This window comes from Oncorhynchus nerka, linkage group LG12 (genome assembly GCF_034236695.1).
Source record: "Oncorhynchus nerka isolate Pitt River linkage group LG12, Oner_Uvic_2.0, whole genome shotgun sequence".
NCBI classification, from domain to species: Eukaryota; Metazoa; Chordata; class Actinopteri; order Salmoniformes; family Salmonidae; genus Oncorhynchus; species Oncorhynchus nerka.
The window spans coordinates 48,315,480-48,437,375 of NC_088407.1; the positions used below are offsets into that span (position 1 = coordinate 48,315,480).

The window sequence follows — 121,896 nt, forward strand, 5'->3', positions numbered from 1 at the left end:
GTATGTGACGAATAAAAACTGATTTGATTTGATTTTGAGAGGTTAGCATGTTTTGGGGGCATGGTCTTTGTGCTTCTGTAACTTTCTCATTCACCATTATTCACGATTCATTCAGGGTTATCTGTAATCATGATAGCATCCACGTTTTCCGTATAAGTGTCCAGAAACATATTCTATTTACAATCAAAGTGACTCCAAAATGACACAATACATTATGTACAATTAATTTCTATTGGGTACAACATAATCTGAAACACAACCAAAAGAAACTGCACATGCGTCCAACAAGTTTGTAGTCATAAACTTGATGTAGACGAAATGTAATACGTTATAAGTGAATTTGTCCAAATACTTATTTGCACCTTCTAATGGGGAGGGGACTATAGATATATAAAGTGCAATTATTCTAAATGGTAAAACAGATATGTAAAAAAAAAAAAAACTCAAATGAAAGGTGACATACTGTACTGTCGTCTCATATAAAGCATTTGATCTCAAATCCAAAATGCTGAGTATAGATCTAAATTAAACGTTTTAGCTTCACTGTCCAAATACATACAAAGGGAAGTGTACGTATACTGAACAAAAATATAAACACAACATGCAACAATTTCAACGGTTTTATTGAGTTACGGTTCATAAAAGGAAATCAGTCAATTGAAATCAATTCATCAGGGCCTTATCTATGGAATTCACATGACTGGGCAGGGGCCCAACCATTGGGGAGCCAGGCCCAGCCAATCAGAATGAGTTTCTCCCCACAAAAGGGCTTTATTACAGACAGAAATACTCCTCAGTTTCATTAGCTGGCCATGTGGCTGGTCTCAGATGATCCCGCAGGTCCTGGGCTGGCATGGTTGGTTACACATTGTCTGTGATTGTGAGGCCGGTTGGACATTCCTGCAGCCAGCGTGCCAATTGCACGCTCCCTCAAAACTTAAAATTTGTGCACAAAATTTGAGAGAAATAAGCTTTTTGTGTGCATGGAAGATTTCTAAGATCTTTTATTTCAGCTCATGAAACATGGGACCAACACTTGACATGTTGTGTTTATATTTTTGTTCTAGATATATGTGGGTGAGATAGTGGGCTGTAAACTAATTCACAAACTAAGTCACATAATTTTACATACACTATCCTCAAATGCACTTCACTGGAAATATGCATCCCACTCCGTCCAATGGAAGCTGTCCACTTAGCATCATCCGAGTCCACTGAGACTGTACTGGGATGTTTGGAGAGGACCGATAATGAATGGTGGACATAATAAAATCAGGAAAGCCTCTCTCTCCCAAAGCTGACAGAGGTATTTGGAGGATTAAGAATCCATCCTCTTGGTTCCCTTGCTCAATGCCAAGGTATCCGTGGAAACCGTTGCCATGCTCAGGCCATCCATATCCTGGTCATGATCTGTCTATCCTGGGTGACAGACAGAGAGAGAGAGTCAGCATTTCCTCTCCGCCCGTCCGTCTCTCCTCCCTCCTCCTCTTCCCTGGTTTTTAGTACTTTGTGTGGTATGCCTGTATGCTGCGAAGCTGGTGGCGGGCAAAGAGAGGAATATGAGAGGCAGTGATGATCGATAGGACGACCAGGTCTCAGTGTATTGATCAGGGGGAGATTATTCTTCCACTGACTGACTCCTGAAGACCTTATTACTGAGAGGCATCGACGCCAGCCTCAAATAATGAGCTTGTCAGACGTGTCACACACGGTAAACGACTCGGCAATGACCACTGGAGCTGAGTGCATTTTGACACTTGTACCACGGCTCCAGTGTCAAGGACAATTGAAGCCTTGAATTCCCCTTTCATGTAATGACAGACCTTCAGATGTTTAGAGACAGGCAGGATCATTGAAGGCTTGACCAAGTGGATGATACCAGACTGTGACTGGTATTTTTCTGCCTGACCTACAGTGGGGTGCAAAATGATTGACACCCATCATAAAGATGACCAATAATGTATAAAAATTATAAATTGAGCTAAATTGTATGCTCAAACAAATTGGGAAATTATATTATAATGAACAAAACTATAAACACAACATTTAAAGTGTTGGTCCCATGTTTCATGAGCTGAAACAAAAGATCCCAGAAATGTTCCATATGCACAAAAAAGCTTATTTGTGACCCGATTCAGGAAACTAGACGAATGTCGCAAATCATGACTTCACAGGAGAGCTGTTTGAACGTAAAATGTATATAATTTCTTCTGTCTATTTGAGCTCGTCAGTCTGTGTTGGTAATCCTGTCAAACTCAGCTTTTTTGTAAATGTATTGTGTAGTGGAGCTGCATAAGTGTTGCTTTCTGGAGGATCAAGTTTTGAAATCAGTGGAATTAGAATATGATAGCTAAAGAGATGGATAAAACACCTGTCTCCGGATTACATCTTCAAACTAAGGGCAACCTTGTTATGGCATTCCTCACAGGGAGGCACGTCCGTCATGCATGATGATGTATACAGGTAAGATAGTCTGGCGTTAGCTAGCTACATTTTCAGATATTACACATTCTAATTTTGACAGAAAGTGGTTTCATTTCAAGCTAAAGTGTACTGTTAGCTAGCTAGCTAAGGTTAGCTGGCTGGCTCCCTAGCTGACATTATTAGTTTCCTAGAGCCGTCTGCTTTTCTAGTTAGAGCCTAATGTTAGCTGACTAACATTGACCCTGGTTGGTTGGCTCCCAGCACTGTGGCATTGTTGGCAATTTGTTCATTGTTGTTTAACTAGCTAACGTTCGCTGGCTGGCTCGTTAGCTAACGTTATGTGACATGTGTGATGTTAAATATTGTTTACCTAGCTAGGTTAGTTGTTTACTTAGCTAGCTAGCTAGCTATATGTCTTCAGCTAAAGTGTACTGTTAGCTAGCTAGCTAATGTTAGCTGGCTGGCTCCCCAGCTGAAGTTATTATTAGTTTCCCAGAAACGTTTGCTTTTCTAGATAGAGCCCAATGTTAGCTAGCTAACATTGAACCTGGTTGGTTAGCTCCCAGCACTGTGGCATTGTTGGCACTTTGTTCATTGTTGTTTAACTAGCTAACGTTAGCTGGCTGGCTCGTTAGCTAACATAACATGATGTGTGTACAACACCAGTTGAATATGGCTGGTGTCAGTAAACGTCTGCAAAAAAGCATTATGAAATTTTGGTCTGTTTTCATGTTATCCAGATATAAACAAACCATCGGCCAGAGCGTCAAGTGTTCGCTCCGAGAGCGTCAAGTGTGCACTCCGAGCCCGAAACGAGATGGGTGGGGCTAAAGCTTAAGAGGCTGTGAACGATGCATAATGGGTGTAGACAAAGAAGAGCTCTTCACTAGATACAAAATCAAGGCCATTTTCTCAAAAGTGGGTTTACAAGTTGATCAACTTTCAAAGCATAATTACTTTCCCATTGTTCCTCAAATGCAGTGTATGATATATCATTTTGCAGCTCTGAGTCTCAACTTTTACCCAATGTAAAAAACATAATATCAAATTGTGTTACATAAGACCAAATCCAGGTGGTGAGTCACATTTATCTCCAAAAAATAGCACCAATATACAGTTGAAGCTGAAAGTTTACATACACATGAGCCAAATACATTTAAACTCAGTGTTTCACAATTCCTGACATTTAATCCTAGTAAAAGGATAGTTAGGATCACCACTTTATTTTAAGAATGTGAAATGTCAGAATAATAGTAGATAGAATGATTTATTTCAGCTTTTATTTCTTTCATCACATTCCCAGTGGGTCAGAAGTTTACATACACTCAATTGGTAGCATTGCCTTTAAATGGTTTAACTTGGGTCCAACGTTTTGGGTAGCCTTCCACAAGCTTCCCACAATAAGTTGGGTGAATTGTGGCCCATTCCTCCTGACAGAGCAGGTGTAACTGAGTCAGGTTTGTAGGCCTCCTTGCTCGCACACGCTCTTTCAGTTCTGCCCACACATTTTCTATAGGGTTGAGGTCAGGGCTTTGTGATGGCCACTCCAATATCTTGACTTTGGAGATGATTGTGGACTTCAGGAAACATCAGAGAGAGCACCCCCCTATCCACATCAACGGGACAATAGCAGAGAAGGTGGCAAGTTAAGTTCCTCGGCGTACCCATCATGGACAAACTGAAATGGTCTACCCACACAGACAGCATGGTGAAGAAGTGCCTCTTCAACCTCAGGAGGCTAAAGAAATTTGACTTGGTCCCTAAAACCCTCACAAACTTTTACAGATGCACAATCGAGAGCATCCTGTTGGGTTGTATCACCGCCTGGTACGACAACTGCGCCGAACGCAACCGCAGGGCTTACCAGAGGGTATTGCGGTCTGCCCAACTCATCACAGGTGGAAAACTACCTGCCCTCCAGGACACCTACAGCACCTGATGTCATAAGAAGGCCAAAACAATCATCAACAACATAAACTACCCAAGCCACGGCCTGTTCAACCCGCAATTATCCAGAAGGCGAGGCCAGTACAGGTGCATCAAAGCTGGGACCAAGAGACTGAAAAACAGCTTCTATCTCAAGTCCATCAGACTGTGAACTAGCCATCACTAGCCGGCTTCTACCAGGTTACGCAACCCTGCACCTTAGAGGCTGCTGCCCTATATACATAGACTTAGATTCACGGTCCATTTTATAATGGAAAACTAGTCACTTTAGTAATGTTTAAATAATGTTTACATACTACTTCACTCATCTCATACAGTACTAGTCAAAAGTTTGGGCACACCTACTCATTCCAGGGTTTTTATTAATTTACACTTTTTTCTACATTGTAGAATAATAGTGAAGACATCAAAACTATGAAATAACACACATGGAATCATGTAGTAAGCAAAAAATGTTAAACAAATCAAAATATATTTTATATTTGAGATTCTTCAAAGTAGCCACCCTATGCCGTGATGAGAGCTGTGCACGCTCTAGGCATTCTCTCAACCAGCTTCATGAGGTAGTGACCTGGAGTGCATTTCAATGAACAGGTGTGCCTTGTTAAAGTTATTTTGTGGATTTTCTTTCCTTCTTAACGTCAATCAGTTGTGTTGTGACAAGGTAGGGGTTGTATACAGAAGATAGCTCTATTTGGTAAAAGACCAAGTCCATATTATGGCAAGAACAGCTAATATAAGCAAAGAGAAACAACAGTCCATCATTACTTTAAGACATGAAGGTCAGACAATCTGGAAAATTTCAAGAACTTTGAAAGTTTCTTGAAGTGCAGTCGCAAAAACCATCAAGCGCTATGATGAAACTGGATCTCATGAGGACCGCCACAGGAATGAAGACCTAGAGTTACCTTTGCTGTAGTGGATAAGTTCATTAGCATTACCAGCCCAAATAAATGCTTCACATAGTTCAAGTAACAGACACATCTCAACATCAACTGTTCAGAGGAGACTGCGTGAATCAGGCATTCATGATAAAATTGCTGAAAAGAAACCACTACCAAAGGAGACCAATAAGAACAGACTTGCTTGGGCCAAGAAACACGAACAATGGACATTAGACCATTCGAAATCTGTCCTTTGGTCTGTTGAGTCCAAATTTAAGAGGGTTGTTTCCAACAGCCATGTCTTTGTGAGACGCAAAGTAGGTGAACGGATGATCTCTATATGTATGGTTCCCACCGTAAAGCATGGAGGAGGAGGTGTGATTGTGTGGGGTGCTTTGGTGGTGACACGGTCAGTGATTTATTTAGAATTCAAGGCACACTTAACCAGCATGGCTACAACAGCATTCTGCAGCGATACACCATTCCATCTGGTTCGCGTTTAATGGGACCATCATTTGTTTTTCAACCGAACAATGACCCAACACACCTCCAGACTGCGTAAGGGCTATTTGACCAAGAAGGAGAGTGATGGAGTGCTGCATCAGATGACCTGGCCTCCACAGTCACCTGACCTCAACCCAATTGAGATGGTTTGGGATGAGTCGGACCGCAGAGTGAAGGAAAAGCAGCCAACAAGTGCTGAGCATATGTGGGAACTCCTTCAAGGCTGTTGGAAAAGCATTACAGGTGAAGCTGGTTGAGAGAATGTAAAAAGTGTGCAAAGTTGTCATCAAGGCAAAGGGTGGCTACTTTGAAGAATCTAAATTATAAAATATATTGTGATTGGTTTCACACTTTTTTGGTTACTATATGATTGATTCCATATGAGTTATTTCATAGTTTTGATGTCGTCACTATTATTCTACAATGTAGAAAATAGTCAAAAGAAAGAAAAACACTTGAATGAGTAGGTGTGTCCAAACTTTTGACTGGCATGAATCTGCAGGAAGCTAACCAACCAGGTTTAATGTTAGCTAGCTAACATTAGGCTATAGCTAGCCAAGCAAATTACTCTTTCTATGAAAATTAGAAACGTGTAATATCTGAAAATGTAGCTAGCTACACTATCTTACCCGTACATATAATTCATGGCTGGACATGTCTCCTGTCGCATGCCATTGTTACCCTTAGTTTGAAGATGTAATCCATCTCCTTAGCTATCATACTTGAATTCCACTGATTTCAAAACTTAGTCCTCCAGACAGTGTAGAGCAACACTTATGTTTTTATATTTTTTATTTAACCTTTATTTAGCTAGGCATGTTAGTTAAGAACAAATTACTGCCCAATTGTGCGCCGCCCTATGGGACTCCCAATCACGGCCGGTGTGACACAGCCTGGATTCCAAACCAGAGTGTCTGTAGTGATGCCTCAAGCACTGAGATGCAGTGCCTTAGACCGCTGCACCACTCGGGAGCCCTTATGCAGTTTTAATACACATTATTTTTTAAATGAAAGCCGCGTTCGACAGGATTACCTAGATATACTGACCATCTTAAATAGACAGAAGTGTGCTATATGGCAGACCAATCCAAAGTCATCTCTCGGCATGTCCAGCCCACTCATTTTCTCAGCAATCATGGCTAGCAGGAAGGTTGCTCGCTTTTTCTTTGGCCAAACCAACTAGGTTCGTAATTTAACAATTGAATTCGTATTTGCAGATGGCATACACATTTGTTATTAAGGCACGTGAAAGTTCACATGTTCCAGAAGGAATTTCTACCAAAAAAAACGCATGTTGATGTAAAAAAAATAGTTTACGTTCAAATGTCTCTCCTGTGAAGTAGTGACCCGCGACATACGCCTAGTTTCCTGAAACTGGTTACAAATTAACTTTGAACAAGGCCCACCTGTTAATTGAAATGCATTCCAGGTGACTACCTCATGAGCTGGTTAAGAGAATCCAAAGGGCATGCAAAGCTGTCATCAAGGCAAAGGATGGCTACTTTGAAGAATCTCAAATATAAAATATATTTGGATTTGTTTATGTCACGACTTCCGCCGAAGTCGGTCCCTCTCCTTGTTCGGGCGGCGGTCGACGTCACCGGTCTTCTAGCCATCACTGCTCCACCTTTCATTATCCATTTGTTTTGTTTTGTTTTCCCACACACCTGGTTCACATTCCCTCATCAGACTAAATGTATATTACCCTCTGTTTCCCCCATGTCTGTGTGTGGAATTGTTCTTTGTGTAGGGTGTTATGCTACAGGCTGGCTTGCGCTAGGTTTGTTTCAAACCTAGGTTTGTTTGTTTTGTTTAATCCGGTTCATCTTACCGTGGTTGTGCTTTGTGCTGCCTCGCCTGTGCCTTTGGGCCAGGGTGTATATTAAAGTTCTCCTGTTATCACCCATCTCTGCTCTCCTGTGCCTGACTTCCCGGCAAAGAGTCACTCACCCTGTTACAGTTTAACACTTTTTAGTTACTACATGATTCCATAATATGTGTTATTTCCTTGTTTTGTTGTCTTCACTATTATTCTACAAGGTAGAAAATAGTACAAATAAAGATACACCCTTGAATGAGTAGGTGTGCCCAAACTTTTGATTGGTACTGTATATACAGTCTCTTGCTGACATTTCCTTGGATATAAACCAAAGTCATTCCTGTTATTAAAATATTTCTGTTTGAATCCCAACCGCATTAAGGGAATTTCTGTTGAGATAGTGACAATCTCTGTGTTTCCTCTTTGTGCACTTTGAAATTATAATGCTTTGAATTGTGAACTGGCTCTTCAGTGCCGTGTGAGCTGGCAGCTCTAAGCTTCATACTGGATGTAAAATATATCGATTGATCCACAAATGATTACCTCACTCGTTCAACTAGTCTTTGAATGATTTCCTTTGCTCTGTGTTGTAGTTACCGAACATTCATGCCATAACTTTTAAACTGAATTCTTTAAATGAGCCCAAGAGATCTTGTCAAATGGGCTCCATTTAATTAATTAATGAGCATGGCTTCCATTCATGGCAAAGACCAGGTTGGTAAGAGCCTCTTGCCCTTTTACAACACATGGTCAACTAGAATGAATCACCTATTAAGACAAATCTTGTTTATGATTTCTTAAGGTCAGAAAAACATTAGGTGGCACACGGTTAAACTCCCTCTGTGATATGGGCATTTCAAGATTGTGCCACAACTTTTGGCTGACCTTAGTTTGATGAGAAAAGCATGAAATAAACAAGCAGGCCATCGGGGTCTGTCTGGGAGTCCGGGGAATGTTGGGTACCCAGAATGCATTCCTTCAAAGAGAGACACAGCAGCCAGTTGTGTCGGACCATCGCATTCTGTTCATCTCTGTAAATCAAATCGCCTCTCCACCCGCCATTTCTTGAAGGCAAAGCAATAACACTTTTGTTAAATAAGCCAAGACAGATGGCAAAGGAGACACAGTAACTCCTATCTGCCTGAAGCGTAATTCAGAGTCCACAGACTCAGAGACGCGATAGTCCGGTGGCCCATTGTGACATACCTACGTGGCTCTGAGACCACCGTTAGTGGAGGATACACAGCCCGAACACGCACCTCCGCCATATTCCCAACCAGTGCGGCTCCAGGTACGTGTCTTATATTATTTTGAATGGGGTAGCGGTTGGTCCAATATTCTTGAACACTGCTGTGCCTACGCGTACACATTTTTGGACTCTGATAGATGCTTGAGAAGAAAAAAAGCTGCCTGAGAGGCATCGCCGGGCATCTCTATTAAATGATAGCACTATGTGTCTCACTTCATGCTTCCTGCCAATACAATCTCTGCTTACCCTGTGGCAGATGGAGGGAAGTCCTGATATGTATTGGTAATGATTACATCACCACCAATGCAATGCAATGTGGCATAGAATTTGAAAAACAGCACAATGAAATGCCCCCAGAGAGTAAAATCTGGTATAGGAAAATATAATTACAAAACAGTCCCTCTGCCTGTGTTTGCCTGTCACTCACAGCCAGAAGAGCCAGGAGGGCTTCTGGATATGGTGACTGGTTCCTGCTTTCCAATTGGCTTGAATATGATTATAATTCCTTAAGTCTGGAAGGCAGTAGGTGAATTCCAAGATTCTCTTTCAATGTTTTGTGATCAAGGGTCTCAAGGGCCCCAGTGTGTGATAGAGGGGTCAAATACTGATGGAGCTACAGGGTGAACTGGGATCTTCCCTCCAATTCCTGATTGAGTGAAAGAAAACTGTCTAACTGTCACGCTGGGGGTGCTCAATAATCATTACTTTTCCAACGAACACGTCTAAACTGGGTTTATCTGTCTTGACAGTGACATCACTTCAAACTACAACTTTGCTAAATGTTGTGACAGTTTGCACTGGGAAAATTCCTTGGATAACTGTCAGATGTTTTCAACCCATGCCATCGGTTGCATAGATCCAGCTATATGCCCCAACCCCAATAAATGGAAAAGATAAGCACCACAAATCTGGAAATGACATGTCTCTGATCTTTTCCATACATTTTGCCACATTGTGCCACATTATTCTTCCTCCCCTAACTTCTTCTATTGTAGATGCTAGTTCATGTTCCAGTCTCCTACTGGGTATTACAACATGAGATTTTCCAACCAATTTCTTACATTACAGCCCAGAGCAATTCTCCCCAAATTATATTTTGATTTAGCTAGATGTTTTCCAATTTTGGAGGACAACCTACAACTGAGAGGGGGAAAATAACACAGTTATGGATGTACTTTCAAATAGCATCTTGTTAGCCGTCGATATGGCATTGCATTGTATGCTGGACATTTACCCTGCATTTGCTATCTAGCACAAAATCAGCTCATTCCAGATGGCATATCTCTTCAAGGGTTCCCTAAGCTTCAGTTACCTTTGAGCCCCCATCACACCGCCTGGGGTTTGATAAACGCCTTTGGCACTTAGATTGGAACCAGTGCTATGGGCAGATGACATGAAAATAGAGCTCTTTGGCACACCACTGGTGGGTTTGTCATTGAAAAGCAGAAGCATATGCAGAAAAGTACTTCATACCTATGATAAAATATGGTGGTGGATGTTTAATGTTATGGGGCTTTGTCGCTTCCGCTGGTCCTGGGGCCCTAGTTAAGATCAACGGCATCACCAGCTTTACTAATTACCAGGACATTTTAGCCAAAAAAACCTGGTTGCCTCTGCCAGGATGCTGACACTTGGCCACAGGTGGATCTTCCAGCAAGACAATAACCCCAAGCACTAATCAAAATCCACAAAGAAAATGTTAATTGACCACAAAATCAACATTTTGCAATGGCCATCTCAGTCTCCGGACTTGAACCCCATTGAAAACCTTTGGTTTGACTTGGGCAGTCCATAAGAACATACGAAGGATATCAGGAATCTGGAAATATTTTGTATGGATGAATGGTCTAAGATCTCCCGGACATGTTGTCCAATCTCATAAAACCTTTTTTTTTAAAGGCTCAGTGTTATCCTCACAAGGGGAGGGTGCTAGAGTATTGAAAACATGGTTGTCAATTTTTAAACCTATCTTTTGGGACTTTTTTTATTATTACTTGTCAAACAAAATCTCTTTCTCTGAGCAACTGTATTAGCATAAAATAATATTCTTTTTTAATTGGCCATACAATATGGCTCAGTATTTATGTAATTTATAATTACAACCATTGTATTGTATTACTTTTTTGCTCATCTTTATCAAGGGTGACAATAATTATGACCTTGACTGTATTTGGACAGTGAGGTTGAAATGTTACATTTGGCTCTATACATCAGCATTTTGGATTTTAGATCAAATGTTTCATATGAGGTGACAGTACAGAACGTCACCTTTTATTTGAGTGTATTTTCATACATATCTGTTTTACCGTTTATCTGTTTTAATGAGTGTATTTTCAATATACTTACTATTCTCCTCTCACTTATTTTTCTAATACATAAGAAAGGTACATGATATGATAGATATATTATATGATACAGTGCCTTCAGAAAATATTCACACCCTTTACTTTTTCCACATGTTGCCTGTGAATGTAAATATCGTCCAGGTGGCTATTTGATTAATTGTTCAGCAGTCTTATGGCCTGGGGGTAGAAGCTGTTAAAAGTTTTCAAAAATATTTCTAAATAGGATTGGGTCAGAAGCATGATATAATATATATTTTTTAGCTCATTCCATGGCAGGCCTAAATGTCTTGACACATAACATCACTACGTGGTCAAACACGACTCCAACACCATCAATACATTTTCTGATGAAAACAACTGTAGGAGGTCTGATTATTCAAATACGATGAAGAGACAGCATATACTGTAGGGAGGAGGTCAGAGACCTGGCAGTGTGGTGCCAGGACAACAACCTCTCCCTCAATGTGAGCAAGACCAAGGCCGAACAGGCCCCCATTAACATCGACGGGGCTGTAGTGGAGTGAGTCAAGAGTTTCAAGTACCTTGGTGTCCACATCACCAACGAACTAGCATGGTCCAAACACACCAAGACAGTCATGAAGAGGACACGACAACACCTTTTTCCCCTCAGGAGACTGAAAAGATTTGGCATGGGTCCCCAGATCCTCAAAAAGTTCTACAGCTGCACCATCGAGAGCATCCTGACCGGTTGCATCAATGCCTGGTATGGCAACTGCTCGGCATGTGACCATAAGGTGCTACAGAGTGTGGTGCGTACATCACTTGGGCCAAACTTCCAGCCATCCAGGACCTATATACTAGGTGGTGTCAGAGAAAATACCAAAAATTGTCAAAGGCTCCAGTCACCCAAGTCATAAACTGTTCTCTCTGCTACCGCACGGCAAGCGGTTCCGAAGCGCCAAGTCTAGGACCAAAAGGCTCGTCCCACTAGCGTCCCACCTGTCGACAACATCCAGTGAAATTGGAGGGTGCACAATTAAAATAAATAATAATAAAAAATTATGGATATTAAACATTTATGAACATACAAGTATCTTATTTAGGTTAGAAGCTTAAATTCTTGTTAATCTAACTACACTGTCCAATTTACAGTAGGTATTACAGCGAAAACATGCGATGCGATTGTTTGAGAACAGTGCCCCACATCAAAATATTTTTCAACCAGCACAGGCTTCATAAAATCACAAATAGCGATTAAATGATCACTTACTTTTTGAAAATCTTCCTCTGTTTGCAATCCAAAGGGTCCCAGCTACATGCATGGTCGTTTTGTTAGATAAAATCCTTCTTTATATCCCAAAAAGTCTGTTTAGTTGGTGCCATCGATTTGAGTAATCCACTCGTTCAACTTGTAGAGAAAGGAATCCGAAAATCTACCCCTAAACTTTGTTTCAACAAGTCAAAATACGTGTATTTTTACTCCTCAGATACCCTAAAATGTAATCAAACTATAATATTTCTTACGGAAAGAAGTATGTTCCATAGGAAACCGATTTTAGCAGGTGTGTAATGTCTTCATGGCACGCGCAAACATGAATTTCCAAGACTGTCCTTCTGCTAAAACTGATATTTCTTATTCGTTTTTGAAGTTACAAGCCTGAAACCTTGAACGTAGACTGCTGACACCCTGTGGTTTTTCTTTGGATTTTCTCCTACCATATCTATTGTGTTATATTCTCCTACATTATTTTAACATTTCTACAAACTTCAAAGTGTTTTCTTTCCAATGGTACCAATTATATGCATATCCTGGCTTCAGGGCCTGAGCAACTTTGGGCACGTCATTCAGACAGGAAGTGGAGAAAAAAGGGGCCTAGCCCTAAGAAGATTTATTAACGAGTGGAAAGGGGAGAAGGTAAGGAACTTGTCTGTCGGCCCTGCATTAAAGACCAACATTGGCTGAAGAAAATTGTGATGAATAAAAAAGTATACCAGTTTCATTTAAGGACCAAACAATTGACAGCTGTGCCATAAAGGTTGCAAGAGAGTTGGGAGGAAATATTCAATGAACTGATTCCATGGCTTATAAAATTATATACAAACGACGCCGGATTAAAAACTTAAGTTATTACATTTAAAAGACTCTACAAAATTCTTGCAACCAATATAATGCTATAATATAGTGCATTCTTAAATGATTCATACATCTTGACTTTTTCCACATGTTGTGTTACATTACAGCCTTATTCTAAAATGTATTGAATGTTTTTTTCCCACATCAATCTACACACAATACCCCATCATTTTTGCAAATGTATATAAACAACTGAAATATCACATTAACGTAAGTACTCAGACCCTTTACTCAGTACTTTGTTGAAGCATCTTCAGCAGAGATTACAGCCTCAAGTCTTCTTAGGTATGACACTACAAGCCTGGCACACATGTATTTGGGGAGGTTCGCGCATTGTTCTCTACAGATCCTCCCAGGCTCTTTCAGGTTGGATGGGGAGCGTCGCTGCACAGGTATTTTCAGGTCTCTCAAGAGATGTTCAAACGGGTTTAAGTCTGGGCTCTGGCTGGGCCACTCAAGGACATTCAGAGACTTGTCCCGAAGCCACTCCTGCGTTGTCTTTGCTGTGAGCTTAGGGTCGTTGTCCAGTTCAAAGGTGATCCTTCTCCCCCAGTCTGAGGTTCTGAGCGCTGTGGAGCAGATTTTCATCAAGGATCTCTCTATTCTTTGCTCTGTTTATCTTTGCCTCAAACCTGACAAATCTCCCAGTACCTGCCCCTGAAAAACATCCCCACAGCATGATGCTGCCACCACCATGTTTCACCGTAGGGATGGTGCCAGGTTTCCTCCAGACGTGACGCTTGGCACTCAGGCCAAACAGTTCAATCTTGGTTTCATCAGACCAGAGAATCTTGTTTCTCATGGTCTGAGAGTCTTTATGTGCCTTTTGGCAAACTCCAGGCGGCTGTAATGTGCTGAGGATAATTTACTGAGGAGTGGCTTCCGTCTGGCCATTCTACCATAAAGGCCTGATTGGTGGAGTGCTGCAGAGATGGTTGTTCTTCTGGAAGGTTCTCCCATCTCCCCAGAGGAAGTTTGGAGCTTTGTCAGAGTGATGATTGGGTTCTTGGTCACCTCCCTGACGAAGGTCCTTCTCCCCCGATTGCTCAGTTTGTCTGGACGGCCAGTTTTAGGAAGAGTCTTCTTGGTTCCAAACTTCTTCCACTTAAGAATGATAGAGGCCACTGTATTCTTGGGGACATTCAATGCTGCAGAAATGTTTTGGTACACTTCCTCAGATCTTTGCCTCAACAAATTCCTGTCTCAGAGTTCCAAGGACAATTCCTTCAACCATAATGGCTTGGTTTTTGCACTAACATGCCCTATCAACTGTGGGACCTTATATACACAGGTGTGTGCCTTGGAACAGGACGCACCTGAGCTCAATTTCGATTCTAATAGCAAAGGGTCTGAATACTTAAGTAAATCATGTGTTTCTGTTTTTTATTTTTTATAAATCTGCAGAAGTTTCTAAAAACCCGCTTTTGCTTTGTCATTATGGGGTATTGTGTGTAGATTGATGAGGGAAACAAATAATTTAATCAATTTTAGAATCAGGATGTAACGTAACAAAATGTGGAAAAAGGGAAGGGGTCTTAATACTTTCCAAATGCACTGTATATCCTATATTACATTTTAATCTCCCAATATATTAAAAACAACATACCACATTTTAAGTGAAAAGTAGGCATTAGTCTGAAGTCGAAAAAGCTAGGAAATTCATGAGCACCACAATACCTACTTCACCCATGCTCTACCAAGGTTTTACAGCATACAGCTTTGACTTACTACGATAACTATGTTGGTCTATTGTACTTCAAACAATGTGTCGGCAGCCGGGTTGCCATGTCTGCGGTTTTCCCTGAAAATGAGCTACTTTGAAAACAATGTCTTGGGTGAAAATGTATTGACATGGGTTGCAGGTATTTGGGCTTCTAACTTGCACCACGGCCTCCATGGCATCGCTTTAAAAACTGTTTTATTAATTTCACTGTGACCTGCTACTGCTAACTGTCAGCAGTCAAGCAGGTAGTTGCTGAGTCAGTGAGTGGGGGATGGAAGGAGAGGGCCGGAGGGTTGTGTGTGCTGAGCACAGTCATTGATTTTGAGAGACCACTGCAATAGGCAGTCATGACAAGTCATGTGAGGACAACAAACAAATTAACTAGCAAAAGCTAGCTACATACTTCTTTCTCCCTCATAATTCTTGTTTGCCTCGTTCGTTGTATCTTGACCGCCCCCCAGACCTACCAATCATTACTAGAGCCAACACAGCAAAGAAGAGAAACTGAGAAAAAAATCATTCAACCGTTTCAGAGAGAGGGGGAGAGGATTGAATAATGTGCTTTTTCTCTGATATGTAGCCAGGGCTCTAAATTAAGGGTGTCCCATTGTCCAGGGGGATAGATTTTTTTAAATTCTGTAATGGTTCAAACAGACTCTTGGACAGTTCTGGGATGATGGATCCAAAATGTATACAACTAAGCCTATAAAGAAAAAAGCAATGTGACTAATGCAACAGATCAGAACGTTTAGCTTAAAAGGTTGATAAACTATTATTTCTTCACCTTATAAATCCACTAAGCACATCAATGTGCACACAGCAATAGGCTACGCACGAATGTTCCAAAATGCAATTAGCAGGAACACCACACATGTGAGTGGTTTCATGTGACAGAGAGGAAAATATCAGTTAGAAATTTTGAAAGAGAGGAGATCTAAAGATGCAACAACTAGCATGGGTTGCTAATATGACTAGGATTTTGTCTTTGCCTGCCGGGCAATGAAAAATAGCTTATTTGAAAACCAATAGAACAATCAGGAATGCTGGTTTCAAGTGTTTCTAAAATAATTCCATTTGATTTTGGCTAGGCTATTTTGAAACAAGGTAAGACATGCCTCATATAATGAAATAAAAACTACAGATTTAAAAAATATATATATACGTTTATGGTTAAAGCTGCAATATGTAATTTTTGGGGGACCTGCCCAAATTCACATAGAAATGTACGTTGTAGATCTGTCATTGAAAGCAAGCATAAGTAGCAGTAGATCTGTTTTATATTTCTATGCATCCTGTTCTTAAGTGTCTTTTTTGCATCTTTTACTTTGGTAATTTACAACAGTTTAATTTTTTTATTTAACTAGGCAAGTCAGTTAAAAACTCATTCTTATTTTCAATGACAGCGTCGGAACAGTGGGTTAATTGCCTTGTTCAGGGGCAGAACAACAGATTTTTACCTTGTCAGCTTGGGGATTTGATCTCGCAACCTTTCAGTTACAAGTCCAACGCTCTAACCAGTAGGCTACCTGCTGCCCCCACATTGCATGTCTAAGTGGGGTACTGGATGTATACGCCATATCAGTTAATAATAAGGCTGATGGAACAGATCAGAATGTTTAGCTTAAAGTGTTGATAAACTATTATTTCTTCAAATGTTAGCCACAGCAATGTGCACTTGATGTTTTTCACATATTGTTGTGTTACAGGCTGAATTTTAAATTCATTAAATAGAGATAATTTGTCACTGGCCTACACACAATACCCCATATTGTCAAAGTGGAAATTTGTTTTAGAAACTTTTACAAATTAAGAAAAACAAAAAAACTGAAATGTCTTGAGTTAGTAAGTATTTAACCCCTTTGTTATGGCAAGCCTAAAGAAGTTCAGGAGTAAATTTGCTTAACAAGTCACACAATAAGTTGCATGGACTCACTTGATATTCAACAATAGTGATTAACATGACTTTTGAATGACTGTACTCCACACATACAATTATCTGTACGGTCCCTCAGTCGAGCAGTGCATTTCAAACACAGATTCGACCACAAAGACCAGGGAGGTTTTCATGTCCTGAATACATAGTGTTGTTTGGGGCAAATCCAACACATCACTGAGAACACTCTTCATATTTTCAAGTATGGTGGTGGCTTTATCATGTTATGGGTTTGCTTTTCATCAGAATGGACTAAGGAGTTTTTTATGTTAAAAAGAAATGGAATAGAGCTAAGCACAGGCAAAATCCTAGAGGAAAACCTGGTTCAGTCTGCTTTCCAGCAACCACTGGGAGACAAATGCATCTTCAAGTAGAGCAATAACCTTATACGAAAGGTCAAATTGAAGATGACATTAAATGTTTCTGAATGTCCTAGTTACAGTTTTGACTTAAATCGTCTTGAAAATATATGGCAAAACTTGAAAATGGCTGTCTAGCAATGATCAACAACCAACTTTACAGAAAAAATAATAATGTGCAAATATTGTACAATCCAGGTGTGCAAAGCCATTACAGAATGCAGATACCACAATTGGAAGCTTCAGCATGTCACTTTGTTGATTTGCCCACTCTATATCTGTTTGTTCCCCGTGTCAGCATTGATGTTGTAATGTCGTTTTGTTCCCCCTGTCCAGATGCTGTTCTTGTTGTCATATGTCAGTTTATCCATTAAATCTTCACCTGTACTTGCTTTTCGTCTCCCAGCATCTGTTGAATAATTATCTAATGAAGAAATGTTAGTGTTTTATGTTTCATGAATTTTTTTTACAAAATGTTAGAATTTTTCTTCTGCTTTGACATTAGAGTATATATATATATATATTTTTTTTTGTACCCCTTTTTCTCCCCAATTTCATGGTGTCCAATTGTTGTAGTAGCTACTATCTTGTCTCATCGCTACAACTCCCGTACGGGCTCGGGAGAGACTAAGGTTGAAAGTCATGCGTCCTCCGATACACAACCCAACCTAGCCACACCGCATCCAACCCGGAAGCCAGCCGCACCAATGTGTCGGAGGAAACACCGTGCACCTGGCAACCTTGGTTAGCGCGCACTGCGCCCGGCCCGCCACAGGAGTCGCTGGTGCGCAATGAGACAAGGCCCTCCCTAACCCGGACGACGCTAGGCCAATTGTGCGTCGCCCCATGGACCTGCCGGTAGCGGCCGGTTACGACAGAGCCTGGGCGCGAACCTAGAGTCTCTGATGGCACAGCTGGCGCTGCAGTACAGCGCCCTTAACCACTGCGCCACCCGGGAGGCTTGTGTAGATTGTTTACAAAAAAAAATTTCATTTGAATCCCACTTTGTAACACAACAAAATTTGGAATAAGTCAAGGGTTGTGAATACATCCAACCTAATCATATACAGTATAATAGGGTTTCCTCCAAGCTCTTTCCCCTGTGTGTGATAATTAAAGTTTTCATCTGACTCCTTTGCCCTACTCCTATGAAGTGCCTTTTCTGCAGTCCAATCCGTACGGCACTTACTGTGTTTCGGTATATGTTTTGATATATTCCACCTCAACTATTGATGACTGTAGGGCCTTTTGTCACAAAACCGGAATAAAGAGAGCAGACATGTTTCATAGGATAATGGAAGCTCCCTCAATCCAAGTCTGAGGATATAATACATGCAGGAGAAGTAGTCGTTGTTCCTCAATTATGTGCTCTGAATGGTGTTGAAAAGATTTGGGGTGAGATACAGTACTGATGATTCACAGACATTTTGGGGAGGTTGTTGTTCATTTCCATAACTTTTCATATGGGAACATTTCGATAGGTTTCTGTTGTGTTAGTCATCAGACAGAGGTGGAATGAACAAGATACACAAAATTGGATGTACATTTCAAAATGTTGCTGCAGTACATACCTTCAACACAACCCCTTCCTCAGATAAGTTTGGGTCCTAGATTCGGTCATCCCTCGCTCCCTACGGCGTTCTCTGTTGTGCATCCCAACCAAGATAAAACATATTTACTGACGTTTGTTTGCCATCTTCAGCACCAGCTCAGATATATTATTCAGTAAAAAATACGTCCCCAAGGGTGGCACCATAGCTATTATTTTAAAGGGAAAAGGGGATTCCTAGTCAATTGTTCAACTGAATGCATTCAACTGAAATGTGTCTTCCACATTTAACCCAACCCCTCTGAATCAGGCTGCACCATCCCTACTGTTCCTTTGTTTCTGACCCTCAGGCACACTGGGTCTATGGGGTGTTCTGTACTGCCACACAGCAGCTTCTATCTTTGTGCTCAATATAAAGGAGATGGGAGCCTCTGTGTGAAATAGATAGCAAGGCAAAAATAAGAAAATCCATTGAGTTATAATTGATCCATTTTTATTTTTATCGCTTGTGGTAAAATTGTTCAACTCTTAGTGCAAAACTCAAAACAGATCATCATAAAGGCTGTTTGTTTTCAAAACTTTAAGCACATTTTCAGTTGACTAAGTACAACACATAAAATCACACAGTAACTTTTTCACCAAAACCTAATCAGTGTTAAATCTAGAAATCCTGTACCATTCATATAAAGTAATTGCCTTTCATAATGCAATGCTCACAATTATTTTCATATGATTCTCTTCTCATTTGACCATTACTTAATCCAACTGTGCTGAATGGTTAATCACTTAACCTATATTAAACTTATAGATTTTTAAATGGTTTGCCTACTATATATGACATGTATGATACAGGATAACCATACAAAATGACTGATCGTTATTGCTTATTGATTTCACATAGTGGTAACCATAGAAACAGGGTATGTGTGAATACTTCTTTCAACATGGAGCAAGATAGACCGCAAGGGAGAGGAAGAAATCAAAGAGCAAGTGGACAAGGGGACTGTCAGAAAGGTGGGCATGGGTGCCATCAAAGAGGAGGACATCAGAGAGAGGGAGGCCGACGGCATGGAACTGTTGTGTCTAATAAAGTCTGGTTCATCGTCGTTGACCATGTGGTAAATGTGACACACAAAATATGTATGGTCATATTTTTGATGTTTAATTTTATTTGTTCATTTATGGGGCCACCCCTTGTGTCATTTTTTAGGCCTCCTAGGTATTCGTGTTTCAATTAATGTATATGCATACTGCCACTAGGGGGAGCTGTGACGTCAAATGGGAGTGTTAGTGAGATCTTCAATCTTGGAGAATGCCTACTACTGAACACCATTAACGTTTCTCTGTCTCATAATTGTGTCCCGTTAATTCAGGTATGTATTGTGCAAAAGTGTAATATGATCCTCAAAATCTTGAGGTAACATGGCTAATTACATAGTCCATGAGTTTGGTGACGTTTGAAGGCAATTGGAGGGAGTTTTAATCGAGAGCAACTTGTTGGTATTCTCCCCATTGAAAGTAATGGAGGTTGGCTAGGTTGCTAATGGTTTACGTTTAAGAGAAGGGATTAAGATAGCGTCGAAACTTAATGTTTTTTCAACAACATTTGAGCTCTTATTTGTTTTATTTTATATGAACGAAGTTTCAGTTTAGTTCAGGGAATATATGTAAATATGTGATGTGACAATAAATGTGTTAAAGTGGTCATATTTGTACAAAAATTATGTTTAACAGTTCCCTAGCTTTGATGCTAACCAAATATAGCTTGACTGGGCACTAGCTAGCTCTAGGCTAGTTAGTTTCGGTCAATGTTAGCTTACATGTTGGTGATTAATAGTGTAATGGTTGTAGCATTGTTAGCACATGCCTCTAGTAATTTACAACTTTTTCTAAATTGACATGATAGTACAGTAAGTTATTTATATATATATATATGTTAATGTATAGAAGTATGGTAGGTTTTTTGAACCTGAGACCTATCTTTTGGGATAATGGAATGGGAAGATTTAAAACTACAATAGAGTTGTAATGCATAAATGATTTTGAGACTAAAAAAGATTAAGAAAATATCATATTTGAATACATCTTGGAGAATGCCTACTATTGAACACCACTAATGTTTCTCCGTCTCGTCATTTTTTTACTGTTAATTACGGTTTATTATCTGCTGACCACATCTCAGTCCGAGGCGTGTAACATAAACAGAGGCTTTACCATGGCAGAGGCTGCCAGATTAGTTCACCCCAATCTGAAAAGATCAACTGTCAATATGATCATGAGAGCATTTCGCCAAGAAAACCATTAGGTCTGCAAGATATGCACTAAGCTTTACCATTACAGTAAATGACATATTGTAATGCATGTAAATTCAAAAACATGTTACAGTATTCTTACAATATGATCTATTGTCCTTATACTCTGTTCTACCCTCAGAATTGACAGAAGACCACATGGTGGTGGCCATGGCCGGGTGCTGACCGACCAGTAGGAGTGGGCAGTGGTGGAAAATAAATAACATGCGGCTGTCCGAAATAAAGCAGACTATTGAGGAGAACGGTGACACCTTTGCCGAGCCTTTTGAAGAGGCACCAGGTATCTATTAAAACATTTACCTTGTGCCTTTTGAGAGAAACAACGACCGCGTGAAACAACTACGGGCCGAGTATGTTCAAGTGCAGCATTATACAGTATCTCTGAAGGTGGTGTGGTAGGACGTAGGCCATTACATGGATCCTACAACGCTGCACACCTCATTGTTTCCCAATGAAATTGATCAGGCCTGTCAAGGTGAATGGGTCACCAATGTCAGGTTCCACTGTGCAGAGGTGGTTCAGGCATGGTTTCGGGCCTATCCCCTATTCATAACACTATATCCTCCCCCATACTCTCCTTTCCTCAACCCTACTGAAGATTTTTTTTCAGCATGGGGATGGAAGATGTACCATCCCCATCCCCATGAGCGTGCCACCCTCCTTCTGGCCATGAATGAGGCATTCAACGACATCAACACAAACCAATGTCAAGCTTGGATTCGCCATGCCAAAAGGTTTTTCCAGTGGTGCATGAACAATGAGGGCATTCACTGTGATGTGGATGAGAATTCATGGCCAAGTGCTCAAGACAGGCTTGATGCAAATTAAATGCGTGCTAAACATTGCTTTATTTTCATTCATTGAATTTCTTACATTTGATTACAGATAGTACACCTACACTGAGTATACAAAACATTAAGGACACCTGCTCCTTCCATGACAGACTGAGCAGGTGAAACTACGTGAAAGCTATGATCCCTCATTGATGTCACTTGTTAAATCCCTTCAATCACTGTAGATGAAGGAGAGGAGTTCAATGAGGATTTTTAAGCCTTGAGACAATAGCACCAAAGCGATAAAAAAAAAAGATAAATAAAAAATAAATAAAAAAGATCATAAAGGATAAAGGTTGTGTTGTATGTTTCTAACTAGCCTACTGTTGGTTAATTACTATATGTCTGCATCTCTTTGTGTTTATTGTCTGTGGTCTTGAGGGGCTCAAGCAGCCCACCCCACAACATCCATAAGAGGAAGGGAAGAGATGGGAACATTACGTTCCTATCTGAGCTTGCGTTCGTGCTTGTCTGTTTGTTTGTCTATCCACCTCCATGAAATGCAGGACGCGTGAGACCATAGAGAATGTAGTTAAAAAAATAATCCTGAGTCTCTTCTTCTGCTCTGCCTCTTTTCTCCCGGAGAACACTTGTAATTGTCTGTCACCATTCTAATAATGTAACCAATCTCTCCCAGAGATTCCCTCTGGACGTGACTGGCATTTAAGCTCTGGAAAAACTGAAGGGGTCAGAGGAATTGAACTGACTGCCACGATGCTGCAGTGAGGGAGCCAGCGGCTCCGTGTCTGGGGAGAAACTCAAATCAAATCAAATTTTATTCGTCACGTACACAGTTTACAGCGGGTATTAAAAGGTGCAGCGAAGTGCTTGTGTGCTAGCTCGCTCAACAATGCAGTACATTAATCAGTATTAACAATAATAAGCATCAAATCAAAAATAAGCAATGGAAGATGTAGTATGCATAGTAATAACGGACTGTATTTACAAATTTAAAGTGGGTAGTGTCTTGGTCACGAAGTAGAATAAAGAGTATATGATAGAACAGCAGCCGTATGTGTGTGTCGTGTCGCTACTGGACAGTCATCTGATTATCTCATCCTCTGCGCCTCGCTCCAACCTCTCCCAAAACACTATCTTCCAGGCAGTGCGATCAAGCATTCACTGATTTCCTCTGTTCTGCTCAGATGACTGAACATGTACCCAGGTTAAACAGACAGGGTTGAGCCCAGGACACAGTTTGACGCTGTTTCACTGGGGGTCAAATTAATAATTTGGGGGGGGGGTGGGGGGGTTTAATGGTCTATTTCTGTTCCACTAATAGTTTTTTCCTGCAGTCACAGTTGTAAACACGGGAATAACACAGTCAGATGAACCCTCCACATCAGCCACAATGTTTCTGGGCGGTGTGGAGTCATGATTCAATTAAAGGATCAAATGTATTTTACATTATAATCTCGACTTCTGCTTTTAACCCAAAACCTCTGAAGCAGAGAGGTGTGGGGGGCTGCCACATTGGACGCCCGGAAAGCTGTTCTGGGGGATTAACTGCCATGTTCAAGAGCAGAAAGAAAGATTGTACACCTTGTCAGCTTGAGGATTCGAACGAACAACTGTTTGGTTACTGGCCCAACGCTCTAACTGCTAGGCTACTCTTCATCGATGCCACCAAACACCCAGCATACCACAGGGCATTTACAACCACCCACTTGAAGGTCTGCTTCCTGTAAAGGCTGAACTGCATCTCGATTTGACCCAGGAAGTGTGCCTTGTTGCTGGGTTGGCACTTTGGAGAAGTACAGCCCTCCTGGCCGAATTTATCCGGAGACATAGCCTTGGTGCATTCTATTTTAGAACTGTGTCTCCTGAAATGGCAAGCATCCTTACTGTAAGAAATCTAATTAAATTAAATAACATTTTATTTGTCATATACACAGGATACAGCAGTGGAAACAGTGCAATGAAATGCTTACTTGCAAACTACCTCTCAACATAGCACTTGATCATGCCCTTGTTCCATTACATTACACAAGTCATTGGATGAAGGCGACTTCTGTAGAGGGGAGTTTTATTCAGAGCCTGGACGCTCGGTCTAAACATTAACACGCATTGCTTGCGGTACAGTTTTGGAAGCATAAGGACTTTATCTTTCATATCAGCAAGAAATAATTTTCAAAAAACAGACGTTTGAATTGATATATACAGTGGCAATCTTGGTGGGGCAAACTCAAAATATATTTTTTTAGATGCATGGCAGCAAAGCCACTACACAACACAATACTAAATACTACATGAATTGCGCTATAACGGTGCCAACAAACTGTTAGGGTCTACATAAAGCTGTCCCAACAGCAGTCCCAACACCTTTCCGCTGCTACACCTGGCCTATAAGTAAATGGGGCGTAAAAGCAGACAATGAAAGCTCTTACAATATTTGATGATGACATTTGTCTAAAACAGGCTAAAGTAAAAGGACTAAAAGACTGGTTTTGCCGGAGTTCCTTCACCTCGAATGGACTGGGAGTCTACAAACTTAGCCGATGCATGGCGCAAGTTCAAACAGCATGTGGAGCTAATGTTCACGGGTCCTCTGGAGGAAGGAGGAAAGGTGCAGCTACCTGCTCCTGTGGATCGGTGAAAAGGGGAGAAATATTTCCAACACATAGACTCTTACCGAGGCTGAATCAAAGGTACCGAAAACATACTACGATCGTTTTGAAGCATATGTTGTGCCGATGACCAATGCAATTTTCGCTAGGTACAAATTCCATGAGAAGGTACAGGAAGCTGGCGAATCGTTTGAACAGTTCGTGACTGCGTCTGCTTGTGAAAGACTGTGATCATGCAAACAAGGATGAGATGGTCAGGGACCGTATTATATTTGGACTACACTCACCGCGAGTGAGAAACTTTTGAATGTTGGGTCTGAGCTAACGCTGGACAAAGCTATCGACATAGCCAGATCTCACGATCCCATTTCGGGTGGTAGCAGGAGTGCATCACATGAACAAGCAGTGCACTCAGTCTGGCAGACATCAAAGCACAGACAGAATTCCAAAACAGAGCGAAACAGACTCAAAACGCCCCAAAACATGTGGATATTGTGTATACAAAGTGCATGGCAAACAGGGAAATCGCCCAGCTGAAGGCAAACAGTGTACTAAATGTGGAAAATGGAATCCTTTGCAAAAGTGTGCAGAGCTTACCGTGAAAAAACAGTATTTGCAGTGAGTGAAGATGAAATGTCAATCAGAGTCAAATGCTGATGAACTGTTTATTCATTCAGTGACAGAAAAATCTCATATCAGAGACAGAGAAAGCCTTTGCATTGAGATAGGAACACTAGGCACGGAGCTACAGTTCAAACTAGACACTTGTGCACAAGTAAACATTATTCCTCTGAATAAGTACCTCGAGCTACAGCCCACCACGCGCAGACTGACTGGTTATGGTGGTGAACAGCTCCCAGTAAAAGGCACATGCATTTTCAAATGCAAATACAAGGAAAGTGACATGATGTTGGACCTTTACATTGTTGACATTCGAGCACCTGCAGTGCTAGGTCTTATAGCATGTTTAGACATGGACCTCATCAAGCTAGTTTTATCAGTAGAGACAAAATGTAATGGAGGAGTTTGCTGATGTTTTTACAGGAATAGGATTATTCCCAGGAGAATGTACCATTCACCTTGGACCCAGACGCAACCCCTGTGGACTACCCACCGAGAAAGATTCCCCTTGCTCTCCGTGCCCGTCTGAAGAAAGAGTTGGATAGCATGGAGCAATCTAACATAGTCACCAAGATTACAGAACCAACAGATCGGGTAAACGTGTTAGTGGTGGTGGAGAAACCACACACAGGCGAGCTCAGCGTATGTCTTGACCCAAGAAACTTGAACGAGGCTATCAAACGCCCCCTTTACCGACGCTAGATGGCATCACACACAAGCTAGCGGGAGCACGGTACTTCAGTGTCATGGACGCCAAGATCAGACTACAGGGCTATCAAACCCACAGAAGAGTCATCTAAACTCACAACGTTCAGCACACCGTTTGGATTCTACAGGTTTCGTTGCCTGCCTTTTGGGATTATCTCAGCCCAAGACAAGTTTCAAAGATCGACAAATTGTACAAAGGCCTCAACGGAGTTGTGGCAATTGTGAATGACATACTTGTCTATGGTCGAACCAAAGAGGAACACGACAGAAACCTCCTACGCTATGCTGCAAAGGTCCTGCGAGAGAGGAGTCTGGCTCAACCCAGAGAAGAGCACAGTTGGCGCTACAAAGGTCCGCTACTTCGGACATCTTCTCACAGCGAAAGGAATCAAGCCAGATCCACAGAAGATCTCAGCCATAAAAGAAATGGAGCCACCAAAGAACCGCACAGAGCTGGAAACAGTGCTTGGTATGGTCAACTACTTAGCCAAGTTAGCACCCAGCCTCTCCAATGCTAATGCACTCCTGTGTCAGCTGCTAAAGCAGTCCAGTGAGTTCCTCTGGGACAAGGGACAAGCAACAAGACATTGCTTTCCAGAGAGTGAAAGACTTTTGATCACAAGAGAACCAGGACCAATCCTTGCCTACTACGACCCCAGCAAAGAGCTCAGACTCCCAAGTGGATGCACTTAAGTAAATGAAGATACAAAGTATATTAAAAGCAGATGTGGTTCCTGAGTTAATTAAGGAATTAACATCCAATCATGCTTAGGGTAATTATTTTGGCTACCATGGCTATGCCCCCATAGGATGACAACGCCCCCATCCACAGGGCATGAGTGGTCACTGAATGGTTTGATGAGCATGAAAACGATGTAAACCATATTCCATGGCCGTCTCAGTCACCAGATCTCAACCCATTGAACACTTATGGGAGATTCTGGAGCAGCGCCTGAGACAGTGTTTTACACCACTATCAACAAAACACCAAATTATGGAATTTCCCCTGGAAGAATGGTTTCAAGTTTTAGTAGTCGTATGTACAGGATACACATGGTATACAGCGTCCAACAGAAAAAGGGGGGATTGGGGGGCAATAATAATTGTGCATTATTAGCAATAGTAAACAAGTGTCTGGTAGCAGCAATTGTGATGGGTGTGTATCATGAATGTATGTACGTATGTGTGTGCATGTGTGAGTGAGTATATGTGTGCTAAGGTGTGGAGAGTCAGTACAGATTTTCAGTTCAAGTGTTTAGCAGTCTGTTGGCTTTTAAATTACAACATGCTCAGAAACAGTTTCTATCAGACCTCATGCCCGACAGTAAGAGAGTGAACAGCTCCAGGCTGAGGTGTGTGGTATCCTTGATGATGCTGCTGGACTTCCTAAGGCACCGTTTCAAGTACATGTCCTGGATGGTTGGGAACACGGCCCCAGTGATGTTCTGGGCCATCTTCGATGTGGTGGCTGTTGTCGTTGTGTTGCTGGTTCGAGCAATAATAACTACAACCTAAAACTTCTTACCTGGGAATATTGAAGACTCATGTTAAAAGGAACCACCAGCTTTCACATGTTCTCATGTTCTGAGCAAGGAACTGAAACGTTAGCTTTCTTACATATACATTTTTTTTTTAACCGGACAATTAATCGTTATCGGCGTTGAATAATCATAATCGGTCGACCTCTAATTATAAGGCTGCATTGAGACAAGGACTTATCAATGACCCAAGCCCAGCTCAGTTAATCCCTACCATTGTGTTGCTGAGTCATCATTATGCTTTAGCAAATGTACATTATACCAGGGGCGTTGGTAGACACAATGTAAGTAACTTAATTTTTGTCCCTCTAACTGCCCTGAATGCCTCTGTTGATCCTACAGCTATTGTATGCAGCAATCATGTGCCTATGAACCAGATGTATGCTGTTAGCCCTGAGGTGTTGTGCCCTAGTAGGAAGTCCACTGTGTGCAGCTCACCCTGCATTAACATAAATAACATGAGAATATCTACTTATGCTAAGCTTCCCAGTAAAGCAATGGAAACAAGCAAGCATCCCATAAAAGTGCTGAAAATAGCCCACATGAACATATGTAGCTTAAGAAACCAGGTTCATGAAATAAATAACTTTCCAGTAGCAGATGACATTTGTATTCTGATTATCTCTGAAACTCACTTAAACAATACCTTTGATGATACATTGGTAGTAATCCAAGGTTATAACATTTACAGAAAAGACAGAAATGCCAGTGGTGGAGGTGTTGCTGTTTATATTCAGAACCACATTCCTGTAAAGATTAGAGAGGATCTCATCTTAAATACTGTTGAAGTAATATGGTTACAGGTTCATCTGCCTCACCTAAAGCCCATTCTTGTGGGGAGCTGCTATAGACCACCAAGTGTTAACAGTCAGTTTCTGGATAACGTGTGAAATGCTTGATAATGTATGTGGTATCAACAGAGATGTATATTTTCATCAAGCTTCCCACTCAAGAACAAGCTTCAAACTGTAACCAGTGCCAGCAACCTGGTTCAGGTTATTAGTCAACCACCAGGGTAGTTACAAACAGCACAGGAATGAAATCATCAACATGTATTGATCACATCTTTACTAATGCTGCAGAAATGTGTTTAAAAGCAGTATCCAGATCCATTGGATGTAGGGATCACAATAAAGTATCCATATCTAGGAAAACCAATGTTCCAAAGGCTGGGCCTAATATAGTGTATAAGAGGTCATACAATACGTTTTGTAGTGATTCCTATATTGTTGATCTAAAGAATATTTGTTGATCCGTGATGTGTAATGCGGAGCAAACAGACGTTGCACTTGACACATGTATTAAATTGCTTATCCCAGTTTTTAATAAGCATGCACCCATTAAGAAAATGACTGTAAAAACTGTTCAATTCCCGTGGATTGATGAGGAATGGAAAAAATGGTTGAGAGGGCTTAGGTGTCACCCCCTGATCTCTTTCACCTGTCCTTGTGATTGTCTCCACCCCCTCCAGGTGTCGCTTATTTTCCCCAGTGTATTTATCCCTGTGTTTCCTATCTCTCTGTGCCCATTCGTCTTTCAAGTCAACCAGCGTGTTTTCCTGTACTCCTGCTTCCATTCTCTTTTTGCTAGTCCTCCCGGTTTTGACCCTTGCCTGTTTTCTGGACCCCGTACCTGCCTGCCTGACCATTCTGTCTGCCCTGACCTCGAGCCTGCCTGCCACTCTGTACCTCCTGGACTCTGAACTGGTCTTGACCTTTTGCCTGTCCACGACCATTCTCTTGCCTACCCCTTTTGGATTGATTAATAAATATCAAAGACTCAAACCATCTGCCTCCCGTGTCTTCATCTGGGTCTCACCTTGTGCCGTTATATTAGGCAAAGGGAATGGCACAAAGTCTGGCTGCACAACCGATTGACAAACATACTGCAAACTGAGAGATTTTGTGACTAAACTGAATAAAAAGAAGAAACTACACTATGAAACAAAGATAAATGACAAAGAATGATAGTAAAAAGCTTTGGAGCACCTTCAAAGACATTTGGGGAAAAAAGGCAAACTCAGTACCATCACTGAATGAAATTGAATTTATTTTGGGTAACAGACATATACAACAAAATGTACAATGTGCACCCAGAGGATATCACTTGAAAGTATTAATCAAAACGCTTGTTTCCAAAGTGGTCCTCGATGGTAAAAACAATAAGACATATAATGATTTAAAAGACAAGACAAAATTACAAACAACCATAAATACATTCATATTGACGTCCTAAAAAGTGGCACTATTCACTGCACTTCTCCCTAACCTTAAAAATCAACCATATTCATTTCACATTAAAACAATCTATTAATTGCACATCATACTGATCCTTCAAATAAATACACCTGACCAACAGTATGGGGCACAAGGGGCAGTGGAGTGGTTTATCTTATTTAGACAACCTTGTTCAAATGAAAACCTATGCCTGCTTTTTAAAGCTATTTTTACTTGATCTCCAAGGGAAGGCTATCCCATAGACACATTCCTGTATAGAAGAATGTGCCCCTCGCAATGCTGTGTACTCTTGGGATTTTACAAGACAATACTAGCTCTAGTATTGTAATTGTGTTGGTTATAGACCATATCAATGTGGTTTTTCATGTAACCTGGGGCACGATCATTTCAGATGTCAAACATATGATTAAGTTTAAATTGGTCCACTCTGGACTCCAAAGGCAACAAGCCCACCTCCCGGAACTCCTGTACCCCTATGTGGGTCCTAGGGGAGACATTCAGAATATACCCGATAACATTATTTTGCATGACCTGCATTCTTTTTTAATTTTTTTGATAGTCCACTATACTAAGCAGAGCAGGCATAATCAAAATGACACTGAATCAAGATTGAGACAAGCAGTTTCTTAACTTTGATGTTAAATGTTGTTCGCCATTTTATAAATAATTTTAGCAGCAATCAGGTCTCCAGAAAGCGATTGATCTAGGGACACACCAAGATAAGATACACTTGTTTTAGATTCAATCTCCTTGCCTACACAGTTTACCTTTATCTTGTCAGCCCTAAGCAATCTACGTTTTGTTCCAAACAAAATCGATAATTTTTTTCTCCAAATGTAGTGACAATTTGTTGTCAGTCAACCAATCGCTAACAAAATACAATTCCTTACTTAGGGTCTCCTCTATGTAAACTGTATCCTTCCCTGATATCAGTATGGCTGAATCATCAGCATAAAGCAGGAGTTTGCACTTCACTGTATCTGGCATTTCATTGCCCCACTATATGCATATTATTATTAGTATTGGATATAAAACACTCCAAATTTTCCAAAACTGTCAAAATATTGTCTGTGAATAACAGAACTGATATTAGAGGTGAAAACCTGAGGAAAATCAAAACAGGAAGTGGCTTCTATTTTGAAAACTCCATGTTCCATAGCCTCCCTTTGCTGGATTTAAAGGGATATGAACCAGATTCCTTTTCCTATCGCTTCCTCAAGGTGTCAACAGTCTTCAGACACAGTTTCAGGCTTTTATTTTGAAAAATGAGCCCGGAACGATAACATCGCGTCAAGTGGTCACATGAGTTTTGCTCGCGCAACAGAGTTTGGATAGGTATTGCTTTTCCCTCTCCTACTGTGAAAGACATTTGCGGTTGATATATTATCGATTATATATTTTTAAAACAACCTGAGGAATGATTATAAAAACGTTTGACATGTTTCTGTGGACATTATGGAAACCATTTGGAATTTTCGTCTGTGTTGTCGTGACCGCTCTTTCCTGTGGATTTCTGGACATAACGTGCCAAACAAAAGGAGGTATTTTGGATATAAAAATAATCTTTATGGAACAAAAGGAACATTTGTTGTGTAACTGGGAGTCTCGTGAGTGAAAACATCCGAAGATCATCAAAGGTAAACGATTAATTTGATTGCTTTTCTGATTTTCGTGACCAAGCTACCTGATGCTAAGTGTAGTTAATGTTTTGTCGTGCGATCGATAAACTTACACGATAAACTTACACAACTTATTTTTGCAAATAACAGCTGGTGCACGATATCTAAGGAAGTCTCAGGGTTTTGCATGCCTGAGGTAGAGTGTCTCATGATAAGCTGTAGACCACATCTCCCTAGAGAGTTTTCATCTGTACTTTTCGTAGCAGTTTGCATACCACCACAGACTGAGGCTGGCACTAAGACCGCACTCAATGAGCTGTATTCCGCCATAAGTAAACAGGAAAATGCACTCCTAGTGGCCGGGGACTTAAATGCAGCGAAACTTAAATCGGTAATACCAAATTTCTATCAGCATGTTAAATGTGCAAACTGAGGGAAAAAAACTCTGGACCACCTTTACTCCACACACAGAGACGCATACAAAGCTCACCCTCGCTCTCCATTTGGGAAATCCGACCATAATTCTATCCTCCTGATTCCTGCTTACAAGGAAAAAATGTAAGCAGGAAGCACCAGAGACTCAATCAATAAAAAAGTGGTTAGATGAAGCAGATGCTAAGCTACAGGACTGTTTTGCTAGCACAGACTGGAATATGTTCCGGGATTCCTCCAATTGCATTGAGTACACCACATCAGTCACATGCTTCATCAATAAGTGCATTGATGACATCGTCCCCACAGTGACCGTACGTACATACCCCAACCAGAAGCCATGGATTATAGGCAACATCCGCACTGAGCTAAAGGCTAGAGCTAACACTTTCGAGGAGCGGGACTCTAACCCAAAAGTTTATAAGAATTCTCGCTATGCCCTATGACGAACCATCAAACAGGCAAAGCACCAATACAGGATTAAGATCGAATAGTACTACACCGGCTCTGACGTTCGTCGGATGTGGCAGTGCTTGCAAACCATTACAGACTACAAAGGGAAGCACAGCCGAGAGTTGTCCAGTGACTCCAGCATACCAGACAAGCAAAATAACTGCTATGCTTACTTAGAGGCAAAAAACACAAACATGCAAGAGATCACCAGCTATTCCGGAAGACTGGGCGATCACGCTCTGCACAGCCAATGTGAGTAAGACCATTAAACAGGTCAACATTCACAAGGCCGCAGGGCCAGACGGATTACCAGGACGTGTACTCCGAGCATGCGCTGACCAATGTCTTCACTGACATTTTCAACCTCTCCTTGTCCGAGTCTGTAATACCAACATGTTTTAAGCAGACCACCATAGTCCCTGTGCCCAAGAACACTAGGTGACCTACCTAAATGACTACCGACCCGTAGCACCCACATCTGTAGCCATGAAGTGCTTTGAAATGCTGGTCATGGCTCACATCAACACCATTATCCCATAAACCCTAGACCCACTCCAATTTGCATACCGCCCTAACAGATCCACAGATGATGCAATCTCTATTGCACTCCACACTACCCTTAACCACCTGAACAAAAGGAAGACCTATGTGAGAATGCTATTCATTGACCACAGCTCAGAGTTAAGCTAAGGACCCTGGGACTAAACACCTCCCTCTGCAACTGGATCCTGGACTTCCTGACGGGCCGCCACGCTGATCCTCAACACAGGGGCCCCTCAGGGGTGCGTGCTCAGTCCCCTCCTGTACTCCCTGTTCTCTCATGACTGCACGGCCAGGCACGACTCCAACACCATCATTAAGTTTGCCAATGACACAACAGTGGTAGGCCTGATCACCGACAACAACGAGACAGCCTATAGGGAGGAGGTCAGAGACCTGGCCGTGGACAACAACCTCTCCCTTAACGTGATCAAGACAAAAGAGATGATTGTGGACTACAGGAAAAAGAAGACAGAGGACGCCCCCATTCTCAACGTCGGGGCAGTAGTGGAGCAGGTTGAGAGCTTCAAGTTCCTTGGTGTCCACATCACCAACAAACTAACATGGTCCAAGCACACCAAGACAGTCGTGAAGAGGGCACGACAAAACCTATTCCCCCTCAGGAGACTGAAAAGATTTGGCATGGGTACTCAGATCCTCAAAAGGTTCTACGGCTGCACCATCGAGAGCATCCTGACTGGTTTCATCACTGCCTGGTATGGCAACTGCTCGGCCTCCGACCGCAGGTCATGACAGAGTGCAGTGTGTATGGCCCAGTACATCACGTGGGCAAAGCTTCCTGCCATCCAGGACCTCTATACCAGGCGGTGTCAGAGGAAGGCCCTAAAAATTGTCAAAGACTCCAACCACCCCAGTCATAGACTGTTCTCTCTGCTACTGCATGGCAAGCGGTACCGGAGCGCCAAGTCTAGGTCCAAGAGGCTTCTAAACAGCTTCTACCCCCAAGCCATAAGACTCTTGAACATATAACCAAATGGCTACCCAGACTCTTTTCACCCCCCCCCCTGCTGTCCTGACGTTAGGAGGAAGCTCGTTCTGACTTGAACATTTATTTTTATTTTTTACCTTTATTTTACAAGGCAAGTCAGTTAAGAACAAATTCTTATTTTCAATGACGGCCTAGGAACATCAACCAGTACTGCTTTCATCTCATTCATCTCTAGTCCAACGCTCTAACCACTAGGCAACCCTGCCAAGCAGAGCAGCCAAACCCTCTGCTGACAGGAAAGGCTATACATTCTGATTGCCTAATGAACCCAATTTAACTGATGTGTTATGGCGTTTCAACCTCTACCATATTGTGGATTCAGAGCTATAGATCTAATACAACTCAAAGGGTTTTATTTTATGGAAGCTTCTCTAATGTCAAACACGTAAAGTGCGGTGTACCGCAGAGCAGCTCTCTAGGCCCTCTACTATTTCCACCAATGACCAGCCACTGGCATTAAGCAAAGCATGTGTCTCCATGTATCCTAATTATTCAACCATTGACACATAAGCAACCACAACTAATGAAGTCACTGAAACCAGTAATATACTGGTCATGAACATACAACTAAGTTGTAGGCTTCAGCTGAATCTGTTAATGAATGGTGTGGCTGTTGAAAAAGTTGAGGAAACTAAATTACTTGGTGTTAACTTAGATTGTAAACTGTCATGGTCAAAAAACATACATTCAATGGTTATAAAAGATGTGGAGAGGTGCTCTGCTTTTTTGACACAAAGAGATGCTCTGCTTTCTTGACACCACACTCTGAAATGCAAGTCATATCTTGATTATTGTCCAGTCGTGTGATCAAATGCTGCAAGGAAAGACCTACACTGCATTCGGGAAAGTATTCAGACCCTTTGATTTTTCCACATTATGTTACGTTACGGCCTTATTCTATAATGGATTATATAAAAATGTATTATCATCCGACAACATATAGAAAATGTGTTAAAAATAAAAAACAAAAATACCTTATTTACGTAAGTATTCAGACATTTTGCTATGGGAATCGAAATTGAGCTCAGGTTCGTCCTGTTTCCATTGATCATCCTTGTTTCTACAACTTGATTGGAGTCCACCTGAGGTCAAAGGAATTGTCTGTAAAGCTCCGAGACAGGATTGTGTCGAGGTACAGATCTGGGGAAGGGTACCAAAACATTTCTGCAGCATTGAAGGTCCCCAAGAACACAGTGGCCTCTATCATTCTTAAGTGGAAGAAGTTTGGAACCACAAAGACCCTTCCTAGAACTGGCTGCCTGGCCAAACTGAGCAATCAGGAGAGAAGGGCCTTGGTCAGGGAGGTGACCAAGAACCTGATGGTAACACTGACAGAGCTCCAGAGTTCCTCTGTCGAGATGGAAGAACTTTCCAGAAGGACAACCATCTCGGCATCACTCAGCGAATCAGGACTTTATGGTAGAGTGGCCAGACGGAAACCACTCCTCAGTAAAAAGGCACATGTCAGCCTGCTTGGAGTTTGCCAAAAGGCCCCTAAAGACACTCAAACCATGAGAAACAAGATTCTCTGGTCTGATGAAACCAAGGTTGAACTCTTTGGCCTGAAAGCCAAACATCACGTCTGGAGGAAACCTGGCACCATCCCTATGGTGAAGCATGATGGTGGCAGCATCATGCTGTAGGGATGTTTTTCAGTGGCAGGGACTGAGAGACTATTCAGGATTAATGCAAAGATGATCGGAGCAAAGTACAAAGAGATCCTTGATGAAAACCTGCTCCAGAGTGAAGGTTCACCTTCCAACAGGACAACAACCCTAAGCACACAGCCAAGACAATGCAGGAGTGGCTTCGGAACAAGTCTCTGAATGTCCTTGAGTGGCCCAGCGAAAGCCCGGTCTTGAACCCGATCGAACATCTCTGGAGAGACCTGAAAATAGCTGTGCAGCAATGCTCCCCATCCAACCTGACAGAGCTTGAGAATGGGAGAAACTCCCCAAATATAGGTGTGCCAAGCATGTAGCATTATACCCAAGAAGACCCGAGGCTGTAATCGCTGCCAAATGTGCTTCAACAAAGTACTGAGTAAGGGGTATGAATACTTATGTCAATGTTATATTTCAATTGTTTATTTTTAATACATTTGCAAAAATGTCTAAACTATTTTTGTTTTGTCATTGTGGGGTGTTTTGTGTAGATTGATGAGGCAAAAAACGATTTAATCAATTTTAGAATAAGGCTGTAACATAACAAAATGTGGAAAAAGTCAAGAGGTCTGAATACTTTCCGAATGCACTGTAGTTAAGCTGCAGCTGTCCCAAAACAGAGCGGCACGTCTTGCTCTTTATTGTAATCATAGGGCTGATATAAATATTATGCATGCCAGTCTCTCTTGGCTTACAGGCTGACTACACCTATCGCGTCGCTAGCGTTGCAAAATAAATTTAGAAATCTATATTATTCAATTGCACCCTCACTGCTCACGTGTGCCAACAAGCATCTGCGTTGCCAAGGGCTAAAATAGAAGTCAGTTCTATTTCTGACGCAGATCGCAATGCAAGTCCTACCTCTCCCATCTCCTCATTGGTTTATAGAAGCAGGTACCCACGTGCCATCTCCTCATTGGTTATACCCACGTGGGTGAGTGAAAGATGAAATAGGTCGGTGTCGGTAATGCACATAATTTAGGAAAGTTGCCAATCGCAATATAAAGTCAAGAGAAGAAAAGGCCTGGAAGGAGGAGAGATGACTAGAAACGATTCGGTTGACCGTTTTATGTGTGGATTAATTGGTGGAGTAGAGGACCTTGTGCATTTCAGGTAAAATAACAACTCAATGTTTATATCCCTGGACAAATTAGGTAGCAACAGCAAGCTAGCTAAATTGCCATAAATGTTTAATGTTTTTCGACATGTCCCCAAATTAATTTAATTGGTTCCGTTTGTTTTGATATTTGAACCTGCGTGTCGTGATCGCGTTTGGTGTGGGGGGACAAAATACATTTATGCACGATGGCGCACGAGCACAGCCGGTTTGGGTACTGTGTTAGAGTTGAGGAAAGACTGTTTCTTATAAAAAAATAAGTGATGCAGTCAATGTGTTGAAAATCCCAAATTGTTTGCATAGTCATCTTACATACAGTTCTGACACACACACACTCAGTCCCCAAATCAAGAACAAATTCAAGAAAGCGTACAGTATTATATAGAGCCATTTATTGCATGGAGGTCTGTTCCATCTCATATTGCTCAAATTAACAGCAAATTTAAAATATATATATTTTTTAACAGATAACGCAACACTTCACGGTACAACGCCACTCTCGTACTTGACCTAGATAGTTTGTGTGTATGTATTGATATGTTGGCTACGTATGCCTTTTTAAAAATGTATGTAGTTCTGTCCTTGAGCTGTTCTTGTCTAATAATGTTCTGTATTATTTAATGTTTTGTGTGGACCCCAGGAAAAGTAGTAGCTGCTTTTGTCCCTGTGCACTCAAATACTGTTTACTTTCTGTGCTACCCAAAGTTTGAATTCCAGCCTTAAAGTAGCTGTCCAGTTAAAATCTCACTTTAAACTCTATATTCCGCTCTTCTCACAGAGGCAGTGACTCAGATTCTCTGGTGTCTTTTGTTGGTGGGATGTGCTCTAGGCTCGTCAATATCACCACTGCTCCTTATAGGACACATCACTGCACTCTATACTCTTCTGTAAACTGGTCTCTGTATACCCGTCGCAAGTCCCACTGGTTGATGCTTATTTACAAAAACCTCTTAGGCCTCACTCCCCCCTATCTGAGATATCTGCTGCAGCCCTCATCATCCACATACAACACCCATTCTGCCAGTCACATTCTGTTAAAGGTCCCGAAAGCACACACATCCCTGGGTCACTTGTCTTTTCAGCTCGCTGCAGCTAGTGACTGGAACGAGCTGGCTGCTCTTTTTTCTGCAGTTTTCTTGAAGATCGATCCGCAACAGCAGCGCTGTTGTTCAGCAGTAGATGATGATACACTGTCAGCCATTGACTTGTCATTCCTATTCGCCCTCACTAACCACTGTCATCGAATGGACTCAAGCTAGCCACAAGTTTTGACTGAGCTCAATTGTCATGAAACGCAAAAACAGCAATGAGTTTCTCTCTCTTGGTTTTATACAAACTTAAAATAATGAGGAGCACCCACAATGTGTTTTGTGTGGGGAAGTACTTAGTAATGACTCTCTCAAGACTAACTAATTAAAATGACATACTGACCAAACATCCACAGCATGACTGTAAACCCAGGAAGTTCTTGGAGAACAGGGCAGAATGCTTCAAGAAATAGTGTTTCGACAGTGTGTGAAAAGTAAGCTGGCAAGGCATTGATGTCATTTTATAACAGGTGATAAGCAGAAATAAGTGAGTACTATCTCATTTCTCATAGTAGGTGTGAGTTCCTCTTTCAAACAATCCTCTTGTACACAGCTAATAGCTAGCTACTGAGCTAGTGCAACCCTTAGTAACAGTACAGATGAAGACTACATATTACTGTATAAATGACTTGGGGAAAAAAGTCTAGGTTGGAACTGTTGCTATTATAATTACAAGTAAACATTTTTATTCTGTAAATAAGAATTTGTTCTAAACTGCCTTGCCTAGTTAAATAAAATAAAATAAGAGATGTAGACCATAACAGACAGACACACACACAGCTGATAAGATAAATCAAGAGCATGTCATATTTAGAATTTTTATTTTAACATGATAGTTGATTGTAGGTGGCTTTTGACAAAAGGCTTTCTCTGCCCCTCTAACAGGCATTCAAAGGGAACAGAGCTATCCTCAAAGCTTCATACCAGGTGAGCCTAAATATTGCCAAGGCAAAGAAGCCTCATAGTATAGGAGAGAAGCTCATCAAACCCTGCCTGAGGGATGTCGGTCTCTCTCTTTTGGGTGAGGCAGCAAAAACAGTGGACTCAGTCCCACTTTCCAATGACACAGTGGGTAAAAGAATAAGAAATATGTCAGTTGACATGCAAGCATCTGTGATAGAAATGATAAAACAGCACAATAAATTCTCTTTTCAATTAGATGAGTCAGTAGATGTGGCTGGAATTCCGCAGTTGATGGTATATGCAAGATACATGTTTGATGATGATATCCAGGAGGAATTTATTTTCTGTGAACATTTACAAACAACATGGGGAGAGGACGTTTTCAGCGTGGTAGACAATCATTTGAAAGACTTACAAATTGACTGGGCAAATTGTGTTGGGATTTACACTGATGCTGCAAGATGCATGACTAGCTGCAACTCGGGATTCATAGCTCATGTCCGCATAGTGGGGCCCAATATGAAGCTGACACGTTGTTTCTGCACAGGGAGTCTTTGGCCAGCAAAGCATTACAACACAACCTAGGGGCAGTTTTAAACTCAGTTGTAAAGGTAATGAATCTGATCAAGAAGAGACCTCTTCAAACAAGGCTGTTCAGAGAGCTTTGCAGGGAGATGGGAGCAGACCATGAGCACCTGCTCTTTCAATTTGAGGTTAGGTGATTGTCCAGGGGGAGGGTCCTGGAGGGCTGTGGGAACTGAGAGAGAGGAGGTTCTGACCTGTCTGAAGAAAGAGGACAGCGACCTTGCAGACCTCTTCCGTGACAAACTATGGCTGGCGATGCTGGCTTACCTGGTTGACATTTCCAGACAGCTCAATGAGCTGAACACAAGCCTCCAGGGCAAGGAATTAACCATTTTGGAGCTTGAAGATGGCATCAGAGGATTTACTGCATCCCTGGGATTGTGGCAGTCGCAGCTGAATGCTTGAGCATATGGCATGTTCCCTGTTCTGTCAGCTCACTTGTGGACATGGCTGAGCACACGGCCAACCTGCAGAAGATTTTTGACCGGTACTTCCCTAACCCACAGATCTCGAAAACTTAAATGGGTGAGGTATCCCTTTCAAGTAGTGTCCTCGTCAGACCTAGGACTAAGTCTGCCAGAAATGGAGGCCTTAGTGACACTGGAAGCAAGCAATGGCAGGCAGCAAGATGCTTTTTGAGGCAAACACACACTTTTTGAGGCAAACACACAATACTGGGATGCTAATCTATAGCATGAAGCAGTCTCCTGCCTGGCTGAGAAAGCAGTAGATGTGCTGATACAGTTTGGCACCACATACCTATGCGAGTCAGTGTTCTCAACTCTGGCGTACTTAAAAAACAGGTACAGAAACAGACTCAATGCTGAGCTTGACCTCACGGATGCACTGTCAAACTGAGCCCAGAATAGACCTGCTTGTTGAAAACTTTAACCAGCCACACACCTGTCATTAGGACTGTGTGTGTTTGTTTTCTGGTCTATTGTGATGCGATTAATCAGTTTGTTCCAGTTCAAAAGGTTTATTTTACTTTAACAGCAACCTACATTTTCTTCAAAAATAATTTATGCAGTAAGACATACAGAAGGCCTCATCTGTACTATTACTTAGGGTTGCACTATAAACAACTGAACCTGTGTGTGTTCAGTTATCTGTGTGATGTGATTAATCAGTTAATTCCAGTTAAGAATGAAAATGATTTATTGTATTTTAACAGCAACAGTTCCAACCTAGACATAAGTCTTTTTAATTGGGGAAAATAAAGATAAATAGCTATTTATATGGGTATTGTTATTCATTGTTATTAGTTTTATTCTATATTGCATTTGTTTTAGGCATAAGGGCAATGAAATGTACCGATATTTACATATAGTTCCATGTTTTCATAAACTTTTTCTGCCTGGGACCCAAGCTTAAGAAACCCTGCTCTAAAGCATGCAGAGCAGACAGGAGTTTAATGTTAAATTTTTAAGCTGTCATTTGTTCAAGGTTTTATATTTTGAAATGAGATTTGGAGGAATGAGACATGGCCACTGAATTTAGATGATCAACATCCAAATAAATGTAACTTCGCTATTCGTCAAATGACAAGCTCAAATGGTCTCGGTCAATAAAAGCACCATCACAACTTCACCACAGCAAACACTTACGGCAAACATCTGTACCAATTTGACTTACATTTCAGTCATTTTAGTATACTCTGTCTAGTAGATCATTTTTCATATTGTAGAGGGCCAGGTAAAAGTAATACCATGAAGCTAGTACAAGCCAAGCACTTCAAAAGTGAGGTGGTCCTATTACTATACTGAACAAAAATATTAACACAACATGTAAAGTGTTGGTCCCATGTTTCATGATCTGAAATAAAATATCCCAGAAATGTTCCATATGCACAAAAAGCTTATTTCTCTCAAATGTTGTGCACAAATTTGTTTACATTCCTGTTAGTGAGCATTTCTCCTATGCCAAGATAATCCATATCAAGAAGCTCACTAAACAGCATGATCATTACACAGGTGCACTTTCTGCTGAAGACAATAAAAGGCCACTAAAATATGCAGCTGTCACACAACACACTGTTTAAAGTTTTAAGGGAGTGTGCAATTGGCATGCTGACAGTAGGAATGTCCACCAGAGCAGTTGCCAGATAATTTAATGTTAATTTCTCTAACATAAGCTGCCTCCAACGTCATTTTAGAGAATTTGGCACTATTTCCAACCAGCCTCAAAATCGCAGACCATGTGTATGGCATCGTGTGGGCGAGCGGTTTGCTGATGTCAACGTTGTGAACAGAGTGCCACATGGTGACGGTGGGGTTATGGAATGGGCTGGCATGAGCTACAGACAACGAACACAATTGCATTTTGTCTATAGCAATTTGAATGCACAAAAATAGTGACGAGATCCTGAGGCCCATTATTTTGTTATGCATCTGTTGGCTACAGATACCTTATCTGTATTCCCAGTCATGTGAAATCCATAGATTAGGGCCTAATGAATTTATTTCAATTGACTGATTTCCTCATATGAACTGTAACTCAGTAAAATCTTTGAAATTGTTGCATGTTATGTTTATATAATAAGAAGCATCCTCAAAATATAGTAAGAAGTATCCTCAAAAGAACCATCCTCTTCATTCTCAAAGGGAAGAGGGTCAGGGGGCGGGACACACTGAAATGTTTTGAAAGTTGGAGTGTATGGTCTCATTATAGTCTTCAGCTAAAGGGGAGTGGTTCTCTTCCCTGCCCAGTAGCCAAGCATAGAGCCAGCATTGAAAAATTAGGAGTGTAGCATATTACTGGTGTACTGAGATAGGAAAACTACAATGAATATGCTCATAACACTTAAGCGTTTGGCAGTGAGTTTAATGCTTACTATTATAAAGGAACCGCCTGAGAGAGCAACAAAATGGCCCAATTAACAGCCTAGTTCTAAATCACCATTTTATCAAGGAGTCACTTATACAATAAAAAATGTATGAACACTTCCATTTAGCAATAGTTACATTTTTCCTATGTGTAAATTGAACAATTAGTGAGATGCAACTATTAATATTTTAAACAGTTTAGAGGGAAGAAAAGCTGGACCCGCCTTCTTTCTCTGCTACAAGTATTTCACTGCCCTCAAGTGGTAGCAAAAGGCCATATATTTTGAGATGAAATCATCTCCAGACACCAAAAGAATTTCCCAAAAGGAAGCCATTGAACATGTGGCATGAGCCTGATTAAAAGTTTCAACCCCTTGACCCCTGATTGGGTTGGATACAATTGGTGTTCACTGAACAACACAGCTGGAATATAATCACGCAGATAACTGAAATGATTCAACAATAAATCCAGCTCAGTAACCCAGTCCATGTCTCGGTCTTGGTCTTTGCAGTCAGATCACAGTCTAGCAGTTGGTCAATAAAGGTACACTAACATAGAGGGGAGACAGATCAATAAATCTCAACTCATTAATATGCATCACATTACATTTCGAATTGGACTGCGAGATCTAATTGCGATTTTGGGGGGACTAATATTCCAATTGCGATAATGAACTGAGATTTTCTGACACTAGGGATAAGGGATATCAACCAGATTCCTTTTTCTATGGCTTCCCTAAGGTGTCAACAGTCTTTAGACATAGTTTCAGGCTTTTATTTAGAAAAATGAGCGTGAAAGATCACATTGCGTAAGTGGATAGTTGAGGGCTCTCAGGGTGAGTTTTTGCGCTACAGAGTAAAGAGGCCATTGTTCCTGCCTCTTATTGAAAAACCTACACACTCGGTTGATATATTATCGAATATATATTTTAAAAACTACCTGAGGAATGATTATAAAAAACGTTTGACATGTTTCTGTGGACATTATGGAGACTATTTGGAATTTCCGTCTGCATTGTCGTGACCGCTCTTTCCTGTGGATTTCTGAACATAACACGACAAACAAACGGAGGTATTTTGGGTATAAAAATGATCTTTATGGAACAAAAGGAACATTTGTTGTGTAACTGGGAGTCTCGTGAATGAAAACATCCGAAGATCAAAGGTAAACGGTTCATTTGATTGCTTTTCTGATTTTCGTGACCAAGCTTCCTGATGCTAAGTGTACATAGTGCTATGCTAGGCTATCGATACATTTACACAAACGCTTGGATTGCTTTCGCTGAAAAGCATAATTTCAAAATCTGAGACGACAGGTTTATTAACAAAAGGCTAAGCTGTGTTTTGCAATATTGTACTTGTGATTTCATGAATATTTTTTAGTAATATTATTTGTCTGTTGCGCTATGCTATTCAGCGGTTGCCGACGAAAATGATCCCGCGACAGGGATGGGTAGCGTCAAGAAGTTAAGCAGACAATGAAAGCTCTTACAATATTCAATAATTACATTTCTCAAAAACAGGTTAAAGGCTACATGTGCACCACCAAGTCAGAACAGTATGTGAAATAAAGAGGTGAAAATAGACCAAATTATTAGGCTACTAAGAGCTTACTACACAACATACACTTAGTATTACTTTCTTAGCTACAGTATACATACGCTTACCGGTCAAAAGATTTAGAACACCTACTCATTCAAGGTTTTTCTTTATTTTTACTATTTTCTACATTATAGAATAATAGTGTAGACATCAAAACTATGAAAGACCCAGAGATACCTCTGCCGCAGAGGAGAAGTTCATTAGAGTTACCAGCCTCAGAAATTGCAACCCAAATAATTGCTTCACAGAATTCAAATAACAGACACATCTCAACATGAACTGTTCAGAGGAGCCTACGTGAATCAGGCCTTCATGGTCAAATTGCTGCAAAGAAACCAACCACTACTAAAGAACACCAATTGCTTGGGCCAAGAAACACGAGCAATGGACATTAGATTGGTGGAAATTTGTCCTTTGGACTGGAGTGAGACGCAGTGTGGGTGAACGGATGATCTCTGCATGTGTATTTCCCAAAGTAAAGCATGGAGGTGGTGCTTTGCTGGTGACACGGTCTGTGATTTATTTCAAATTCAAGGAACACTTAACCAGCATGGCTACCACAGCATTCTGCAACAATACACCATCCCATCTGGTTTGGGCTTAGTGGAACTGTCATTTGTTTTTCAACAGGACAATCACCCAACACACCTCCAGGCTGTATAAGGGCTATTTTACCAAGAAGGTGGGTGATGGAGTGCTGCATCAGATGACCTGGCCTCCATAATCTCCCAACCTCAACCAAATTGAGATGGTTTGGGATGTGTCGGACTGCAGGAAAAGCAGGAAACAAATGCTCAACATATGTGGGAACACTTTCAAGATAAGCATTCCATGTGAAGCTGGTTGAGAGAATGCCAAGACTGTGTAAAGTTGTCATCAAGGCAAAGGGTGGCTACTTTGAAGAATCTCAAATATATTTGGATTTTGTTAACACTTTGATGGTTACAACATGATTCCAGACATGTTATTTCATAGTTGTGATGTTTTCATTATTATTCTACAAATGTAAAAAATAGTAAATAATCATCTAGTTTTTCAAAAGTATCTGTAATCGGATTACAATATTTTTCCTAGTAACATAATAGATTAGTAAATAGTAACCTTTTTTTGTAAACCCTGTGTGTGATACACAGAATAAGAACAGACCCAAGTCAGACAGTTAAAAACATGTTTTATTGATGAATGACTTATGGCGTACACTCAGACTTGAAAAAATGAATAAGTCTCCTCTCCTGTCGCAGAAAAAGTACCCAATTATCATACTTGAGTAAAAGAAAAGATAACTTAATAGAAAATGACTCAAGTAAAAGCGCAAGTCACTACTTGAGTAAAAGTCTAAAAGTATTTGGTTTTAAATATACTTAACTTTCAAAAGTAAATATAATTGATAAAACATAAAGCAAACCAGAAGGCACAATTTTTTAAATATATTTACGGATAGCAAGGCGGGGCACAGTCCAACACTGACATCATTTACAAACAAATCATGTATTTAGTGAGTCCGCCAGATCAGAGGCAGTAGGTACAGTGCCTTGCAAAAGTATTCATCCCCCTTGGCGTTTTTCCTATTTTGTTGAATTGCAACCTGTAATTTAAATTGATTTTCGGGGGGGATTTCATGTAATGGACATGCACAAAATAGTCCAAATTGGTGAAGTGAAATCAAAATGATTTATTATTTATTTTTCGACTCCTCCACAAATGTCTTGTTAACAAACTATAGTTTTGGAAAGTCGGTAAGGACATCTACTTTGTGCATGACACAAGTAATTTTTCCAACAATTGTTTACAGACAGATTATTAAAACTTATAATTCATTGTATCACAATTTCAGTGGGTCAGAAGTTTACATACACTAAGTTGACAGTGCCTTTAAAAAGACTGGAAAATTGCAGAAAATTATGTCATGGCTTTAAAAGCTTCTGATAAATGATGTCAATTAGTCCGAGTCAATTGGAGGTGTACCTGTTGATGTATTTCAAAGCTGACCTTCAAACTCAGTGCCTCTAGTTGACATCATGAGAAAATCAGAAGAAATCAGCCAAGACCTCAGAAAAAAATGTGCAGACCTCAACAAGTCTGGTTTTTATTTTATTTATTTATTATTTTACCTTTATTTAACCAGGTAGGCAAGTTGAGAACAAGTTCTCATTTACAATTGCGACCTGGCTAAGATAAAGCAAAGCAGTTCGACACATACAACGACACAGAGTTACACATGGAGTAAAACAAACATACAGTCAATAATACAGTATAAACAAGTCTATATACAATGTGAGCAAATTAGGTGAGAAGGGAGGTAAAGGCAAAAAAGGCCATGGTGGCAAAGTAAATACAATATAGCAAGTAAAACACTGGAATGGTAGTTTTGCAATGGAAGAATGTGCAAAGTAGAAATAAAAATAATGGGGTGCAAAGGAGCAAAATAAATTAATTAATTAAATACAGTTGGGAAAGAGGTAGTTGTTTGGGCTAAATTATAGGTGGGCTATGTACAGGTGCAGTAATCTGTAAGATGCTCTGACAGTTGGTGCTTAAAGCTAGTGAGGGAGATAAGTGTTTCCAGTTTTAGAGATTTTTGTAGTTCGTTCCAGTCATTGGCAGCAGAGAACTGGAAGGAGAGGCGGCCAAAGAAAGAATTGGTTTTGGGGGTGACTAGAGAGATATACCTGCTGGAGCGTGTGCTACAGGTGGGAGATGCTATGGTGACCAGCGAGCTGAGATAAGGGGGGACTTTACCTAGCAGGGTCTTGTAGATGACATGGAGCCAGTGGGTTTGGCGACGAGTATGAAGCGAGGGCCAGCCAACGAGGTCGCAATGGTGGGTAGTATATGGGGCTTTGGTGACAAAACGGATTGCACTGTGATAGACTGCATCCAATTTGTTGAGTAGGGTATTGGAGGCTATTTTGTAAATGACATCGCCAAAGTCGAGGATTGGTAGGATGGTCAGTTTTACAAGGGTATGTTTGGCAGCATGAGTGAAGGATGCTTTGTTGCGGAATAGGAAGTCAATTCTAGATTTAACTTTGGATTGGAGATGTTTGATATGGGTCTGGAAGGAGAGTTTACAGTCTAACCAGACACCTAAGTATTTGTAGTTGTCCACGTATTCTAAGTCAGAGCCGTCCAGAGTAGTGATGTTGGACAGGCGGGTAGGTGCAGGTAGCGATCGGTTGAAGAGCATGCATTTAGTTTTACTTGTATTTAAGAGCAATTGGAGGCCACGGAAGGAGAGTTGTATGGCATTGAAGCTTGCCTGGAGGGTTGTTCAGGGTTGGTTCATCCTTGGGAGCAATTTCCAAATGCATGAAGGTACCACGTTCAGCTGTACAAACAATAGTACGCAAGTATAAACACCATGGGACCGCACAGTCGTCATACCGCTCACAGGAAGGAGATGTGTTCTGTCTCCTAGAGATGACTATACTTTGGTGCAAAAAGTGCAAATCAATCCCAGAACAACAGCAAAGGATCTTGTGAAGATGCTGCAGGAAGCAGGTACAAAAGTATCTATATCCACAGTAAAACGCGTCCTATATCGACATAACCTGAAAGGCCGCTCAGCAAGGAAGAAACCACTGCTCCAAAACTGCCATAAAAAAACAGATCACGGTTTGTAACTGCATATGGGGACAAAGATGGTACTTTTTGTAGAAATGTCCTCTGGTCTGATGAAACAAAAATAGAACTGACAATCGTTATGTTTGGAGGACAAAGGGTGAGGATTGCAAGCCAAAGAACACCATCCCAACCGTGAAGCACGGGGGTGGCAGCATCATGTTGTGGGGGTGCTTTGCTGCAGGAGGGACTGGTGCACTTCACAAAATAGATGGCATCATGAGGAAAGGAAAATGATGTGGCTTTATTGAAGCAACATCTCAAGACATAAGTCAAGAAGTTAAAACTTGGTCGCAAATGGGTCTCCCAAATGGACAATGACCCCAAGCACTTCCAAAGTTGTGGCAAAATGGCTTAAGGACAACAAAGTCAAGGTATTGGAGTGGCCATCACAAAGCCCTGACCTCAATCCTATTGAACATTTGTGGGAAGAACTGAAAAAGTGTGTGCAAGCAAGGAGGCCTACAAAACTGACTACGTTACACCAGCTCTGTCAGGAGGAATGGGCCAAAATTCACCCAACTTATTGTGGGAAACTTGTGGAAGGCTACCAAAAACATTTAACCCAAGTTAAACCATTTAAAGACAATGCTACAAAATACTAATTGAGTGTATGTAAACTTCTGGCCCACTGGGAATGTGATGAAATAAATAAAAGCTGAAATAAATCACTCTACTATTATTCTGACATTTCACATTCTTAAAATAAAGTGGTGATCCTAACTGACCTAAGACAGGGAATTTTTACTAGGATTAAATGTCAGGAATTGTGAAACACTGAGTTGAAATGTATTTGGCTAAGGTGTATGTAAACTTACAACTTCAACTGTATTTAACCCCTTGTTATGAAGACCCTAAACAAGATCTGGTGCAACCAATTACCTTCAGAGGTTACATGATTGCACACAGGTGGACTTTAATTAAGTGTCACGTGATCTGTCACATGATCTAAGTATATATACACCTGTTCTGAAAGGCCCCAGAGTCTGCAACACCACTAAGCAAGGGGCACCACCAAGCAAGCGGCACCATGAAGACCAAGGAGCTCTCCAAACAGGTCAAGGACAAAGTTGTGGTGAAGTACAGATCAGGGTTGGGTTATAAAAAAATATCAGAAACTTTGAACATCCCACGGAGCACCATTAAATCCATTATTTAAAAAATGGAAAGAATATGGCACCACAACAAACCTGCCAAGAGAGGGCCGCCCACCAAAACCCACAGACCAGGCAAGGAGGGCATTAATCAGAGGCAACAAAGAGACCAAAGAAAATCCTGAAGGAGCTTCAAAGCTCCACAGCGGAGATTGGAGTATCTGTAGATAGGACCACTTTAAGCCATACACTCCACAGAGCTGGGCTTTACAGAAGAGTGGCCAGAAAAAAGCCATTGCTTAAAGAAGAAAATAAGCAAACACATTTGGTGTTCGCCAAAAAGGCATGTGGGAGACTAACCAAACATATGGAAGAAGGTACTCTGGTCACATGAGACTAAAATTTAGATTTTTGGCCATCAAGGAAAATGCTATGTCTGCCGCAAACCCAACACCTCTCATCACCCCGAGAACAACATTCCCACAGTGAAGCATGGTGGTGGTAGCATCATGTTGTGGGAATGTTTTTCATCAGCAAGGACTGGGAAACTGGTCAGAATTGAAGGAATGGTGGATGGCGCTAAATACAGGGAAATTCTTGAGAGAAACCGGTTTCATTCTACCAGAGATTTGAGACTGGGACAGAGGTTCATCTTCTAGCAGGACAATGACCTTAAGCATACTGCTAAAGCAACACTTGAGTGGTTTAAGGAGAAACATTTAAATGTCTTGGAATGGCCTAGTCAAAGACTAGACTTCAATTCAATTGAGAATCTATGGTATGACTTAATGATTGCTGTACACCAGCGGAATCCATCCAACTTGAAGGAGCTGGAGCAGTATTGCCTTGAAGAATGGGCAAATATCCCAGTGGCTAGAGCTTATAGAGACATACCGCAAGAGACTTGCAGCTGTAATTGCTGCAAAAATTGGCTCTACAATGTATTGACTTTGGGGGGGTGAATAGTTATGCACGCTTTCTGTTTCGTTTTTTTCTTCTGTTTTTTGTCTTATTTCTTGTTTGTTTCACAATAAAACATATTTTGCATCTTCAAAGAGGTAGGCATGTTGTGTAAATCAAATGATACCAACCCCCCCAAAAATGTATTTTAATTGCAGGTTGTAAGGCAACAAAATAGGACAAATGCCAAGGGGGGTGAAATACTTTCGCAAGCCACTGTATGACCAGGGATGTTCTCTTGAGAAGTGTTCCTGTCCTGCTAAGCATTCAAAATGTACTTTGGGTGTCTGTGAAAATGTATGGAGTAAAAAGTACATGATTTTCTTTAGGAATGTAGTGAGGTAAAAGTTGTACAAATATAAATAGTAAAGTAACGTACAAATACCCCAAAAAAACGACTTCGTAGTACTTTCAAGTACTTTTACACCACTGCTCCTCTCAAACTCTACTTTGTGACTACTGAATAAATCAGGTCAACATATTCACAAAGGAAATTTGCCAACCAATGAAATTGGCAAGATTCATGGGAAGAAAGATAAACGATTACAAAAGTACTATCATCTCTTTTCATTCAATCGCGCTTGCAAACCTCAACACTTACAGTATGTGCACCCCTAGCAAATAATATTGGATGAGGCTAAATTTTGCATGGTCGGAAAACGAACATAATAAAGTAGATTAATTAAACATGGCATTATAAATTCAGTCTGGAAGACAACAAAATGTGGAAAAAGTAAAGGGCTGTGATTACTTTCTGAATGTACTGTATATACACTGAGTGTATAAAACATTAGGAACACATTGCTCTTTCCATTACATAGAGTGACCATGTCAATCCAGGTGAAAGATATTATCCCTTAATGATGTCACTTGTTAAATCTACTTCAATCAGTGTAGATGAAGGGGAGGAGAAGGGTTAAAGGATTTTATGCCTTGAGAAGATTGAGACATGTATTGTGTACCATTCAGAGGGTGAATGGGCAAGACAAAATATTTAAGTGCTTTCAAAGGGGTATGGTTGTAGGTGCCAGGCACACCAGTTTATGTTGTGAACTGCAACGCTGCTGGGTTTTTCACGCTCAACAGTTTCCCGTGTGTGTCAAGAATGGTCCACCACCCAAAGGACATCCAGCCAACTTGACACAACTGTGGGAAGCATTGAAGTCAACATGCATCCCTGTGGAACGCGTTTAACACCTTGAAGAGTCCACACCCGACGAATTAAGGCTGTTCTGAGGGCAAAGGGGGGTATTACACAATATTAGGAAGGTGTTCCTAATGTTTTATACACTCACTGTACAGGAGTCAATGTGTACCAATCTCTGTGGTCTAGAACGGGCTTTAAAGCATCTGATCGGTCCATGTTCAAGATCTGCACCAACAGTGCTGACTTAAATTCCTAATCTACATTTAAAGAGCTTTTATTAATGCAATAGGATTTATGAAAACCATGCAAGTCATAATTGAAATAATTTCTAAAACACAAGTGATTAAAACTGATAATGGCTCCAACATACTAATCTGATCTACATGCACAAATTCCATGCATGGTCTTTTGAATGTGAAACCTTTTATGGCAGTAAAAAGGAAAATGCCTATGGCTAACATAATATGAATGGAGCTGTGAATTTGCTAATTGCAAAACTAAGATTGTTTTTCTCTCTCAATTCCATTTTAAGTGGCCAAGTGAAGTCATGTTAATGAATCCATCTTCAATTACCTAAGGGGCATTGGATTGAAATCATGTAATGATACATTTAATCCCAAAGAGGAGAAAAAAAGTAATAACTCCCAACATTGGTAGCTGATGTGCAGTGGGTGTTGGAGTAAGCTCAAACCCAACACATTTAGAGTACAATGGGGTCTTTTTGTTTTTACACAGAGCTCTTATTTTCCCTTCTAAAATGCATTGCTTGCCAATTGCCAATCTTTATGATACATTACATTTGATAAAAGCAGTGAATGTTGGGTGTTTGGTGTAGGTCTCTGTAAACTAAGGCTTTTGATAAAGAACATAAGGGACATTTTTTTTTTGGGGGGGGGGGGGGGGGGGGGGTATTCAGAATCAGGGTAACTGTATTCTTTCTACAAGTAGCTCAAACATTCTCCCAACTCCAAAGTGAACTTATCTACCCTTTACACTTGTGGAAATTGGCCAATATGGACAGGGCTAAATGTAACTGTTTCTTACAGAATAAATATGAAAAGCATATGCATACGCATTGTAGCAATTGAAAGGGAACATTTTGGAGATTATGGGAAAATTATAAGACCCAAGTTGAGGACAAAACAGTTCACCTGACACAAGACTGAATCCAAACATTACACTGTTTAATTTGGTCGCTCTGGATAAGAGCGTCTGCTAAATGACTTAAATGTAAATGTAAATGTAATTTACAGTGCATTCGGAAAGTATTCAGACCCCTTCCCTTTTTCCACATTTTGTTACATTACAGGCTTATTCTAAAATTGATTAAATTAATGTTTTTTCTCATCAATATACACACAATACCCCATAATGACAAAGCAAAAACAGGTTTTTATCAATTTTAGCAAATATATATTTTTTAAAATAAGTAGGTATTCAGACCTTTGCTGAGACTCGAAATTTAGCTCAGGTGCATCCTTTTTCTATTGATCATCCTTGAGATGCCGCCCGTCCAAACTCAATGACAATGCAGCACTCCTCAGTAAAAAGGCACATGACAGCCCACTTGGAGTTGTTGCACATAAAGGACTCTCAGACCATTAGAAACAAGATTCTCTGATCTGATGAAACCAAGATTGAACTCTTTGGCCTGGATGCCAAGCATCACGCCTGGAGGAAACCTGGCACAAATCCCTACGGTGAAGCATGGTGGTGGCAGCATCATGCTGTGGGGATGTTTTTCAGAGGCAGGGACTGGGAGACTAGTCAGGATCAAGGGAAAGATGAACGGAGCAAAGTACAGCAAGATCCTTGATGAAAACCTGCTCCAGAGCGCTCAGGACCACAAGACTGGTGCAAAGGTTCACCTTCCAACAGGACAAGTCTCTGAATGTCCTTGAGTGGCCCAGCCAGAGCCCGGACATTAACATTTCTGGAGAGACCTGAAAATAGCTATGCAGCGTGTAATGGAAATTCAGTACTGAGAGAGACTTGATCATTTCTTCAAACAATCATCTTTATTAATATTGATTAATTATTGCAATAATGAAACAGTCACCCCAACACTTGTTCTGACTGTTAGGCTGAGAACAAAACTGATATTATATAGGACCTACAAATGCTTCCATCTCCCATAAGCCACCTTGGTTATCTACACAGGATGGTGTTTTACCCCCAACCTGGCTTAGTTTCCCAGATGCCAGGAAGATGAGTCAATGAGGCAATGTTATAAACTCTTCTAGGCTATCACTCTCTCGGATCACACACACCACATCTTGTCTATAGAATGCCAACTTTTAGGTTTTTATCACCAACATCAATCATATGTCAGTTTAAAGCTATCTCTAGTAAAAACCCATGTCCTCAACACCCAGACTATCTGCAGGGTGCTAGAGTGGGGACCATAAAACACAGAATTAGTAGGATGGAAATATCATACTGTTTGTTAAGTAAATAATTTTTACATATCCAACAAATAAGGTGAATACATAATTTTTCCCCATCCAACCTGATAGAGCTTGAGAGAATCTGCAGAGAGGAATCGAAGAAACTTCCCCAAATACATGTGTGCCAAGCTTGTAGCGTCATACCCAAGAAGACTCACGGCTGTAATCACTGCCAAAGATGCTTCAACAAAGTACTGAGTAAAGGGTCTGAATACTTATGTAAATGTGATTTCAGTAAAAAAAAAGAAATTTTGCAAACAATTCTAAAAACCTGTTTTTGCTTTGTCATTATGAGGTATTGTGTGTAAATTGATGAGGGGAAAAAACTATTTAATACATTTCAGAATAAGGCTGTAAACGTAACAAAATGTGGAAAAAGTCAAGGGGTCTGAATACTTTCCGAATGCACTGTAAATTAAACAGTGTAATGTTTGGATTCAGTCTTGTGTCAGGTGAACTGTTTTGTCCTCAACTTGGGTCTTATAACGTGCATTTGACATTTGCTGTACTTTTTGCTGCATTTGTTGATAACGAAATCTTAAATAGTCTGGATCCATTACTAACATAAGAATATTCCTGGAAAATGTGGGTTAGGTGCAACATAAGGGTTTAAATGAGAGGACTAACTGATGTTCAGGGTTTTTTTTTAGCTCTCCTAGCTGTGCTGTTGAGGAACTAGGCCAAGCACACTTGTAGTTGTTTTGTTTGGAAGACAACCCAGCAATCACACAATTACTGTTGTTGTTTACGCAACCCAAAAACAGCCCATTATAAATTGCAATCCGGGTCAGGTGGTCTTGTTAAATGCTTGTTTTATTGCCAACATGACTAGCTAAGTTATAAAATATGATCTTACAGTGTTAGGCTTTCACAAAGCAATTCAGAGAAACAAATTGTAATTTTGGTGCACATAGAAAGGAGTCATGAGGTGCATTCAGGCGAGATTTTCTTCACAATAGACAAACATAGGCTCCGTCTGTTCAGAACAACCCAGGGTATGACACTATGTCATCTTGTAACTGTACAAACAGTCATCATACATTTTGACACTGTATATGACATGAGTTTTATATGGAAGTGCACATTTGGACTTACAGGTATTTGGCTTGCTTGTATGACATCAAAGCAGTATTTATTATAATCCTCAATGTCTCATCTTTCAAAATACATTGTGGAGTCCTCTTAAGTTGCAGCCTTTCCCTCTCTCAGACAACAAAACAATTACAAAAGTTGCCCAATTAGCGGGAGAGATGGGGGCAACGTCTTGTCGCATGCGGTGCTCAAGCTCAGAAAGGCTGTCAGTCAAAACCAACACAGCGCTGTGAAGTGCAGAGCCTGTGCTCTGACGTCATTTATAGCATATTACTGTACAGCCACTGCGTTCCAATTTAAGCCCTTATCAGTGCCCAAAACTGCCATTTTCAACCCGTATACGTGTAAAGGGTTAAGGGATACTTTTCTCTCTTACCTCACCCAGAAACTGACTTCTGCTTTCAGGATCTTAATCCCCACAGGGATTTGGTGAAACCTGAATAATGGGAAGTGTAAGAAAAACAGTGAAAGAGAACGGTTTAGGAAGAAAACGTCCTAAACTTACCCCCATAGTCCTCACAGCTGCCTCTGACTGCGAGCCCCACCTAGCAAGTCCACATCGTGACAAGACTGGGTCGGGGCCACCTCTGACACGCACCCTGATAGATAAGCCAGGTGACAAAAACAAGGAGTTAAAATATGATACGGAAGTACTTGCATCACTCTTTCTGGAAGTCATCTGAAATTAATCAGATTATTTTGTTGATTCCTTTCCTGTTCTTTTTAAACCACAGGCTAGAGATTCAAAACAGTTTTGGTCGTGAATTTGTAAAGTTGGGTGTGGTGCTTTGGCACTGTTTGGTTGTTGAATCATTTGTAGCATGGTAATAATCAATTGTATTTAACTTCTGGTTCAGTGGTGATTTGGTTCTAATTGCAAAATCTCATTGCAAACTGAGTATAAAACACTTTCTGTACATGTTGTTAACCAACGTTTTTCAAATGATTTCAAGCGTCTTGATAAAGATGAGCAAAAAATACTATATAAAATGTATAATACTATACTCAAACAATGTGGGAAAATATATTATTTCCATGACGAAGGACACCAAGGATCTAGAAGGATTCTGTATAAAAAAATATATATAATTTCCCAATTTATTTGCATTCATTGTAGTATTTGAATTATTTTATACAGTAATTTTTGCTCATCTTTATCAAGGGTGTCAGTATTTAGGACCGCACTGTATAAAACATTTCCTTTTCGTACAAAGCAATATTAATAATGGAAACAAAATATTGTATTATCATATGTCTCTCTGGTAAAAGTCGACCATCAACTGTACTAAGAGAAAAAACTCACACCAGATGCCATTGTATCGAAAATACTAACACATCAAATATCACTAACCTCCAGTAAAATAATAAACACTTGACAAGCAGTCCTATTGTAAACAAAATGTATTTAGCCTATAATACAATAGTAGCAAGCTAACGGCTATATTCTGTCCATCTAATAGTCTGTCAGAAGACATATCTGATCAGCAAAGTAATGTCTGAGGGTTTATACCCTCTGATCTGATCGCCAGTTTAGCAGTGAACAGTGCCAAAGCACCAACTGACTGAAGGGGTTGTTGGTTCAACTCCAAGGCATAGAATTTCTGTGCCCTTAAACAAATTAGGTTTGGCAAATTTGAAATTGATGTATATCTGAATACACCCTAGATAGGGTGCCAGAGTAGAAACAATGATCAGAGATCATGAAGTCCATCTGTACTTCCAAAGATCCATTATGAGGCAACAGGATCCAATCAGTCTGTACAAACAGATTAGCCAATCGTGTGGTCCTTCCATGAGAAGTTCAGCAGACATAATATTCCAATTGCATTAGTCCTCGAGATTCAAAATGGTGAGCAGAAAAACATTTATCACAATCTTCAGAGGATCACTGGTTTTCCAAATTTAGACATGAGCATTTGGGACATGTAGCCATGATAGGTCTATAAAACAGGATTGTCCTGAGTGCAGGCTAGTCTTTTTCGTCTGCCCTCTTATAATTCTTATTCAGGATGGCAGTGAACTTTTGACTTTAAACAACAGGTGACACCTAGTATAATATGCATCATCTGTACCCATCTTTGGTCTCTGGCAAGGTAGTCTAATATCTGTTTAAGGCAGTGCTAGTTTTGGGAAGCTTTGTGACTGAAGTCCTTATAAGAAGAAAGCGCTATTCTCCATGTTTTACTCAGTAAACACACCACGGCATTATCTTTGTTCACACGTGTACCTCTTAGTATTGAGCTGAAATTCCCATTCATGTTACCAGAATTTGTTTTTACTGGAGGTGTTTACTAGAAAACGAATTGTAATTTTTAACATAAATTAAAATCAGACACTAGCTGATGTAATCAAAGTGGTGTATTATTTTACTGAGCAAAACAAGTGATGTGGGCTGAGGCCCCTCAGCAGAGGGGTAGCGCCAGTTTAGCAGTGAAGAGGTAAACCAGGCTCACCCTTCTTTGGGGAAGAACACAGCAGAGAATAGATGTGTTCCACACTCACTCAACCGCTGCCGTTCTCGCGTCTTCACCTGGGGTAATTCGGAATAAAAGGAGAAACTTAAACAAAACACAAAATAAAACTTAAGTTGTAATAAAATGGGAGAGTAGCTAAATAAGAAATCAAAACGATAAAAAAAATGTAAGAAAAAGATGCTGTACTATTTATATTGCCAGGTAATAGATGGACCAGGAAAGAGCACATTAGCGTGAACTGCCAGGTGTTTGGTGTAAATGCGTTGGTCACTCAACTTACACTTTTTGGTGTAAAGATGCCCAAAACAGAATAGCACAACATCAGTGAAATAACTACTTGATCTCAATACATGTAGTTGTACTGTGTCTTTCATTAAAAAAATTCAATCTCACATTCGAGGCCAAACATGGAGATAAAAAATTGGTCTGATCAAAATATTCCACGACTGAATTTGAAATAGCTGATAATTCATTGTAGTATGGTTGAGTTTTATTGAAAGGTAACAATAACATTTTTATAAATACAAACACAACAAAGAACAAATTGTCTTGGCGATTAAGTTTTTGCCAGACCCATTATCTAAAAGGGGAAATTTGAGAGAAAATAGTTGAAGTTGTAGTAACACATTTAGAAAAACATAGTTTGTCTACTTCTACAAATGCTAAACATACAACTTTAACGCAACTGTTACGGTACATGAAAAAGTCTAATTTTCCTTTTTTTTACCCACCTCTGCAACAGCTCTCACTTTAAAGCCTTGTACAAGCAATGTCCTATGTCTACCTATCAGAGGTAGGGGAGGAAAATGTCCAATAAGGAGGGGATTCTGGGAAGGGGTTGGTCGCCAGTCACTGAATAGTTCTCATGATTGCAAATGCTTTCTCAAATAATTGTTATTTTTTTAAATGATTGTCCACTTTTTCCTATAAATGCCAACTTAAAAAATATATAAATTATAATTTACTTTAAAAAAATAATAGGCTTGCTTTTTAAGCCCAAAATGTCCCAAGTAGCCACAAGAAAAGCAAAAAAGGATTAGAACAAATTAAGCAAATTATTTGATATGTACAATTGGTTGCTCCATATTGGTTACTGTAGTGAAACCAATCTATATTTCAAAAAGGGTAATGTTAAGCCAATTTAAACATGTATTTTTTGTTACTATTTCCTTAGAATGTGAAGGTTGATATATACACACAGTAGAGCTGGGACGATAAACGGAAAATTATCGACACCGTCCACTTATCGTGGACATTTTGCTGCTATAGTTGATTATGATATACGTTTGCTAATATGGGTTACTGTTAATGGGAAAATTGATAGGTATATCATTCAAAGTAGTAGTAGCAGTTTTAAGGGTAATATCGAAACATGTGGTGCACATTAAAGGCCCAGTGCAGTCTAAAAATGGGATTATAAATTATGATAATGCCATTTTAGTGTAAGAGCTGTTTGAAAAGTAAAATGTTTTGGCCTGCCTGTAAATTGGTTAATAGACCAATAAAAAGTTTTAAATCTCTCTGCCAATAACAGCCACTCCCATACAGTCCTAGCAAAATCCTTGCTTGAAAATTGCTTTGAAGAAGCTATTTTTGTTTTCAATTAAAATGGTCAAAAAGAAACAATCACAGTATAGTACTTAATTGTTACCCAGAAATGATTTGATATTGAGATAAAAACGTCTGCATTGGACCTTTAAAGTTAAACATATCGTTCAATTTAGTTATCGTGATAATTCGGTCAATTTATCGTGATATGGATTTTTGTCCATATCGCCCAGCTCTAACATACAGGCAATCAAAAGTTCATTTTTTTATCTACTTCCATTGTTGCCAATAAGAATCTTGGTAAAACTCCTGGTTGTCATTATTGTAACCATAGTTACCAGAATAGTCGCCACCTTGTTGCAGGGGTTGCTGGGCAATGGGTTGGGAGCCCCAGTTCTGGTTGTTGGTCTGCCGGCGCTTGGAGTCTGGTTGGTTGTAACCGTCAGCCTTCCTCTTCCCGCCCACGTTGCCCCTGCGGTTCCCCCTGGCCCCTCTGATGCCGCGGCCCCTCTGCAGCTGGGGCGGGCCTCCCCGGCCCCCACGGCTCCCCCTCGGTACGCCCATAGGAGCCCCCCTTTGGACGTAGCCACCTCTGCCACGAGGGTGTGGTGGTCCTCGGCCTCTGGCAGGGAGGGGGGCACCTCGATTCACCCTGCCCCTTCCTCTCGGCACGTAGACGTCATCGTAACCACCGTAGTAAGGGTCGTCGTAGCCACCTCTGTAGTCATGGTAGTCGTAACCACCGCTGTAGTAATCATCGTAGTAATCCTCATAACCGTAGTAGTCCGGTGGGTATGAATATCCACCTCTCCCGCCTCTCCCCCTGCCACGCATTTGAGGTGGCATGCGTGGAGCAGGATAGTAGTAGTAATCATCATACCTGTGACAACCAAGCAAGAGAGGCAACATGACAGGTTTTTTTGTGCAGACAGGAATATAGAGTTGCACCCCCGTTTTCCCACAGAACAGCCTCAATTTGTCAGGGCATGGACTCTGCAAGGTGTTGAAAGCATTTCACAGGGATGCTGGCCCATGTTGACTCCAATGCTTCCCACAGTTGTGTCATGTTGGCTTGGGTGGTCGACCATTCTTACATTTACATTTAAGTCATTTAGCAGACGCTCTTATCCAGAGCGACTTACAAATTGGTGCATTCACCTTATGACATTCTTGATACACACGGGAAACTGTTGCGCGTGAAAACCCTAGCAGCGTTGCAGTTCTTGACATACTCAAACCGGTGCGCATCGCACCTACTACCATACCCCATTCAAAGGCTCTTAAATATTTTGCCTTGCCCATTCACCCTCTGAAATGGCCCACATACACAATCCATGTTTCAATTGTCTCAAGGCTTAAAAATCCTTCTTTAACTTATCTCCTCCCATTCATCTATACTGTTGATTTAACAAATGACATCAATTAGGGATCATAGCTTTCACATGGAGTTACCTGGTCAGTCTATGTAATGGAAAGAGGTGGTGTTCCTAATGTTTCGTACACTCAAGTGTGAATACTTCAGAAAATGTTCATACCCCTTGACTTTGTCCACATTTTGTTGTTACAGCATGAATTTAAAATAGATTAATTTGAGATTTGTCGTCACTGATCTACACACAATACCCCATAATGTCAAAGTGGAATTATTAAAAATGAATAAATAATTAAATGTCTTGAGTCAATAAGTATTCAATCCCTTTTTTATTGTAAGCCTAAATAAGTTAAGGAGTAAAATGTTGCTTCACAAGTCACATAATAAGTTGCATGGAATGGACACTGTGTGCAATAATAGTGTTTAACATGATTTTTGAATAACTACCTCATCTCTGTACCCCACACATACAATTATCTGTAAGGTCCATCAGTCAATCAGTGAATTTCATACAACGATTCAACCACAAAGCCCAGGGAGGTTTTCCAATGCCTCGCAAAGAAGGGATCCTTTTGGTAGATGGGTAAAAATTCAAAAGCAGACATTGAATATCCCTTTGAGCATGGTGAAGTTATTCATTACAATTTGGATGGTGTATCAATACACCAAGTCACCACAAAGATACAGGTGTCCTCCCTAACTCAGATGCTTAAGAGTAAAGAAACCGCTCAGGGATTTCACCATGAGGCCAGTGGTGACTTTGCAACAGTTGCAGAGTTAAATGGCTGTGATAAGAGAAAACTGAGGATGGACCAACAACATGGTAGTTACTCCACAATACTAACCTAATTGACAGAACGGAAAGAAGGAAGCTTGTACAGAATATAAATATTCCAAAACATGCATCCTGTTTGCAACAAGGCACTAAAGTAATACTGAAATAAATGGGTCGATTCACTTTTTGTCCTCAACGCAAAGCATTATGATTGGGTCAAACTTCATACATTTACATTTAAGTCATTTAGCAGACGCTCTTATCCAGAGCGACTTACAAATTGGTGCATTCAATACATTACTGTGTACCAATCTCCATACTTTCAAGCATTGTGGTGGATGCATTATGTCATGGGTGTGCTTGTAATCGTTAAGGACGGGTGAGTTTTTCCAGGATAAAAAAAGAAATTGAATGAAGCTAAGCACAGGCAAAATCCTAGAGGAAAACTTGGTTCAGTCTGCTTTCCACCAGACACTGGGAGATTAATTCACCTTTCAGCAGGACAATAATCTAAAACACAAGGCCAAATCTACACTGACAGTGAATGTTCCATAGTGGCTGAAGAACAGTTTCATAAATGGTTTGAAGTCGGATACAAATCTGATTCCTGGCCATGTGACTTGTGTTTGAATGGTCAAATCTGATTTATTTGCCCCCAAGTGGCTTTTAGACTGTTATTCGGCATATATTTTTGCTTGCTAGCTACTCTGTTGATAGTTTGATATGAACATGAGGTAGCTAACTAGCTTGTTAATTGTTTACAAACAAATTAGTGCATGCGCTAGAGAGCTAAATAGCTACCTAGCTATCTAGTTGAATGCTGTGGCTAGCCAAAAAGGACTTGCTTGGATCAAGTTGGATGATGTTATCCTTTGAGGCTTTAAGTGTTCTTAACCTATGATTTTGAACATGCAAAGCAACTGGGAAATATTAATGGTAGGCATTGTTGTCAACTTTGCTTGCTACATAACTTCTGAGTGATAGGAAGCACAAGCACCACCACCAAAAAGCCTACACCACTGCACACACAGTGACTGATGTCTAAACACACACAAATCCGATTTGGTCATTTGCTGTTCGGGACAGTCAGTAATCCAAAAAGAATTTGAAAAACAAAACTGATTTGAGCATTAAGGCCTGCAGTGTGAACAGGGCTTTAGGGACTTACCCAGAAAGACTCACAGCTGTAATCTCTGCCAAAGGTGCTTTTACAAAGTATTGACTCAGGGGTATTTCTGTATTTCATTTTCAATAAAAACATGCTTTCCCTCTGCCGTTATGGGGTATTGTGTGTAGATGGGTGAGAAAATTGAATTCAGGCTATAACACAACAAAATGTGGAATAAGTGTGAATACTTTCTGAAGGCACTGCAAAACACAAAAACAGGTCATAAGACGGTCACACCAGCCACTCCAGGCAGACTGGGTGTCGCTAGGTGTGGTCGAACACTACTCACCCTGTGGTCCTGGATGGCTGTCTCTGGGCCTGCCGCTCTTTCCTCTTCTTGTCCGGAGGCTTTGCCAGAACAATCTCTATCTCCTCGCCTTCCAATTCTTTGCTGTTCATTTCTTGCATTGCCTAAACGGGGGTGGGTTTCCCCAAATGAATTTCACAGAGATTCTCCATAAGCACAAGGCAAACACACAGCATGCATACTCAAAGGAGGCGTAGAAGACGCCTGTACTCACCTTCACGGCAGCACCTCTGTCCTCAAAGTGCACAAAGGCATAATCTTTCAGCTTCTTGACCCGTTCCAACTTCCCAAACTGGGAGAAGGTTTTCTCCAGGAGTTCCTCTGTGACTGGTGTGGCCAGGTTCCTCACAAACAGCACTTTTACCTGGTGCAAGACCAAAAGAGAGCCTTTAGAAGTGGTTCTCTGACCAAGGATGACCATTTTATTTCTAAATGAAAGATATCTGCATATTTTCTCTACACCCTAGTATCTGTGATTTATCATTGCTTTGCTGTGTTCAGACACTAGACCCCAGAGGTGCAGGTCTTTAAGATCTCACCTTTGCCATAATCTCTGGATCCGGTTCGTCTACTGGGTCTGCCCACTCAACAGTAACAGGGTTCCCCCACACCTTCACCTTGCCGCTCATGAGGCGCCGACGGGCCTGGGCTGCAGACTTGTGGTCCTCGTATTCCAAGAAACAGAAGCCACGATTTTTCTTTTTGTCATCTGGCTGGTGGTAGAGTATCACCTCCATGAGGCTCTCTGGTGGAAGCAAACAGAAGTGCATGGTCAAAAAATTCCTAGACAAGCTTCCATTACACTGATGGTATAATATGATTGACTAGGATATGTCGTCACTGGGTGGTTGTCAAGTGTGTCTCCGGTAAGTTTCATGATTAATGAAATCCTTTAGGGTGAATATCAGAACACACAGGGCTGTACCAAACGGTACAGTACGGCGGCAGGTAGCCTAGCAGTTAATTAAAAGCGTTGAGACAATAACCAAAAGGTTGCTGGTTCGAATCCCCAAGCTAAATAAAGCATATGCCGATGTGCACTTGAGCAAGGCACTTAGCCCTAATTGATCAAGGGTACGCACCCACCTAATTATAATTGTGCATTATTACAATATAAAAGACAGAGAAAGAATGGCAGGTCTTTATGTCTAGGTGGAGTATGCAGGTATTAAAGCATGAATACCGAATCACTGATCTTCTCAGATAGCTTAATAACTTGTTGAAAATCTCCATCTACAGTAAAGTATTCCTACCACTTGACTTACTCCACATTTTGTTGTGTTACAGCCTGAATTCAAAATGGATTATATATATTTTTACTCATCCATCTACACACAATACCCCATAACGAAAATGTATTTAAAATTAAATACAGAAATATCTAATTTACATAAGTATTCACACCCCTTAGTCAATACTTTATAGAAGCACCTTTGGCAGCGATTACAGCTGTGAGTTTTGCAAGTCTCTAAGAGCTTTGCACACCTGGATTGTGCAATATTTGCACATTATTATTTTCAAAATTCTTTAAGCTCTGTCAAGTTGCTTGTAACTCGGCCACTCAGGAACCTTCACTGTCTTGGCAAGCAAGTCCAGTATAGATTTGATGTTTTAGGTTATTGTCTTGCTGAAAGGTGAATTAATCTCCCAGTGTCTGGTGGAAAGTAGATTGAACCAGGTTTTCTTCTAGGATTTTGCCTGTGCTTAGTTCCATTCTGTTTTGTTTTTATCCTGAAACCGATTACAAGTATACCCATTACATGATGCAGCCACCACTATGCTTGAAAATGTGGAGAGTGGTACTCAGTAATGTGTTGCATTTGCTGCAAACACACCACTTTTTTCAGTATTACTTTAGTGCCTTGTTGCAAACAGGATGCATGTTTTGGAATATTTGTATTCTGTACAGGCTTCCTTTTCACTCTGCCAATTAGGTTAGGATTGTGGAGTAACTACAATGTTGTTGAACCATCAGTTGTCTATCACAGCCATTAAACTCTGCAACTGTTTTAAAGTCACCATTGGCCTCATGGTGAAATCCCTGAGCTGTTTCCTTCCTCTCCAGCATCTGAGTTAGGGAGGACGCCTGTATCTTTGTAGTGACTGGGTGTATTGATACACCATCCAAAGTGTAATGAATACCTTTACCATGCTCAAAGGGATATTCAATGTCTGCTTTTTTATTTTTACCCATCTACCAAAAGGATCCCTTCTTGGCGAGGCATTGGAAAACCTCCCTGGTCTTTGTGGTTGAATCTTTGCATGAAATTCACTGATTGACTGAGGGACTTTACAGATAATTGTGTGTGGGGTACAGAGATGAGGAAGTCATTCAAAAATCATGTTACACACTATTATTGCACATTGAGTGAGTCCATGCAACTTATGTGACAGATTTTTCTCCTGAACTTATTTAGGATTGCTGTAAAACTGGGGTTCAATACTTATTGACTCAAGCCATTTCAGCTTTTCTTTTTTAATTAATGTGGAAAAATGTTGACATTATGGGGTAATGTGTGTAGGCCAGTGACTAAAATCTCAAATTAATCCATTTTAAATTCAGCTGTAAGACTACAAAATGTGGAAAAAGTAAAGGGGTGTGATTACTTGCTGAAGGCAATTTCCTTTGACTTGTCAGCCGATATTCCAAATATAAATCATTATTTAGATTTATTAAGGGGAACAAAAAAAATAGAAAAATGATACTAATCTTTCTCTAACCTGTGACTTTGCTGAAATCTTCCAATATGCTTTCTCTTGTCTTGTTCTTTGGAATTGACCCAACAAACAGACGATTGTTTGCGACAGAGATGCAGACACCCAGGTATTTACCTGACCGGATTTCATAATTATCACACTAAAACAAAAAGATAAACAAAACGTGTTCTCAAAATGTAGCCCCACACAGGTAAGTCACATTTACACTTCCCAGATAACTCTGGTATGATGAGACAAAGTGATCCACCTATCTACAAGGTGCTAGGATAGCAAAGCAAATACTGTTTATTACCAAGTCATGCTCTTTATGTCTGGTGATTAAAAGCGGAAATCTTACAAGCTTGACGGCCTCTAGGGCAGCATCTTTATTGCAGAAGGTGATGAAGGCATATCCTCTGTTCTGACCCGAGAGAAGGGGGTCCATCATCAGACGCAGATCCCAAATAGGACCGGCTTTCTCAAACAGAGGGACCAGCTCATCCTCATACAGGTCCCTGGGGATCTTGCCGACAAATACCTGCATTGATAAGATAAAAATGTCAAATTATAGACATACTGTGTAACTTTGATTGTATTTGACTTGGATAAGATGGTGCTCCCTAGAAATCTAAGAGGTTTGTTTGTGAAAAGGCATATTAGATGTTTAACAGTCTTTCACCAAAATTCATTTCCATTAGGTTACAAAGATTTTTTTTTACAACAGCCGATAATTGAGAGGACATCGTCCTAACAGCCAATACATGAGATGGCTATGTCTTTCACAACCAGTAAAGTTTGTGCTTCTTGCCTCTGTTCCGATTCCAGGCTGGGCCCTTGAGTACACCTCGTCAGGTGGAGGCCCCCCATACTTCCTCTGTCCTGTGGTGACATCCAAAGTGTAACCTGTTCTTTCCAGAAGAGCCTAGACAGCATCAACAACACATACATTCATTCATTCATTCAGAGACCTACATGACATATTTCCATCCATGTTAAAACAAAGGTACTGCACTTAACGGAAAAAATAAGAAAGCATTTGTTCACCTTTATCTTAGTCTCATCAGGTCCCTTTGTGGATTCTTGAACTTTACTTCCTTGCTTTTCTCGCTGTCTGTATGTCTTCATCACGCCACAGAGAAACGCACTTTTGTTCTGAGAAAGAGAGCGCCAATAGATTAAGTGTAAATAACTATTTTATTTTTTTAGCTTCTTTGTGTAACTACTTTTGAGGGACAGTGTGGACAAGACCGCTCACCTGCACATGTGACAGGTCACTCTCCTTGAACTGCAGTAACACTGACAAGGCTCCCTCCTCATTGAACTCCCTGAGGGCGTCAATGGCTCTCTCGTCCAGGTCAGTGTAAGCCACCAGTCCTAGAATGCACAGACAACACACACACACTGGGTGGCAGGTAGCCTAGCGCTGGGCCAGTAACCGATAGGTCGATGGTTTGAATCACCGAGACGGTGAAAAAACTGCCGAGGTGCCCTTGAGCAAGGCACCCTAATTGCTCTAGTCTCCATTATTAATGGCTGATACCGTTGGAGAGTGGGGTCACAGCCAGGTGTCTCAGGGTGTGGGATATGCAAAAAACAAAAGCCTAATTCACACATACAACACACACTTGTACATATGTGAAATAGCTACAAATGTAAAAACCCACCTAATATTTTATTATTATACACACAGACAGAGAGATTTATATTATACTTATAGGGTCACATTTGATAAGAGTCATATATTTATTGTGAGAGCCACTGAAACATGATGTCGCTCAGCATGTCACCATTGCACAGCTATGCACATACTGACCCCTTTACTCAAAGTGACTTAAATCATATGACCACTGACCAAGGTGGAATCCTTCGGTTGATAGTGTTCTTGAGCTTGCAGAAATATACATTATGAGGTCTTTGAAATATCATGAAATGCCATCAAGTAGTACTGTGAACAACCCCCCTTGCACTTACCAGTCTGAAATATCTTATCCAGGCTCTCCGCCACTTTCTGTGGAAGGCCTGCGTCTATGAGGGTCTGGTAGAGCTCTGTGTGTGTTACAGTTATGTCCATGGGCTCCTCGTCCTCTTTAACCAGAGCTGAACTGCCATTCACCTTAGCTGCCATTCTCCTAAGGGACAAATGATGGAAATCAAGAGATATCACTGCATCATGGCTGTGACTAGAAACCACATGAAGGAGTATACATGCCGCACATGAATTCACAAACAATATGCAAGACATAATACTATACTAGCTACTCTACAAACAGTCTAATAGTATTGTCTGGCCAATTATGGATATGAACATGTTAGATAAAGGGTCAAATGCAACTGTTCTGCATTAAAGTAGGCCTTACTAACAATTATTTGCCATTGCCACTTGACCTAGCTAATGTTCCCGTCGTACAATAGCCCAATAAACCTCCAGCAGAGAAAGAATGATCAGACCTAAATCAACAGAAATTCAGTGGATGCATATTTCAAATGGGAAAAATAGGAAGTTGAACTTGGTATATTAGATATCTACACTTCAAACAAAGCAGGAGTTAAATCAAATCAAATCAAATCTTATTTGTCACATACACATGGTTAGCAGATGTTAGTGCGAGTGTAGCGAAATGCTTGTGCTTCTAGTTCCGACAATGCAGTAATAACCAACAAGTAATCTAACTAACAATTCCAAAACTACTGTCTTATACACAGTGTAAGGGGATAAAGAATATGTACATAAGGATATATGAATGAGTGATGGTACAGGGCAGCATACAGTAGATGGTATCGAGTACAGTATATACATATGAGATGAGTATGTAGACAAAGTAAACAAAGTGGCATAGTTAAAGTGGCTAGTGATACATGTATTACATAAGGATGCAGTCGATGATATAGAGTACAGTATATACGTATGCATATGAGATGAATAATGTAGGGTAAGTAACATTATATAAGGTAGCATTGTTTAAAGTGGCTAGTGATATATTTACATCATTTCCCATCAATTCCCATTATTAAAGTGGCTGGAGTTGGGTCAGTGTCAATGTCAGTGTGTTGGCAGCAGCCACTCAATGTTAGTGGTGGCTGTTTAACAGTCTGATGGCCTTGAGATAGAAGCTGTTTTTCAGTCTCTCGGTCCCAGCTTTGATGCACCTGTACTGACCTCGCCTTCTGGATGATAGCGGGGTGAACAGGCAGTGGCTTGGGTGGTTGATGTCCTTGATGATCTTTATGGCCTTCCTGTAACATCGGGTGGTGTAGGTGTCCTGGAGGGCAGGTAGTTTGCCCCCGGTGATGCGTTGTGCAGACCTCACTACCTTCTGGAGAGCCTTAAGGTTGAGGGCGGAGCAGTTGCCGTACCAGGCGGTGGTACAGCCCGCCAGGATGCTCTCGATTGTGCATCTGTAGAAGTTTGTGAGTGCTTTTGGTGACAAGCCGAATTTCTTCAGCCTCCTGAGGTTGAAGAGGCGCTGCTGCGCCTTCTTCACGACGCTGTCTGTGTGAGTGGACCAATTCAGTTTGTCTGTGATGTGTATGCCGAGGAACTTAAAACTTGCTACCCTCTCCACTACTGTTCCATCGATGTGGATAGGGGGGTGTTCCCTCTGCTGTTTCCTGAAGTCCACAATCATCTCCTTAGTTTTGTTGACGTTGAGTGTGAGGTTATTTTCCTGAAACCACACTCCGAGGGCCCTCACCTCCTCCCTGTAGGCCGTCTCGTCGTTGTTGGTAATCAAGCCTACCACTGTTGTGTCGTCCGCAAACTTGATGATTGAGTTGGAGCGTGCGTGGCCACGCAGTCGTGGGTGAACAGGGAGTACAGGAGAGGGCTCAGAACGCACCCTTGTGGGGCCCCGTGTTGAGGATCAGCGGGGAGGAGATGTTGTTGCCTACCCTCACCACCTGGGGCGGCCCGTCAGGAAGTCCAGTACCCAGTTGCACAGGGCGGGGTCGAGACCCAGGGTCTCGAGCTTGATGACGAGCTTGGAGGGTACTATGGTGTTGAATGCCGAGCTGTAGTCGATGAACAGCATTCTCACATAGGTATTCCTCTTGTCCAGATGGGTTAGGGCAGTGTGCAGTGTGGTTGAGATTGCATCGTCTGTGGACCTATTTGGGCGGTAAGCAAATTGGAGTGGGTCTAGGGTGTCAGGTAGGGTGGAGGTGATATGGTCCTTGACTAGTCTCTCAAAGCACTTCATGATGACGGAAGTGAGTGCTACGGGGCGGTAGTCGTTTAGCTCAGTTACCTTAGCTTTCTTGGGAACAGGAACAATGGTGGCCCTCTTGAAGCATGTGGGAACAGCAGACTGGTATAGGGATTGATTGAATATGTCCGTAAACACACCGGCCAGCTGGTCTGCGCATGCTCTGAGGGCGCGGCTGGGGATGCCGTCTGGGCCTGCAGCCTTGCGAGGGTTAACACGTTTAAATGTCTTACTCACCTCGGCTGCAGTGAAGGAGAGACCGCATGTTTTCGTTGCAGGCCGTGTCAGTGGCACTGTTGTCCTCAAAGCGGGCAAAAAAGTTATTTAGTCTGCCTGGGAGCAAGACATCCTGGTCCGTGACTGGGCTGGGTTTCTTCTTGTAGTCCGTGATTGACTGTAGACCCTGCCACATGCCTCTTGTGTCTGAGCCGTTGAATTGAGATTCTACTTTGTCTCTGTACTGACGCTTAGCTTGTTTGATAGCCTTGCGGAGGGAATAGCTGCACTGTTTGTATTCGGTCATGTTACCAGACACCTTGCCCTGATTAAAAGCAGTGGTTCACGCTTTCAGTTTCACGCGAATGCTGCCATCAATCCACGGTTTCTGGTTAGGGAATGTTTTTATCGTTGCTATGGGAACGACATCTTCAACACACGTTCTAATGAACTCGCACACCGAATCAGCGTATTCGTCAATATTGTTATCTGACGCAATACGAAACATGTCCCAGTCCACGTGATGGAAGCAGTCTTGGAGTGTGGAGTCAGCTTGGTCTGACCAGCGTTGGACAGACCTCAGCGTGGGAGCCTCTTGTTTAAGTTTCTGTCTGTAGGCAGGGATCAACAAAATGGAGTCGTGGTCAGCTTTTCCGAAAGGGGGGCGGGGCAGGGCCTTGTATGCGTCGCGGAAGTTAGAGTAACAATGATCCAGGGTTTTACCACCCCTGGTTGCGCAATCGATATGCTGATAAAATTTAGGGAGTCTTGTTTTCAGATTAGCTTTGTTAAAATCCCCAGCTACAATGAATGCAGCCTCCGGATAAATGGTTTCCAGTTTGCAAAGAGTTAAATAAAGTTCGTTCAGAGCCATCGATGTGTCTGCTTGGGGGGATATATACGGCTGTGATTATAATCGAAGAGAATTCTCTTGGTAGATAATGCGGTCTACATTTGATTGTGAGGAATTCTAAATCAGGTGAACAGAAGGATTTGAGTTCCTGTATGTTTCCTTCATCACACCATGTCTCGTTAGTCATGAGGCATACGCCCCCGCCACTCTTCTTACCAGAAAGATGTTTGTTTCTGTCGGCGCGATGCGTGGAGAAACCCGTTGGCTGCACCGCTCCGGATAGCCTCTCTCCAGTGAGCCATGTTTCCGTGAAGCAGAGAACGTTACAGTCTCTGATGTCCCTCTGGAATGCTACCCTTGCTCGGATTTCATCAACCTTGTCATCAAGAGACTGGACATTGGCAAGAAGAATGCTAGGGAGTGGTGCACGATGTGCCCGTGTCCGGAGTCTGACCAGAAGACCGCTACGTTTCCCTCTTTTACGAAGTCGTTTTTTGGGGTCGCTGCCTGGAATCAATTCCGTTGGCCTGTTTGTAAGGCAGAACACAGGATCCGCATCGTGGAAAACATATTCTTGTGCCAGTTGCTAGGTTTCCATACAATTGATGACAGATTTTCATGTGAATATTCTAAAATCTGCATTTAAAAAATATGCACATTTTTCCACCAGGGGTACGTTTCCACCAAATGGACTTGTTGTGGATAAAAATTAGCACGTGATGAAGTAGTGCACACAAAATATGCTTTTTAGCTTAAGTTTTCATTACATTTACATTTAAGTCATTTAGCAGACGCTCTTATCCAGAGCGACTTACAAATTGGTGCATTCACCTTATGACATCCAGTGGAACAGTAGTGCATCTAATCATGCATCAAATACAAATCTAAAATGAAATGTGTTTCCACTGCATTGTTAACTCTACAGATAGTCGTCTCAAAAACTGTTGCGTTAAATAGCAAATGTGCCTAATCTGGTCTTGGCACCTGCGCTCTAGCCAACAGCAGTTACAGTGCGAGTAGGCTGTGCGGGTTGTCTAGTCTACTTAATGAGATTGTGATGGATAAGAGGGAGAATATTTTTATTTGTCAAACGACAGTCAAGCATAGATCATCATGTTACCAGAATAAGACCCTCAATATTTATTGGAAAGCAGCATCAACCTCATTACCGTGCACTTTCACCACCGTGTGAATCTCATAACTTATTTCATCTGAAGCCTAATATACTACATGGTTTCCAGAGTCGTAGTGGAATGACGACACCACACATCGCATGACTCCAAATTCACTTTCATATGATGGTTATTATATCAATATTTGCACATGAAGGCGTTTCCACGCGATTTCAGCATAATTATTTTTACTGACAAAAAAAGATCCCACCATGTCGAACGAACAAATTATCTGTCGGAGTTAATAAAATTACACCGGAACTTCCTGTTTCTGTCACAGCTATTATTGATTTTTTTATATATAAAGGTGGTGTGTCCAGTATGCAGGAAGTTAGAGGTAGTTTTGTGAGCCAATGCTAACTAGCGTTAGCGCAATGACTAAATGTCTTGGAGTATCAAGTTAGCAACTTCTTTCAAACTGCACGCAGACATAAAAATTGTATCCACAAATTAATCTGACTCTGGGAAAGTAGATAGGGCATTATTGCCAAAATCCCCAAGTACCCCTTTAACATTACCCACCTAGCTAATGTTAGCCACAACAAATAAAAAATGTATAACATGACCACCTGCTCGTCGAACATCTCATGGGTATTAATATGGAGTTTGTCCCCCCCTTTGCTGCTAAAACAGCCTCCACTCTTCTGGGAAGGCTTTCCACTAGATGTTGGAACAGTTTCTGCGGGCTCTTGCTTCCATTCAACAACAGCATTAGTGAGATGGAGCACTGATGTTGGGCGTTTAAGCCTAACTCGCAGTCAGCGTTGCAATTCACCCCAAAGGTGTTCGATGGGGTTGAGGTCAGGGCTCTATGCAGGCCAGTTAAGTTCTTCCACACCGACCTCGACAAACCATTTCAGTATGGACCTCGCTTTGTGCACTGTCATGCTGAAACAGCAAAGGAACTTAAACTGTTGCCACAAAATTGGAAGCACAAAACCGTCTAGAATGTCCTTTCACTGGAAATACAGGGCCTAGCCTAAAACCATGAAGTTTCCACTTCACAATAACACCACTTCCAGTTAACCAGGGCAGAAATTTGACGAACTGACTTGTTGGAAAGGAGGCATCCTATGACCGTACCACTTTGAAAGTCACCGAGTTCTTCAGTAAGGACATTCTGCCAGTGTTTGTCTACGGAGATTGCATGGCTGTGTGCTCGATTTTAATACACCTGTCAGCAACGGGTGTGGCGTCCACATACACTATATACAAAAGCATCATTCGAATCGTAATTCGTGACATGCGAAATGGATTATGGGATCTCCACAAATTAACATATCACACGAAATGTAACAATTGGAGCATCACGTATTCAATTTGTTTAGTCTACCTGAGTCCAGGTTGGGCTACTTTTTCACAAGCTATGCTGAAACACATTTTAATGTATGAAATGCTATTACAATAACATCCCAGTTAGTTTAAAAGTTAGGGAAGTTGCTAGCTCCTAGTCGTTCGCAATATCTTTTGCATGTGAGCGACACGTCTATTACTCGCTGGACTGCACGACGCATGTCTATCTGTATGTTATATATGGGAGTGGGACGCGGGTTGGTCTCGAGTCATGTTTTGGTTCGTACTGTATACAAATGCGACCGACCCACCCCGCAACTGAGAATTAAATTGACAATTCGCTTAAAATAATGGTCCTTTGCTATTAGATATAAGCTTTTTTTAAAAAGGTATGCCTAATATGCCACTTGATTGCGTTTTACCCCATTATTGTTCAACTCCTATCCAACGGGCCTGTAGCTGTCTTGCTAGCTAGTAGTACTGCTATAGCGTTGCCTAGCGAGCGTTAGTCGCATCAGTATTGCAATGGCCAATCCTTTCCTCTCCACAACACCAGAAAAACAGGAAGCACTTACCGATCCACAAAGCCTAGGAGAACTGAAAATGTCACAGTATAACAAATGTGGAGTGTTCCTAAGTGGGGTTCTTGTTTATTTTGGTTTGCACACTGGCGAATTGACAGCGAGGGCAATTGACGCGGCCTCCTCTCCAACCGCCAGTCGCGCGCACGTATTTGATAAGCGGGGTTTCCGACAGCACACACATGGCCATCCTGCTGAATGGAATTGATTGTTGTGCTAAATGTCATACGCAAAATTAGTCGGTCTTCTTGAAAAATGTACAATCTGGATGTTGCTCCAAATGCTTCTGTTGTGTTCAAACTTAACACTTCATCTCGTTGTAGAACTACATGTCATGATGAATTGCTCATTACTTTCCTTCACAACGAATGCCATGTCAACTTCATGCACCTCAAACATGGCAAGAAATCAAGCGAGTCAAACATTTATCTATCTTTATAGGCAACCATGAACAAGCTCAGACAAGGACACCGTATTGTTTAAGGACAGCAGTGTACTTTGAAATCTTGCTCTCCACGTTCTTCTCTGCCAGCTTTGACAGCTTGATCTCTGTCTTTTTCTTGGTGTACCGGATCTTGGCCTTCTCTTTCCTCTTCTCTTCCAAAGTGGCTGTGATAGCCTGGTACTTCCAGCCAACTTCATGGGCCAGACGTCCAAGGAGGGCAAACTAGAGAAGGCAAGTTCACACAAAGGACAGGAAAAATTACTAATGAAAAAGCATTACAAATCAAATCATTAGGCTAACAATCCAATATCAGATCATAACAGAACAGTTGCCATTACTTGCGATTCAAATAATTATTTGGATGTTGCTTTATGCCTCAGATGGTAGTGCATGTAAGGTATTCTCATGGTCGTCAAACTCGAATACTTACTGTGGTAAACATCACTGACAATAAGCAAAGATTGGTACCTGGCTAAATACATGTCAGCCAATGTCACTCAAGAACGACGTGGCTAAACATTAGCACAACCTGCAACTTTTGAAATACAGCTACCTACTAGTCAATGTAGCTTTGATAAAGTCAGTGGCATTATTTGACAAACTAATTTTAGGCTTACCTTGCGAGTGGGCTTCAGACGCACAATCTTCAGGGCGGCAGGTACGACCATGCGCTTCCTCTGTGTAACAAAATAAACGTCAGCTCCAAACAAATGCAAGTCCATTAGAGGGGAGGACAATTGCGTCTCAGATTCAGGGGTATTCTCAAAGTCAAAACTCAAACAATGTATGTATGGAAAAGTAGCATCACTGACAGCACACAATCATAGAGTTACACTTAATTATTGAAACATCAGTCACCTTGTCATAAGGAGGGGGGACACCATCAAACACCTTCAACCTTTCCAATGCAGCCTGTCCTCTTTTGGTTTTGTGAGGGAGCATGCCTGTTGGGGTCAAAGTGGCCATCAACAAAACATTTAGGCAATTAGGTCACCCTGCACTGGATTGGCAATATTTCGTAGTGTTAGTAAAGCCAAGGGGGAAAAGAGGGGGGGGGGGGGTCACAATACTTAGGGATACATCACACTTCAGTTCCATGACAATTTTGGATTGTGAATATGCTTAAATTCCCAATGTACAGTAACTTCCCCATGACTTAATAGATCAACACAACATTGTGGCCTTGACTGAACTCAGCAGTCAGATCTGGGATAAGTGTTCATCACAGTCAAGTAGGATCCATCCATTGCCCAAAGTAGAGTTCAGAATGTGTATACTTCATGCCATCAACCCAATATGGACCATTGAAATAAATATCCATATAGGTTAAATCCACACAAACCACTGGACCAGTAAGCCAGAGCTGAAAAACAGGAGGGATTTTGATCTTACCCCTTACGGTCCTCCAGAAGATTCTGCTGGGAGCTCTGAAATGGTATGGTCCACGAGAGGGGTTGGTGTTCATCCTTTTACGCAGGAAAGCCAGGTACTTCACTATTCATAAAACAGGTGCAGTACACCATCAAGCTAAGCCATAGTCTCAACCGCTTTACCACAGCCACAATTATTTCACAACTGTGGTCAACATATACCATGTTGCTTAATGTGTCAGATGGTAGTGCATGTAAAGTATGTTACTGGTGGTTAAACTCAAATATTTACTGTGTTAATCACTGACAAGCAAAGCTTATGATTTAGGAGAAAATATTTTACCTTGAATCCAAATAGAACCACACAACCCTTTACAACATTACAATTAAACCAAAAAAGTAAACCTGACAACAACTTACATTTGTTACGGTAGAAGTTCCCAGAGATGTTGATACCCTCACATCTCACAACTACCACCTTGTGTCCTGAAAAGGAGAGAAATCATGACTTACATATTGAAACATGGACAAGTACACAGGCCAATTGTTTAATATACACATCTCAGAGGGTAATGTGAGTTATCATTGTAGTTACTCAAGCAATGTAGGTTTTTTTTTAAATTCGTTGACAGTTGTAGCAAACTAGACATGGCTGTGTCCACATCAAGATGTAATTACACATCAAGTGACAATATCCTTGGACTGGATAATGATCAAAGTCTCGAGATGGGTATTAATTGACAAAATATTGTACTTCCAAAACTCACCCAGCAGAACTTGCTTAGCCACAATGGCAGCAAGACGACCAAGTAGATGGCCTCTGCCATCAAGCAGCAGAACCTTGGAGGAAAAGCGTAATCAAGTAATTTGCGAAAAGCTAGTTGCCCACCACCTGGGGTTCAAATGATTCAACGAGCTTGTTTTTATGTCTCAGATGGTAGTGCATGTAAAGTATTCTCATGGTCGTCAAACTCGAATACGTTACTGTGGTAAACATCACTGACAAGCAAAAATAAATACTTGAACTTGGATAAATACATTTTAGTTATGATTGTGTCCACATGGCCACGTCCGGCTGGCAAGAACGTTGAGCTAACTGGGGCTAAACATTAGCTCGCGCAATGGATAGCGTTACCCAACTATTGAGTTGAACTCAGTCATGTTAATTGAGAAATCTTACATGGCAAATTGAGGTATTTCATCTAAACACTATCAAAAAGGCCTAAGAATCAGGAATTCATTTTGCAGGATCCTTTGTAGCTAGACTAGCTTGCTTTAACTAGCTAGCTAACGTTAGAAGGCATGACTAGCTTAGCTAGCGATGTCAGCAACACCATTCATGTGTCAAGTAAAGCAACGAATAACCTCCCCCCTAGTCTTCATTTAACACTGAGCAATAGTTAGCTCCACTTCTGGATACAATATGTATATGGCTGTAATATAAACAAATATAGCAATGTTGGTTCTAGCGCTGTTACACACCTTATTGAACCGGTCCGCCATGATGAGCGAAAAGAAAGACAGACGGGGTTGTCCGCTGTAAAAGACAGGGGTTTCTGGGCGGCGCTATAGCGTTAAAGGAAGTTACGAGTTTTCATTCTTCTTCTGGGCTTTATACGCAGCACATAATATGCACATTGCCACCCCCTGGGCAGAGTGGGGATTACAGAAAACATTTCCCATTACATTTTGTCATACATTTATAAAATGTCCCATTAAATTTAGCATGCGGAGACAATGCTGTGGCATGCTGAGTTTCCAGCTGATGCAGAGCAGCGTAGCTGGAAAGCAAGGGTTTGCCCAGTGGAGGTTGGGTGTCGTGGATTTGTGGCGACATCCACCACCAGGTTGCTGTCGTCACATTGAATCCTTATTTAACTAGGCAAGTCAGTTAAGAACAAATTCTTATTTACAATGACGGACTATCAAAGGCCTCCTGCGGGGACGGGATAAAAAAAAATACATTTTATATATATATATATATATATATATATATATATATATATATATATGACAAAACAAGAGAGAACAACACTACATAAAGAGAGACGTAAGAACAACATAGCTAGGTAGCAACACAACATGACAACAACATGGTAGCAGCACAAAACATAGTACAAACATTGGACACAGACAATCGCACAAATGGCAAGAAGTTAGAGACAATACATCAAGTAAAGCAGCTACAACTGTCAGTAAGAGCGTCCATGATTGAGTCTCTGAATTAAGAGATTGAGATAAAACTGTCCAGTTTGAGTGTTTGTTGCAGCTTGTTCCAGTCGCTAGCTGCAGCAAAATGAAAAGACGAGTGACCAATGGATGTGTGAGCTTTGGGGACCTTTAACAGAATGTGATTGGCAGAACGGGTGTTGTATGTGGAGGATGAGGGCTGCAGTAGATATCTCAGATAGGGGGGAGTGAGGCCTAGGATGGTTTTATAAATAAGCATCAACCAGTGGGTCTTGCGACGGGTATACAAAGATGACCAGTTTACAGAGGAGTATAGAGTGCAGTGATGTGTCCTATAAGGAGCATTGGTGGCAAATCATATGGCCGAATGGTAAAGAACATCTTGCCCCTCGAGAGCACCCTTACCTGCCGATCTATAAATTATGTCTCCGTAATCTAGCATGGGTAGGATGGTCATCTGAATCAGGGTTAGTTTGGCAGCTGGGGTGAAAGAGGAGCGATTACAATAGTCTAGATTTAACTTTAGCCTACAGCTTTGATATGTGCTGAGAGAAGGACAGTGTACCTTCTAGCCATACTCTCAAGTACTTGTATGAGGTGACTACCTCAAGCTCTAAACCCCCAGAAGTAGTAATAACACCTGTGGAGAGAGGGGCATTCTTCTTACCAAACCACATGACCTTTGTTTTGGAGGTGTTCAGAACAAGGTTAAGGGTAGAGAAAGCTTGTTGGACACTAAAAAAGCTGTGCTGTAAAGCATTTGACACAACATCCCGGGAGGGGCCAGCTGAGTATAAGGTCGCAATTGTAAATGAGAACTTGTTCTCAACTTGCCTACCTGGTTAAATAAAGGTGAAATAAATAAATAAATAAGACTGTATCATCTGCATATAAATGGGTGAGAGAGCTTCCTACTGTCTGAGCTATGTTGTTGAGGTAAATTGAGAAGTGTGTGGGGCCTAGGATCAAACCTTGGGATACTCCTTTGGTGACAAGCAGTGGCTGAGACAGCAGATTTTCTGACTTTATACCCTGCACTCTTTGAGAGAGGTAGTTTGCAAACCAGGCCAAAGACACCAATAGTCCTTAGACGGCCCACAAGAATGGAATGGTCTACCGTATCAAAAGCTTTGGCCAAGTGAATAAAAATAGCAGCACAACATTGCTTAGAATCAAGGGCAATGGTGAAATCATTGAGGAACTTTAAGGTTGCAGTGACACATCCATCACCTGAGCGAAAACCAGATTGCATACCAGAGAGAATGCTATAGACATCAAGAAAGCCAGTCAGTTGATTATTGACAAGTTTTTCCAACACCTTTGATAAACAGGGCAAAATAGAAATAGGCCTATAACAGTTAGGATCAGCTTGATCTCCCCCTTTAAATAAAGGACGAACCGTGGCTGCCTTCCAAGCAATGGGAACCTCCCCAGAAAGGAGAGACAGGTTAAAAAGGTTGGAGATAGGCTTCGCGATGATAGGGGCAGCAACCTTAAAGAAGAAATGGTCTAAACCATCTGACCCAGCTGAAGGACCTTGGAATCTACAGCCATGCCCTTCGCCAAACCATCAAGGCAACATCAGGTGTTGCCGAAAGGAGTAGCCAATGGCTCTGGCTGAAGTGAAAAGATCCCAGCTGGTACTCAAAGTGAGAGGGAGAAGACTAGGCAGGTACAGGTTCTGGGACGCTAGAACTCACTGTTGAGCTTTCTTGGGATGTTGCAGGCTCATCAATGAAACATTAAAGATGGAAGGTGCCAACTTGAAAACTCCACTGGCGTATCTGCCCTGTCCCAACACCGGAGCAAGTATTTTAGGTTAGTGCTCATGATCTTCTATTGGCACAAGGCAATTTAATATATATATTAACTCATATAAAAAAATACACTGATGTCTCAAATGTATAATATTCTACAAGCGTCTCTTGTGGATTCTCAATACATGATGTCTTATGGCTACTACGTTATCCTCAGTGGACAAATTAGTGTCTGATCTCAAGGAAGAGTTTGACCCGTTTTCATACGTGTCAGCTTCATGTTTTCATACATGTATTGGCTCTCATAGCTCTCTAAAATAATTACCATACCTTATATCTAATTAATATATTTTTTATTGTGCATCCCTTTCATGAAAATTGTCTCAACGGCACAGCATCACCACAACAATGTAAATCACAAACAATAGTACAACAAAAACAACAGCTGGATAGGGATCATTAAATTAGCTACAGGGGCATTGTTGGGCAGAGTTAAAATGTCTTATACTGGTGGGGACAAATTAGTTGTCAATTCTGGCGGTTTTGTGTACATGGGATTTGTATTGGCGGCCTGGCGGTAATAGCTGGTATCACCTAATCGATTACCATCTACCAGAGGCATCATGCACCCATTATTTTGGAGGGGGCACGAAGTAGTTGAGGTTTGAATTTAGCATTTTTTCAAACACCTGAAACAGCCTTTCCTGCAATCTAGAGCCATAATCATTATACATAATTCTGTAAAAAAACATGTATATTTTTCTATATAGGTTATCTAAGCACACCTCATAACCTATTAATTTGTCATTTAATTAATAATGCACATTGATTAAGAACCTTTATGCCTTTTATGGAGTTTAGTACAAAGGACACACTGGTAAATAGTACCGTAACCCAAGAATTAAAGCAATTTTAGTATTTTATGAAGTCTAGCAACCTTGCCAGCAGGCATTCCAGCTAAAATAGTTAGACAAGTTACTTACTTGATTGATAGCCAGAAATGGCTTGGTAGCTAGTTACGAGGTTGGGAGATTGGGAACTTATCTAGCTGGCTAACTTAAACCAACTTTTAAAAAACTGGTAGGTGGCTATCAGTGGCGATTTTAAGCATGTAAATCCTGGTGGGCCAAAAAAAAAAAAAGATAAAGTGGGATGCATGCCAGCAAAGCCACTACACAACATTAAACAATAAATTAATTGCACTATAACAGTGACAAACGGTGCCCACAAACTGTTAGGGCCTACATAAATCTGTCCCAACAGCAGTCCCAACACCTTAACACTCTAGCGTAGCCTTGTCTGTCAGTGAGAAAGTTAATTCAGCCTCATTTACTGCCTTTAAAAAAACATAGCTGATATGGCTGACTTGCTTAAACAAATGTGGTTTCTACTGACAATTGATATGTACAAACTATGGCATAAGGGGATGACAAGCGGATAAGAGGCAATACGTAATTTCGATTAAGACATTGATGAGCCAGCTAGGACGGACGTAGTCAATAGAACTATTTGTTTAGCACTTTTGAAATGTACAGCGACAGAATTCAGAACATGGGCAATTCTTAGTCTTCTCCCTGTACACCAAGTTAGAACCTTAGGATGAATAAAGTGGACTTGTAAAGCAGACAATGACAGCTCTTACAGAAGTTGATGATTACATTTCTCTAAAACAGGCTATAGGCTATATGTGCATCACCAAGTCAGAACAGTAGGTGAATGAGGGGGTAAATAGACCAAATTATTAAGGTGATGAACATGGGCTATTAACAGCTTACTACACAACATACACTTAGAATTACTTTCTTAGCTACAGTATACATATCTCCCTGACATATGAAATCATTTATGCAGCAGCATACAAGACACATTTGGACTCACCTTGTTGTGCTGTGGTCCCTTGAACAGGAAGGTGGCACAGCGGTCCATCATGGGCAAATTTTGTCATCAAAGTCTGGCATTCTTTGGATTTATGGTGCCTTCAAGACAACTGGGAACTCAAAAAAAAACAAGGTTGAATCATGATCTTCAGTGCCCGACTTACAATTCCGAGTTGGATAACCGTTCAAAGTGTATTTCCCAGTCTGAGTTTTTTTTTTTAAACAGAATTCCCAGTTGTCATGAACTCAATGCTCTCGTTGGCTGGCCCTCGCTTCATACTCGTCGCCAAACCCACTGGCTCCATGTCATCTACAAGACCCTGCTAGGTAAAGTCCCCCCTTAACTCAGCTCGCTGGTCACCATAGCATCTCCCACCTGTAGCACACGCTCCAGCAGGTATATCTCTCTAGTCACCCCCAAAACCAATTCTTTCTTTGGCCGCCTCTCCTTCCAGTTCTCTGCTGCCAATGACTGGAACAAACTACAAAAATCTCTGAAACTGGAAACACTTATCTCCCTCACTAGCTTTAAGCACCAACTGTCAGAGCAGCTCACAGATTACTGCACCTGTACATAGCCCACCTATAATTTAGCCCAAACAACTACCTCTTTCCCTACTGTATTTAATTAATTTATTTAGCTCCATTGCACCCCATTATTTTTATTTCTACTTTGCACATTCTTCCATTGCAAATCTACCATTCCAGTGTTTTACTTGCTATATTGTATTTACTTTGCCACCATGGCCTTTTTTGCCTTTACCTCCCTTATCTCACCTCATTTGCTCACATCGTATATAGACTTGTTTAAACTGTATTATTGACTGTATGTTTGTTTTACTCCTTGTGTAACTCTGTGTCGTTGTATGTGTCGAACTGCTTTGCTTTATCTTGGCCAGGTCGCAATTGTAAATGAGACTTGCCTACCTGGTTAAATAAAGGTGAATTACATTTTTATTTTATTTTTATAAATAATAATAATTTTAAAAAATAATAATGAAGTTAAGTTAACAGTTGTTTTGAGCGCAGCACAAATCAAGCTTCATTGGCAGCATGGCCAATGATGAATGCTTATCATTTTAAAGTTGGAAAAGAGCCCCTTAATCCCAGATTTGGGACCACATAGCCACTGTCACTGATTCCATCCAAACCACTCATTGTTGAATTTGCGATTTTCAACTTGTTGTGTAAGGTTTATGTCCAATGGCCGATGTGCACCAATACATTTTATCTATAATTTCTCTTCATATGACAAGGATTAAAAAGGATTTGCCAGTAGATTGTCGACTTGATTCATGATGACTGGTAGCTAAGATTTTGAAAGCAATCCAATCAAAGCTACTGTATATATCACGTGAATTGACAATTCTATCTGTGGCCAATGACCTTGAGCCTTCTTGGATGGGCACTTCTAATGTAACTATGGCAGCACCCAAGGGGCTAGAATTTAAGGTCTGACCTTAGACCTGGCAGTGATGTAGTGTCCCCATGAGTGACAGAACACTGAGCCAATCATGGCGGCAACGCTCCTTATTTTTTCTGCTGGCATGCCCCACCACCACAGAAAGCACTGAGCTAGGCTGAAACACCTGCATTTTGGAGCTGCCTTACTTAAGAAAACAGACCATATTTGAATGCGGCTTTACTAACTCCGATATATATTTTTTTACATCGTTTACAAACTGATATGTGACACGTATTAATGCCAAAATAACATGCAAAACAGGCAAGTCCCCCCCAAAAAAAAATGTGGGGCTCAAAACCCTGAATGACGGGTCAACAGTGGTGGCTAGTATTTGAGAATCAAAACGGCTTTTTTATTTATTCATCAAGAAGGAATTAATAGGCCACCTAGCTTGACCTATTAACTATTACAGACTAAAAAGGTAACCCAGCCGCGGGTTGCCCAGTGACGCGAGCCTACAAGACGAGCTACATTCATTTTATCCTTGCTTTGAGATAAGCAACACTGAAGCATGCTTGAGAGCACCAGCTCTTCCAGACAACTGTGTGATCACGCTGTCCGTAGTAAGAAAGACCTTTACACAGGTCAACATTCACAAAGCTACCGGGCCAGACGGACTACCAGGACATGTACTCAAAGCATGTGCAGACCAACTGGCAAGTGTCTTCACTGACATTTTCAACCTCTCCTTGGCCACCTTGGTCCCTGTGTCCAACACACATATGACGCCACCATCTCAATCGCACTCCACACTGCCATTTCCCACCTAGACAAAAGGAAAAACCTACGTGAGAATGCTATTCATTAACTACAGCTCAGCGTTCAACACCATAGTGCCCTCAAAGCTCATCACTAAGCTAAGGACCCTGGGACTTAACACCTCCCTCTGCTAACTGGATCCTGGACTTCCTGATGGGTCACCCCCAGGTGGTAAGGGTAGGCAACAACACGTCTGCCACGCTGATCCTCAACACTGGGGCCCCTCAGGGGTGCGTGCTTAGTGTCCTCCTGTACTTCCTCTTCACCCAATAGTGCGTGGCCAAGCACGACTCCAACACCATCATTACGTTTGCTGAGGACAAGAGTGGTAGACCCAATCACCGACAACGATGAGACAGCTTTTAGGGAGGTGGTCAAAGACCTGGCAGTGTGGTCCCAGGACAACAACCTCTCTCTCAATGTGATCAAGACAAAGGAGATGATCGTGGACTATAGGAAAAGGAGGGCCGAACACGCCCCCATTCACATCAATGGAGCTGTAGTGGAGTGGTTCGAGAGTTTCAAGTTCCTTGGTGTCCACATCACCAACAAACTACCATGGTCCAAACACACCAAGACAGTTGTGAAGAGGGCACGATAACACCTTTTCCCCCTCAGGAGACTGAAAATATTTGGCTTGGGTCCCCAGACCCTCAAAAGGTTCTACAGCGGCACCATCGAGAGCATCCTGACCGGTTGCATCACCGCCTAGTATGGCAACTGCTTGGCATCTGAACACAAGGCAGTAGAGGGTAATGCGTTCGGCCTAGTACATCACTGGGGCTAAGCTGCCAATCTACTTTGTACATGACACAAGTAATTTTACCAACAATTGTTTACAGATAGATTATTTCACTTATAATTCACTGTATCACAATTCCAGTGAGTCAGAAGTTTACATACACTAAGTTGAATGTGCCTTTAAACACCTTGGAAAATTCCAGAAAATGATGTCATGGCTCTAGAAGCTTCTGGTAGGCTAATTGACATCATTTGATTAAATTGGAGGTGCACCTGTGGATGGATTTCAAGGCCTAGCTTCAAACTAAGTGCCTCTTTAGTTGAGATCATGAGAAAATCAAAAGAAATCAGCCAATACCTCAGAAAACAAATTGTAGACCTCCACAAGTCTGGTTCATCCTTGGGAGAAATTTCCAAACGTATGAAGGTACCACATTCATCTGTGCAAAGAATAGTATAAACACCATGGGACCACGCAGCCGTCATACCGCCCAGGAAGGAGATGTGTTCTGTCTCATAGAGACTAATGTACTTTGGTGCAAAAAGTGCAAATCAATCACAAAACAGCAGCAGAGGACTTTGTGAAGATGCTGGAGGAAACAGGTACATAAGTATCTATATTCACAGTAAAACGAGTCCCAAATCGCCATAACCTGAAAGGCCACTCAGCAGGGAAGAAGCCACTGCTCCAAAACCGCCATGAAAAAGCCAGACTATGGTTTGCAACTGCACATGGGGACAAAGATCGTACTTTTTGGAGAAATGTCCTCTGGTCTGATGAAACAAAAATAGAACTGTTTGGCCATAATGACCATCGTTATGTTTGGAGGGAAAAGGGGGAGGCTAGCAAGCCGAAGAATTCCATCCAAATCTTGAAGCACGGGGATGGCAGCATCATGTTGTGGGGGTGCTTTGCTGCAGAAGGGACTGGTGCACTTCACAAGACAGATAGCACCATGAAGCAGGAAATGTATGTGGATGTATTGAAGCAACATCTCAAGACATCAGTCAGGAAGTTAAAGCTTGGTCGCAAATGGGTCTTCCAAATGGACAATGACCCCAAGCACACTTCCAAAGTTGTGGCAAAATGGCATAAGGACAACAAAGTCAAGGTATTGGAGTGGCCATCACAAAGCCCTGACCTCAATCCTATAGAAAATATGTGGGCAGAACTGAAAAAGTGTGTGCGAGCAAGGAGGCCTACAAACCTGACTCCGTTACACCAGTTGTCAGGAGGAATGGGTCAAAATTCACCCAATTTATTGTGGGAAGCTTTGACCCAAGTTAAACCATTTAAAGGCAATGCTACCAAATAATAATTGAGTGTATGTAAACTTCTGACCAACTGGGAATGTGATGAAAGAAATAAAAGCAGAAAGAAATCATTCTCTTAACTATTATTCTGACATTTCACATTCTTAAAATAAAGTGGTGATCCTAACTGACCTAAGACAGGGATTTTTTACTAGGATTAAATGTCAGGAATTGTGAAAATCTGAGTTTAAATGTATTTGGCTAAGGTGTATGTAAACTTCCGACTTCAACTGTATATACAAGGTGGTGTCAGAGAAAGGCCCAAAAAAATGGTATAAAAGACTCCAGTCACCCAAGTCATAGACTGTTCCCTCTGCTACCGCATGGCAAGTGGTACCGGAGCACCATGTCTAGGACCAAAAGGCTCCTTAACAGCTTCTATCCCCAAGCCATAAGACTGCTGAACAACTAATCAAATGGCCTGCCCTGACTATTAACAGTCTGAGGTCCTGAGCTCTCTGGAGCAGGTTCTCATCAAGGATCTCTCTGTACATTATTCCATTCATCTTTGCCTAGATCCTGACAAGTCTCCCAGTCTCTGCCGCTGAAAAATATCCCCACAGCATAATGCTGCCACCACCATCCTTTACCATAGGGATAGTGCCAGGTTTCCTCCAGACGTGACGCTTGGCATTCAGGCCAAATAATTTGATCTTTTTTCTCATGGTCCGAGTCCTTTAGGTGCCGTTTGGCAAATGCCAAGTGGGTGGTCATGTGCCTTTTACTGAGGAATAGCTTTCGTCTGGCCACTACCAAAAAGGCCTGATTGGTGGAGTGCTGCAGAGATGGTTGTCCTTCTGGAAGGTTCTACCATCTCCACAGATGAACTCTGGAGCTTTGTCCGAGTGACCATCATGTACTTGGTCACCTCCCTGACCAAGGCCCTTCTCCCCTGATTGCTCAGATTGGCCGGGCAGTCAGTTCCAAACTTCTTCCATTTAAGAATGATGGAGGTCATTGTGTTTTTGGGGACCTTCAATGCTGCAGAATGTTTTTGGTACACTTCCCCAGATCTGTGCCTCGACACAATCCTGTCTCTGAGCTCTACAGACAATTCCTTCAACCTCATTGGTTGGTTTTTGCTCTGACATGCACAGTCAACTGTGGGAACTTATAGACCGGTGGATGCCTTTACAAATCATGACCAATCAATTGAATTTACAACAGATGGACTCCAATCAAGTTGTAGAAACATCTCAAGGATGATCAATGGAAACAGGATACACCGGAGCTCAATTTCAAGTCCAATAGCAAAGGGTCTGAATACTTATGTAAATAAAGTCTGTTATTGACTTTTAATACATTTTAAAATGTTATATTGCTGAGGATATTTTAAAATCCGTTTTAGAATAAGGCTGTAACATAACAAAATGTGGAAGAATTCAAATGGGTCTGAATACTTTCCGAAGGCACAGTATGAATATATTATAGGTACTTATTAGTAGTAGCAGTAGTTTATTAATTATTAGACAGTAGTTGATTATTAGACAGTAGCTTCTATTTAATTCTTGTTACTAACTATAGTTTTTTTCCCCCCCGACACTCCTGAAAATGAGATTGTGCATCAAGAGATTTCATCCTTCAATTTTTCAAATAAAAATTAATATTGCGTACTCTTTGCATGGTCCAGTCAGTGGGCCGCTTATAAGTATTATAAAATGTGGGCTTAAAAATTAAGTTTAGTAATAATTAATTTAACATCGGTAAATGTCAAAACAGGACCCCGTTGCCCCCTATGGGCATGACGCCTCTGCCAGCTCCACGGACTGTCATCATCCTTCTGTAATGTGGCATCTCATATCATCATCTTAGCATTAACAATAACTGAAAGCAATAACCATGAAAAAGTATAACATTAACCATATCAAATAATTGTTTTAATAACCTTGAGCATATACAGAACAATTAATCACACATACACAGAGCTGGCCCAGAGAGGCAATGCAGGCGATGTCTAGAGGTAGGCAATAAAGAATCCCTGGGCTTCATTCAAATAGAGTGAGTCTCAATCATCATGATTCAGCTTCCTAATTTTCCCCTTGTGACGGTCAATCTCGCTCTGCAGCCTCGAAATCTCCTTCTTGTGGTGATCAATCTCCTCTTGGTGGTGCTGCTTCAGTGCAGCCAACTGTTCCTGCTCTTTACGCCTGGATTCAGAGATAGGAAAGCATGAGGTACAGTGATGACATGACAGACTTCCACAAAGCCTCTATAGGTCAGGAGACTGCCACAAAACCTCCATAAACACAAAAGCATGTGGACACCCTTTCAAATGAGTGGATTCAGATATTTCAGCCACACCTGTTGCTGACAGGTGTACAACATTGAGTGCACAGCCATGCAATCTCCATAGACAAACATTGGCAGTAGAATGGCCTAGACGTGGCACCGTCATAGGTTGCCACCTTTCCAACAAGTCAGTTTGTCAAATGTCTGCCTTTAGAGCTGCCTTAGTCAACTGTAAGTGCTGTTATTGTGATGAAGTGGTAGGCCACAAGCTCAAACGGGACTGGCGAGCATGTATAAATCAACCTGTCCTCGGTTGCAACACTCACGACCGATTTCCAAACTGCCTCCGGAAGCAACGTTTGCACAAGAACTGTTTGTCAGGAGCTTAATGAAATGTGTTCCCTTGGCCGAGGGGCCGCACACAAGCCTAAGATCACCAGGTGCAATGCCAAGAGTCGGCTGGAGTGATGAATAACACTTCACCATCTGGCACTTCGACTGGCAAATCTGGGTTTGGCGGATGCCAGAAGAACGCTACATGCCCAATTGCATAGTGCCAAATGTAAAGTATGGCGGAGAAGGAATAATGGTCTGGGGCTGTTTTTCATGGTTCGGGGTAGACCCCTTATTTCAAGTGAAGGGACATTTTTATGCTACGGCATAAAATGACAGACGATTCTGTGCTTCCAACTTTGTGGCAACAGTTTGGGGAAGGCCCTTTCCTGTTTCAGCATGACAATGCCCCTGTGCACAAAGCGAGATCAATAGAGAAATGGTTTGACAAGATCGGTGTGGAAGAACTTGACTGGCCTGCACAGAGCCCTCACCTCAATCCCTTCAAACACATTTGGGATGAATTGGAACGCCAACTGCGCCAGGCCCAATGGTCCAACCTCACTAATGCTCGTGGCTGAATGGAAACAAGTCCCCGCAGCAATGTTCCAACATCTAGTGCAGGGCTGCCCAACTGGAGATATACTGTCCTATAGGTTTTCAATCCAACCCTAATTTAGCATATCTGATTCAGCTAGTTAAGGTCTTGTTGTGCAGCTAATTAGTAGTAAATTAGGGTTGGACTGAAAATTCACAGGACTGTAGATCTCCAGAAAGACGGTTGGGCAACCCTGATCTAGTGGAAAGCCTTCCCAGAAGAGTGGAGGCTGTTATAGCAGCAAAGGGGGGGGACCAACTCCATACTAATGCCCATGATTTTGGCATGAGATGTTCGACAAGCAGGTGTCCACATACTTTTGTCAATGTACTGTATAAGCCCCAACTCACCTGAAGTACATTTCCTCCTCTGCAGCCTGTTTCTTTCCTGCCTCTCTGACAGATCCTCCGCCACCCCCTCCTTTCCCTGCACCTTTGCCCAACTCACCCAGCTGGTACATGAGGAAAGATAAATGAATAAGTAAACATAATAACAAGTTACTCCTACTAAGGAACATGTATGACATTGGTGTGTTGTGTAATTCACACATTTTATTACCGAAAAAAATGACCTTCAAATTGCATAAAGCTTTCGTTGTACAGTGGTAAATGCTGTTATCAGCATGTGCTGTATAAAAGTAAATGGTTGTTAGTACTAATTGGTGTCATGTGACATGCAGCTGAATTAGCTAAAGCAAAGATTGAAATGGGAATCTTTTGCATGTGGAACACTAATATAATATGTCAATACATTGCAAAATGTTAGGCCACACATTGATTTTCATGCCCCAATGTAAAACGTCTTCCTAATGTTCACTTAAAAGACCTATTGTACGGAATTGACAAGAGAACGTCAACAATGCCTCAATTTAAAAAAATACCTCTGACCATCAACAGCACCAGATACTTGTTTCAATAACGATTCATAGGATGGACGAATTCAACCAAATTCCATGAAGTCATCAGACCGGAGGTGTATATTTTTATTTTTTATACTTGGCTTTCAACTAACTGGACACATTGAACTGCTTACAAAACTATTTCGCTTCATAGAATGCTGTCAGTACAGTCGTTTTCTACAATGTTGCACCAGAATCTAGAATCTAGATGCTGTCTCTACCATGCACTCTTTCAAAAACTCGCCTTCGGAGAAAGGCTTGCTAGCCTTTGCTAATTTGAATGCCAGCAAATAACTTGCCTTGGTACTTGACTCTTGAATTGCAGTTTGTCGGTGAAAAAAGTTCTGTTGACTCTGTAAATTAGCTGCCAACCTCTGAGCAGTAGCCGCCCGTTCTTGTGTTGACTGCTTGCTAGCATAGTTTGCATGCTTCGTGGCAAAGTGACGGCTGATATTGTACTCTTTGAAAACCGCAACAGCTTCTTGGCATATCAGACATACAGCCGTTGATCGGACTTCAGTGAAGAAGTATTTTGTTGTCCACTCCTTATTAAACACTCGGCATTCCCTGTCCACTTTCCTTCTCTTTGGTCCGCTCATTTTCACAGAAGGGCTTAATGGTGACGTGAAATAAAGAGAAATACGCGCCACTCCAACAACGGTCAATGTGTTTTGAGTGCGCCATCTATTGGGGAAACGTGGGCATTGCAGGGAAAGGGGAAAAAATGAGGTTTTTACTATAATTTGGACAAGTTCGGCGGGCCGGATTAAAAAGCCTAACGGGCCGTATGTGGCCCGCGGGCCGTAGTTTGCCCATGTCTGATCTAGATGAAAGTTCAAAATATCTGTGAAACATTAACTGACTGAGTAACAAAAAGGTAACAAAAATAACATAAAAAAATTGTCCAAGGCCATAGTCAAATCACCTGACAATTGAATACCACTTGTTTCACTTGAACTTTAGACTGTAATTAGCAGCGAAAAGCAAAACGTGGTCTTATCATATGTCGTGCGTTTTTACCTGGTTAGATGCCATCCTTAGCTGTGTGGTGAGTAGACTCCTAACGTCGGGTCTCAAAAACCTTGCCATTTCGCACCAAAACAACTATCATCTGACCAATTGCCCTTGTCTACCAAAATAAACGTAACAGGTCCTCACCATTGTCTAAAATGGGTGTGGAAACGGATGAGCTGAGTCTTTATTATTTTTCGATTAAGGATCAGTTAGATCCAGCTCAATAGTAGCATCCGTAAAAAGGTGTGGATTTTTTTTCATTAAACACGTTTTAATAAATGGCTATCAGTCTTAAACAATCAAAATGTCACTTGGAAATATGTCCACCCCTATTTGTAATGGTACGGCCTCATATACCGGACAGCGTGATACCCACAATTTGATGTGCATGCGCTGCGCACTACGTAGTGGCGTTGCCATTTGTTTATTGCATTGGTCTACTCCAGCCTGTGAGCACTTCTGCTAAATTATAGATTTGTTTGCCATATATGCATGTTGTCAAATACACAGTAGACCTACACAACAACTACTTGACATTTACCTTTTGTATTTTAAAATGTCCAAGTTGTTGCACAGGATACAACAGGTCTAAAACAGTACAGGGGAATTCTTACCTTAGGAGCTCTTTCCCAACAATGCAGTGATAATAATAGAAAATAGAATAACAAATGTAATTAAAATGAACACACAAGCACTACAATGTGAGTTAACACTAGAACGGACGTATATACAGGTCAGTGACAGTACCTTATTTAATGTGCAGGGCAGTGGAGGCTACTGAGGGGAGGACGGATCATAATAATGGCTGGATCAGAGCAAATCGAATGGCATTTAAATACATTGAAAACATATTTGACACCATTCCACTGACTCCGTTCTAGTCATTACCACAAGCCCATCCTCCCGAATTAAGGTGCCACAAACCTCCTGTGGTGAAGGGATACTGAAATGATTGAGGTAGGTTTATATATTTTTTAAGTGACTGGTAGTAGAATGTACATGTAAACAGGGCTGAAAAGTGATTGGTAGCAGGAATATATAAATACTTACAGCCTCAATTCCGCAGGGCATGGAATCTACAAGGTGTCGAAAGCGCTCCACGGGGATGCTTCCCACAGTTGTATCAAGTTGGCTGGATGTCCTTTGGGTGATGGACCATTCTTGATAAACACGGGAAACTGTTGAGCATGAAAAACCCAGCAGTGTTCCAGTTCTTTACATAAACTGGTGCGCCTGGCACCTACCTACTACCACTTGGTTTGTGTCTTGCCCATTCACCCTCTGAATGGCACACAAACAATCCATGTCTCAAATGTCTAAAAGCATAAAAATCTTTCTTTAACCCGTTTCCTCCCCTTCATCTACACTGATTGAAGTGGATTTAACAAGTGACATCCATACGGGATCATAGCTTTCTCCTGGATTCACCTGGTCAACCTGTCATGGAAAGAGCAGGTGTTCTTAATGCTTTGTACACTGTGTATACTTGTAAACAGGAGTAATAGTGGATAAATAGATACTAATGGTAATGACAATCAATGGACAGCAGTGTAATGGAGTAATCAATAATCATTTTAGCAACAACGTAGGTTGTGTCTGTGTGGTTAGAGACCTATGGATGGGGCCTCGAGTCTGTGTGGATAGTGTGTAGGAAAGGGAGAGCAGTAACTGTTAGCCATAAGTCTTATGGTCAGGGGATAGAAGCTGTTTAGAAGTCTGTTTGCTAAGCCTTGATGCACCAGTGTCGCCTGCCAGATGAGAGCATGGAGAACAGTCCCTGTCTCGGGTGGCTGGAGTCTTTGCGAAAGGCCCCAGAAAATTGCTTGACACTGCCTAGCATGTAGGTACAATAAAAATAAAAGTGACTCCACAATGACACAATACATGATTTACCATTAATGTCTATTGGGCACAAAATAATCTGAAACAGCAAAGGCATCCAACAAATTTGTAGTCACAAGCTTGATGTAGTCATTGTATGCTATGAATATGGGATCAAATAACTTTTTACTACTTTTATAGTGAATTGGTCCCAATACTTCTGTAATTTCTAAAACGGTTCACCTGATATGGATGAAGCTGCCCTCAAATCCAAAGTGCATGACTCACTACCATTACCAGAGTAAAGGTGAGACAAATAGGACAGCTGCTGTGAGGGACTTTATTCACAATACTGCAAGAAAAGTACTGTATGTCCTATATCAAACCAAACACTTGAGTTTTGTGATGTGACTTATAGCCACCCCAGTCCCCCAGCCTTTGTCAGTCAAAACTGGGTTCACGATCAAAACCTCGCACATAGGCACCAGAAGTAGAGAACTAAACAATAAAACATTAACAGAAGATTCCAAACCACATTCAAATAGGCCAAAAGTTTGCGTACACTTTTCTCTTTTTGCAAAGCTAATCGCTAATCAATTATTTACAAGTACAGTATGGTCAGACCATTGTTAACAAACAAGTGCATAAAAAAAATGAAATCGTGTCAAAAACAAATGCGAAGAAATGTAACCTAAATAGTGAATTCCTATGTTGTCACTGGCCAAACCTTTACTTAAAAACTATCACAAGTCACAGATCCCTGGGAAGTCACAGGCACTCAAACTATATATAACAGTTGTAGATTGAGCCAGTCAACCAGCCTAGGCAGCAGTTTATACTATTAATTAATTGATGGCCCATTCTTTGTACAAGCAATACATCCTATTGACACTTGATAATTCTGGGAGTTTCTTTTTCAAACCCCTCTAAAAATGGATTGGACCGGGACCGTTACAATACAATTTGAGGTTTAATGAGAAAACATTTGGAACGACAAATTCTTCGGGAAGTAAATAAAACTGAGTAAGAAATAAAAACCTTGCTGAAATATAATGAGAAATCCTTGATAAATGTGACCTGTACTAGTGGCAAGTGCTTAAAATAACATTAAGGCAATTATTTACGCCCACAATGGTTTTGTGTTTATGACATCTGTATCTTCATGTTTGCCTAGAATAAGCATAGATGAGATATCTTCGTCGTCTCATCAAAACATTTTGGTATTGTGCAAGTTCGAAATTGAAAAAAGGAACCTATTGGTGAGGATAAAGGATAACAAAAACAGGGCAACAGCAAAAGAGATGGGGAGGACATCAGAGGGCCAGAAGTGGCTTGCGGAGGCCCTTGGGGAGAGGCAGCAGACGTGGCTCTCCCTTCAGGGCCCGTCAGTCCTGCTTGGTGCCTCCCAGGGCCCGTAGGCGCTCCAGGAGGGGAGGATGGGAGTAGTGCCACATGGAGAAGAGCCAGTCGGCCACAGGGAAGCCCAGGTTGTCTTTGTTGAGCTTGATGAGGGCGGAGTAGAGCTCTGAGGCTCGGCCCATGCCCCGCGCAAAGGCATCTGCCTGGAACTCAAACCTGCGGCTCAAGACCGTCAGACAGAAGGACAGGACCTGGAGGTAGGAATAGGAAACCATTTCAGTTTTCCTCAGTGAAGTATCAGAGATACTCTTAGCATCCCATCCTCATCTCCATTTTAACAACATTTTTTGTTTAAAGCTGACTTAAAAGGAGACCACCTGCACTGATTCTCCTCACACATCAGTACTCCTGCTACCAGATTCTTATTATACTGCTCAATTTATACACTCCTTCCCCAAAACAAATGTAAATATTGTACTATAAATTGTGCCTTCCTGTATTATAAACTCAGCAAAAAAAGAAACGGCTCTTTTTCAGGACACTGTCTTTCAAAGATAATTAGTAAAAATCCAAATAACTTCACAAATCTTCACTGTAAAGGGTTTAAACACTGTTTCCCATGCTTGTTCAATGAACCATAAACAATTAATGAACATGCACCTGTGGAACAGATGTTAAGACACTAACAGTTTACAGACGGTAGGCAATAAAGGTCACAGTTAAGAAAACTTAGGACACTAAAAATGCCTTTCTACGGACTCTGAAAAACACCAAAATAAAGATGCCCAGTGTCCCTGCTCATCTGTGTGAACGTGCCTTAGGTATGCTGCAAGGTTACAACACTAGGAACGCACAATCCCTCCATCAGTGCTCAGACTATACGCAATAGGCTGGATTGAGGGCTTGTAGGCCTGTTGTAAGGCAGGTCCTCACCGGCAACAATGTCGCCTATGGGCACAAACCCACTGTCGCTGGACCAGACAGGACTGGCAAAAAGTGCTCTTCACTGACGAGTCACGGTTTTGTCTCACCAGGGGTGATGGTCAGATTCGCGTTTATCGTCGAAGGAATGAATGTTACACCGAGGCCTGTACTCTGGAGCGGGATCGATGAGGTGGAGGGTCCGTCATGGTCTGGGGCGGTGTGTCACAGCATCCTTCGGACTGAGCTTGTTTTCATTGCAGGCAATCTCAACGCTGTGCGTTACAGGGAAGACATCCTCCTCCCTCATGTGGTACCCTTCCTGCAGGCTCATCCTGATATGACCCTCCAGCATGACAATGCCACCAGCCATACTGCTCGTTCTGTGCATGATTTCCTGCAAGACAGGAATGTCAGTGTTTTGTCGTGGCCAGCGAAGAGCCCGGATCTCAATACCATTGAGCACGTCTGGGAGCCGTTGGATTGGAGGGTGAGGGCCATTCCCCCCAGAAATGCCCGGGAATTTGCAGGTGCCTTGGTGGAAGAGTGGGGTAACATCTCACAGCAAGAACTGGCAAATCTGGTGCAGTACATGAGGAGGAGATGCACTGCAGTACATAATGCACCTGGTGGCCACACCCGATACCGATTGCTACTTTTGATTTTGACCCCCCTTTGTTCAGGGACACATTATTCAATTTCTGTTAGTCACATGTATGTGGAACTTGTTCAGTTTGTGTCTCAGTTGTTGAATCTTGTTATGTTCACACAAATATTTACACATGTTAAGTTTGCTGAAAATAAGCACAGTTGACAGTAAGAGGATTCTTTTTTTGCTGAGTTTACTTATACTCAAACATTTATTATATTCTACTGCCATTTACTTTATGTTCGTATTCTATTCTTTACTATGTATTATTGTTGTTGCATTGTCGAGAAGGAACCAGCAAGTAAGCATTTTGTTGGACGATGTATACCATGCGTACATACAGTACGACTAATAAAACAACTTCAACTTTGCTTTTTTTACAACCAGATCTCAATTTCTTTATGTAAATGTCATGTTTTTTATAAACTTACCCCAACCAGCAGTTCACGTCCTCATTGTGCAGTGAGGAGACTCAGGAAAAAAATGCACCAAAAACGTCCAAATATGTCCTTTTATAAATCTGAAAGGCTCTCAGTACAGTGAATCAGGTCTTTAGATGTTGTACATCTGGAATTGTCATTGCGAACTACCGGTAACGTAATACTTCATTTTGTGCGATACCAGCTGTTTCCCCTATCCAGCTGTTCCATTCTCTGTACAGCCTGCTTCTAGAATGGATGGATAGGTATCACTCATGTAGCAACAAAATGGAATATAACGGTGCGGATAAAGTTTGGAATGACAATTTCATGTGTACAACATCTAAAGACCTGCATCACTATACTGAGAGATTTTCCATTTCTAAAAGATAGTGCTGAGCGATTAACTGAAATGTGTTATTTTCAATGCTTCAGTTATTTGAATTCCTGAATTGTGCGATGTAGTAGGGTGTTGTAGTTTCCAACAGACCAATAATCGATAGTGTAGCGCAGAAAATGTGGTAATTAACTACAATGACCATAATCCATTGTGCTACGTAAAAGAGACAGAAGAATATGAGATATGCGAGGGATAGAGAGCAGTTGGTTTGCGAGGTCTCTACCTGAAAGGACATGATCTAAGTGATTGATAGTTGGTAATCAGCAATCATAAAAGTATGTCTTATTTACTTTGCTGTCTGACAAAACCACAATTTTACTATTTCTTCATAGAAAGCAGCTCACTCTTTATAGATAAGATGTCTAAGAATGAAATAATAAAGACATACAAAATATATATATATACATACATATATATATATATATGTGTTATATTTTATTAAAGTAAAGTAATATGAATAAATTATGGCTAATAAGTGATAAGCAGTAATGGGCAGTCACTACCATCATGGGACTTTTATTAATTGTTTTATTCTGTATTGTTATATCATTAAACCCACATAATGCATTTAATGTTTACAAGATTTAAAAAAAATAATCGAACCAAACTCAAAGAGGACTCAGCACTACTAAAAGGACGTATTTGGAGAATGTAAAAAAATGCAACATTCTGAGGCTTTACTGCACAATGAGGTGTTGGAGGGCCAGTAGGAGGCACTCTTTCCTCTGGTTTAAAAAAAAAATATCCCAATGCCCCAGGGCAGTGATTGGGGACACTGCCCTGTGTAGGGTGCCGTCTTTCGGATGGGAGTTTAAACGGGTGTCCTGACTCTGAGGTCATTAAAGATTCCCTGGCACTTATCGTAAGAGTAGGGGTATTAACCCCGGTGTCCTGGCTAAATTCCCAATCTGGCCCTCAAACCATCACGGTCACCTAATAATCCCCAGTTTACAATTGGCTCATTCATCCCCCTCTCCCCTGTAACTATTCTCCAGGTCGTTGCTGTAAATGAGAATGTGTTCTCAGTCAACTTACCTGGTAAAATAACAAATAAATAAATAAATAAAATGAGGATGAAAGTATAACATGCCATTTCCATCAAAAATAGAGATTTGCTTACACATTTTATATCCTTTAATAGATACTCTATATTGTAGGTTTAGCTGTATATTTCATTGGATAATATTTGCTACTATGCCCAAGGTATTTTCGCAAAACAAACACTTGCAGCGCTAACATCTAAGGCCTCCACTGAAGTGTATTAAGACGTTAGATATAAATGCATTGTTTAAGAGATGGGAGTCACTCACCTCATTGTATGGGGAGAAGATGAACTGGAATATGATCATCAAACCAATCAACGTGGGCTGGCTGTCATAGAAACCAAAGGCTATGAATAGCTCCTTTCGTCCAATCAACACAGCAAAGAGGAAAAAGCACAGGAAGGAGTTCATCTGCAAGGACAGAGGCAGGGGGGGACAAAAATGTTACCATTACTAAGGTTTCCATTCAATTGGCGAAAGATTTTAATGCAAATATATACACATTTTTAAAAATAGCAGAAAAATAGTTCACTCAAACGGACTTGTTGTGGATAAAAATCAGTGCGTGATGACATATGCACACGAAATATACTTTTTTTAGTTTATGTTATGCACCTAAACATTTTTATGTTCAATGCGTTTCTATCGCATTTTCAACTCTACCAAAAGTTTTGTCACAAAAACTGTTCTTGTTAAATAGCAAATGTGCCTACTCTGGGTCTTGGCAGCTGCGCTCTAGCCAACAGCTCGCAGATACAATGCGGGTAGACTAGTGTAAGTAATTAGATAATTTGACCGACACAATATCACACCATATCAAATGAACAAATGATCTGTCGGCATTTATAAAATTGTACCGAAACTCTGTTTCCATCACAGCTGTCGTGATTATTATACGTTTTTTACACTATGACTTTACTCACATAAAACCTGTGGATGGTAACATGCTTATTGACATTTCTACATCAACATGTGAATTTCCAGGATCTGCAAGAATGGAATATTGGTATAGATCTGACATGCAAACGCATATCAAGGGAATTTCCAAACAAACCTGACTGATGACAATGTTCTTCACAGTGTGGCCCAACTTCCAGTGGCCAAGCTCGTGGCCCAATACGGCCAAGACCTCTGGGTTGTTGCAGCCTTGCTTCTTGTTCTGAAAAGAGTTAAGAACATGAATAGCTTGATTTTAATGAAGTATGTATGAAACACTGACTACAAATACTAGTATACCATCTTATTGGTTTCTATGATAGGACCCCTCAACAAATTAGATTCATTACATAATAGTGTGCTTGCAGAGCTCCAACCAAGATTACAAAAATGTTCTGTATTGCTGAAGCTGTGCTCAGTAATAATGGAGTGCTTTGAAGAAGAAGCTTGTTTCAGCAATAAATATAATTGAAGGAAATCAAGTTGCAGTCCTGAACCTTCTTTCAGTATTTTAGATTAATAACATGTTGACACACAGTTCTCTGTGTAAAGGAGTATGTCTGACCTTGGGCTTGGCTTTGGCCTCAGTTGGTGTGTCAGTCTCCTCTGCAGGCACATTCTCTGGCTCTCCGTCCTTGTTGAGGGGAGAGTAGTCCTCCATCAGGGTGTCGAACAACACTATGCGCTTGTTCTTGAAGAACCCATAGAAGTAAGCGTTACTGTGGGAGGAGCGCTTGGAACCTGGAAGAGTAGGTCAAAACAGATCATTTCAACTAGGGCTGTCAGAGTTAAATCAGTTAATTTTTTGAAATTTTAGTGCAGTTAATTTTTTTGAATCATGATTTAGGTGCATTATCCGAAACATTCAAAATACACTGAAAACATCCCAAATACATACCGTAATTGCTGGACTATTAAGCGCACCCGAATATAAACCGCATCCACTGAATTATTAAAAAATATGTATTTTGTACATAAATAAGCCGCACATGTCTATAAGCCGCAGGTGCCTACCGGTACATTGAAACAAATGAACTTTACACAGCCTTTAAACGAAACACGGCTTGTAACAAAAATAAATAGGCTTTAACGAAACACGGCTTGTAACAAAAATTAAACAGTAGCCTACCAGTAAAGTCATTGGTCACTATCTTCCTCCTCCTGTGCACTGAAACCACTGAAGTCATCTCCTTCGGTGTCGGAGTTGAATAGCCTCAGAATTGCTTCATCCGATGTTGGATCGTTTTCATTGTCGCTCTCGTCACTTTCATCCGGAGGCAAATACCCCGCTGAGCTCATGCTGCCCCTTCAACACGCAGCAGTCCAGCCTTTCGAAACCCGTTGATGATAGTGGATTTTTTGACAATGCTCCACGCTGTCAGGACCCACTGGCAGACTTGACCATACGTTGCTCTTCGCATGTGGCCCGTTTTAGTGAAGGATTTCTCCCCACTTGTCATCCAAGCCTCCCACTGAACAAAGAGCACCGCCTTAAATGCACGATTTACACTGATGTCGAGTGCCTGCAAATACTTTGGGCCATCTGCTTTTCTTCCCTCTGAAAGGTTTGTTGTCTTTTTGCACGGAGTCAGTTCCTCACGCTGCTGTTTACAAAGTCTTATAATCGACTCATTAAGGCCAAGCTCCCATGCAGCAGCTCTATTTCCTTTTCCAACAGCCAGATCGATCGCCTTCAACTTGAAAGCTGCATCATATGCATTTCTCCATGATGAGGGTGACAAAATTACTACCGTAATCAGAATGATGGGAAGTTTGAGCGCGCTCGATTTACGTCACATTATGTGACGGTGCTCAGTTTTTTGGCGGCATGAATCTTGTGAAAGCGGGAAAAATCCATAAATTAGCCGCGTCATTGTATAAACCGCGAGGTTCAAAGTGTGGGAATAAAGTAGCGGCTTATAGTCCGTAAATTACGGTAATCTATAAAGCTAAAAACAAGTTGATATTGAGGTTAAAGAAAGTGTGGTTCCTCAATTTACCTAACCGTTACCTTAAGACAAAAATCAAGACGTCAATATTCTTGTAATGTTTTTTGTATGAAAAATCGTAAATTACAGCTTAATTTTAGCAAATTCGATTAAATGTTTTTAGCGCTTGACAGCCCTAATTACAATACAACTTTACTGTCCATATGTTACAATGAAAATGTGACCACCTCCCACTTATGCCTTGGTCTCCTCAGCACCCATTATGCTTTGGTCTCCTCTGATGATAAACAATTATAGATACAGTGGAAGCAGTCCCATCTTTTGGACAAAACTAGTTGTTGAGTTAATGTATTGTGCCTTACCTTCGACTACATAGACCTTAGTGAGGGGGAAATTGATAGACTTAGACATGCTCTCAATCTCTTCCTTCAGCTCGCCCTCTGGCAAAGGAGTAAACTTGTCAAATAGGGGAGCAATGTAATCAGCATAGATGGTCACCAGCACCTAAGAGAGAGGAAGAATGATCAGAATGAAATAGTTTAGACTAATTTGACTATAGCTTAACTCATTATGCATAATTAAATTGCTTGAGCCTATAAAACTGCTGTTTCAAGGTAGCTAGGAGGTGAAAGTAGGGCTATTACGGTGACCGTATTACCACCACACAAGTCATGCCAGCAGTCAAATTCCACTTGACCGTTTAGTCACGGTAACTATGTTTCTCCAAACTCTGAAGCTGCTGATGGTCATTAGTTGCCTACCAAACTTGCTAACTGACTGGTACTCAGCACTCTATTCTCCCACTAATAACTGACATCAATGCAAATGTTTTTGAAAATCAAACACTTCATGAGAGCCCATGAGCTCAACATTTCTATAGGCTCTGCAATTGCATGCGAAAACATAGTTGATGTCCTCTATTAAAAAGAGGTGGATCCCATTAACTTTCTATAGGGTAGGCCTGCTATATTTTATATTCTCAACTTTCCTAATATTAAGCACATTGCTTCGCTTTACAACAGCAGTATAGCCTACCTGGCTGCCATGAAAATGAACTACGGGAAAAGCGTCCTCCATTCACTATTTAAGTGCATAGCTCTGGATAAGAGCGTCTGCTAAATGACTTAAATGTAAATGCATAGATTACATGTATTTTTGTTCCGAGACAGGTGCATGATAATGGTCCATTCTAAATCAAAACTAATTTCACACATACAGTACCAGTCAAAAGTTTGGACACACCTAATCATTCCAGGGTAGATCTTTAGTAGAATAATAGTGAAGACATCGAAACTACAGGAAAAAACACATATGGAATCTTGTAGTAACCAAAATAGTGTTAAACAAATCAAAATATATTTTATATTTGAGATTCTTCAAAATAGCCACCCTTTGCCTTGAATACATTTCAATTACCAGGTGTGCCTTCTTAAAAGTTCATTTGTGGAATTTAGTTCCTTCTTAATGTGTTTGAGCCAATCACTTGTGTTGTGACAAGGTAGGGGTGGTATACAGAAGACAGCCCTATTTGGTAAAAGACCAAGTCCATATTATGGCAAGAACAGCTCAAATAAGCAAAGAGAAATGACAGTCCATCAATACTTTAAGAAATGAAGGTCAGTCAATCTGGAAAAGTTGAAGAACTTTTTCTTCAAGTGCAGTCGCAAACACCATCAAAAACCATCAAGCACTATGATGGCTGTCGTGAGGACCGCCACAGGAATAGAATACGCAGCGATACCTCGGCTGCAGAGGATAAGTTCATTAGAGTTAACTGCACCTCAGATTGCAGCCCAAACAAATGCTTCAGTTCAAGTAACAGACACATCTCAACATCAACTGTTCAATCACATTTATTTATAAAGCCCTTAGAGGAGACTGCGTGAATCAGGCCTTCATGGTCGAGTTGCTGCAAAGAAACCACTACTAAAGAACACCAATAAGAAGAAGAGACTTGCTTGCCCCAAGAAACACGAGCAATGGACATTAGACCGGTGGAAATCTGTCCTTTGGTCTGATGAGTCCAAATGTGCAATTTTTGGTTCCAACCGCCGTGTCTTTGTGAGACGCAGAGTAGGTAAACGGATTATCTCCGTATGTGTGGTTCACATCATGAAGCGTGGAGGAGGAGGTGTGATGGTGCTTTGCTGGTGATACTGATTTATTTAGAATTCAAGGCACACTTAACCAGCATGGCTACAACAGAATTATTCAGTGATACGCCATCCCATCTGGTTTTTGACTTAGTGGGACTATTAGTTGTTTTTCAACAGGACAATGTCCCATCAAGGCAAATGGTGGCTACTTTGAAGAATCTCAAATATATTTTGATTTAACACTTTTTTGGTTACTGCATAATTCCATGTGTTTTTTCATAGTGTTGATGTCTTCACTATTACCGTACAATGTAGAAAAGAGTAAAAATATAGAAAAATGAGTAGGTGTGTCCAAACCTTTGACTGGTACTGTATATCATTTAGTATATGTAAAGACAACATTAAATTAAGAATAATCTGATGGGTGACAATATTAGCCATTCACTTGTGAAATATGTATTATCACTTGTGAATGATGCCCAGCGTGTGCAGTAAGGCAAGAAACAGTGCATGCCTTTTGTGACCTTTTCAAATCATAGTTGCACACATCATATAGCCTAGGCCATAGGCCTATATGTATCACAACTAAAGTGGCCAAATAATTTTAAGAAGGTAAGCACATTAATCCACTTTACAACTGATGTAGAGCCTAACTGGCATACATAGACGGTGCATGAGTTTCAAGTTTGGGGAAGATCCTTTTCACCATAAAAATGCACCTTTATAATAAAGCATTACATGCATAATTACATTTGCGGTCACTTTTGAGAATGTTTTTTTTCCTGCTACTTGATTGCATTTTGGAACGTTCGTACTTATAGCCTACTGCCGTGTGTGCATTGCTGCGCATTGGTGTTTAGAAATACATTACCGTTCAAAAGTCTGGAGTCACTTAGAAATGGTTTGTTTTTGAAAGAAAAGCACATTGTTTGTCCATTAAAATAACATTAAATTGATCAGCAATACAGTGTAGACATTTAATGTTGTAAATTACTATTGTAGCTAGAAATGGCAGATTTTTTATGGAATATCAGAGGGCCATTATCAGCAGCCATCACTCCTGTGTTCCAATGGCACGTTGTGTTAGCTAATCCAAGTTTATCATTTGAAATGGCTAATTGATCATTAGAAACCCCTTTTGCAATTATGTTAGCACAGCTAAAAACTATTGTCCTGATTAAAGAAGCAATACAACTGGCCTTCTTTAGACTAGTTTAGTATCTGGGGCATCAGCATTTGTGGGTTCGATTACAGGTTCAAAATGGCCAGAAACAAAGTACTTTCTTCTGAAATTTGTCTTGTTCTGAGAAATGAAGGCTATTCCATGCGAGAAATTGCCAAGAATCTTAAGATCTCGTACAACGCTGTGTACTACTCCCTTCACAGAACAGCTCAAACTGGCTCTAAACAGAATAGAAAGGAGTGGGAGGCCCTGGTGCACAACTGAGCAAGAGGACAAGTACATTAGTGTCTTGTTTGAGAAACAGACGTCTCACACGTCCTCAACTGGCAGCTTCATTAAATAGTACCCGCAAAACACCAGTCTCAATGTCAACAGTGAAGAGACGACTCCGGGATGCTGACCTTCTAGGCAGAGTTCCTCTGTCCAGTGTCTGTTCTTTTTCCCCATATTAATCTTTTATTTCTATTGGCCAGTCTGATATGGATTTCTCTTTGCAACTCTGCCAATAGAATAGGTCAACTTTTGTACTATTGGGGATAGTAGCACAGCATGACATAGGCTAGTGCAGGGCTCATCAACTAGATTCAGGCGCGGGCCGATTTTTTTTCATGAGTGGATGGTCGGGGGGCCAAAACAGAATTACAAATCATTTGTAGTCTGCAAATTGACCAAAAGAAGACCAAACATACATAATATTTGACTAAAACAATAATTTCAAACCTTGCTTACATTTGTACACAATCACATCTCTCTGTTGGAGCTGAGATGCCAGTGAGAAGGACCCGATCACATGACGGGCATTGGCTAATAAGAATTTAGATATCTGGGAGAGCCATGTGAGAGGTGCTTAGGAGCATGGCAGCCGGGAGAAGGAAATTATAATTATTATATTCAGCCCAAGTGCACAACAAGTGGCTGCAAAAGGCATGGATTTTTTAGGGGGCCTTATGGTCACACAAGGGGGATGCCGCCAGGAAATTCAAGGCCTGGTGAGAATATTATCAAGTGCCTGTCAAATTGTGAATGAGAGACTGATGAAGTGTTCAGCCTGCACAAGAAACAAAATCAGAGCTCATGCCTTTCATGCAACTTTTTTCAAATCATCATTAGGTTTGCATCATGTAGCCTTAGAATGTATTTTTTTTAAATTAAAAAACATATAGCCCAACGTTTTGTATCACAACTAAAGTTGCAAAGTAACTAAGTTAAGCACATAGGAGAACCTGTTTCTTTGTTAACCGCTCAACATAGAATAGCCGTATGTGCGCACTTCCTTAGAAAATATCCTTTCTATATTTCTACATTCAATTGTATTCTTCATACTATAAAATAATAAAAAAGAATGCCACGGAATTCTAAGCAAATCTTGTCTACTAAATGAACTAGTGTAGCCCACAGCCATATGGCATAGCCATATCAGGGCCTAACATAAGGACAACTCAAGAGTATGCTATTCTGTTCTTTTGAAATAGACTACATTTTCTTCATATCATGCTTCTTTAGACTGGTCTAAAATAAATCATGGATTTATTGTGATGGTGTAGGCTATATTAAATGGATTTATTATACTTTTTTAAAATGTAGATGTTCCCACAGTCTGCATCAGTAGCTTGTAGGCTCAGCGTGAAAGCCAGGAGATGCTAAACGTGTTTATATTAATTTGCGGTCCATTAACATGAGACCGGCAGTTATTTACTTGACAATCACCGGCTGACAAAATTTCATGACGGCCACAACCCTAGGTGAAAGGACTAACCAGAGAGACCCCCAGTGTGAAGAGCCAGGCGTAGATAAAGAAGAAGTCTCCACCAATCTTGATGATGTAGAGGAGCAGTGAGGTCACTGGCAACAAGATACACTGGGTCACAATAAACTTCTTCACAGCATCCTTCAGGAAGAACCCCAGCGTCTGAAAGAAGAACCGTAGACGACAGCAAAAAAAAACACAGACTGTATGTTTAAAACCATGCCAGGGAAAAAGTGTAATTGGTTCAAACTACGAAACATTTGCCTGTATAATAAGGATGTCCCCAGAGAGTTTGGACATGGTACCTGCTGGTTGAAGCCATGCTTCTCCTCAATGACAAAGGTGTTGTAGATACTCCAGGGAAGACCAGTGAAGGCACTGAACAGAGTCGCAAGCATCAGAAACGAAAGAGACTGGAAGATCTGAAAGAAAAAGAACCATTGAAATATATGGAATGATTCAAGAAAATAAACCCTCCTAATACTGGACTGATCATTTTAACCGTGGCGCATTCACACACTTCATAGTCGGGACCCAATCCAAAACGAGCAGTCACAGTCCCAGCAACTTTCCAAAGGAAAGGGATTCCACCAAGGAGCAGGATCAGCTATGAGACAACAACAGTGTTAAAAACACAAAATTCCCTCTGTTTGGTGATATGCTCTGTAAGCAGATATAGGCAACTACGTTCTAATATAACAAAGTAGGTCCTAACAAACCAATGGATCTTTTAGTTGGACCTACCGTCCCCTCAGTTTCTGAATATAGTCCAGACCAAAAACTGAAGTTGCTCTTGTCCAGTTGATAAAGACGTGACTTCTCAAAGGTATCCGTGTCCATGATCTTCCCCAACTCTTGTGGCACGTGCATGGTCGACCTGTATGTCCTCCGCTATGTGGTTAGAAGGTTATGCTATGTGGTTAGACAAGTTATTCATATTATTTTTCCATTCATATAGCTAATCCTAAAGGCATTTTCCATGTTACAGAATAAAGTTAACTTTTAGATAAAACAATTCCAAACAGTCCTTTACAAGTCAGAATGTTGACTAAACTTAATTTGAACTGACTCGGCCAATTGTCTATTGGGTTGGTCCTTCAGCTGGTCTAAATTTGACAAAATATCCACAGGAAAGTATTATCGAAACGCAGGTTTCTGTGTGGCTATCCCGATTTATTTGCTCATCAACTAAAGGCACAAGACAGAAGTAAGTACATGCAAGCAAACTAACCAACGTCTTGCATGCATTTAGCTACATGGTTTTGCGCATGTAACCGGTGACAGGCATTTGGCAGTACTGGCGGTCTAAAAAGTTGACAAAATAATACTTTCCTGTGGATATTTTGTCTCAAGTTTCAACCAGCCGAAGGACCAACTGCACAGACAACCAGTAGACTAGCTAAATTAAAATGTAATTGTATTCATCATTCTGGCTTGTAAGGAAATGTTCCATGTTTTTGTGGTGCTTTGTTTCAGACTGTATATCAACAATTGGTATAACACTGATTTTAGGCAATCCTGAAGACAGCGTTGTTCTTGGAAAAATATTGAGAGACTGGCAAACACCATTCAATTGGTGACAGATTCATGCAAATATTCCAAAAAACGCACCAAGAAAATATGCGCATTTTCCCACCAGTGGGAAGTCCAAACAGACTTGTCGTGGATAAAAATCACTGCATTATGACGTAATGCACAGAAAATGTATTTTTTACCTTACCTCTTTTCATGTACCGAATAAAAATCTTATGTTCAATGTGTTTCCATTGCATTTTCAACTCTACCAATAGTTGTCACAAAACCTGCGTTAAAATAGCAAATGTGCCTACTTTGGTCTTGGCACATGGACTCTAGCCAACAGCTTGCAGATACAGTGCGGGTAGTCTAGTCTACATGATGAGATTATTATGGATAGCCTTGAATTGAGAATATTTGTATTTGTCAATCAGAAGTCAAGCATTGATCATCATGTCACTAAAATAAGACCCTAGATATTTTTTAGAAAAGAGCACCAAGATCACTGTGCAATTTCACCACCCTGTGAAGTTGATCATAACTTATTTCATTTGTATCCTAATAAACTCCATGGTTTTTCCGAGTCATATTGGGAGGACCACACACACCATATCATCGCATTATTTCGATACGTTGGTAATTATATCAATGTTTTCGCATAAAGGCGTTTCAACCTCCATTTCTTACATAATACATTTTACCGACACAAAAAGCTCCCACCATGTCGAACAAACAAATGATCTGACAGCAATTGAAAAATAGTACAGAAACTTCCCTTTTCCAGCACAGCTGGCGCAATATTTTTTTAAATACGGTATGACTTTACTTTTTATAAAAACTGGACTGAAACATGGTTATTGAAACAATATAAATGAAACTGAGTCAGCATGCTGCTATCTAGCTCTCGAAATCCCTTCAGCCATTACATTCGCCCACATTTGGCTCCTTGTAAACGACAATCACTTTGGAACATATGGTGAAATGCCCCTTATCTTTCATGTCAGTGAGAAATAATCTTTCAAATAAAAAATATGCTTACTGTAGTAGTTTTGCACAGATCCATACACTTTGTGCCTCCAGCTGACAAACTACACTTCCTCCCCAGTTATCTTACACACAGATGTTCAGAGCATGCTAGATAGCTAATTAGCACTGGTGGCGGCCTTTGTCTTCCATAAACAAGTGCAGTAACATGGAGACATGGCGCTGTGGGAACACTAATCCTAAAAAAAAGTGTAGCTACTAATGTACATTTTGTTTTTTATTAAGCATTTATGGCTGATATGAAAGACACATTCCTTATGTTTCCAAAAAAGTACCGCAAGCTAATTTTCACCTAAAATCTAACCAATCTAACTGCCTGTAGCTCAGGACCTGAAGCAAGGATATGCATATTCTTGATAGCATTTGAAAGGAAATACTTTGAAATTTGTGGAAATGTGAAATGAATGGAGAATATAACACATTAGATCAGGTAAAAGATAACCCGATGTAAAAAAAAAACGTTTTTTTTTACCATCTTTGAACTGCAAGAGAAAGGCCATAATGTATTATTCCAGCCCAAGCGCAATTTAGATTTTGGCCACTAGATGGCAGCAGTGTGCGTGCAGTTTTAGACTGATCCAATGAACCATTGCATATATGTTCAAAATGTTGTCTCAAGACTGCCCAAATGTGCCTAATTGGTTTATTAACACATTTAAATTCATAATTGTGCACTCTCCTAAAACCATGGTATTATTTCACTGTAATAGATACTGTAAATTGGACAGTGCAATTAGATTAACAAGAATGTCATATTTCTGCCCATATGAGATATGTCTAGGTCCTGGGGGGAAAAAATGTTGTTACTTAAACCCTCTTGATAATCACATTAGCCGATCCCGTAGAGGTTATTAACAAACATCACCGGTCAGAAGGTTCTATTGTCAATTGGCGCTAGAGTAGTTACGTCTATGAATGGGGCAGCAGCGGGGGCCTGGTGCGGTATTGATAGAGACAGTTACGAAACAAAGTAAACAATTACCTGTCTGTACGCAAGGTAGGCCTCCCATAGATAAACCGTCCACGAGAACACCAGAACAGCATAAAATATCTTATTTTCGATTGGTAGGTCAAGTATCGTTTCCATCTTTATTCTGGCCTATTTGAAGTTACCAAGGTAGCTAGTTGGACTGCCGCCCGTCGTTCACACACCTTCCGGTCTTTATTCAGAAGATATTTTTATTTATTTAAATAACTCAGTAACTTGTGTTAATATACGCAGTTTAAATTGACTAACATTCACCAAACCACTCAAAATGATGGCTAGCTCATTCGCTTCCAATTTCCATGAATTCATGCAATGGTACGGTGCAGCAGTTCATTTTGCTCCCCGTAAAACAAATGGTTGCACTAACTAGTTCCATGCTTGTAGTGAGCAATAGGTATAGCAAAGATTTATATAACTAAACCAAGATAAACCACAGCCCGTCGTTTCAAATGGGAATAAATTAGTCACAGTGGGCAGAAAAAGCAAGGAGTTGGGCAGAGCTAGCGAGATCCTATTGGCGCGTTCTAGCATACATTGCGTTCATGCCTACTCTGTGAAATTCGCATGTGTAGTAATCCAATTCGCCTATGCGCTCCTTCTAAATAACGCACGTTTTTAAAACTTTGACAAATGGCAAAGTCTCCAAAACGTAGTCCACTCTGATCGTAACATATTTTAGTTTTGGGAATAGAAAACTGTATTGATATCAAATGTTTCATCAATGAGCAGAATGTCGGCCCAAATCCATCTCGTTCCACCTTCTCCCACCGCGGCCACTGGGCTTCCTCTCACTACCATATTTTGTAGTGAGTGGAAACGCCAAGCGCAAGCTTCACATTTATACATCCGGTGAAATATCTGTTTAATTTTTCTATCTGTGGTAAAAGCGTCATTTTGCAGGCACTGCAAGGATATACTTGTTTAACTAACCCAAGATTGACCATAGCCTGCCGTTTCCAATCGGAACAAATCTCAGCTCACTGGTCACCATTGCAACACCCACCCATAGCACGCATTCCAGCAGGTATATTTCACTGGTCACCCCCAAAGTCAATTTCTATTTGGCCGCCTTTCCTTCCAGTTCTCTGCTGCCAATGACTGGAACGAACTGCAAAAATCACTGAAGCTGGAGACTCATATCTTCCTCATCAGCATCACCTGTCAGAGCAGCTCACAGATCATTGCACCTGTACATAACCCATCTGTAAATAGACCATCCAACTACCTCATCCCCATATTGTTATTTTTTATTTTTTGCTCCTTTGCACCCCAGTATCTCTACTTGCACATTCATCTTCTGAACATCTATCACTCAAGTGTTTAATTGCTAAATTGTATTTACGTCGCAACTACGGCCTATTTATTGCCTTACCTCCCTAATCTTACCTCATTTGCACACACTGTATATATATATTTTTCTATTGTGTTATTGACTGCATGTTTGTTTATTCCATGTGTAACTCTGTGTTGTTGTATGTGTCAAACTGCTTTGCTTTATTTGGCCAGGTCGCAGTTGTAAATGAGAACTTGTTCTCAACTGGCCTACCTGATTAAATAAAGGCGAAATAAAACATTTAAAAATTCAAATGAGTCATAGTAGGCAAAGTCAAGCACAAGCTAGCAGATCCTATTGGCTTATTCTAGAATATTTTTGCAAATTTCCATTAGGGAAAGCCTACTCTGTAAAGTGCGCGTGTGCAATAATTAAATTCGGCCTTGCACTCCTTCTAAACTTTGGCAAAGTGTAAAATCTACAAAACTTAGTCCACTCTGTTCCACTCATTCTAGTTTTGGGAACGGAAAACTGTACTGAGATCAAATTTAATTGATGAGAACATTTGCATAACGTTGGCCAAAATCCATCTTGCTCCACCTCATCCCTCTGTCGAACACTGGGCTTCCTCTCATCGCCATATTTGGTAGTGAGTGGAATAGCTAAACGGATGCTTCACACCTATATACATGAAATATCAGGCACATTGTTCTATCTGTGCTACAAGTATAGATAGATGTGTACCGGACCAAGTATGTCTTGGAGTAGTGGGTGTGTCGAAAGGAGTGGGTGTGTCAAAAGCACTCTGCTATAGGTTAGACGCTCTTGATTGAACAATGTTGTCTATGCAATTAAAATAGTCTTATGGCTTGGGGGTAGAAGATGTTAAGAAGCCTCTTGGACCTAGACTTGGCGCTCCGGTACCGCTTGCCATCTGGTAGCAGAAAGAACAGTCTATGACAAAGGTGGCTGGAGTTTTTGACCATTTTTAGGGCCTTCCTCTGACATCGCCTCGTATAGAGGAGCTGCGAATGAAAAAGGCCTCTTTCTAGAGCTCTGACTTTCCGACCTGAAGATCACTGATGTCATGATTTCACCTTGTCTTTTTCAGAGTTCCCAGTTGTTTTGAAAGCGGCATGTTACGCTTCCAGCTTCCTCCTGGGTATCACAGTCAGGTCTCAGATCTGCGCAGGCATGTCCATACAACGTTGGTGCACTGGTAGCCGGCTTAAAGGTTTTGCATGGTCAATCCGACTTCTGAAGTGGCCGTACAGCATTTATTGTTATGCAGCCTCCTCAGACTCCCTTCATACTTATTGCGCTTAGCAGTGCAGAGCTATTGAGAAGGAAGCTGACAAATCAAACCAAATCAAATGTTATTAGTCACATGTCCCGAATACAACAGGTGTAGTACAGTGAAATGCTTACTTATCCAACAATGCAGTTTTAAGAAAATTCCTACAAAAAAAAGTAAGTGATAAGAATAACAAGTAATTAAAGAGCAGCAGTAAATAACAATAGCGTGTCTATAAACAGCGGTACCAGTACAGAGTCAATGTGCGGGGTCACCGGTGTCGAGGTAATTCAGGTAATATGTACATGCAGGTAGAGGGATTAAAGGGATTATGCAAAGATAATAACAGAGAGTAGCAGCAGCGTAGAAGAGGATGGGGGCGGGGGCAATGGAAATAGTCTGGGTAGCCATTTTATTAACTGTTCAGGAGTCTTATGGCTTGGGGGTAGAAGCTGTTAAGAAGCCTCTTGGGCCTAGACTTTGTACTCTGGTACCGCTTGCAGTGCGGTAGTAGAGAGAACAGTCTATGACTAGGGTGGCTGGAGTCTTTGACAATTTTTAGGGCCTTCCTCTGACACCGCCTGGTATAGAGGTCCTGGATGGCAGGAAGCTTGGCCCCTGTGATGTGCTGGGCTGTACGCACTATCCTCTGTAGTGCAATGAGGTTGGAGGCCGAGCAGTTGCCATACCAGGCAGTGTTGCAACCCGTCAGGATGCTCTCGATGATGCAGTTGTAAAAAGTTTTGAGGATCTGAGGACCCATGCCAAATCTTTTCAGTCTCCTGAGGGGGAATAGGTTTTGTCGTGCCCTCTTCACAACTATCATGGTGTGATAGTACCATGTTAGTTTGTTGGTGATGTGGACACGAGGAACTTGTAGATCTCAACCTGCTCCACTACAGCCCCGTTGATGAGAATGGGGTCGTGCTTGGTCCTCCTTTTCTTGTAGTCCACGATCATCTCCTTTGATTGACCACATTGAGGGAAAGGTTGTTGTCCTTAAACCACACGGTCAGGTCTTTGACCTCCTCCCATTAGGCTCATCATTGTCAGTGATCAGGCCTACCACTGTGGTGTCATCAGCAAACTTAATGATGGTATTGGAGTCATGCCTGGCCGTGCAGTCATGAGTGAACAGGGAGTACAGGAAGGGACTGAGCACGCACCCCTGATGGGCCCCCGTGTTGAGGATCAGCGTGGCTGGTGTATTGTTACCAAACTTTACCACCTGGGGGGTGGCCCGTCAGGAAGTCCAGGATCCAGTTGCAGAGGGAGGTGTTTAGTCCCAGGGTCCTTAGCTTAGTGATGAGCTTTTAGGGCGCTATGGTGTTGAACGCTGAGCTGTAGTCAATGAATGGCATTCTCACATAGCTCGGAGTACACGTCCTGGTAATCCATCTGGCCCAGCGGCCTTGTGAATGTTGACCTGTTTAAAGGTCTTACTCACATTGGCTGCGTAGAGCGTGATCACACAGTCGTCCAGAACAGCTGATGCTCTCATGCATGTTTCAGTGTTACTTGCCTTGAAGCGAGCATAGCTTGTCTGATAGGTTTGTGTCACTGGGCAGCTCTCGGCTGGCTTCCCTTTGTAGTCTGTAATAGTTTGCAAGCCCTGCCACATCCGACGAGTGTAGTACTATTCGATCTTAGTCCTGTATTGATGCTTTGCCTGTTTGATGGTTCGTTGGAGGGCATAGAGGGATTTCTTGTAAGCTTCTGGGTTAGAGTCCTGCTCCTTGATATGGCTGGTCTACCCTTTAGCTCAGTGTGAATTTTGCTTGTAATCCATGGCTTCTGGTTGGGGTATGTAAGCACAGTCACTGTGGGGGCAACGTCCCCGATGCACTTATTGATAAAGCCAGTGACTGATGTGGTGTACTCCTCAATGCCATCACAAGAGTCCCGGAACATATTCCAGTCGGTGCTAGCAAAACAGTCCTGTAGTTTAGCATCTACTTCATCTGACCACTTTTTTATAGACCGAGTCACTGGTGCTTCCAACTTTAATTTTTCCTTGTGTGCAGGAATCAGGAGGATAGAGTCATGGTCAAATTTGCCAAATGGAGGGTGAGGGTGAGCTTTGTACAGGTCTCTGTGTTTGGAGTAAAGGTGGTCTAGAATTTCCCTCTGGTTGCACATTTAACATGCTGATAGAAATGAGGTAAAGGTGATTTAAATTTCCCCGCATTAAAGTCGCCGGCCACTAGGAGCACCGCCTCTGGATGAGAGTTTTCCTGTTTGCTTATGGTGGAGTACAGCTCATTGAGTGCGGTTTTAGTGACAGCCTCGGTCTGTGGTGGTATGTAGACAGCTACGACAAATACAGATGAAAACTCTCTTAGGTAGATAGCGCGGTCTACAGCATATCATGAGATACTCTACCTCAGGCGAGCAAAACTCTGAGACTTCCTTAGATATCGTGCACCAGCTATTGTTTACAAATATGCATAGGCCCCCGCCCGTGTCTTACCAGGGGCTGCTGTTCTGTCCTGCCGATGGGGTGTTTAACCCGCCAGCTGTATGTTCCTAATGTCGTCGTTCAGCCACAACTCGGTGAAACATAAGATATTGCAGTTTTTAATGTCCCGTTGCTAGGATATACGTGCTTTCAGTTCGTCCCATTTTTTCCAGTGATTGAATGTTAGTTAGCAAAATGGAAGGCAAGGGCAGATTAGCCTGATCCTCACAAGGCATCCTGATCTCTTTTTGCGAAACCTACGTTTCCTTTTCCAATCACGGGGATCTGGGCCTGGTCGGGTGTCCGTAGTATATTCCTCGCATCCGACTCGTTGAAGAAGAACTCCTCGTCCAATTTGAGGTGAGTAATCACAGTTTTCGGTAGCAGCAACATTATGTACAAAACAAGTTACGAACAACGCGAAAAAACAAACAAAATAGCATGTTCGGTTAAGAGCCGATAAGACGGCAGCCCTACCCTCCGGGTCCATCTTTCCATGGCTGGAAATAAGTTTGTGTTTATGCTGGACCTCCCACCCCCACCTACTGTCAACCAATCATGTCACTTCAGAGCTATACATAGCCATCCGCATTGTTACAAAATTTGAGAAGCACACGGCAATGCAGTATGGAGCATGATTTGGCCTCTGCATGCCTCTGGGGGCTCCGTAATTGCGTCACACCCTCCATAAGAAGCCTCCAATCACATTTTCGGATCAAGCATAAATTGGCTTTTATCGTCTCGTCATGCAGCCCAATCAGCCACGCAAAACGGTCTTGAGGGGCAACAAATATCCCCAATTAGCTGATTCTCTTTCCATACGCCCACTCCTTTCGACACAAGCACTCGCCCATACTCTGGTCACCATATTAGGCTGCAGCTACCCATACTTGCTGCTGACATGCTGTGTTGTTTTGTTGCTAATATGTCCTTTGTCTGCTTTTGCCTATTTCAAAGTCACTTACTATCCAGATAAACTGCATCACCAGATTAGTGTAAACAGTGGGTCGCACTGTAATGATAGCTTTTTCCTTGTACTATCCAATGTACCGGTAGTTATAGCAAATCAAATCAAAGTGTATTGGTCACATACACATGGTTAGCAGATGTTAATGCGAGTGTTGCGAAATTCTTGTGCTTCTAGTTCCGACAGTGCAGTAATATCTAACAATTCCCCAATAACTACCTAATAAACACAAATCTAAAAGGATGGAATAAGAATATGTACATATAAATATATGGATGAGCGATGGCCGAGCGGAGTAGGCAAGATGCAATAGATGGTATAAGATACAGTATATACATATGAGATGAGTAATGTAAGATATGTAAACATTATTAAAGTGGCATTGTTTAAAGTGACTAGTGAGTCTCTATGTAGGCAGCAGCCACTTTGAGTTAGTGATTGCTGTTTAGCAGTCTGATGGCCTTGAGATAGAAGCTGTTTTTCAGTCTCTCGTTCCCAGCTTTGATACACCTGTACTGACCTTGCCTTCTGGATGGTAGCGGGGTGAACAGGCAGTGGCTCGGGTGGTTGTTGTCCTTGCTGATTTGGCCCTCCTTTGACATCGGGTGCTGTTGGTGTCCCCAACAGTAGTTCTCCCCTGGTTCACCCTCTGGAGAGCCTTCCGGTTGAGGGCAGTGCAGTTGTCGTACCAGGCGGTGATACAGCCTGACAGGATGCTTTCAATTGTGCATCTGTAAAAGTTTGTCACGGTTTTAGGTGACAAGCCAAATTTCTTCAGCCTCCTGAGGTATACTTCTTCTTGTACCATTTCAGTTTGTCTGTGATGTGTACGCCTAGGAACTTGAAGCTTTCCATCTTCTCCACTACTGTCCCTTCAATGTGGATGGGGGGGTGCTCCCTCTGCTGTTTCCTGAAGTCCAAGATCATCTCCTTTGTTTTGTTTTGTTGACGTTGAGTGAAAGGTTGTTTTCCTGACACCACAGTCCGAGTGCCCTCACCTACTCCCTGTAGGCTGTCTTGTCGTTGATGGTAATCAAGCCCACTACTGTTGAAGACTGAGTTGGAGGCGTGCATGGCCACGCAGTCATGGGTGAACAGGGAATACAGGAGGGGGCTGAGTACGCACCCTTGTGGAGCCCCAGTGTTGAGGGTCAGTGAAATGGAGATGTTGTTTCCTACCTTCACCACCTGGGGTCGGCCCGTCAGAAAGTCCAGGACCCAATTGCACAGGGTGGGGTTGAGACCCAGGGCCTCCAGCTTAATGATGAGCTTGGATGGTACTATGGTGTTGAATGCTGAGCTGTAGTCAATGAACAGCATTCTTACATACTGTAGGTATTCCTCTTGTCCAGATGGGATAGGGCAGTGTGCAGTGTGATGGCGATTGCATCGTCTGTGGATCTGTTGGGGCGGTATGCAAACTGAAGTGTGTCTAGGGTGGCAGGTAAGGTGGAGGTGATGTAATCCTTGACTAGTCTCTCAAAGCACTTCATGATGACAGAAGTGAGTGCTATGGGGCGATAGTCATTTAGTTCCGTTACCTTTGCCTTCTTGGGTACAGGAACAATGGTGGCCCTCTTGAAGCATGTGGGTACGGCAGACTGGGAAAGGGAGCTATTGAATATGGCCATAAACACACCAGCCATCTGGTCTGCGCATGCTCTGAGGACACAGCTAGGGATGACGTCTGGCCAGCAGCCTTGCGAGGGTTAACGCGTTTAAATGTCACTCTCTTCAGCCACGGAGAAGGGGAAGGGGGGCCCGCTCCTTGTTAGCGGGCTATGCCAATTGCACTGTATTATCCTCAAAGCGGGCAAAGAAGATGTTTAGTCGGTGTCCGTTTTCTTTTTGTAGTTCGTAATTGCCTGTAGACCCTGCCACGTACGTCTCGTGTCCCCTTTGTCCCCATACCGACATTTCACTTGTTTGATTGCCTTGCGGAGTGAATAACTACACTGTTTATATTCGGCCATATTCCCAGTCTTCTTTCCATGGTTAATGCAGCCATCCATCAATGTTTTTGGTTAGGGTAGGTTTTAAGAGTCACAGCGGGTACAACATCTCCAATGCACTTCCTTATAAACTCACTCACTAAGTCAGCGTATAGATCAATGTTATTCTCTGAGGCTGCCCGGAACATTTCCCAGTCCGCATGATCAAAATAATCTTGAAGCGTGGATTCCGATTGTTCAGACCAGCGTTGAATGATTCTAGTCACGGGTAAATCCTGCTTGAGTTTCTGCCTAAAGGACGGTAGGAGCGAGATGGAGTCGTGGTTGGATTTGCCGAAAGGAGGGCGAGGGAGGGCATTGTATTCATCGCGGAAGTTAAAGTAGCAGTGGTCAAGTGTATTGCCCGGGCGAGTGCTGCAATCAATATGCTGATAGAATTTAGGTAGCCTTGTTCTCAAATTTGCTTTGTTAAAATCCCCAGCTACAATAAATGCAGCCTCAGGATATATGGTTTCCAGTTTACATAGAGTCCAGTGAAGTTCCTTGATGGCCGTCGTGGTATCTGCTTGAGGGGGTATATACACAGCTGTGACAATTACTGACGAGAATTCTCTTGGGAGATAATATGGTCGGTATTTGATTGTAAGGAATTCTAGGTCAGGTCAACAGAAGGATTTGAGTTCCTGTATGTTGTTATGGTTACACCATGAGTCGTTAATCATGAAGCATACACCCCGCCCTTCTTATTCCCAGAGAGATATTTGTTTATGTCGGCACGACGTATGAAGAAACCCGGTGGCTGTACCAACTCTGACAACATATCCCGAGAGAGCCATGTTTCTGTGAAACAGAGAATGTTACAATCTCTGATGTCTCTCTCTTGCCCTAATTTCATCCACCTTGTTGTCTAGAGAATGGAGAAGTATACTAGGAAGCGGTGGGCGGTGTGCACGCCTTCAAAGCCGGACCGAGGCCGCTCCGTCTACCTCTTGTTTTGGGTCAGCCTCTGGAATTAGATCCAATGTCTTGGGTGGTGGTCCGAACAAAGGATCCGCTTCGGGAAAGTTGTATTCCTGGTTGTAATGTTGGTAAGTTGACGTCGCTCTTATATCCAATAGTTCTTCCCGGCTGTATCTAATAACACTTAAGATTTGGGCTAACAATGTAAGAAATAATACATAAAAAACAAAATACTGTTGTCATCTATGCATAGTCACTTTAATTAACTCTACCAACATGTACATACTACCTCAACTACATTTACATTTACATTTAAGTCATTTAGCAGACGCTCTTATCCAGAGCGACTTACAAATTGACTAATCGGTGCCCCGCACATTGACTCTGTACTGGCACACCCCTGTATATATTGTTATTTTTTACTGCTGCTCTTTAATTACTTGTTACTTTTATCTCTTATTCTTATCCATATTTCTTTTAACTGCACTGTCTGTTAGGGGCTCTTAAGTAAGCACTTCACTGTAAGGTCTACATCAAATAAAATTTGATTTGATTTCCTAAGGTCTCAAAGCGAGGCGGACCATCTCTGTCGGCGCCATTTTGCTGATAGGCTGCCTATAAATATTGTAGGCTGCCTATGTTACAGATTCAGAATACATCTGTTTTTATTTGTGAATTTCGCCAACATGTGTTTTATAAGCATTGAATTAATGCTCTTGAGTTCTGTGCTCTATTGCCAGGTTTCATTCATGGGTACTTGACTGACATTGTGTGGTTGGTTGACAGTATTGCACCCTAGCTGCTGTATTATTTTTGCGCACCATTTTCCCTCAGACTGTTTCATGCCAATGAAATTAATGGCAGGAAGGAAATGCTTCTCCGCTCCTTTCCCAGTTAAAGGCACTTTCATTTGATATAATTACATCCAAATTGTCACAGAATATGTATGATGTAATGTACAATGTAATGACATGTAGTATGTCATAATGTGAAGTGTATTTTGGTTGTTTTTACCAAGTTTCCATGCTAACATGTTAGCTATGCTAGCTCTTTTCCTGTTAGCCATGTACTAACTTGTTTTCAAAATGTGCGCCCCTCCAAATCTAGGTAGAAGGTTCAAATTTTTGTTGAGTTTTAAAATATCATTTTATGTTGTAGGAGTGTGAGAGAAGCCACATTGTCCTTCTCAGGTATGTGAATGAATTTGCTGTCTGGGTATTTGATCAATGTATTTGTTATTCTACATTTTTATATGGAGCTCGTATGCATTAAGAAAAAAAATGTAAAAATAATATAGATCAAACAAGAATAATATGACTGTTTCATGCTGATGGAATTAATGGAGTGTGACAGAAGCCATAAGTCAACTAACACTGCATTGTTTGTTATTGTCTGTCCCAGAAATAGCAAATGAAGATTGCATGAGCTCCAGTACCATTGTGTCCGTTGACTGAAGGTGTAACAACACCTTACAGATAGTTTTATTATAAGAGACACACATAGAGTATGATTTATAAATAGAGAGAATAACATAATTATATATCGGTAATACTGAACACAGAAATTCTAAGATGGTAAAGGTAGCGAACATATGAGTGTCTGAAAGTGCTTTGTCTGCTGTAAAGTGATGAAGTCCATTGGTATCATCAGAAAGATTAGTGGTTTGGTTCACCAGGCTTGCTTCGTAATTATATACTACAGTTTCATTTACCCCATCTCATTTACTGCAATATTATGTGGGCCAGTACATATGCTTCCTACCTACACAAATTAGCAAGAAAGCCGCCTCTTAACTACTTGGCTCAATCTGCGATTACTGTATGCCTCGCTGTATGTCTCTCTCAAATGTCAATATGCCTTGTATACTGTTGTTCAGGTTAGTTATCATTGTTTTAGTTTACAATGGAGCCCCTAGTTCCACTCTTCATACCCCTGATACCTCCTTTGTCCCACCTCCCACACGTGCGGTGACCTCACCCATTACAACCAGCATGTCCAGAGATACAACCTCTCTTATCATCATCCAGTGCCTGGGCTTACCTCCGCTGTACCCGCACCCCACCATACCCCTGTCTGCGCATTATGCCCTGAATATATTCTACCATGCCCAGAAATCTGCTCCTTTTATTCTTTGTCCCCAACGCTCTAGGCGACCAGATTTGATAGCCTTTAGCCGCACGCTCATACTACTCCTCCTCTGTTCCGCGGGTGATGTGGAGGTAAACCCAGGCCCTGCATGTCCCCAGGCACTCTCATTTGTTGACTTCTGTGATCGAAAGAGCCTTGGTTTCATGCATGTCAACATCAGAAGCCTCCTCCCTAAGTTTGTTTTACTCAATGCTTTAGCACACTCTGCTAACCCTGATGTCCTTGCCGTGTCTGAATCCTGGCTCAGAAAGGCCACCAAAAATTCTGAGATTTCCATACCCAACTATAACATTTTCCGTCAAGATAGAACAGCCAAAGGGGGAGGAGTTGCAGTCTACTGCAGAGATAGCCTGCAAAGTAATGTCATACTTTCCAGGTCCATACCCAAACAGTTCAAACTACTAATTTTAAAAATGACTCTCTCCAGAAATAAGTCTCTCACTGTTGCCGCCTGCTACAGACCCCCCTCAGCTCCCAGCTGTGCCCTGGACACCATTTGTGAATTGATCGCCCCCCATCTAGTTTCAGATTTTGTTCTGTTAGGTGACCTAAACTGGGATATGCTTAACACCCCGGCAGTCCTACAATCTAAGCTAGATGCCCCCAATCTCACACAAATCATCAAGGAACCCACCAGGTACAACCCTAAATCTGTAAACAAGGGCACCCTCATAGACGTTATCCTGACCAACTGGTCCTCCAAATACACCTCCACTGTCTTCAACCAGGATCTCAGCGATCACTGCCTCATTGCCTGTATCCGCTATGGATCCGCAGTCAAACGACCACCCCTCATCACTGTCAAACGCTCCCTAAAACACTTCTGTGAGCAGGCCTTTCTAATCGACCTGGCCCGGGTATCCTGGAAGGACATTGACCTCATCCGTCAGTTGAGGATGCCTGGTCATTCTTTAAAAGTAACTTCCTCACCATTTTAGATAAGCATGCTCCATTCAAAAAAATGCAGAACTAAGAACAGATATAGCCCTTGGTTCACTCCAGACCTGGCTGCCCTCGACCAGCACAAAAACATCCTGTGGCGGACTGCAATAGCATCGAATAGTCCCCGTGATATGCAACTGTTCAGGGAAGTCAGGAACCAATACACGCAGTCAGTCAGGAAAGCAAAGGCCAGCTTCTTCAGGCAGAAATTTGCATCCTGTAGCTCTAACTCCAAAAAGTTCTGGGACACTGTAAAGTCCATGGAGAACAAGAGCACCTCCTCCCAGCTGCCCACTGCACTGAGGCTAGGTAACACGGTCACCACCGATAAATCCATGATTATCAAAAACTTCAACAAGCATTTCTCAACGGCTGGCCATGCCTTCCATCTGGCTACTCCAACCTCGGCCAACAGCTCCGCCCCCCGCAGCTACTCGCCCAAGCCTCTCCAGGTTCTCCTTTACCCAAATCCAGATAGCAGATGTTCTGAAAGAGCTGCAAAACCTGGACCCGTACAAATCAGCTGGGCTTGACAATCTGGACCCTCTATTTCTGAAACTATCTGCCGCCAATGTCGCAACCCCTATTACCAACCTGTTCAACCTCTCTTTCATATCGTCTGAGATCCCCAAGGATTGGAAAGCTGCCGCAGTCATCCCCCTCTTCAAAGGGGGAGACACCCTGGACCCAAACTGTTACAGACCTATATCCATCCTGCCCTGCCTATCTAAGGTCTTCGAAAGTCAAGTCAACAAACAGGTCACTGACCATCTCGAATTCCACCGTACCTTCTCCGCTGTGCAATCCAGGTGCACCTCAGCCAAACTCAAGGTACTAAACGATATCATAACCGCCATCGATAAAAGACAGTACTGTGCAGCCAAGGCATTCGACTCTGTCAATCACCATATTCTTATTGGCAGACTCAGTAGCCTCGGTTTTTCTGATGACTGCCTTGCCTGGTTCACCAACTACTTTGCAGACAGAGTTCAGTGTGTCAAATCGGAGGGCATGCTGTCCGGTCCTCTGGCAGTCTCTATGGGGGTGCCACAGGGTTCAATTCTCGGGCCGACTCTTTTCTCTGTATATATCAATGATGTTGCTCTTGCTGCGGGCGATTCCCTGATCCACCTCTACGCAGACGACACCATTCTGTATACTCCCAGCCCGTCCTTGGACACTGTGCTATCTAACCTCCAAACGAGCTTCAATGCCATACAACACTCCTTCCGTGGCCTCCAACTGCTCTTAAACGCTAGTAAAACCAAATGCATGCTTTTCAACCGTTCGCTGCCTGCACCCACCCGCCCGACTAGCATCACCACCCTGGATGGTTCCGACCTAGAATATGTCGGCACCTATAAGTACCTAGGTGTCTGGCTGGACTGTAAACTCTCCTTCTAGACTCATATCAAACATCTCCAATCTAAAATCAAATCTAGAGTCGGCTTTCTATTCCGCAACAAAGCCTCCTTCACTCACGCCGCCAAACATACCCTAGTAAAACTGACTATCCTACCGATTCTCGACTTCGGCGATGTCATCTACAAAATAGCTTCCAATACTCTACTCAGCAAACTGGATGCAGTTTATCACAGTGCCATCCGTTTTGTTACTAATGCACCTTATACCACCCACCACTGCGACCTGTATGCTCTAGTCGGCTGGCCCTCGCTACATATTCGTCGCCAGACCCACTGGCTCCAGGTCATCTACAAGTCCATGCTAGGTAAAGCTCCGCCTTATCTCAGTTCACTGGTCACGATGGCAACACCCACCCGTAGCACGCGCTCCAGCAGGTGTATCTCACTTATCCCTAAAGCCAACACCTCATTTGGCCGCCTTTCGTTCCAGTTCTCTGCTGCCTGTGACTGGAACGAATTGCAAAAATCGCTGAAGTTGGAGACTTTTTATCTCCCTCACCAACTTCAAACATCTGCTATCTGAGCAGCTAACCGATCACTGCAGCTGTACATAGTCTATCGGTAAATAGCCCACCCAATTTTACCTACCTCATCCCCATACTGCTTATATTTATTTACTTTTCTGCTCTTTTGCACACCAATATCTCTACCTGTACATGACCATCTGATCATTTATCACTCCAGTGTTAATCTGCAAAATTATAATTATTCGCCTACCTCCTCATGCCTTTTGCACACAATGTATATAGACTCTCTTTTTTTACTACTGTGTTATTGACTTGTTAATTGTTTACTCCATGTGTAACTCTGTGTTGTCTGTTCACACTGCTATGCTTTATCTTGGCCAGGTCGCAGTTGCAAATGAGAACTTGTTCTCAACTAGCCTACCTGGTTAAATAAAGGTGAATTATTTTT

The 121,896-nt window shown here is 41.5% G+C and overlaps 4 protein-coding genes and 2 non-coding genes across 8 annotated transcripts; all 6 read right to left on the bottom strand.

Annotated features, from left to right (window-relative positions):
- Window positions 1-53,548: 53,548 nt before the first annotated feature.
- Window positions 53,549-72,821, bottom strand: LOC115138297 (heterogeneous nuclear ribonucleoprotein R-like). 2 transcript variants are annotated; one of them, XM_029675003.2, is made up of 13 exons: window positions 72,498-72,821; window positions 66,158-66,315; window positions 65,442-65,560; window positions 65,231-65,338; window positions 64,995-65,108; window positions 64,545-64,724; window positions 64,211-64,346; window positions 62,029-62,234; window positions 61,704-61,853; window positions 61,472-61,593; window positions 58,206-58,747; window positions 56,299-56,375; window positions 53,549-54,444 (listed from the first exon to the last, which is right to left on the bottom strand). In XM_029675003.2, the coding sequence occupies exons 1-12, from the start codon at window positions 72,728-72,730 to the stop codon at window positions 56,344-56,346; spliced, it is 2,100 nt and encodes a 699-aa protein (XP_029530863.2). In that variant the 5' UTR covers window positions 72,731-72,821; the 3' UTR covers window positions 53,549-54,444; window positions 56,299-56,343. The 2 variants fall into 2 exon arrangements, with proteins under 2 accessions (XP_029530863.2, XP_029530862.2); XM_029675002.2 differs by lacking the exons at window positions 53,549-54,444; window positions 56,299-56,375 and having other exon boundaries at window positions 56,393-58,747.
- Window positions 72,822-72,923: 102 nt separating this feature from the next.
- LOC115138299 (large ribosomal subunit protein uL13-like) lies at window positions 72,924-75,891 on the bottom strand. The gene is made up of 7 exons (XM_029675004.2): window positions 75,801-75,891; window positions 75,086-75,158; window positions 74,739-74,804; window positions 74,341-74,442; window positions 73,807-73,892; window positions 73,566-73,625; window positions 72,924-73,170 (listed from the first exon to the last, which is right to left on the bottom strand). Exons 1-7 carry the CDS (start codon window positions 75,819-75,821, stop codon window positions 72,961-72,963), a joined length of 618 nt encoding a protein of 205 aa, XP_029530864.1. The 5' UTR covers window positions 75,822-75,891; the 3' UTR covers window positions 72,924-72,960.
- Window positions 73,319-73,400, bottom strand: LOC115139099 (small nucleolar RNA Z195/SNORD33/SNORD32 family). The gene has a single exon (XR_003865061.1). It is a non-coding gene; the product is annotated as a small nucleolar RNA Z195/SNORD33/SNORD32 family (small nucleolar RNA).
- On the bottom strand, window positions 75,243-75,325 carry LOC115139098 (small nucleolar RNA Z195/SNORD33/SNORD32 family). The gene has a single exon (XR_003865060.1). It is a non-coding gene; the product is annotated as a small nucleolar RNA Z195/SNORD33/SNORD32 family (small nucleolar RNA).
- A 10,380-nt stretch (window positions 75,892-86,271) lies between the features above and the next one.
- LOC115138930 (ATPase inhibitor B, mitochondrial-like) lies at window positions 86,272-89,624 on the bottom strand. 2 transcript variants are annotated; one of them, XM_029676110.2, is made up of 3 exons: window positions 89,500-89,624; window positions 87,932-88,032; window positions 86,272-86,568 (listed from the first exon to the last, which is right to left on the bottom strand). In XM_029676110.2, exons 1-3 carry the CDS (start codon window positions 89,566-89,568, stop codon window positions 86,427-86,429), a joined length of 312 nt encoding a protein of 103 aa, XP_029531970.1. In that variant the 5' UTR covers window positions 89,569-89,624; the 3' UTR covers window positions 86,272-86,426. The 2 variants fall into 2 exon arrangements, with proteins under 2 accessions (XP_029531970.1, XP_029531969.1); XM_029676109.2 differs by lacking the exon at window positions 89,500-89,624 and adding an exon at window positions 88,779-89,112.
- A 2,016-nt stretch (window positions 89,625-91,640) lies between these two features.
- On the bottom strand, window positions 91,641-107,918 carry LOC115138300 (CAAX prenyl protease 1 homolog). Its single transcript, XM_029675005.2, has 10 exons — window positions 107,558-107,918; window positions 104,761-104,907; window positions 104,537-104,623; window positions 104,322-104,438; window positions 104,026-104,178; window positions 99,353-99,494; window positions 97,607-97,782; window positions 97,160-97,264; window positions 96,373-96,516; window positions 91,641-92,924 (listed from the first exon to the last, which is right to left on the bottom strand). Exons 1-10 carry the CDS (start codon window positions 107,660-107,662, stop codon window positions 92,700-92,702), a joined length of 1,401 nt encoding a protein of 466 aa, XP_029530865.1. The 5' UTR covers window positions 107,663-107,918; the 3' UTR covers window positions 91,641-92,699.
- Window positions 107,919-121,896: the final 13,978 nt, after the last annotated feature.

Excerpts from the sequence above, each read along its gene's own strand:
- LOC115138300 (XM_029675005.2), bottom strand. The coding sequence starts at position 107,662 with ATGGAAACGATACTTGACCTACCAATCGAAAATAAGATATTTTATGCT. Across the intron at positions 104,179-104,321 it reads AGCATGGCTTCAACCAGCAG|ACGCTGGGGTTCTTCCTGAA; the intron begins GTACCATGTCCA and ends TTCTTCTTTCAG. Across the intron at positions 97,783-99,352 it reads TAAGGTCTATGTAGTCGAAG|GTTCCAAGCGCTCCTCCCAC; the intron begins GTAAGGCACAAT and ends CTACTCTTCCAG.
- LOC115138299 (XM_029675004.2), bottom strand. The coding sequence starts at position 75,821 with ATGGCGGACCGGTTCAATAAG. Across the intron at positions 73,626-73,806 it reads TCCCCCCTCCTTATGACAAG|AGGAAGCGCATGGTCGTACC; the intron begins GTGACTGATGTT and ends TTTGTTACACAG. Across the intron at positions 73,171-73,565 it reads GTCTGAAGCCCACTCGCAAG|TTTGCCCTCCTTGGACGTCT; the intron begins GTAAGCCTAAAA and ends TGCCTTCTCTAG.
- LOC115138297 (XM_029675002.2), bottom strand. The coding sequence starts at position 72,730 with ATGACATTTAGCACAACAATCAATTCCATTCAGCAGGATGGCCATGTG. Across the intron at positions 64,347-64,544 it reads CCCTAGAGGCCGTCAAGCTT|TGTGATAATTATGAAATCCG; the intron begins GTAAGATTTCCG and ends TTTTTGTTTTAG. Across the intron at positions 61,854-62,028 it reads ATCCAGAGATTATGGCAAAG|GTAAAAGTGCTGTTTGTGAG; the intron begins GTGAGATCTTAA and ends GTCTTGCACCAG.
- LOC115138930 (XM_029676109.2), bottom strand. The coding sequence starts at position 89,078 with ATGAGCGGACCAAAGAGAAGGAAAGTGGACAGGGAATGCCGAGTGTTT. Across the intron at positions 88,033-88,778 it reads TTCAAGAGTCAAGTACCAAG|CTGGGTGAGTTGGGCAAAGG; the intron begins GCAAGTTATTTG and ends CTCATGTACCAG. Across the intron at positions 86,569-87,931 it reads GAGGAGGAAATGTACTTCAG|GCGTAAAGAGCAGGAACAGT; the intron begins GTGAGTTGGGGC and ends CTCTGAATCCAG.